The sequence below is a fragment of the Peromyscus leucopus genome, chromosome 3, assembly GCF_004664715.2.
Source record: "Peromyscus leucopus breed LL Stock chromosome 3, UCI_PerLeu_2.1, whole genome shotgun sequence".
Lineage (NCBI taxonomy): Eukaryota > Metazoa > Chordata > Mammalia > Rodentia > Cricetidae > Peromyscus > Peromyscus leucopus.
Window position 1 is genome coordinate 18,982,649 of NC_051065.1, and position 144,179 is coordinate 19,126,827.

The 144,179-nt window shown below is 40.2% G+C and overlaps 1 protein-coding gene and 1 pseudogene across 1 annotated transcript in view; one reads left to right on the forward strand and one right to left on the reverse strand.

Moving 5' to 3' along the window:
- Window positions 1-14,243: 14,243 nt before the first annotated feature.
- On the forward strand, window positions 14,244-53,681 carry LOC114693489 (annotated as a pseudogene).
- Window positions 53,682-96,822: 43,141 nt separating this feature from the next.
- The window catches only part of Sdhaf3 (succinate dehydrogenase complex assembly factor 3), a 51,924-nt gene continuing 4,567 nt past the window's right edge, over window positions 96,823-144,179 (reverse strand). The window contains exon 2 of the mRNA XM_028869839.2: window positions 96,823-97,445. Coding sequence (XP_028725672.1) covers window positions 97,242-97,445 — 204 coding nt within the window. The 3' untranslated portion in view covers window positions 96,823-97,241. The remainder of the gene's footprint in view (window positions 97,446-144,179) is intronic.

A 144,179-nucleotide genomic window follows, 5' to 3' on the forward strand; every position in this document is an offset into this window, starting at 1 on the left:
GAATGACTTACAGGCTACGGTATAGATAATCCAATAATAGCTGTGTAGCACGAATCTTAAAAGGTCTTATTAATAAAAACAAACACAGAGCCAGGTGTGGGGTGAATACTGGAAGATCAGAGAAGCAGAACAAGCCACAGCAACCTCACCTCGCCAGTTCCTCAGCTGATCCTGTTTCCTCAGACTGGAAGCTTCTGAGTCCTCATCCAAATGGATCTCAGATGAACTGCTCCTTGAAAGCCTGAAGCTTAACCAAGCTATAGTTCCTGGTTTTCACACCTTAAATACCTTCTGTCTCCTGCCATTACTTCCTGGGACTAAAGGCATGAATCACTATGCTTGCTGTTTCCAGTGTGGCCTTGAACTCATAGACATCCAGGTGCATAATATTTTGGGGAACACAATACCACCACATAGCTGACTATGAACAGAAAGTCCAAGAATTCAATAGTTGTTTGGTCCACAAGGCTGAATATCTCAATTGGTCTTCAATGTACACCTTCACTGTACATAGCATTCTCATACAGCAATCCTGTGGGCAAGCTTCTTCTTCACCTACAAGCCTATCTCATCTAATCATGTCTCAAGACAGCAGGAGTAGTTTATTGGGTGTAGCCACACTGTCATGTGTTAGGATGCCCACAGCCCATGAAACCATCCAGCTTAATTTCTCTAACCTTTGCTAAAGTATGACACAATGTCCCCATATCTGGTGGGGCAGAATATAGAGCATACATGAGTGTACATTGCCAAGTTAGCAGGCAGGATCCCCAGGCAGCTGTACTCAAGTGAGCATGACACAGAGTCGCAATTTAAAAAAACAAAACACTTTAATACAGGTAAAATGAGAAACTATGGAAGAAAAAAAGCTTTATATTTTATATTTTAGTCCCCTCTACAAATACATACACACACAATATATGTGTTATATTTTATTTTTATATATAGTAATATATAAAAATAATATATCAAATATATATAATATAATTATATAAATATAATAATATATCAAATAATATATCAAAATAAACTATAACACATCTGAAAAAAATCCCCAACTTCCAAGTTCAAAAAAGGGAAAGACTGTTGTTTGGTCATAACTTAGGTTAGCCAGTGAGATCCTTGGCCTTCGGGGTTTTGTTCCTACATTATAGGATAATGAAGATCTTTTCGTCTTGAAACAGTGGTTAAAACAGACTCTCATGTGAAGTCTTTTTAATACATTTTGTACCACTTAAAAATCTCTAAGACATACGTTTTTTGGGCAAACTGCATGTTATTTAAACCATCATCATTACAGATCATAATGTACTTTAGGTGTAGTTTTTCAATAAGTATAACATTTTTATTTACACAAAAAATTAAACAATGAAAGTTCCTATTACTTTTTTAACATACGGTACTGCATAAAAACATTTTCCTCTATGAAGAGGGACTATCAGAATTACAAAATCAGAGCTTGGAATATAGTAAATAAAGCCAGGCTTATACTTAGATGCAGGAGCTAAACTTTGAAATACCAAAGATGATTAAAAGTAAGGAGAAGGAGAAAGTCTACAAAGAAATGATAGTTTGTAGTCACATCAAAGCTGAGAGGCTGTAACTGTCCACCCAGGACTTAGCCAGCCTAGGTGTTATTTGAATGATTCAATGTGATTACTATTGTTGGCTATGGCAGTAACAAAAGAGAAAGGGAAGAGGGAAGGATGGAATGGGAGGAGGAAGAGATTGGGAGGACAAGAGGAAAAGATGGAATGGGAGGGAGCAGAAAGTCTGTCTTCTCTGTTGAAAAGGCTGTGAAGAAGTCTGAAACTTCTGCAAGCCATCCCTCTGCATGAGACACACAAGTCTTCCAAGTTCCAAGTGTTCTTTTCGGTTCTTCATTTTTAAAGCCAGTTTCATATCTACCATCATTTCAGGAGGTTCAGTTCTCTTTTACACCTAAACAAATTCAAGTTGGTTTTCTGACCCTTGGAACTAAAGAAGAAGATTACACACACTTTATAGCTATTTCAGGCTTAGGGAATATTTGTATGGGAAGAGGAATGATCCTTGATATACTCTGTACTTACAAAATGTTTTGCCATGTAGCTGAACTTGATTGGGAAAAATGCATTCCTTTTAGATTTATTTGCAATAGAATTTAAGCCTGAGGTTGCAAGACAGAACACTGGCCATTTTTAAATATTTAAGAATTTCTAGATTGCAACCTTTTGGAGACAGTCCCAGAAACTCTAGTGTCATAATTTATTCAGGATGAAATAAATGAATTATTTGACTAGGGAAGACTATATACTGCTGTGTAATAATGACATTAATATTAAAGCAATTAAGAGACAAACAGATCCTATCACCTGAGACAGATTTCGACAAATGTCATCCTCTGATCCAAAGGAGCAAATAGCACTTTTTTTTTATGAAGAAAACAAAGCCTAAGAAATAACAACGTTGAATTTTTTGAGATTTTATTTATTTTTATTTTATGTATACGAAGGTTTGCTTAGATGCGTGTTTACAAACCACATGCGTGTGGTGCCTTTGGAATGCAGGTGACATTAGATCCCCTAGGACTGAAGTTATGGACCCTTGTGAGTTGTCACGTAGATGCTGGAATTTGAGCCCAGATCCTCTCCAAAAGCATCTAGTGTCCTCAACTACTCATCCATCTCTCCAGCCTCCATGTTGCAAGCTTCTCGGCAAATAAAGAGCAAGTGTTGTTTGAAAGGTAAGATGAAGCAAAATAAAGTTTTCTTCAGCGGGAGTCAAGCTTTCTGGAGACTAGCTTGTGTGTCAGGTTTCCACACCCATGCTGGTCATCTCTGCAGGCATATTACTCATGGACCTCCTAGGAACCTTGTGAAGAGAGGGGGAAAGAGAGAAAAATAGAGAGGGGAGTGTGTGTGTGTGTGTGAGAGAGAGAGAGAGAGAGAGAGAGAGAGAGAGAGAGAGAGAGAGAGAGAGAGAGAAAGGGAGAGAGAGAGAGAGAGAAGGAGGGAGGGAGGGAGAGAGAGAGGGAGGGAGGGAGAGGGAGAGAGAGAGAGAGAGAGAGAGAGAGAGACAGAGACAGAGAGACAGAGAGACAGAGAGACAGAGAGCTCCCACTTATTGTTAGACACCTTGCTGGGCAGGCTTAGGGTAATCTTGGGTGCCACAAAGCCTGAGGTTCTATCTCATTCAGATTCTACTGACCCAGCCTAGCAGGGCTGCATTTGCTGATCCTAAGAAAGCCATGTACAAAACAAGTCAGAAAGAAAGAGCCAAAGAAAAGGCCCAGGAAACACATATAGATGCAAAAACACATAGGAATCCCATAAAAATGCAAAACTAGAAGTGGTAATGTATACACAAAAGTTATGTAAAATTTTAAAGAGCCCCATTGAAGCATTGTGAAATTCCAAATGCTATTGAGTTCATTTGGTATTCCATCTACTGCTGGGCATGGAACCTCCCCTTAACACTAGTTTGGACCCCCAGCAAGACTGTTGGAGAAAACTAACTTTTTATTTTCGAGCGGCTATCAATTGGAGATGTGTCTGAGTTAGGGATGGAGGCTTGTGTCCACTTCTCCTCTCAGCACTGGGATCCATCTGGCTTAGAAACCTGTACAGGCCCTGTGTGTGCAGCCCTAGTCTCTGTGAGTTCAGAGGTGCCTTGGTCCCGCTGTGCTTAGAAGGCTTCATTTCCTTGGTGTCCTCCACCCCCCCGTGGCTCTTACACTCTTTCTGCCCCTTCTTCCACAGAGTTCCCTGAGCCCCGAGAGGAGAGTTTTGATGGAGACATCCCACTTAGGACTGAGTGCTGCAAGGTCTCTTATTCTCTGCACATAGTTCACAGAAAGAGAAAGAAAGGGTGTAGATTTGTATGGGAGGGGAGGTGGAGAGGATGTGGGAAAAGTTGGGGTGGGGGACTGCAATCAGAATATATTGTTTGAAAAATCTATTTTCAATTAAAAAAAGAATGAAAGAGAGGGAGGGAGGGAGAGAGGGGGAGGAAGAAAGAAAGAAAGAAAGAAAGAAAGAAAGAAAGAAAGAAAGAAAGAAAGAAAGAAAGAAAGAAAGAAAGAAAGAAGAGAAAAGTCAAATGCTGTACTGCTCAGCACATGCCCCAGCTGCCTGTACCTACACGTGCATTAGTGTTCAGCTCTTACCCTCAAGTGTGGATGGCCACTGCTCTCCATCACCTTCCAAAATGATTTATACTGTTTGAGAAAGATAAGTAATTTTATTTTAAAACTCTCTATTTCCTTACCCACCATAGCTCGGTATCACTTGTCAAGCACTGGAATTTTTCTTTCCAAACAAATGGAACTGGTAACTGCTTGAATATTACGAAAACACAAAGAGAATCCAGGTTTTTTTCTGACATTTCTAACAGCTCTTTTGCACATGACTGTAAGTCAGTATATCCTTTCTGTGCCATCTCTTGGTGGTATCCATTCACCTTGCCCAAGTGGGGTTTAATCAGGAGTATTCCACTCAGTGTTGTTTGTCTACAAAATAAACAAAAGCTCTCCATATAACCAGTCCACATAACTGTGTAATCACTAATATTGCTTAGCAAGTGTTTCTTATTATCTAAAGAGAATTCTATCTCGCCTATGCATAATTTAATTTCTATAATATTCCTTCCCAAGAGCAAGTTTCTTCTCTCCAAGTCATTCACAATACAGATGGTGTACATGGGAGTGTTTGCTCATGTGTGCATGTGGTGTGTGTATGTGTGTGTGTGTGTGTGTGTGTGTGTGTGTGTGTGTGTGTGTGTGTGGCAGTGGGGGTGATAGTGGCCCTTTTCACTATTGACTTATGTTAAACATTAGCCATTGTTTCATGCTCAAGGAAAATATCACAATCTCACAATCACACTTTTTTTCTGTTTTTTTTTTTTAACCATTTGCTACATGCAATTTCTGTCAATTGGCAAAGGAGTTTTAAGACTGAAAATCCATTGACATTGTACTTAAAAATCTCAGAGATAAGTAATTTAAGGATGTATGTGATACAACTTGTCTCTAGGAGGAAAGGTGGCATCAGACCTCAAGAGAAAATTTATAGAAGAAAAATATAATAAATAATAATACAACCTGTAGTAGCTTGAATGTAATTGGGCCCCATAGTCTCACAGTGAGTGGCACTATTAGTAGTTGTGGTTTTGTTGGAGTGGGTATGGCCTTGTTGGAGGAAGCGTGTCACTGTGAGGGCAGACTTTGAGGCTTCCTATGCTCAGGATACTGCCCAGTGCATCAGTCAACTTCCTGTTGCCTGCAAGATGTAGGACTCTCAGCTATTCTTCCAGCACCACATCTGCCTGCACACTACCGTGATCCCTGTCATGATGATAATGGACTGAACCTCTGAAATTGTAAGCAAGCCACCCCAATTAAATGTTGGGTTTTTCTTTTTATATAAGAGTTGTCATGGTCATGGTGTCTTTTCACAGCAATGAAAACCCTAACTAATTAAGACACAGACTTACTACCACTCAACAGTCAGCTTAGATTTAGATCATAAATCAGTCAACAAATACTTATTGAACATTTATGGAAAATTACAACACATGAACTCTATCAACAGTGAAGAAACTTCGTCCCTGAAATCATAACTTGGATGGGATAAATGATCAACTCATTAAAAGAAGACATACTTTGCAGGAACACCCAAGGCACTGATGTCTCCAGGGTTCAAAAAACTGACCCTTTGATTTCACCTAAAGAGCCTCAAAATTCCCTGGCCAGCTTCCTGGCCCAATATATTAATGAGTTCCTTAAGCATTCTCTCTCAATTTCTCAGTTCTAACAAAAATCTAAAAGGGAAGAGACTCCATGATACCTTAGCTTCAATTCTCCTGATAGTATTCCAGGATCCGCACTTAACAGCCACAGGCATGACAGTGATATACTCAAAGGAATCAGAATGTTCTTAGATATTGTCTCATTTGTTCACCAGTGTCCTCCCTGTGAACTAACACTCTCTCTCTCTCTCTCTCTCTCTCTCTCTCTCTCTCTCTCTCTCTCTCCTCACCCCACCCCGCCCCTTATCCTGCTTTGTGTTGCATTTCCCTCCTGAGCTTCTGAGATAACTAAATCTCTCACATGAAGGTCTCCATTAGGACTGTGTACATCCACAGCATAGTTTTGTGAGTTTTGTGTCATTTCTGAAGTTCAAAATAATGGAAAAGATTCAGATCTGGAGTCAGAAAAACATGGTTTCAGATTAAATTACAATTGTATTTAAGTGATCTTAGACAAGAAATTGACCTATTACTTCCCTTTTTTTAACCAGAGAGTAAAGAATAATATCATTTTGTTTTATTTAATATAATTTATGCTGGGATTTTTTTAACTTTTCGTTTTGAGATCACTGTGAATTTTCATGCAGCTATGAGATATAATGCTATGTAGTCTTTATTCAGTTTTCCTCCAATGGCAATACATTCAACAAATACAGAACAGTATTGAAGTCAGGAAATTGAAGTGATACAATCAACTGACCTTATTCAGACTTCAGTAATTTCACACACAAATCCTGATGTGTGTTGTGAGTCCACAACCACAGTCAAGAGACAGAGGATTCCAATACAAGCATTCTCTGAGCTGCCTATCAAAGCTACCTAACAACCAAAGCTGCATCCTGACAACTGTTAATCTGTTTTCCATCTCTGTAAGTTTGCTGGTTCAAAGTTGCTATGTAGGGCTGGGGCTGTAGCTTTATTGGGGAGTACTTGCCCAGGCCTAATTCTCAGCCTGGAAAAAATGCTATGTAAATGACATCTCCAAGTGTCTAATCTTTTGAAGCTAGCTTTGTAAGTTGGCATAATTCCTGAAATCCATCTCTAATTTGTCACATGTATCAATATTTCTCGTATATTCTCTGGGACAAATGCCCAAAAAAGTGACATTGCTGAGTTGTATGTGAAATTTGTTTGTAGTTTTGGAGAAGACTCACATTCTCTTTTCCAGCATGACTGTACTATTTTACTATCAAGAAAATCAATGAATGTTCCCATTTCTTTACATAGTAATGATAATTTGGTGTTGGGATTTATTATTATTATTTTAGCATTCTAATAAATATATGCAATTTCTTTGTGCTTTTTCTAATTTTTTATTAGTTAAATTTGTTCTTTGACAATTTCAAATGTATTTATAATGCACACATGCTGCTCTCATCCTCACCATTTCTCATCTACCTACTTTTCCTCTCTACCCTTCCTCTTCCCTAGAAATTTCTTTCTCACATTCATGTCTCTTGGTTTTTGTTTTGTGACCCAGTGAATGTTTTCAGTTTCATGAGGCAGTGATACTGAACAACTTTTCACAGTCTGAAATCTTCTTCTGCCCATTTTCCAATCAGATTATGTGCTCCACCATTGAGTTTGAGAGTTCTTTACACATTCCATGTATTTGTTCTTTGTTACTGCTGTGATTTGGAAATCCCTGTGTGCAGTCTATAGGTTATTTCTTATCACCTTCACAGAACCTTTTGAGGAGCAACAGCTTTGAATTTTTATGAAATCTAGCTTATCAGTTTTCCTCTTTTGGACTTCACTTTAGGTATCAAGTGTGAAACCTTTTATACTTAGCTCTGAACCTTGCAGCTTTTCTCCTCTAGCATGAGAGTATTTATCTTAAGCCAAGCCACCAAGATGTTAGCCATCACAGCTTCTCAATAGCTTCTTTCATCAGCGTTATTCTGCCCTTCTCAGAGACTCTAGAAGGTCAAATGTCACTCCTCAAGAAAACCCTGAATTAGTATCTTTCTGGCTGCCATCTTGAAATTGCAGGGGAGAAAGACTCAGTTTTCTAAAGACATGGAGTCCAAAGGCAGTGTTCTAGTGTTTAAATCCTGCTAGCAGGTGTTGTCTGCATACCTACTGTGTGTTGGCCTTTCTGGATTTGAAGAGGCACAATCAATAAAGCTGGGTCCCTTCTGCGAAGGAACCGGAAGTCAATCCCAGAGAATGGCATCAGAACAGCATGATAACTTCCCGCTACTGTGGTCGCCATCAAATGAGAGTTCTCTCCAGTTCATCAGCCACTTATTGAGTACTGTATACCAGCCGTTATAGAAGTGGAAGCTAGGGTATAGGTAGGCCCTTCGAGGCTCCATTTCAAAGGAAAGGGGAGGATTCATAAGACTCAGACATAACACAAGTCTATGACGATATAGTGACAGTAGAAAAAGCAAAGAACTTGAAGTTAGAAGAACTCTATTGTGATAACTACTAGTTGTGGAAATTTGGGCAAATTACTTATATCTGCCTGTGAGCCTCAGACATATCTCTCACCAAATGAAAATATTAACACACCACTTGAAGTTTTCCTGTGAGAAAGAAGGTAGGACTCCTCAGACAGTCATCATAAAGTCAACAGGACTTGGGGAGTGACGGACAAGTGGTGGAGGCTGCGAGCAGCCGGGTTTCTGGCCCCTGAAATGCCGACTGAGATGCTGTTGTCCTTGTGTGTGCCTCTGCATTCATTCTAGGCTTTCTCCGTGCTCGTTGAGAATGGCTTTGTTGATCTGAGAGCATGAGCACATTTGGCCAAAGGTAGAGGTGAAACAGAAAGCAGGAAAGAGGAGAAGCCATGGCAGCCAATGTAGCTGGAGAATAATCCAAAACTAAGATTCAAGTCTTCAATGACAATACCTGGTCATTAGCGGGTTTGGTGACACAAGTTACAGTGCTTCGGAATGCCCTCTGCGTAAGTGAGCGGTGGAAATTTCAGGACTTCTCTATGAATTCAATGGGGAAAGGTGCTTGCTGCCATGTCTGTTCGCCTAAGTCCAATCCCCAGGACATACACAGCCGAGGGTGAGAACCTGCTTCTGAAGCTTGTACAGCCTTCATGAGCATCATAGTACATGTTTACTCATGTGTATAACACATGAGCATGCGCACACACAGACACACAGGCAGGCAGACAGACAGATAGATAATAAACTTCTGGTCTGTGACACTTGAGCCCTCTCAGGCTTCAGTCTGGATTTTTTTTCTTTTTAATTCTATTCCAGTTTCTTTTCTTCTGGTGTATGTGGTGGTATTGTGTTCCCCAAAATATTGTGTACTCTAATAAATTTATCTGGGGTCAGAGAACAGACAGCCACTAGATACAAAGGCTAGAAAATGGTGGCACTCACACCTTTAATCCTAGCATTCCAGAGATAGAAATCCCTCTGGATCTCTGTGAGTTCAAGGCCACATTGGAAATAGCCAAGCATGGTGACACACACCTTTAATCCCAGAAAGCCAGCCTTTAATCCCAGGGAGTGGTGGTAGAAAGCAAAAATATATAAGGCGTGAGGACCAGAAACTAGCAGCATTTGGCTGGTTAAGCATGTGGCTGGTTAAGCATTCAGGCTTTTGAGCAGTAATTCAGCTGAGACCCATTCCGGATGAAGACTCAGAGGCCTCCAGTCTGAGGAGACAAAACCAGCTGAGGATCCGGCGAGGTGAGATAGCTGTGGCTTGTTCTGTCTCTCTGATCTACCAGCATGGACCCCAATAACTGGCTTCGGGTTTGATTTTATTAATAAGAACTTTTAAGAATCCTGCTACAGGTGTAGGTTCCCTTCAGAAACATGATGGACACGTCTAAATGTGATAATTGTAACCTTTAGAAAATTTCCAGAGGAAGCCATGCTCTTCCGGACTTGATTCCATACATACCCATAAAGTCTCCTATACTTAGACGGTAATTTTCAGTTAACAAAACCCTTTACTATGGATGAAGCAATCAGACTCTAAAGAAAAGTTTTTCCAAATGAGGAAACTCACATGCAAGTTGCTGAGACACTTGACCACACCGCCCCAGCTAGTTTGAGGTTTCTGATTCACTTCCCTTGACTCATTCAGCCAGTGCTTGCCCAAGCAGCGGTGGGGACAAACCAGTCCCACACCCTCACCTCGCCTCCCGGAGTGCTTCACTAATCCGGAAAGCTTGCAGAAACTACCTACATGCCATAAAGTGCTAGAGAAGATGGAAGGAAGCTACCTGGGACGAAATTGAATGTGAACTGTTAGAGTGGGCTAAGCCATTGGCTCATGTTGCCAAAAGACAAGGTAGTACTAAGAAACTCTTTCCTTCCTTAATGGTTTAAAATCGATACGTTTTGGTCAATATTTTGTCTCACCTGTATGTGAAAGACATTGCCCATTTAACTGCCAGGCATATGTACCTCCATTCATCTGTTCTGTCTCTTCAGGAAAGGTCAGAGTTAATCACAAAATGTGGAATCTACAGTCAGTCTGAAATTACTGAAGACCTCAAGAGATATGAGTCTGAGGCCTGCGAACTGAAAAGGCCCACACCTCCCCAGCCCCTGCTCCTGTCCTCCGGGAACAAAAGAAAGATGGGTCGGTTGACTCTGTGTACAGCTTCAGTTGCTTTTATGGAGAACAACTTGTTATTATCTCTTGTCTCCAGAAGCTGCCATCTGCCTGGGGACTTGATTAATAGAGTATATCAAAGTGTGGGCATCTGTGAACTAGCCAGTGATTCAGAACTATTAGAAGGTCACATCTCATTTTTTATGCTTCATTTGGAAATTTGAAATGCTAACAATGTAGGGAGCCCAAAACAAATTACATCTTTAGTCAGTAATTTAATACCAAATTTATTATTTGATGATATATGCTTTTTTAAATCCTAGTTTTTCCTTAAGACTTTAAGTTTCTTACAAACTTCATGTTATTTTTAAGGCAATACTTCTAATTTTAAAAGAATTCCAGTTAATGCTGTTCCCACTTAAAAACTAGTTAAATCAAACCCTTCATATTTCAACCTGCACTTACCCAATTTAACATATTTGAGTGTGGTCCATACAATGCTTCCTCATAGCCTGTGGTCCTCATGCTCAGACATGAAGCCTGGGAAACACAGGTGCTACCTGGGTGACTATGTATCCCACAAAGATTCAGTAGATTCTGTTTTCTAAAGGCAAGATGGGAAGGAGCAACCGTAAGGAATTTTCCTTCTTTGCCACGTCCGTCCGTGTTGCCTCTGTTGGATTCAGCTGGCAGCTGGTCCCTTCCAACCTTGCCTGCTCCCCTGGCCTACGGCACCTGCTTTGTAATTACTAGGAGACATGTGCTGAGTGTGGCCCAGCCACCACGTAAGTTCCCTAGCTTGCACCTAGCTGGGGTTCCTAGGGGCTCATGTATTTCTGACAGAACAGGATTCCATAGGACGATCTGCAAAGGGACACTACTCACTCCGTGCAGGGAACTGTGGGGTGCAGCGATTTTCTTCAGAGCCCTCTGAATACAGGTCTAAAAGGTGGAGAATCTTCAGGCCTGTCATCCTCTAAAAGGGTCATGGTTTTGGAACGCTAAGGACATGACAGAAACTGGAAAACCAATGTGAGGTCAAGATTCGTTATTAAAAAACAGAAGTCTGCATTAAAGCTTCCTTGATGAAGGGCATTTCTACCTGCCAGACTGAGCCATAAAAGGGAAGTTTTATATAACGTGTGGTTTGTGGCTACATACATTTAACCACAAATCAGACTTAACCCAGAAAAAAACAGCTTATTTTCTTAAAGGCCTTTGATATTTTCTTAAAGATCACATTTCCAAATTACTTCTACCTCAGGGGATTTTTTTTCCTATCAATTTTGCTTGGCATTTGAAAACGTTATTTCTTCTGGTAGATTAATAAACCTTTCATCTTTCCTCTATCAATAACCTGAGCTCACACACAGGAATGAAAAGCAAGGAAGATGGAGAAAGGCAAGAAGGACTGACGGAAGGCTAAGGCGTGACAGAACCATGAGTCTCCACTCCTCTGTCACATATGAACCTGTTTTCAGAAGAGCTGTCATTTGAATCACTTTCCACTGTCCCTCCCGATCTCCACTGCAATGTGGATTTGAGATCACATTATCTCAGAGAGTTTGCTACAATTTCCAGTTTTCAAATGTTGTAATAATTAAAATGTTCAATTTTATTTTCAAAGGGGGGCATTTCTCTAGATCCACCTTGAGACAGACAACCTTTGCTTTGTAGTGCCGCCTTCTCTTCCTTTCTGACTGCTCAACCTGGGCTGCAGATTCGTCACCCTGACCTAGGGTCACTCAGGGTGTCTGCAGACTGTGTGCCATAGTCCCGATGAACACATGGCTGCTTTCTAAGGAAGGGCTGAAGAAGTTTTCCTTAGAGTCCCAGCTGACATTCAAATGTATCCTCTGCTGCCTTCTGACTTCTTGGCGGTTTCTCTGTTCCTTTGAGGGAGTAGTGGCCCCTCCAAGACTCCCTTGTCTGCCTGTGGGAGACATGGTGGAGCACCAGAGGAACCGGGACAGAAATGCCGGCATGACTAGAGGGGGATCCAGTGTTCAGAGAGGCAGCTCATTCTCTCCTGGGGCATCCTTCCTTCAACTCCAGCCAGACTCACTCTCACTTTGTAAGATTGCTCCTCACAAGGATTTGGTGAATCTATTTGTAAAGCATATTGGGGACCCAGTTCAACAAGATGTATGTTGGGAGGAGGGTGATCTGGGGATGTAGGGCAGTTGGTAGAGCTCTTGCCTAACATGAACCAAGCCCATCTCAGAACCCTAGTACTTCATAAAGCCAGACACGATGGTCTGTATTTGCAATACTAGCAGCAGCAGGAGGTGGAGGCATTAGGCAGAAGAATCAGAAACCCAAGGCCTTCCTCTACTGCATAGTGAGTTCCATTCCAGTCTGGGATACAATAGACCCTGTCTGCAAAGATAAATAAATAAATAGATAGATAGATAGATAGATAGATGGATAAATAAATGAATAAAATAAAAATGAATAAAAAGTGTTTTGGGTAGAAACTTTTCATATACTTATACACAAAACTGTAAGTTTCCTGGGGCCGAGCATAATTCCTCTGCTCTCATGCACCTGATATACAATAAATGTACCATAAAAGGGGGGGGGCTGATAAGGCTTTATTAAAGAGAATGAAGCGTAAGAATTAGACATGTTGCATACTCTGTATAAATCAGGGCATTGGGATTTATATAAAACTCTGTTTCTCTGATTTATTAAGCAACCAAAATCTCACTTGGCTTCAAGTATAATACAAAATAACAAATTCAATTAAAGTTGCTGATGGAAGTCCCCCGAGCAATAAGCACGTTCATACAAATAGGGGAATGTGCCACCTATCCTGAGAATTAACCTCCTACATACTAGACCTCTCTTCAGATCTGTAAGCCCGGGCTAAAGGCTCATCCAGGAAGAACAGCCCACAAAACTTGGGGAGGCTTAGGACTGCTGAGATTTCAGTAAGGGGTGTGCATATTCTCCTATTTCATCGTTAGTCACAGTTGATGTTTAACATAATCTATCGAGCTAATGTTACACTTTAGTGGGTTTTGTTCTTACGGGTTCTTTCCTCTTCAAAGGGCAGAGAGTCTGAGTAAGTACACTTTAATTAAATATCCTTTCCCTGAGTGATTGATAAGGAGAAGAGAGACAACACACAGGTGAGCCAGGAAGACTCAGCAGAAGGAAATTAAAAGTGAAGGAAACATATGCAGGCCAAGCGCTTTATCTTATCTCCTGGGCTTTTATTTAGTGTTTGCAGTTAGGAAGTACTGGTGCAGCACCTAGGTCATCCTGTGTGTCAGGCCTGTGAAGACCAATGAATAAGAGATGATCTCGTCCTGTACCGCAGAGGATATGAACAAGCCATCTTTGATAAAGCGAGGGGAAGGAACATGAATTTTTAATGTAGTCACCATCCACACGGCACCGTTTTAGTCATTGACAGGCATCTTATGGGGCAGAAGTCTCATAAGTCTCTATTACCTAGTGACATGTCGCTGTATTTACTCCCTGTGATATGCAAACAAAAATCCAACACCTAATGATGCATTTCTCGGAACATACCCTATCCATTATGCTAATTGCAAATAATTGGAGGTGCCCATGGGAGAATAATACCTTCTGACAGGAGATGTGGTGAAGTTTGCTAAAAGAAGGATTTAGAACACTGAATTCCGATGCTTGAGAGCGGAGGATGATTCTGGATCCTCATCCAGAGACCAGAAGTTTAGATGGAGGGTGACAAACTGCCCTTGGCCTTGTTAAGAAAGTAGACTCTCTCATATGCTGCTGAAACCTACTATTCAGTGACATTTGGGGGTGGGGGCGAAAGGTTGCAGAGCGAGGGATCACCAGAGAGGGGGACACAGGGAAACCATATGCAAAGGCAGAATAAAAATGGTCACTGACTCAACAGAGGTTTCTCTGATAACTTTTACTTTATGATGGCGAGAAACTCAATCGACGCTGAGGAACTACCCTTTCCAGTTTGGGATGCTCGGTATATGTGGGAAGCACAGTACTGCTTTGTGATGCTGGACAGCAGCGTTTGTCCAAAGCTCCTAGTCAACCAGGCAGCTGTGAGGGGAAGCAGTAGAGCTGTGCCGTCTGCTGTGTTGTTCAGCTTTGACGTTCTAGGCTGGATGAAGTATGTACGTGTTTAGTTTATGATGGTCTCCATTTTTAAGGGGTTTATTGGGTGCTAACCCCACTGGAAGTCAGGGCACACAATGGGAATTATCATGATGAACTACGTCAGAAACAAAGATGAACACAGTTGTGTCATTCCATGTTAGAATTTGTTAACAATAAATCCACAGAGTACAGTGGTTTTATTGATTGCGATTGACTAAGAAGTTCTATCTTCCTTTTTAGCCTTGGCCAAGGCAAATGGAGAATTTTCTTATTCTAATCTTAATTAGTAATATCTTTATATGGAGAGGTAGATTACAGAATGGCTATTAAGGGTAAAAGAGACATGAGAGACAGATAGAGGTGCAAACAGAGTCTCTATTGGAACGTAGCAAACCAAATCTAGTAGAAGTCTTCAGAGAGAAGCTGCTTTGGCCATAGGGAAGGCTTCAGGGTTCAAGTTCAGCTGAAGAAGAACGTTGCCATGGGAATTGTAGATTATCAGGTCTAGGCAGATGGATAGACAGTGGGTTCATATGGGCAAGCAGGATGACAGAAAATGGCAATTCAGTAGGCTTTGTCACCAGCAGGCTGAGGTGAGCTGAAACCCCTGGAATAATCAGAAGTTCTCTGCCTGTTAGTTCATACACATGCACTGCACGCGCGCGCGCGCGCGCGCGCGCGCACACACACACACACACACACACACACACACACACACACATACACACTCACACACACCAGATGGCCACATGACAGGTTGGTGGAGACATCGCCCCCCAGTGTTAGGTGTCCGCCTCTTTATGGTGTCCAGGTAAGAGAGTGGCACCCTTCCTTGTTTAGCTTGTCTGGTAAGTTCTCAGGTCCCACCTTCTTAATACGGTTTTCATACACCCATGGGCTTTTGCAGCCCTAATTCACCCAATGACTGTGTGGGCTGCGTCTTTTCCACTTCCAGGAACGTCATTTTTCAGTCTGGGCCATGTGTGTGGTGCCAGACAGACAGTGGCACTCATGTGTCCACCAGTGCACAGAGTCCTCCTCCAAGTTTTCAGACATAAGCGTATGTAACTTTTAAAGTAATTATAAAAGTTAAATTTAAAACATGGAAGCCTACTGAAAGGTAGAGAGAATAAAGTTACAAAATAATGCTCTACCTTCAGACAAAGTCCAGTGTTCAGCATCCTATAAGGTGTTCTCTGTCTCCTAGTGTATGTAGCCTTTCCTGACACTTGCTATCTGCAGGAGAGAGAGAGAGACAGAGAGGCCTCCATTCCCTGCCCCTCCCACTGCACCCTCTTGGCCTCAGAAGAACTTACTGCTACAATGGGCCCATCTGCTGTCCAAGGGTCATTGGACATTCTAGCTGTGTGCTCTTCATCTTAGATCCCATGGGAACAGCTTTTTCCAAGGGAGACAAAGAATTGTCTTTAGGGAAGGAATTTTTTTGAAAAACAAACACAGAAAGCAAAATCTCCCCCACACTCCCTCAAAATATTCCCCCTCCGGGACTCCCCGACCTACCAGCAAGCTATGGCTCTAACCTAGATTTAGCATCAGAAGAGCTGTGAGCTGTTTTTCCAGCAGCCTGGATGAGTGGGTAGTTTGGTGTCTTCTGGTTCAGACTCTGATAAAGCTAGCTTTCTGCAAGACCCGAAATGTTTGAAATTTCCTGGGTTCTTGTTTTCTGTGACTTTGGCCACCTGCAGTCAACCATACTCTGAAAGGACTAGAATCACTTGTCTGATTCTGTCAAGAGACGGAGACCACAGTGGCACAGGTTTTACTCTAGTCCATTGCTATACTTGCTCTATCACTACTTATTTTTTTTTACTCTCTACTCTGCTTAATTTGTAAGTTAACCTTTGCATTGGATATGTATGAATAGGGAAAAAAAACATAGTCCATACAGGGGCAATGCTATCCAAGGTTTCAAGCATCCACTTCAAGTTCTGGAACATCCCCGATGTGGATGGTGGAGAGGGATGGGTGCAGTGTACTTGATTTCTTGTCCTCCCTGAGCTGCTTCTGCATTTTTCAAGGAAACCCTTACACTGTCTTACCAAGTACATTTTCCTGTAACTTGGGCTTAGTCGCAATGTGAGCCATATCTCTAGCCAAGAGAACTCAATGCTGAAGGTCAATTCTAGTGTCACCATATTCGTAGTATGATAAACTACCCTATTGTAAGCCCTGCAGGGTATTCAATGTAAATCCACCAATCAAAAAGATTACTAGTAAATGCTATGAAAGAAAACATATATATATATATATATATATATATATATATATATATATATATATTCTTTATATTCATTAAACAAATAATAATTATGTTGGGAATTATTTTAGGCACTAGGAATTTCACAGCACAGGGTAGAGGCTGATAAAGTATTCTTACTCAAATACAAGGTCTACCTAGTGAGAAACACAAATAAGAACACAAAAACAAGTAGAATACATATTCACTTGTCTAAATAATTGCTATGAAGAAAAATACAAGAGAGGAGGAATCAAAAGACTGAAGAAAGTCGCATGGGGGAGATGGCCTTTGAGTAAAGACTGAGCAATGAAGGGATCTGTAAAAAGAGCAACCCACGTGCAAGAGGCAGGAGGCAGGTGCACCCTTGTTAGGTCTAAAGAATGGTAACGTGGTCAGCGTTGCTAGGATGGGGTGAGCAAGAAGAGGGCAGTTATAGAGGAGGTTGGAGAGGTCAAGAAGAAGGACCACACTACCAAGTAGGCATGTAGGTTTTGCTGTAGGAGAGGCCGGAGGCCACTAAGGGTCAGAACAGACTTTGTCATCATGACTCTCATTGTTTAGAATATAGATTTATAGGAAGGAAAGGAGAGAAAGACAGAAATCAGTGGGCTGTTGGTTTTGTTTTGTTTTTCAAGATCCAGATAAATACAGAGTGACTTGAGTCAGTACAGTGGGAGCAAAAGTGTTAGGAAGTTTTAAAACTGTCCAACTAAACATGCCACTTATTTTAGCCAAGACTACAGGGAGGAGAGAGTGTTTGCATCCCACCCCCACCCATATTCCTGCTACAAGAGAAGCTGAATAGGCTTCTGTTCTGGTTAAATTAATTATAACATGATCAGTAAAGCAATAGTCAAAGGGGTAACTGATATCAGTCAGATGGGTAAATGTTAATACAATTTCCTGTAGCAAGCACCCAGGGAGAGCTGTAATTCCCCCATATCCTGAAAGCAAACAAGCCGCCTAGGCTCAAGGTTAAGGGCTATATAGCAATAAAATAGCGGCTCTCGGGATTGTTTTGCAAATAAACTAGCTAGCATGTGCCTTATAATGGTGATTTGCATAAAAGATAAAACTCTAAAGGGGAAAGCAAAGCAAACAGCAGGAAGTAACTTCATTTAAAGCAGGTAGCTGATTTACAATGGGCTCGACTTCTACCCTGACCCTGAAGAAGATACAAAAGCAAGCTCTTCGGGAGTACAGTACACTGGCTCTTAATTCTTTCAAGGTTCTTTACACAATATCACATCTATCACCAACTCCAACTCTGCCCAAAACTGAATCAAATAAGCTGGTGCTTATGATTCTTAGCTTTATGACTTTGCTATGTACAGCCTTGAGAACAGGGCTTGCAGACCAAGGAATAACTGAATTCTCTCTTTCAGAGTTTAAATTGGGGCAACTGAGAAGACTGGAACTGTTAACAAGTATAGAAGGGAAGCAAGGCAGGGCAGTGGAGCTGCATTAGTGCATGGGGAGGTGGCAGCGTGGACAGACGGGAGTCCTGCCCACCCCACCCCACCCCGGGGATTCTCAATGAAGGGTCCCATGTGTCCCTTTCCCTACAGCCAGAGTGAGTTACAACTCCTCCCAACTAAAGTGCCTACAGGGAGGGCACTGGGAAAAATACAGAGTGTTCACTGAGACCTTGTTTCAATTTATAATGGCAAGATAATTTCAAAATCATTTTGTCTTCCAACTTTTCTCTCCAGTCTTTGAAGTGTACGTGAGAAACAGTGTTGGTAGGTATTAATAGACTTGCTCTCAATTAGTGGTCCTTATCCATGCAGTGCCTGACTCAAATCTTACAGAAAAAGAAGTCTATCTTGAAACATAACATTGAACAAAAGGCTAGCCAAAGAGTCTTGTCCCCTTGTAAGCATTCTAAGCACTCTATACTACTGGCCGACTCATAAGAGCAATGTAAATAGTAAGGTGGTTGGATATTAGTTTACTGAAACTTTGTGTGTGTTGGGACCTATGCTGAGAGATTTATGGACAACATTTATCATTAATCCTCAGAATTGGTTTAGCAGGTCATTTTTTTACCCACCTTTCTAGAAAAGAGTTCATGAATTAAAGAAGCTGTGTGAGTTCACTGTGTCACACAGCCAGCAACAACCAAAGTCTCAACCTGGCTTTGCCTGTGGACCACTTCCTCATTCCTAAGCCACAGTGCAAAGCTGGAAGAATAACAGTATCGTGGGAGGGTGGGTCAGGGTCCAAGGTGTATGAGTGAGCAATGATCTGAACTGGTGAAGTCATCATGAGTGCAGAACTACTGAATCACAGGGATACCACCTCCACTGCCTCCACTCATACTTAGTAGAAATGCTCGATTTAATTCCAATTCTCCAGTTAATCTCCATATTTAGATGCCTCAGTGTCTCATGATGACCAGCAAAGGAGACTGGAAAAGAGACAAACAAAATCTACTGGTTCCAGCTGGGGACACACAAAGTTATTCTCTTCAGGTCCCCCAGTCAACCCACGAGGCCATCATTTAACCTAACAGGTTAATTTCTCTTCTGTCTACAAAATTATTCTCAATGTGTAGTCACTATTCTCTCTTTAAATGTGCCATTTTGTAGTCTATTCCAAACCTAAATACATCTTGTTTCTCAGCTTTGTGTATGCAAATGCCCAAACAGAACAACAGAAAATAGTGTTAAAGACATTTGCTCATGAAAATTGTCTTGTGTGATTATGCTTTTATGAAAATAGCCAGAATGACACAAAAACTTTCTTGGCTCTGGGTAGCTAATTAGTAGCCCAGAGTCCTCATTCTCAGGTAACAATCCAAGACACTGAATTATTCATGGATAACTTGCCCAGATCCAGAGGCTGAGTGCAAGCCCCAGATGACTCCAGGGAAAAGCCACTAGTGGTTCTCTGTGCATCTGGCTTAATTAACTATCTGGAAAAAAAATGTGTTCTACATTTGCTCATAAAAATTACTGTGTGAGACAGAAGTTCAGCCAGCAATATAATTCATGCCCTCACTAACTGCTCCATCCTCTGCCTCCTTCCCACACCATTTCCTCTCCCAAGTCCACAGGGCATGCTGCCCATGTTAGGAGGAAAGCGGAGCTGGAAGAACAAAATAACCTGCAGGGTGTATGTCTTCATAGAAACCAAGTACCTGAGATGCTAAGGCCCAGTGATGCTCAGTGTTTGCCTTACAACATGGCTGGAAGGGGTCCGGCAAAATGGTGGACCATCCGCCTAGCTGCGGGGCCTCCCCTTCTTCCTTCCAGCCCTTACTGGTGAGCACCCAAGTTAGCAAAAGATGACCTGAAGAAAGTTGTTCGTTCTTTTGGATTTATAGCATCGCTGGAGGCTGTCGTCTATATCCATTCCCCCTTGGTTTTGATACAGTTTGATTCTGACAATCACTATGCAAACATTAGACATGACAGATTTAAAAGCAAAGTCCTCACTACCTCACTTCAGATGTCACCGGGCTACTTTATGTCTGACTGACCTGCTGTTGAGATCAGGCTGTGCCCTACTCTGAATTACTCTACATTGTGTAGTGGATTTGCCTTAACCAAGAGACTCCATTGACAAGTAGCATTTGACTCCATTTTAACAGCAGGGGATGACTCTGCATTCTGGTTGACATATAACCAACACTACCTGACTAGCCCCAGCCGCGTGGCATAGGGTGATAATAACTTATTCCCAGTGGTAAAAATGATGCCACCCTAAATTTATCTAATTTGGAACTCTATGAGGAGATGAGTGTACTAAAATCCCATTAGGAATACCAGAACTGGGACTTGATCAAACATAACCAGGCTAAGAGAAGAGTGCAATACCCTCACCTGGAGCCATGAAGAAGAAAACACCTAACACAGAGATGGTGATGGAACTAGGTGGCTTGAGACCTGAAAGCCCGCTGTGTATTTTAAGGGATTGACATTCAAACAACTCCCTATTAACCCAGAGACTTTAGCTCAGCTCCACCCCAACTGTCCACATAACCTACTCTGCCACGGACTGGCCCACCGGGAGTACCACGACCGTAGGAGAATCAGGGCTTGGGTAGTCAGAAAGGCAAGGATTCGGCGACTGACAGACAGACAACAAACACACTCAAAAGTGGTTTGAATCTGCTGCAATTTTACTTCTGCAAATCAGTAGTTTATATACAGAAAAGAAAACTATCAAGTCATACAGGGAACAACAAGAGTTTGGCAATAATTCAATTACATCATCTTTAAAAAACATCAAGCACACAGTTACTAATCGGCGCTAGACATATCCCTTCACTCACAAGAACTTTATGACCCAAAGAGCAGTCTGTGTTTTTTAAACTTAGTACAGTTCCTAGACTTGTGTAGGCTTCTTGCAGCTGTGTCCTTCATCTTTATCTCAGCTGCTCGCTAGTTTATTATTCATTTTTATTTTTCTGGTTCTCATGACCCATTTAGCCAATTTGGATGCTGCAGATCCTCCCTAAGTCTTTCTTCAGTTCTTTACCATATATCTCTTCTAATATAAAATCTTTTTACCTACTGGAATATGGACACTTGTACTTTTACACCTGTAAGGGAAGGGGTTCTGCTGTATTCCTTAAGTTTTCCATGCTGAACTTCCTCAACAGAGGGGCCCACTATCTGCCTCCTATGAGATAATGTTTTCTGCCATAAATCACTTTAGTTGGGATTCCTAGTGGGTGAGTGTTCATTCCCTAGAAGTGCCTGAACTATTATACTTTCTATTATCTAGCGGCTTGAGGCTTGAGGTCTTTAAGGAATAGTTCATTCTGTTATATCTAAATAAGGTCCATGTCCAGCTTCCCCTTTCCTCCACAGTTCACAACCCAAGCATTCATTAATTTTGGCTGTGTTTTATAGATTAATTAGAACATTATCAGAAAAGCAGTTATACAGAACCCATAGCCCAGAGAGCTCATGATCTGTGAAGCACGTCTCCTTCGAGAAGGAGGCATAACACGGGCACTCTGCCAGGGACCTCCAGGGAGCTTAGTCCCGTGGGACACGTATCTCCCGTCCGCTATTATTGACATAATTGTTCATGTCACACGGACGACAATGGAGTTGGTGTGGCACTACTCCAATTGTTGTCTGTCTGTCCTCCTGTTCATCCTTTCAAACTCCTATCCACTCATCTACCCATTCATCATCTAGAATCAAGGCTGCCTTCCACCTCTGCAACCTCCAAGGTCCTGCCGCTCACTGTGCAGCTCACTGGACTTCTGCCTCACTTGACTTCAGCTCAGCTCGACTCTGCAGGCAGCCCTCCAGCAAGCCTGTTACCTAGCTCCTGCAGTTGCATCCCCATCACCATTTTGCTTGCCTCTAGTCAGGCCTCTTTGAAACTCCTTAAATGCTGCTGTGGCCTCTTCATCCCTTTGCAAGCAATCTGTAACCTGCACATACACGTCCATAGATATATTCACTGTGTGATGTGCAATGTGTGTTCTAAAAGTTAGTCGTTAAGAGTGGAATAAAGAAATCTATGTTTGCCTTGGCCATTTAACAGTGAAAATTGAGGTAGCTTGACGAATTAAGAGCAATGAAGCCAGCATAGCTTGTGAATTTATTGTTACTCCCCGAATTCTGACACTGTGGAACGACACACACGTGTCTGCCTGTGTTTCTGACTTGGCACCCTCACAACACTTAGCTACAAATCCCCTCCCCAACATCCCCTGAAGTACTCTGAGACCCCAAGGAAGTGCAGTGCTTGGAATTACAGTCCTGCTACATACAGTGAAGAATTCTGGGAGGGTCCAGATGCAGCATTTCCAAACCCTCTCCCACGTTGTCATGGCACTCCAGGCAGATCCCTGTCGTCACCAAACAGGAAGTGCTCCCTGAGCACAGGAATACTGAATTTTTACCCATATTTCTTCTGTAGGTAAAACTGGTGACCATTGGCTGTGTATTATACTCATTTTCCATCCCTTCTCCCCTCCCTGGATTGGGTTAGATTTCTAACGGTCCTTTCCAGTGAGGGTCTTATTATAAGACTGTTTAGAGGCCCAACATGAGCCACCACAATTAACACAAGAACCTGTCAGTCGGGAATCTTTACTGAAATTCTGCCAGAAATAAGAGAAAGTGGAGCTACAGTCTTGATTATGCAGCTGTTTCCACTATTATCTACATTATAGTAACTTTGGTCCTCATACCTAGTACACCCATCTCTTTATGTGGCTTCTCTGACTACCTCATAGACATTTTCAGTTCACTATGGACCAAACTAAACTGAGACTCCTCTAACATAGTTTACAAGCAGTAACCAATCTGAAACCTGGAACCATTAAATATGGCGGCTGGCGGTGGCTTTGCAGTGAGGACATCACTTGCTGCGGTTACAGGAACCACCTGTGTAGGGTCATCTTTGCATTTGGGGCTGGAACCTGAAGTCAGCAGAGAAGGAAAGATAAACGTGAACCAGGAATGATGGGAAGAGCCAGGGAAACTGAAATATGCAAATGAGCTGTGTGAGTCCACACCAGCCTCTTACTGCCTCCAAGCCTCCAGCACACACGGTGCCCATGACACTTAAGGAAAGCTGTCTGCCTGACCGTTCACATGAGTCTCATTTAGGAGCTGTGGAAGCTGAAGGAACATCTAGCAGGGGCTGGAGGAACTACATGCCTAAGTGCTGTCCACACACCAATAAAGACAAGACAGCAGCATGCATGAGCTGAAGGATACTCTGGTGCCTCCTCACCGAACTTTCAGCATAAAAAGAATATGTCTGCTTTTTACCTTTCACTTCCCAAATGATCCGCAAAATGGTTCATGTAGCCTCTGCTAACACTGAACTATTAGGGAAAGAGTATTCTGAAAACTGTAATTGTAGTTCAGCTAAACTAATGTAGTACAAATAAGCAATATAAAGCCCCAAATAGTTATTCCTTCTGTGGTCCTTCTATCCTTCACTGAATGAATCCATTTGTTACTAGATTTGAGAGGGGTGCAGTGATGGGGATCAGACCCAGGGTCATGCATGCCAGGCATGTAGTCTACCAGTATATAATGTTATATTGTTTTGCATATAATCTTAATACATATATACATATATATCCATCTATGTAGGTTCTTTAGGTCATAAATACTGAAAAGTAAAACTTCTTCTCCCACCTAATCTAAATCCAGCCAATCACAATCATTTCAACTGTACTTTCTGGTAGTTCAATCTCTTGATAGGGGTCGGTTCAAATCACCGTCACTTGGGGCTTAATTGATGCCTCTGTTGCTTAGTTAATGGCCTCTTAGCTGAATTCCCAAGGCCGAGTCGAGAGAAGATGAAGGCTAATAGCATTTGCAAGGCTTGCACGCTCTTCACACAGGTTACTGCTTGCCTGCTGCCTCCTCTCCCTCCTGGTTTCACTGAGGAGAGACCTCAGGTTCTGTGCTGTCTGCATATCCATGGCCTTGGTGATCTGTTTGCCCACAATTTACTCTCTTCACACTCCTTCTGTTGCTCTGATCTCTCTCTAAGGGAACTGAGAAATGCGATTATAGAGCATTTACAGGTTTTCAAGGGAGAACAACCATAGCCAAACTCACTGCACACATAGTTCTGATTCCAATGAAGAATCCAAAACAGAGAATGAAATCTCTAAAATTTTCCTGGACAACTGGAAGATACTTTGTATCAAAACATGTAAAATATTACAATGGGTGAAAGACACTCAGACTTGAAAGTTATCTTGAGAGATTGTATCTTTCCTTCATTCTGAACTAATGTAGAAGTATGCAGAGGAATGAAGACAATTAGAACAAAGGTAAAGAGCCCCCCCCCAAAAGCAATAAAAATTTCATGCTAATTACAAGTCAAATATGAGGAAGAAGAATCTGCTTATTTACAGTCTATGACTTGATTATAAAAATAATTGTGAAAGTGACTAAAATTAGAGTCTCGTTGATAAGATATAGGTTAAAATGTATTAGTAATGTTGTTGAGCATCTACAATGTACAAGGCACTACATTTCTGACATGCTTACTTACTGGTGTACACCATACTCAGAACAAAATTCAAAAGTGTCCATTTTGCTATAATTATAGCTGACAGTGTAAGTGTTACATGCTCTTAACTAATTACATCACCAGGTATTAGCCCTGGAGATGTTGTCAGGGAAATTTTATGAAGCCATTTTATTCTCAAGAGCTCCCTAATATGCTATTATTTAATTAAGAAAGATGGGCCATAAATTTTCTTTCTTCTAGTGTCCTATGCCTGGAATTTTTATTCATATGTTCCCCAAATTTGGACTTCATATTTGCAATTATTTAACACAGATTAAGAATTTTCATGAGTGCTTTCAAAATAATACTGCCTCTAAGGCAAGCAAAATCATCAACCATGAAATATTAGTTATGGATGAATCAGTGTTTTGGATGTCGACTGTATAGTCCATCAAAGTAAAGACTAACAAGGATGAACAAATTGGTTAGATTGATAGGTTAGGAGCTAGACTTCAGTAATTTATAAATATTCAACTCTACTAAGAGACTAAAATCTGGTGCATGTGGTCAATACTGTAAACAAATTTTAAATTTTATATCATCTTTTGTTTGGGCTTTTCATTCCCTTGGAAAAGGATTTCACCAAACTGCTTACTGATGACCTGCTTGGTAGGATTGTGGCTCCCCCTGTGGGGGAGTAAATCACTTTTCCTTCTCTCTTCCAGCCCTGCCCTCTGCAAGTCACCTTAGTCTCACTCTCTGCTCTAGTCTATGGTCCAATTGAAGAGGAAATTTGCCTCCAGACTCCTCACTCAGAATTGTCTGAGTGGCCCAAGGCTCCAGCTATGAACAATGTTATCTTTCACCCTATTACAGCATGAGATGCTAAAGAAAGGAGCGTGCACATGGGCTCCATGTGGTACCCATGCTAGACTCCCAGTTCTGAGGACCCAGGGCAAAGGCAGCGCTAGGAATAGAAGTTATCACTTCATGATATTGTACTCTGTGACAAACATCCCTCTAGGCAGTGTTCATCCTTTGTCACATCTGAGCACCAGCTACCCTGTGAAAAGGGTTATATTGTGTTTCATTTTCAGACACATCAGCTATGACATAGAAGACTTAAGTAATTCACCAAGACAAAACAGAAGTAAGCATGCAAAACTAGGTCTCTTAGACTACCACCTGACATACTTAAATTGTGGGTCTCCTCAAAAGAACAATACTCAACTTCACATGGAAAAACAAAAAACCCAGGATAGCCAAAACAATCCTGTACATTAAAGGAACTTTCAGAGGCATCACCATCCCTGACTTCAAGCTCTACTGTAGAGCTATAGTAATAAAAACAGCTTAATATTGGCATAAAAATAGATACATTGATCAATGGAATAGAATTGAAGACCCTGGCATTAACCTACACACCTACAAATACCTGGTTTTTGACAAAGAAGCCAAAATTATACAATGGAAAAAAGAAAGCATCTTCAACAAATGGTGCTGGAATAACTGGATATAGGCATGCAGAAGAGTGCAAAGAGATCCATATCTGTCACCATGCACAAAACCTCAAGTCTAAGTGAATCAAAGAACTCAACAAAAATCCAGTTACACTGAACTTGATAGAAGAGAAAGTAGGAAATAGTCTTGAATGCATTGGCACAGACACTGAGAGCAACAATTAATAAATGAGACCTCCTGAAACTAAGAAGCTTCTGTAAGGCACCATCAATGAGACAAAAACAGCAGTCTACAGAATGGGAAAAGATCTTCACTAACCCCATATCTGACAGAGAACTGATATCCAAAATATATAAAGAACTCAAGAAACCAGACATCAAAATGCCAAATAACCCAATTAAAAATGGGGTACAGATGTAAACAGAGAATTCTCAACAGAAGAATCTCAAGTGGCCAAAAGATATTTAAGGAATTGCTCAACATCTTTAGCCATCAAGGAAATGCAAATCATAACAACTCTGAGATACCATCTTATACCTGTCAGAATGGCTAGGATCAAAAATGATCACTGATGACAGCTAATGTTGGAGAGGATGTAGAGTAAGAGGAACACTCCTCCACTGCTGATGGAAGTGCAAACTTGTTCAGCCACTTTGGAAATCAGTATGGTGACCTCTCAGAAAATTGGGAATCAACTTACCTTAAGACTCAACAATAACACTATTGGGCATATACCCAAAAGATATTCAATCATAACACAAGCATGTTCATAGCAGCATTATTCATAATAGCCAGAACCTAGAAACAACCTAGATGCCCCTCAAGTGAAGAATGGATAAAGACAATGTGGTTCTTATACACAATGGGGTATTACTCAATGGTAGAAAACAATAGAATCATGAAATTTGTAGGCAAATGGATGGAACTAGAAAATATCATCCTGAGTGAGGTAACCCAGACCCAGAAAGACAAACACAGTATGTACTCACTCATAAGTGGATATTAGAGATAAAGCAAAGGATAACACAACCCCAGAGAAGCTAGATTAAGAAGGAGGCCCCTAAGAGGGACACAAGTGGAGGGCCCCAGAAAGGAGAAATAGTTAAGATCTCCTGGGCAAACCAGGAGGTGGAGTTGAAGAAAGGGAATGGAGGATGGGAACATGAGGGATCAAGATGGATGAGTTGGGGAAGGGATGGAGAGAGAGAGCAATGAAAGAGATATCTTGATAGAGGGAGCCATTATGGGGTTAGGAAGAAACCTGGTGCTAGGGAAATTTCCAGGAATCCACAAGGATGACCCCAGCCAAGACTCCTAGCAATAGTGGAGAGGGTGCCTGAGCTGGCCTTACCCTGTTATCAGATTAGTGAGTACCCTAATTGTTATCATAGAACCTACATCCAGTAACTGATGGAAGCAGATGCAGAGATCCAGAGCCAAGCACTAGGCTGAGCTCCTGGAGTTGAGTTGAAGAGAGGGAGGAGTGATCATATGAGCAAAGACCGGTCAAGATCAAGATGGGGAAAACCACAGAAACAGCTGACTGTTGAGCTAGTGGGAGCTCACAGACTCTGGACTGACAGCTGGGGAACCTGAATTGAACCGAACTAGGCCCTCTGAATGGGGGTGACAGTGGTGTGGCTTGATCTGTTTGTGGAGGCCCTGGTAGTGGAATCAGGACTTATACCAGGTGCATGAACTGGCCTTTTGAAGCCCATTCCCTATGCCAGACTTTGTTGACTTCCCAAGGGAGGTCTTACCCCCTCTGAGGAGTGGATGGGAGTGGGATTGGGGAGAGGTAGGGGGCCAGGAGAAGGGGAGGTAGGGGAACTGGAGTAACTGAAATGTAAATGAAAAATGAAAAAAATATTTTTAAATAAAAAAAAATTGTGGGTCCCAATCTCATGTGAGGTTACATAAATTTGGCAATGGTAAATAGTTTCTGAACAGACAATGACCAAAATCACAAATCACATACATAATGGATCTGAAGTGTTTCTGGCAGTGCTTGCCCATGTGGATTGATTCCTCTGTAACACTGAATCTCAACACACAGCGAACAAACGTTGCGCTAGAGTATCACCGTGCCACTTGTCATTTTACCATTTGTTTATTCATTTGCTGATCTTTATGATTCTTCATCAATAAGTATTTGATATGTATACATTCTTTATATACTTATATGCTTGGGGGAGGGGGGTTCTCAAGCATAAAGGAGTCCCCAACAGAAAAAGTTTAAGAATCCTTGTCTACGCTCCAAGCTCTGTTTATACTCACTAGGCTTTACTGTGGCCCCATATGATGCTAAAAATTGAAGGGAAAATAACTTGTCTCCCCCAGTGATTCATTCCTTCTGGCGTGTTTCAAGCACACCTGCTATGCCCCTTGGTAAGTCCATCCCCACTCTCGTGCACCGGATCTCCACTCTCCTCCCCATCATCAGCATCAAATCAGCAATAGTCTCCCCTCACCTTTTGCCTCTGCATCCCGTGCTCACCAGCACACAGACGCCTTCTTATACTCTTACCATGAGACATTGTCCCCTGATTCTGCATTCTTCTACCTGTACCCCATTTTCCTCTTCTGCTTTAAAGCAAAACTTACCAAATGAATTTTGCATCCATTACTTTCAAGTGAATTTTGTGTTCCTACAGTCCTCTCTATCAGAATCTGAAGTTTAAAGTTACACAGACTTCATTTTTCCTCAATTATTAGAGTTACGTGTATGCATTGCTCTTTGAGGGCCAGTACAACTTGTTGACTCCATTTAGTGTTGCATGTATGTACATTTTTAAGACTGACCACTTAGTATTGGAGTACCACTTAGTGCACTGATCCTTAGGGGAGACTGAGTCTCCATCTCTCAGCAATCATTAATTGCCATTAGTTCTTCATCTAGGGATGGGACCTTGTGAGATTTTCCACATCCACATTGGCTTGTCAATATGTGTTTCTATTGTTCAGGTCTTGTTTAGGTTGTATTGTTGGGATTTCATGGCTACAGCTTCCCTGTCCCATATAGAAGACACAGTCTCACAAGAGACGCCCTGGTCCCCTGGCTCTTACAATCACCCACCCTCTCTTCTGGATCTCCCTGTGCCTTCTGTGTGTGGATGGTGCTGTAGACATGTCTGGTGTGGCTGGGCATCTTCAGGCCTCCTTAGCCAGCTGTCCTAGAAAGTATCAGATTTCTTTAGCTCTTTTTCATCCCATTCAATTTCTTTTAGCAGATTGAGCTGAGATTGTATTTTTATTTCAAAATCAGGCTCCCTAACCATTCAGCAATGTGGAAGAGTGAATTCAGTCTTGGAAGAAGTCTGGGGACTCTACCATTTCACTCACAGTGCAAGACACCAGTGCTGAGAGTATGAAAGGATCAGTGAAAATCATTGTTACACTGAGGAAAAGCACAGGAAGTTCCCTTCTAATGCTGTCTGAGGTGTTCCGGGTTTGTTTTTCTAATATATATAATTTTCTGTAAATAAGATTATTTATGCATAAATGGAGAGCTTGCCACACATATATTTAAAAAACAGATGAAGCAGAAGAAAGAAAAAGATCATAGAGGTGGAAGAGGGAGCCTTAGGTGAATTAGGGTGGATGCTTTTGTCATGGAGAGAATGCCTGTGTAATGAAAAGCATTTGTCTTGTGTGTGGCTCTAAATGTTAATGTATCAGGTGTGCTTTAGTAAGCTTGCTTGTGTAGGAAGCAGAACATTGTTTGTTACTCTATATTTTATCCATGGTCTCACCTTATTACATGGTTCATTTGAAAATCTATAATAATTATATTTGGGTGTCTTTTCTCCCCCACCTTTATAGAAAGAATTTTAAGAGCATTTTCAGTGATGTTTATAAAATATAATGCTTAGAAAGCAATATTATAAAGTAATCCTGGTATAATTACTTACATGAACTTGAGTTCCACTGTTTATATAGGGTTCTCAGAAAATAGCTTGGAGACTATGGACTTACAATGAACTTAGTGGAAGAAACTCAGTGTAAGCAGGAATGGTGGTGTCCCCCCAGATCCCAGCACTCAGAAGTCAGAGCAGTAGGTGAGTTCCAGGCGAGGCTGTGCTGCATCGTGAGACCTTGCCTCATAAAGGAAAAGAAATTCAGGATAGCTTTTACATAAATGTAAACTGTAGGAAAGAAAGAAAAAAGGAAGAAAGGCTCAGAAAAGGGAGGGTGAAGGAGGATAGGCAAGGTCTTTCCAAACATCTTGTAATTTTTGAGTACGCATTCTGAATACAGATAGGTATAGACTATATTACTAAACAACTATATTTAAACATCTGCTTTAAAAAAAAAACCAAGGAAGCAATTGCTGTTACTAGATTTGGATATGAAGAAGTTGAATTTAACTAATTTAAATACCTTTGGGATGGGAAAAGGTTTAGAGGTAAAAAGCTAGTTCCAGGCCTACTCCTAATTCCAGTCCTAAAACTAAACCTACGTTTATGATTTACCCCAAACACAACTGCAAATTTAACATGATGCTGACTTCAAATACAGTCTGAAACCTAGGTCTAATCCTCACCAATGCCCTAACCCTAACCATAAAACAGCCCCAGACCTTGTATTTAGAACAATAATAATCCTAACTGAGCACTAACCCTAAACCTTCATGAACCGTGACCTAGACACAAATCTAGCCCTAAACTTGAAAACTATTAACCCCTAGACCTAGCCCTAGTACAAGCTAAAACCCTCACCCTAGACCTAACCCAGTCTTAAATCTAATTCTAACCCTAGTATAACCCTCTCCGTAGCAACAAGAGTAACCCAACCCTACTAGTCCTAAACCTAAGCCTAAACTCTAGCCTAACTCTAACCCTAAACTTTAGCCTAACCATAACCCTAAACTGTAAGGCTAATTGCCAAATGGTCTTATGAATAAAAAACCTGGAGCCAGATACTGGGGTAAATTCTGAAAGATCAGAGAGACAGAACAAGCCACAGCCAACCTCACCTCGCCAGCTCCTCAGCTGATCTTGTTTCTTCAGACTGAAAGCTTCTAAGACCTCACTGGAATGGATCTCAGCTGAACTGCTGCTAAGAAGCCTCTAGTTCCTGATCCTCACATCTTACATAACTTTCTGCTTCCTGCCATCACTTCCTGGGATTAAAGGCCTGTATCCTTCCCAAGCAAAGACATGAGATCTCAAGTGCTAGAATTAAAGGCTTATGCCACAATGCCAGGCTGTGTTCCCAGTGTGGCCTTGAATTCACAGAAATCCAGACTGATCTCTGACTCCCGAATACTAGGATTAAAGGCGTGTGCTACCATTGCCTGACCTCTATATTTAATAAAGTGGCTGTTCTATTCTCTGAGCCCCAGATAAGTTTATTGGGGAGCACAATATACTGGGGACAACAAGCATACTAAACTATAGCTTAACCCTAACCTTAAACTATAGTACTAATCCTAACCCTAAAGTCTAACCTAACCCTGAACCTAAACTCTGGCCTAACCTTGACAGTAAGCTCTAGCCTAAACCTAACCTTAAACTAGTCCTAGTTTTAAGAAGTCCTAATCCTACCCCTGAATTCTAGTCGTAACCCCATACTAACAGTAATCCCAGCCTTAGCTCTTGCCATGTTCCTAACTCTAGACCTATCCCTGCCCCTAATCCTAGTGCAAGCCCAGCTGTAGCCCTAGCCCTAGCCCCACATGTATGCTTAAACCTAGCCTAGCTCTAACTATCACCATAACCCTGACCCAAACCCCAACCTTAAACCTAACCCTGTTACTACCTAAGCTTAACCCCAACTCTTAACTGTAATCTATCTTCAGTCCTAACACTAACCTTAACCATAAACTTTTTGGTTAACCTTAAGACTGACAAGCCTACCTATAGCCTTAGTCCTAAATCTAGTCCCACCCAAATTCTAACCCTAACCCAAACCATAACCTGAGACCTAACTGTGACCCTGACACAGCCCTAACAAAAACTGTATCCCTAACGATAGCCTAACCCTCGCCCTCAACAAAAAAGCCCGGGGTGGGGGTGGGGTAAAAAAGCATGTCTATACATCACCATAATACAAAAGTTCAAATCCAAAAGGAAAGTTTCATTTAGTTTACTCCAAAGCCTTTCAAAACGTGACTGATTTGAAGTGACAACCTATGTCAAGAGACAGAGTAGGTCTGTGTATTTACATCACGATTGATGAAAGGTTACATCCAATACTAACATATTTTTAAAATGCAGATGGAAAATAATGAACTGGGTAACATAAAAAAAACTGTCCAAACATAGTAATAGGCAGCTAAAAGAATTAGAAATACAAATGCTTAATAAATACATGAAATTATAGAAATATGCCTTCAAATTCAAAGATTCTGTTTTCTACCCCTAAGACATAGTGATAAATATTTTACAAGCATTGAAATTATCCTGGATTAGTGCAGTTGTTTCACTAGGTGGTTTGAACAGGAATGTCCTCATAGATCCATGTGTTTGAATGGTTGGTCATTACAGAGTGGTGCTACTTGAGAGAGATTAGGAGGTAGGGCTTGAAGGACAGCAATGGCCTTATTGGGGGAAGTGTGTCACTGGGGTGGGCTCTGGGGTTTCAGAACCACAAGCCAGGCCCGTGGGCTCTCTTTCTCTTCTTGTTACCTGAAGATCCAGATGTAGGACACTCAGCTACCAACTCTGCCTACACGCTGCCATGCTTTCCAGCATGAGGATAACAGACTAAACCTCTGAAACTATAAGCAAGCCCCAATTAAATGCTATTCTTTAGAAAAGTTGCCTTGGTCATGATGTCTCTTCACAGCAAAAAGCACTGACTAAGATAAGTAAGGAGATAAGATTCTTATATACCATTGATAAGAATATGTAAGGTGAGTGGAACTAATTAACTAAAGTTTAAGTATGCATGTCATCTAACCCAGTAATTCTACTTCCAGATACTTATTCTACAAACATTGACATCAAAACATCTAATCACTGTGATATTCATCTATTTCAGAAAATTAATTGCAGCATTATGCATAAGAAAAATGTGCAAAATGAGCTAAGCATACATAATTACGGAATTGATTGGATAGAATATTGTGCACACATCTTTTTAAAAGAACTAATTTTGTATATGCTGTCATAGAAAATACCAATGATAATTATCAGAGGCTATTTATTGGGTGAAAAAGCAAGGTGTAGAGCAACATATTTAATGCACATGTTTACAATAACCCATTTATGATGACTTGTTTATACATGAATGTGTATATAGTACTTAAAAGTGAGCAAGTATACATAGTCATAGTGTTGAGTCTTAAAAGAATTAAGTAGTTTTGTATATATAACATCATAAAAATATCTTTGACACTTTTATATTACATCTTATCATAATTGATAATAGGTTAAATGATAGATGAGACAAATAGATGATATTTAGACAGATATATGATATATAAATGATAGATAGCTAGACAGATGATAGAACACAGATAATTGATAGATGATACAAGGCTAGATAGAAAATGAACAAATAATAGATATAGATAAGTAGGTCGATAAGTATATTATAGAAAAATAGATGATTGATTGATAGATATTATTTTCTTCCTCTTCTATTTCTGTCCTTTCCTCCGTTTTTTGGTAAAGCAGGGTAGAGAAAACAGAATTTGTTGAGATGGTGACACTTCAGACTCACACTGTGAGAGATGATAGATATTAGAAGGGAAAGATGCACAATAACTACCCCGTCATAGAGAACTGAGAAGACCTGTACCTCGTTCTTAGGAAAGACTTCCCAAGAGTCTTGCAATGGGGAACCAGTCACCACATTCCCAGCTTATGAGAACTGTCCAAAGAGGAGAGATGTCTTCACAGGCCATTGAAGACAAACTTTGAATAGATGAAGGGTAATAACGAACTATGTTGTACCTCTAGGGTCCGTCTTCAATGTGTTTTATCAATGGATGGTAGTAAGGGCTTGTTTTGGTAACAGAATGTCCCTGAACAGCTCTCTAGATGTTGCAGGGAGCACTTGGGACATCTACGTATCTGTCTATATATCATCTACCCACCCATCCATCCACTTACCTATCTATTTTCCTACATTGTTAATGTCCTAGAGAACAGGATGGAAAAGAGTACCAAATTTTTCTACCTCATGTACATTTACATTTTCAACTTTTTTAATAAAAAAAAGAATTAGTGTGGGGAAATTAATGCCAATCCTTTTTTCTGATTCTGCTTTTCCTTTGGCAAAGCATTTCAGAAAGATAAAGAATTATCTCCACTATTTAATTATTTTCATCCATTTTTAGGAGAAATGCAGGTAGCTATCAACACATATTTATAAAGTGCACATTTTGTGAACAACATTCTGCTCTGAGATGAGTAGAAAAAAATCAATATTGGATTTTGGTTTGGGGAAGCAAGACTATATACATGAAAAATGACTTAAGTTCTATGTCTACAAAGAGTAGTTTTTGTCAATGCCACAACATGGAAGTAAAGAGATAACTGTCTGAAGGAGACAGATTAGTGTGGTGGGAAAGGCAGTCAGATCACTCACTGAAGGCCGATAACTGCTTGTGAGCTTTGAGTATGCAGGGAGAGCTATGAATCTGTACATTAGCTATTGGAGAGTGAAAGAGGATATAAAAATATGAGTAGAGAAAAACTGATTCTAAATTAGGGGCATTAGAAGAACTTTCAGAAAGTTCTCTTCATAAAATCACAGAACTTCAACAATGGTAGCAATCTACCCAAAACAATCTCTCCTTTCCTTCTTGCATGTGTATGGGAACAAGGCCTGGAGAGGTTCATCATAACCAGTCAAGGGTCATGAAGCCAGTGAGTTAAGGCTCCAACCCACCCCTCTGGACCTGTTACCAGTCATGAGAATTAGTATGTATCTGTGAAATCCAGAGGGCCATGTATGATGACCTTATACTTTCTCAGCATCAAATTTACTGAGACTGAAACTGAATTCCAGGACTGGCCAACCCTAGGTAATCTGCTCCTATGCCTCTCAGAGTATTTATCCAACACCACCCAGATGTTCTGGGTGTAGGTTCCCTCCAGTGTCTAACTCTTACTGCTGCTTCAGCACACAGGAGGGAGAGGTGCCCATGGTGATAGCAAGAGCTGGAGATGAGCTACTTGAGCTGTCCAGGCACTTTCTCAGGCAGCTTACCTGGAATCCCTGTCACTGGTTTTAACCACACAGGTTTAGTACCTTTCCTAAAACACTTAACTGTTGTTTTGCACTATTTAACTATGTAAAGATGTGTTATAATTTGTTTATTCTATGGAATATTACTTTAACTGTACAAAGGTCTGCTACATTTGTTTATGCTACATTTGTTTTATGATGTAAGGATGTGTTACTGTTTCACCTTGCCTGCCTAAGGCACCTGATTGATCCAATAAAAAGCTGAATAGCCAATAGCTAGGCAAAAGAGGGATAGGTGGTGCTGGCAGGCAGAGAGAATAAATAAGAGGAGGAATCTAGGCTGGGGAGAAGAACGAGAGAAGAAGAGAAGAGAGAACCAAGGAGACTCCCGGGACCAGAAGCCAGGTAGCCACCAGCCAGACATGAGAAGCAGCAAAAGTAGGACGGACATACAGAAGGAAAGAAAAGTAAAAAGCCCTGACGCAAAAGATGGAAACAGTTTAATTTAAGTTGAAAGAGCTAGCCAGAAACAAACCTAAGCTAGGCCAAGCATTCATAACTAATAAGAAGTCTCCGTGTCATGATTTGGGAGCTGGTTGATGGCCCAAAAGAAAAAGCCTGGAACAGACTGTCACATTGAAAATTAGTGACTTTCAAGTCATATTTCCATCTCAAATCATAACTCATTATGAATTTAGAGAAATGTGTTACTTTATAGAAAGAAATGGATTAATAGATCATATACAGGGGAAATATTCCTTCAAATTGTCTTTCTCAGAGTTCATCAACAATTATGAAAAATAATATGCTTTTTGAATAGCAAAGTGTTATGTTCTTCATAATTACCATGCTCTGGGCACAGTATTAAAATTGCTTTTAATAGCTGTGTTACACAGGCTCCAATGAAAACACAGAGTAATTTAAGCAGGCAAGATTTCATTTAAAGTCTATACACAGAATTACTAACTGTGATTTTAAAAACAGGAGTTTTGCCTGTAAGGAGTAAAGAGAATGCTGAAAAATACCAAGCCAGAACATCCAGGACAGGGACAGATCTAGAAAAGATCATCTCTCAGATCCAGACTTCCCTGGATAGAATGTTGTGCCTACATGTCACAGACCACCCTCCCACCCCCGAGCAAGACCACCACAGAACCGATATCCAATGCAAAATACACAGGGGTTTATTGATAGCAAGCAAGCTGGCTTGGTCTGTGTCCAACATTCCAATACAGTGGGTGGAGGATAACGGCTCTGAGCTCTCAGGGTGAGGGGTTTCTAAAGGGAAAAACCGCAAACAGGGTGGTACAAACCTTGGCATCATATGATTGGGTGAGGGTATGTAACCTTTGAATTTACTGATTGAGGGTTACAGTTATCATTTTGGGGGCTACCCTGGACAAGTCCCAGGCTTTGTCCTTTAGCTGCTATGGAGGCTGGTTGGCCTCACACATTCACATTGACAAGTGCACATGTAGCTCTAAGTTGGTGAGGGGTCCCAGACAGTAAACAACTGACTGAACCTCAAGCTGTCAGAGTATGTGCAGAAAGGGAGCTACTGCAAGGACTATGTCTTTTGTTCATGGCCTCCCAGAAACTGCTTGCTCAAATCTCAGGAAACTGAAATTGAGGCCTGATCTCTGAGAGAAGACTGCGCAGCTTGTAATGGCATCTGCTTGGTCCTTTCAAGAGCATAACCATGGGTCCCTGGGTGCCAGGAGTGTTCTCTAGGATTTTACTTGTGGAGGCAGTGGTTCCCACTTGAGGTCTCAATGGAGATGCCATGGGAAACTGCCCATGGGGAAATTCCATGTGCCATTCCCCATCATGGCCATGAAGAAAATGTGTTCAACTAGAGGAGTTTTCTTTCTTTCCTTGACTTCTGACAAAGCCTGACATCTTACCAGCTGTCAAAGGAATGCCCATGTCCACTGATAAAGACAGAAAATAAAAGGTAAATTCAAATGACTCAGCACATTTCTAAAGATGGGCTCTATTTCGTATATCTGCATTTGAAATTTTTTTATCCCTGTTAAAATCACAAACTCCTACTTGACTGGTGTTAGCTGTGGAGTATGGAGCCTCCTCTTTTCTTCATTTATATGTTCATGGAGATTTTTTTCTGTCCTCTCTCCACTGCTTCATTCATCCTAAGAAGTGGGGTAAGATAACTAATAGGCTACTCTGGAGGAATGAACGGGGCCACCAGGCAAGCCCAGCATCCCTGGTTTATTTTATAAGTCATCTTGCCTTCGCAACAAGTACATTTTCTTCCCCATCTAGTGTTACTGTGGCCATGTGGCTTCTGGAGATGCTGCCCCTGCAGGGCATGTGCCAGTGACTGGTGGGCTTGCCAATGAAATGGGATAGAAGTATCAAATCAGGGCAGAGAGTGGAATGGAAGCCATCTTCAATTCAGCTTCCATTGGTACTAAGAGAAGGAATTTCAACCTCTAATTATGTCTGTATGCACACTTCTCTCTGTGTTCCAAATTCATGTGGGAAAAGACAAAAGTCTAATGTGTTGATACAGATAAGAGCCTGGTATTAATCCAATCAAGTTCTTTTTTGTTTGGTGGGTATTTTTGTTGTTGTTTTGTTTTTGTTTCTGTTTGAGACAGGGTCTCTCTAAAACCCCAGGCTGGAGCCGGGCGGTGGTGGCGCACACCTTTAATCCCAGCACTCGGGAGGCAGAGCCAGGCGGATCTCTGTGAGTTCAAGGCCAGCCTGGGCTACCAAGTGAGTTCCAGGAAAGGCGCAAAGCTACACAGAGAAACCCTGTTTCGAAAAAAAAAAAAAAAAAAAAAAACCCAGGCTGGCCTGAAACTTACTATGTAGACAACCCTGGCCTTGAACTCATAGAGATCCATCTGCCTCTGCCTCCCAAGTGCTGGGATAAGCCACCATGCCAGGATCCAGCCAATTTCTAAAGAGAGCATGCTGTGGGGTGTCCTGTATGCTGTGAATGTGTTGCTATGATTGATTGATAAATAAAATGCTGATTGGCCAGTAGCCAGGCAGGAAGAATAGTGTAGGCAGGACAAGGAGAGAGGAGAATGCTGGGTTGAAGGAGGTTGAGTCGGAGAGATGCTGCCATGAGGAGTAAGATGTAAAGTACCAGTAAGTCACAAGCCACGTGGCAAGGTATAGATTTATAGAAATGGCTTAATTTAAGATATAAGAACTAGATAGCAGGAAGCCTGAGCCACTAGGCCAAACAGTTTAAATAATATAAGCATCTGTGTGTTTATCTGAGTCTGAGTGGCTGCTGGGCAGGACTGGAGATAACTCCAGCCACAAGAGCAGCCCTCTGAATTCCCAGTATAAGTTTATAACCTTCCTTTGAGCAGGCTCTAAACTATTAGCCTAATCTTACCCTTCTGCCTCCAAGCTCACCTTAACCTAGTTGGAGTAGTACACATTTCCCCTAATGGAGCACTTATATCATACCTTCTCATCTCCAATTCTCCATTCCATTCCACTCCTCTGCGTGCACACACAAACACACGAAAATATACGTGTGTCCCTTTCTAAAATGTTTGGGAAGAGCTGTCTGTCATCGGCCATGGTCATGTAGTAAAGATGTGCATTAGCTTTGCCTCAGAGGAGAGTTTTTTAACCTAAGGCAATGAATAAACCATCCAGCATCAGATCGGACAGCTGCTTCTGAGAGCAGAGCACCAACCGCCAGTTACCCACCTACCTAGCTGGCCAGACTTTGTACACGAGAATCACAGCCCCTGATCGCAGGGTTCCAAAGCATCTTTACATACATTTGCTATCTGTGTCCTACCACAACCACCAACGGGCCAGGCTGCAAAGAAAAAAATGAACCACACAGGGTTTGTCCTTGAGGCTTTATAGTCTAAAAGTCAAAATAAGACAAGCACATGAAAACCTTATCACATAGAGTATGGCAAGGATCACGGAAGAGTTCCACAAACATGGGGGTTCACCAAAGAGGGAATTCTACCTGCTGAGAGTCACCAAGAAGGGCTTCAAGGCAGTTTTCATCTGAGAAGGCTTTGTAGGATAAATACATGCTGGGTACCTGGGAACAGCAGAGGCCCACGTAGGTAGAGGATGGGGAAATAATAACACATCTGATTCTCATAAAGCCCTAATGCCTGTGCAACCTGACTGCAGAGCCTGTTTGCTATGAGACTGTCTGCAAGGCAGCTTTCGACACTGGACATGGGACAGGAACTCTATGTTGGTGAAAAGTGACATTCCAAGATCTGCGGGTGTAACTCAGTAGTGGACACTTGACCAGGAGACACTAGGTTTCATTGTCAGTGTGGGGTCCTTTATGTAACCCACTGGGTTTAGTTAGGTTGCTTACATGAACGTGAGTGGAAGGCTATCTGCATGGACAGTTAAACAGTGGCCACCACTGCAGCATGCCCATTTAGTACTGGATTTTCGCTTTTCCCCCGTGATTCAGTAGAACTTCATGTCCATCCTAGACTTTCATCTCCTGTCCATTACAGAAGCCAGAAGTATCTTCTCCCAGTGTGCTTCTCGTTCCTCATTATGTCTGTGGCAACCTTCACTGAGCAGAAATCCGAGTTTCCTCATATGGATGACACTGTGGGTCTGGCTTAAACATTCACTCTCCATAATTACACCACCACAACATTCCTCTAGAATTTCTTTGATGTACTGTACAACCTTACTTTTTTTTATAACTAGGCTTTTCATATACTTGGATCTCACTTGGGATCCAAATAAAATCTTCCCACAAAATACTCTGGTATATGAACTACAATCCAGGGCTGACCCCATGACCAGCAGTAGTTGGTCAACATGAAGCAAAATACATCTGTGTGTGTGTGTGTGTGTGTGTGTGTGTGTGTGTGTGTGTGTGTATGCACTTTTTGTTTAAGTATTTTTAATCTTATTTCTTTTTGTTTGTATGTTTTGATTTCTGTTTGGGGGTTTTGTTGTTTTTCCTGGGTTGTTGTTTGAGAAGGAACAAGAACATGAAGTTGATAGGTAGGGAGATGGAAAAGATCTGGTGGGAAAAACTATGATCAAAATATATTACATAAAAAATGTGCGCACAGAAACACACACACACACACACACACACACACACACACACACACACACACCTTTTATAAAGATTACTGAAGAGGGCTCACTCTGGTTCTCGCTCTTTATTTTTTATTCTGAGGCTAATTCCAAACTCTTTTTATAATATTGTTTTAAAATTGGAGAGGGCACATTCCTCGCCTTCACACTTCAATTTCAAAATGATAGATTTGGTGTATTCCACACTCTGGGATTATAAACTCCAGTCTCTCAACCTTCCAGCCAGACCTGCATTCTCTTTGTCAAGTCGGGCTGGAACTCTACAAATCCAAGGGCTTTCTTTTTTTATTAGCAGAACACAAGTTAGGCTGTGGCACTAGGGGGTGCTAAAGGATGTGTGAAAGGAGGAGAACAAAGGTCACGTGCCTGCCTGCTTGCTGTTCCTGTTAGCACTTGCTGACAAACTTCACCACCCTGAGAACCACAGCTGGGCTCAGTGACACCAGATGACACCAGTTTGCATCGGTTTCCATTCACTAAAATCAGCCTCATTACACTCCGTCACACATGTCTCAGAGCCTTGGGGCACTGTGTCGCCCCGGCCGTGACCCAGCTCCACACTTCCTCCAAACTTCAAGACCCTCTTCTTTCCCTAGAATAGTACTGTTTTCAGTTTGCTTCCTAACAGATTAGCAATTATTTATATTTATATATTAATCTTTATAATTCTGTATTAAAATGCTGCTATGCTTCTTAAAATTTCTGGCTAAATCCTCACCTGATAGTGAACAGAATCCATGTGAAATCAAAAAGAGAAATTCTGTATTTTTAAGGTATTTTTAAGGCAAGTGCTTTAAAGGTACAGGTTAATTTGAAAATAACTCATTTGAGAGCAATACTAAGTTGACCATCTATTAGAATGAGGTAGCTGTTGCTCATTTCTGAGTCCTTTATTCCAACTTCTGCCACTCAAGGTCCCTTTTCACCTGAGAAATCTTACACAGTCCTGGGTGTACAGATAAAACAGGTGTGCAAATCAAACTAATTTAAAGAACTCTGGGCTGGTGAGCTGATGGACACCGAGGTAACCATCACTAAATTCACCGGATTAATGTTGAAGTTTGGATGAATCTAGGAAGCTATCTATTTCTTTTAGGCTTTCCAAATTTAAAAAGAGTTTGGATGTTTTAAGTATTCCCTTAGAGGAGTCTTTTATTTTTTATTTTTTGGCATGTGTTAATGAGATTTCCCTGATCATTTCTGACTCTATTAGTTTGAGTTGTCTCTTTTTTTTATTAGTTGAGCCAAGGGTCTGTCAATTTTATCTCCTCAAAAACCAGCTCTTAGAATCATTGATTCTTTGTATTGTTTCCTTTGGTTCTATTTCATTAACTTCTGCTTTGATTTTTCTATTATTTCTTGCCTTCTACTGGCTTTGAGTTTGGTTTGGTTTTCTTTTCCCCAATTCCTGAGTTCCATCAGCATGCCATTTATTTGGGATCTTTCTGACTTTTTTTCAATGTAGTCACTTAGGGCTGTATACACCTGTCTTAGCACTGCTTTTAATGTGTCCCAGGGGGGTTGTTGTATTGTGTTTTCATTTTCATTTATTTCCAGTATTGTTTTCATCCCTGATTTCTTCTTTGACCCATTCATAATTTAATAATGAATTATTCAATAGCCATGAATTTTCATACTTACTAGAGATTTGTTTGCTATTGTTTTGCTTTATTGCTTCACAGTCAGAAAGGATACACAGAACTATTTCGATGTTTCTGTATTTTTTGACATTCACTTTGTGTTCCAGGATATAGTCTGTTTAGAAAAGCTTCCATGGGCTGCTGAGCAGAATGTATATTAATTGGTGTTTGGGTGGAATATTCTGTAGGACTCTGTTTGGTGCATTTGATGTATGATATCATTTAATTCTATTGTTTCTATGCTTATCTTTTGTCCACATGACCCATCTATTGGAGAAAGTGGAGTATTGAAATCACAAACTACTGTGGTCCTACCATAGCCAGGGTATGTATTGATCTCTGTGGCCCAGGGTGATACCAAAGGCCATATGGATGCCCGGGGTCTAGGCTACAGTCTGTGGCTGTGTTGGTGCCTGAGGATTGTGCCAACACCATGGCCATACTAACCTTGGTAGCCTGTGGTGCCACATGGGGCCATGGTGGTTTGGGGCCCCAGGCTGCTGCCTGTCTAGAGCCATGTCTGGGTCCCCGTGACCCAGCAACAGCCAGGGTCTGGGTTGATGTCCATGGCTCCTGTTGCCATTAAGGACTGTCCTGTAGCAGGAATCTTAAAAGTTCTTATTAATAAAATCAAACCCGAGGCGAGTTATTGGGGTCCATGCTGGTAGATCAGAGAGATAGAACAAACCACAGCTATCTCACCTCGCCGGATCCTCAGCTGGTCTTGTCTCCTCAGACTGGAGGCCTCTGAGTCCTCATCCGGAATGGGTCTCAGCTGAATTACTGCTCAAAAGCCTGAATGCTTAACCAGCCAAAATCTTAACCAGGCCAAATGCCTCTAGTTTCTGGTCCTCACGCCTTATATATCTTTTTGCTTTCTACCACCACTCCCTGGGATTAAAGGCTGGCTTTCTGGGATTAAAGGCGTGAGTCACCATGCTTGGCTATTTCCAATGTGGCCTTGAACTCACAGAGATCCAGAGGGATTTCTATCTCTGGAATGCTAGGATTAAAGGTGTGAGTGCCACCATTTTCTAGCCTTTGTATTTAGTGGCTGTCTGTTCTCTGACCCCAGATAAATTTATTAGAGTACACAATATTTTGGGGAACACAATACCACCACACTGTCCAGATGCTGGGGTCTCAACAGCCACCTGAGAACATATTGGCATCTGTGGTGGTTTGAAAGAAAATGGCCCCCATAAGGAGTGTCACTATTAGGAGGTGTGGCCTTGTTGGAAGAAGTGTGTCATTGTGAGGGCAGGCTTTGAGGTCTCTTCTACTCAAGCTTCTTGCTCTGTGACAGTTGACTTCCTGTTGCTTCTGAATCAAGATGTAAGACTATCAGCTCCAGCACCACATCTGCCTGCATACAACCATGTTCCTTTCCATGATGATAATAGATTGAACCTCTGAAACTGTAAGTAAGCCACCCCAATTAAATGTTTTCTTAATAAGAATTGCTGTGGTGTTGCTGGAGGGCTTCTCTCCAGGTCCCGCCAAGCCCCCACAGTCCCATAACCCACGTATAAAATAATTACTCAGACGCTTATATTACTTATAAACTGTATGGCTGTGGCAGGCTTCTTGTTATCTACTTCTTCTATCTTAAATTAACTTCTTTCTATAAATCTATACCTTGCCATTTGACTTGTGGCTCGCAGTGTCTCCCTCCTCAGCCTTCCACTTACCAGAATTCTCCTCTCTCCTTGTCCTGCCTATACTTCCTGCTTGGCTACTGGCCAATCGGTGTTTTATTTATACAGAGCGATATCCACAGCACCATGGTCATGGTGTCTCTTCACAGCAATAAAACCCTAAGACAATGTTCGAGGGCCTGCTGCCACAGGAGCCATACTGCACTTGATGGCCTTTGCTGCCACCTGGGGTATGGTGACATCTGCGCCCAAGCTGCTGCTGGGGGTCAAGGTCACTACACAGTAGTAAAGAGTAAGTCCAACGTGAAAATAGAACACAAATATATATGCAAGGAGAAATCTGGGAGGAAAAACAGAAGTAGCCAACTTTGGTTGGAAGTCGACTTCATCACATGTGAGAAGGGCTGGGGCACACCAAGTTGTTTCCTGCTTCCATTTGCTTGGTTTGCAGTGTTCCACCCTTTGACTGTGTGAATACTTATCAATGAGTCATGGTTTGTTTGTTTGTTTGTTTTTTTCAGACCACAAATTTTGATCCAGTCAACTAGTCTGCATTCTTAATTGGAGAGCTGAACCCATTAACAACTGGAATTATTACTGATAGATACTTGCTGATTCTTTCCATTTTAAAATTGGTTTTCTGGTTGGCTAACATAAATTTTGTATCCTTTATTAATCTGAGAGGCTTGCATGTTTGCAGAGTTGGATTTTTATTCTTTCCTAGTTTTCTTCTGTTAATCTATTCCTCTCAAGATTTAGTTTTTACTCTGCTCTTGTGTTATAACTGTCTTTCTCCTGTGTGCAGAATCCCTATAAGTGTCTCTGTGATCCTAGGTTAGTGGTTATGAATTGCTGTGGGTTATACTTATCCTGGATGGGTATCTCTCTTCATTTATTTAAAAAGATATCTGAGAGGAATATAGTCATTTTGTTGGGTAGTTATTTACTTTCAGGACTTGAAATGTCTCTCTCCATGCTGTCCTTCCTTTCAGAGTTCCTGCTGAGAGGTCTGATGTTATTGTGAAGATCTTCCCTTTGAAAGAATTGGGCTTTCTTCTCTTGATGCTTTGAGTACAGTGTCTTTGTTCTGTATTGTGTTAGATGTACAACGATGTAGCTTGGGGAGATTCTTTCCTGGGCATGTCTATTTAGGGTTCTAAATGCTTCTAGCATGTCCGTATCTTTCCCTATATCTTTAGAAATTTTGTGCTATAATTTCAATGAGTAGTTTTTCTATACCTTTAGGCTTTTTTATTTTCAGGAAACATATTTTTCATCTATCTTTTTGTGTACATGTATATAATGTGTTTTGATTTTATTCACCCCATACTACCTCCCTCCAACTCTCCCTAAAATGCAGTAGAAAGCAATTAAGTACTTCAGTTATAGCCTTAATAATTCTCAGAAACATGGAATTAGGATACTGCTAAAATAAATATACTTTAAAATTATTAAAGATAAAAAGATACTCCCCCTCTTTCGTGTGTGTGTGTGTGTGTGTGTGTGTGTGTGTGTGTGTGTGTGTGTGCGCGCGCGCGCCATGTGCACAAAGGTGTCCCTGGATGCCAGAGGAGGGCATCAGATCCCCTGAAGCTGGAGTTGCAGAGAGTTGTGAGCTGCCCTACATGGATGCTGGGATCTGAACTCAAGTCCTCTGGAACAGCAGCAAGTGCTCTTAGCTGCTAAGCTACTTCTCCAGCCCAGGAAAATTAATTCAGAAGAGGGAATGAAGAAAGAGAAAAGGGAGAAAGTGACACAGAAATAAGAGGCAAAGTAGGTAGGCTGGAGACCTGAGATATAATCAAATCAAATCAAATAGAGGGTAAAAAAGCAGAACAATCATAAAAAGCTAACTGAGCAAAACTGAAAACAACTAGGAAATAGTAATGTAAAAGTGAAAAACAGAAAAATTGCAACAAAAGCTTTGGAAATAAAGAATCAGCCTATATTTCTATATATTCCTTCCTGGGATGCATTTAGCTTCTCTTGGTCCCTGGGTTGTTTTTAGGAGTTGATTCTGCTGGCAGAAGAACAGGCTGCTTATATGTAAGTTCTGGCATGTTAGACTGCAACTCTGCATACACAAGCTGCAGTCTGTCTGTTTCCCCTCACAGGCTGAATTCCTGCACAAGGGTCCACTGTAGCTAGAGTTTTCCTGCCTTGCCCACAGTCAGGACAAATCTCTGTCACCCGCCAGTCCCACAGTCACTCAGACCCAACCAAGTAAACAGAGAGACTTATATTGCTTACAAACTGTATGGCTGTGGCAGGCTTCTTGCTAACTGTTCTTATAGCTTAAATTAATCCATTTCCATAAATCTATACCTTGCCATGTGGCTCTTGGCTTACTGGTGTCTTCACATACTGCTTGTCATGGTGGCGGCTGGGAGTGACTCCTTCCGCCTTCCTGTTCTTTCTTTTCTCCTCTCTGTTAGTCCCACCTATACTTCCTGCCTAGCCACTGGCCAATCAGTGTTTTATTTATTGACCAATCAGAGTAATTTGACATACAGACCATCCCACAGCAGTCCACCCTCCCGTGGGAGTGTCCCCATGGCCTTCATGAACTTCTCGCTCAGGACAACATCTACTCTGCTAGCTCCTGTCTAACGTGTGTGCTGAGTGCTTATGCTGTCTACACATGGATTTCAGTTCCCAAGGCTCTGACAGCGCTGTGCTTGTATGAGTGCTTCCCTTTTGCAGCTGGGCACTCCTACCTTATGAGGCCCAGGCTGCATTTCCACCTGTATTTTAGAGCCGTGCCTGAGTGTATTCATATCCATTGAGTGTATTTTTAGATCTGCTCTTGTGGAGTGTTCAAGTGGTTCACAGGGTAGTTGCCCTCTTCATCCATGGAGTGGGGTGCCTTGGGGAATTGAAGATACAGTGGTGCCAAGTGGAAGCTTTCTAGATGCTTCCCAACAAAGTGGTTTAATTACAGCTTCTCTTAGAATCATCTAGCATAATAGGTAGAACAGCATGGTTGTTGCCTGCTTTACACAGCTTGGGATTATGTCTAAAACTGTTTTTGTTTTTACTTGTTTTTTATTGAAAATATTCTTCATACACTATATTCTGATCATGGTTTCTCCTCTCCCATCTCCTGCCAGACCCTCCCCACCTACCCACCTACCCACCCACCCAACTCCACACCTTATTTCTCTCTCTCTTTAGAAAACAAACAGGAAATAAAAAACTTTGTTTTTGTTGTGCTTTCTTCTGGACACTCTCTTTCTTTCTTTCATTTGTGGAACAGTTGGGGAGAAAATGTTCTTTCCTTCCCAAACTCTGTGTTCAGTGCTCCAAGGCAGAGTCTGCTGCTTCTACACAGAGCTAATGGTCAGTGTTTCTTACCATCGATATTCGACTGACTGTTGATTACCATGGGCCTCTCCTGCCTTTCATGCATCTCACCTCTCTCTGACGTCACAGGTCAAAGGAGTTCTTGCAGATCTCTGGGAACATAGGAGAGTGCTGTCTGCTCTGTGCTCTTGCCTTATCTGCATCAGTGTTCTGGGCTAATAGTTTCTTTTGTCTTGAGTTAGTGTCTTGATAGTGAATAGTTAGCACAGCAATATTTGACTCATTTTTGTGGGGAACATATTTTTATTTTTAGTTACTATACATTTTTCTGGTTCAGATATTGTTTTACAGACCAATAATTTTATTTCAATTTCAGAGTATCTGTGTTCTCGTTGATGGTTAAACACATTCATATATATCTATTATATTATTGTCTTATGAACTTTAATTTATATTTCCTTACTTCTACTTACCATTTCTATGTTTTGTTACATTTTCTTTCCTTTTCTCTGCCGTCTGTTGAGTGGGGAAATTTTTCTTCTATGTGAAATTTGAGGATCAGCTTAAGTTTCTTAGTAGTTTTTCTTGGACTTTCTTCCCAAGATGAAACTCTTAGTTATTTACCACATGTCCTCCGTGTTCTGCTTCTGTTGTTATAAGAAAGATGGGAGGAATTGAGACAGTTCCTAGAAAACAATTTCAGAAGAAGAATGGACCTGTCATCCATTAAAATCCCAGTACGGGGAGAAAACGAAGGCAATGTAAAACCAAGGCAGGTGACCAAGAGATCAAAGCTGTTACAGTCATCACAGGGGAATAACAATCTTGTCCAGAGCTGGGGATGAAAATATAAAGCAGGTAAGTTGACAGGTGCAAATTACTCTGCTGACATGAACTTCACCTCAGCTATGCATCCTATGTGTGGATGATAAACTCATGCTTAGACCGATTTTCCTTTTATCATTTGAAAATGACTTTGGATAGGTCATAAATGAACTAGAGGGGAAATGTCTTGTTAGACTGGAATTGAAACCTGGGAGAAAGGATTTAACAAGGATATTACCTGTAGTGAGCTAGCACTGTTGGCAATGGACTTCCAGGAAACTAAGTTATTGAGGTACAGTGTCCTGGGGTTGGAAAAAAATACTACCAAGTAGCAGTCAGTGTTATGGAAAACCATGCCTCAAGCCTGAGGAAATAAATTTATGATTAATTCTACCCATGTTCAGTCTCATCTCATAAATACTATGCCAATGATTAATTTTTGCCTGTTTTAATTGCTGGTGGTGGATGGCCAGCAGTTAGAATGAAAGAAAAGTAAAATCACAGAAGCCAAAGAGATGAAAAAATTAATCATAAATCAAACACCATGGACCCCCCCAGGAAATTAATATAATAAAATAAATCTCACTTCTATACAAAGTCACTGCTCTAACCACCTGGAAAGTTTTGGAGATTCCCTCAGGAGAATCAGTATTAGGTAATAAAATGTTTAACTCATTACTCCTATGTCACCATTAATTGTTAGGGACTTTTCCTTCCATATAAATGCTATATGATATGTTGACAGTAGTTAGGGGTTTAAGAAAGAGTATAAAAACATATTCCACAGTAAAAGGGTAAGATCTGAACTGAAGCTCCATGGTTTCCTCCACTCTGACTGTGTAGAAGTTCATTGAGGTACACAGACTTTGGGTCTGCTTAACTTCAGTGTGGCGTAGTCTCCTCTTGCAAGTTCTTCTTAATAAACTTTCAGTGTTAAAAAGAAAAGAGAATCTAAATGATTTCAGGTTCACTATGATTCCATAATTCCAGTCTACCCAATGTCAGATGGCGCCCTTGCTCTGTGAAGTAATGTTGCCCTATGGGAAATGTCAGGACTTTTGACAAAAATCACAAAGCTAATATGTGAAACAGAACCATGGTTCAAATCAGATCCACCTGAAGGCAAAGCGAAAACCAGTTCATTAACTCTCTGACTCCAAACCTCCGATTTCTCTGGCTCTCTCCTAGGAAGATTATCTTCAAGTAAAGCCTGCTGTGTGTCAGCTCCCTACACAGGGGAAGTGGGGAGGGAGGGAGAAAAAAGAAAGAAGGAAAGGAGAGAGTACTTAAGTCAAACCTACCTGCCCAGTTATTCATTCTTCTATACTAAAATAAACAAGCAGAACTCAGTAGACGAACAGAAAAAGGCAGCTGTGTGAAAGAAGTCCAAGGTACTTACCCTGTACATCAGGTGAGGACAAAAACAACTGAATAAAAAGTGGGGAGCCCCTTAGGAAACCAAAGAAATTCCCCACAACTTTTCACCCATAAAATAAGAGCAAAATGTGAAGAAAAGGAACTAGTTAAGAGTATGGAAGAAATATAAAAAGTTCAAGGAATTGTTCTAACAGAAAAGTGAAGTAAGAATGATAGAGGATTGGGAAGAAGTGAGAATAACTTCAAACCACAAAGTAAAAAGACTCAGGTGTAGAAAACTTTACAAAGATAAATAAAAGATAAAATTAATAATGACTCCAAGAAAAGTGAGTGGAAAGAAGACAGTGAAAAAATGAAAATTGTAGAAAAGGACAGGCACCATGGAGGCAAGGTACTTGCTACTAACCCTGAGGATCTGAACTTGAGCTCCGGAACTGACATGGATAAAGGAGAAAATGGAATCCTGCATGGTGTAGTCTGACTTCCACACTCATGTCTGTCAAATGCATGATCACACAAACACACAAATAAATAAATGGAAACTCATAAATAATAATAGAAGACAACCACTGATCACAGCATGTTAAATACAAAAAATAATGTAGAAGCTTTTAAAGAGAAGAAAATCAACAACAAAGTCCATTGTCATCTGTCTTAGCCAACAGTTTAACAACAGTGGGTTCTACAGTCTTGACACCATATTTCCATCCACTAAGGTCAGTATAGCCTGTCTCCATTATCAAAATGGCTGATCTAGTTAATCAATTGTATTTTGGTTAATATGTTCTGTTCAGTACCAGTGTTTTATTAGCATGTGTTGATTATACATAATAAAGGATTTTATCCTGAAATTTTGATACACACATGTAATGTATTGTTATCATATTCACCCTCTGTTAACCTTGCCAATTCCTCTCCCATCCTGCTGGTCCCTTTCCTCTACCTACCTAGTCCCTCTTCCTTCTTCATATCTTGACTGATTGACTGATAACTCAATGAGTTTCATTAGCATTGTTTCTAGTGCCTGTAGTGAGGAATTATCAAGAGGTATCATGCTCATTACCAATGGCTTTATTACTGAATAAACTATCTCTCCCTCCCAGAAACAGGTAAATGACTATGGTCATGTGACTTTGGGTAGACCTCTTTGGTGAATTCATCTGGACCTGAGTTTAGACAATCAAGGAATTTTTTTTTAAGTGTGTATGAGTGTCTTACCTCCATGTACTTAAACACACTGTGTGCGTGCAGTATCCAAAGAGACCAGAAGAAGACGTCAGATCTTCTGGAATTAGAATTATAGGTAGTTTGAGCTGCAGTAGGGTGTTGAATCTGGGTCCTCTGCAGGAGCAGCAAGAGCTCTTAACCACTGAGCCATCTCTCCAGCCCCAAGACATTTAAAAAAAATTATTATTACTGATTTACTCTCATTGTTATAGGTCTGTTTAAATTACCTATCTTATGTTGATTTAACTTTGGTAGGTCATACACCCCTAAAATTTCATTCATGTCCTTTAAGGTATATTGTTATGATTATTCTGAATTTCAGTGGTGTCTGTTGTAATGTCTCCCTTTCATCTCTAATGTTATGAATTTATATTCTCTCTCTTTTTTTGATGAATTTCACTAAGAATGTGTCAGTCTTGTTTATCTTTTCAAAGAACCACCTCTTTGGTTTTATTGATTTTTTTATTGTTTTGTCTTTGTTTCTATTTCATTAATTTCTCTCTTGTTTTTAATTATTTTTTTCTTTTTATTTTATTTTACAACACAATTCAGTTCTACATATCAGCCACGGATTCCCTTGTTCTCTCCCTTCCTGCTCCCCTCCCCTTCCCCCCAGCCCACCACCCATTCCCACCTCTTCCAGGGCAAAGCCTCCTCCGAGGACTGAGATCAACCTGGTAGACTCAGTCCAGGCAGGTTCAGTCCCCTCCTCCCAGACTGAGTCAAGCGTCCCTGCATAAGCCCCAGGTTTCAAACAGCCAACTCATGCAATGAGCCCAGGACCTGGTATCACTGCCTAGATGCCTCCCAAATAGATCAAGCCAATCAACTGTCTCACCTATTCAGAGGGCCTGATCCAGTTGGGGACCCCTCAGCCTTTGGTTCATAGTTCATGTGTTTCCATTCGTTTGGCTATTTGTCCCTGTGCTTTATCCAACCTTGGTTTCAACAATTCTCACTCATATAAACCCTCCTCTTTCTTGATAATTAGACTCCCGGAGCTAGAGAGGCCCACAGAAATCCACAAAGATACCTCCACAATAGACTGCTGGCAATGGTCAAGAGACAGCCGGAACTGACCTACTTTGGTGATGGGATGGCCAAACGCCCTAATAGTCGTGCTAGAAACCCCATCCAACAACTGAGAGATCTGGATGCAGAGATTCACGGTTAGGCCCCGGCTTTTAATTATTTCTAAGTATTACTTTTGAATTTGGTTTGTTCTTGGTTTTTCAGTGACTTAAGTTACATTGTTAAGTCATTTATATGAAACCTCTCTGGTTTTGTACACAGACTCCATGCCTGTTTCAACAGTGTCCATGTTATATTTTACCTGTATCTTTAAAATGAAATGATAGACTTTGTTTAAGCTACTCCTGGAGAATTCACAGCTTTGTTGCTGTAGACAATCTTATAAGATCTGAACAATGGCCACAAATTCCCAGGAGCATGGGCACATCACAATAATGCCATTCTTCAGGGAAATTTGGCACACTTGCTAAAGACACATAAGTCTGATATCTTACAGTAACAATGGCATTCTGAAGACAATATATTCCTCACTTATAAATTTTACTTAAAAATTAAAATTAGAGCCAGGTGGTGGTGGTGCACACCTTTAATCCCAGCACTCGGGAGGCAGAGTCGGGTGGATCTCTGAGTTTGAGGCCAGCCTGGTTTACAGAGAGAGATCCAGAATATACACCAAAACTACACAGAGAAACCTTGTCTGGAAAAACCAAATAATAAATAAATAAATAAATAAATAAATAAATAAATAAATAAATAAATAAATAAATAAATAAATAAATAAATAATAAAATTAGCAGGTCTGGAGAGATGGCTCAGCAGTTAAGAGCATTGGCAGCTCTTTCAAGGTCCTGAGTCCAATTCTCAGCAACCACGTGGTGGCTCACAGCCATCTATAGTGGGATCTGATGCCCTCTTCTGGCATGCAGGTGTATATGCAGCTAGAGCACCATACACATAAAACAAATAAATCTTTAAAAATAATTAAAATTAGCAGGTACTAACTAATGCCCTCAGAATGCCTTCATTGTGGAGGCTTTGACAACCTCTTCTCAGGTTTCCTGAAATCTCTAACCTACTTGTGATGAATCTAAATTATTCCGGGATTTCTGGCATAAAAACCATCCCCCTCTCTGTTCTTCTCGGCCAAGTGTGTTGCTTATTTGGTCCCAAACTTCCTTGGGGAAATCCTGGCTAGAGGTGGAGAGCTATACATCATTAAACAAGCCTCCTGGGCATCCCTGGAGACACGTTTCTACAGATCGTACTGTAATATCCCAATTTTAATTGTGGTTTGGATCCTGGAAACAGCAGCTGGCAAGGCTGCTGGAGTTTCTGTAAGACAGGATGGAACAATTTCTGCAGCATCGGCTGAAGGAAGCGGGGCTTACTTTGTCCTCAGGCCCTTGCTAGATGCCAGGATGCCAGAGTCCATCTCCAGACATATAAACTACCTACATACTGCCTTAAGATTTCCTGAGTGAGCAGGAAGGGGAGTCTACAGATTATATGAATGACACTCTTGACCATCGAGTGCAGTAGAGCTTAGTAGAGCTTTGCTGTTTTTGACTCCCAGCCAGATGGCCCCTCAAAGAGATTGGAATCAAATAAGGAACACCCTTGACCAAACTTTAGTCACTTACTCCACTGGATGCTTTGGTTCCTTCTCATATTTATTCTTAAATAGTGGGCTACGGATGAGAACTCCTGAGAAGACGTTGTCTTCAAAGTCTGATTGACTCGTTGGAACTGCCAGACTGTCTCTTGCACCCTGGTCTGAGATGGCAGCTGAGGCCACCTGGAGGGTCCGGTTGGGTCGGATCTGAGATACCGGTGCAGAAAACTAATGCTGGACACTGGGATCAGGAATTGTGGGTGCAGTGACTAAAGGAGGAATATAGTCCTTTATCTCCATTTGGAGAACAAGAATTAGGACAATGATTGTTTCCAACTGGAGTTCAACAAGGAAGGACCCGGTGGTTTGGAAAACGCTGGTACATCCATGACTTCCTCAAATTAGTTGGACATCAAGTTTGAAATTGCTATTGCACTACTGCTCCAGAAATTGTAGTCCCCGAGCTGGATGGGAAGATAGCAAAGATGTACAGAGGTGGCAAAATAAGTCTGACCAATCATTTCAAAACTCTGTGGGCCAGGAATGCACCCAAGTTTGTACTAGCTCATCCCCTGGCCCTGGGGCTGGGTCCTTGGTTGACAGTGCAAGTCCCTGGTGTGATTCAGAGGAGTGTGAGCCAGCATGAAGAAAAATGCAACCAATGAACGATCAAGCCACTAAAGCAGGACAGAAGGACTCTTGATAGGCTGCTTTCTCGTGACTCATGATTCTTTCACAGGTTGCCTCTGGCTGGTACAAAGTAGCTGGAGGAGGAAAAACCCAATAAAGTCAAGTCACAAAGTTTCTAAATTAAGCTGAATAGGGAGGTGAAAGATTTTGGGTCTTGAAATAGGCAGTTTGTATTCCTTAGAGCCCTGAGGTATCTCTGCAGGCATAGGGCATGATTGACAGCACATTTTTTTTTGGGGGGGGGGTCTGGAGACAACCTGTCAATAAAAGCTGCTTCCCATGATAAAAAAAGAAAGGAAGGAAGGAAGGAAGGAAGGAAGGAAGGAAGGAAGGAAGGAAGGAAGGAAGGAAGAACTGCCGCATTGTGGAGAGATTGGAATGTTATAGGTTCAGAGACTAATTACCTATCTTGGATTAGCTTTAGTCCATAGAACAGCCATTCTATTTTCACTTCTGCATCAGAACTAACATCCTGTGGCTAATAGATTTAAAAAAAAAAAAAAAAAAAAAAAAAAAAAAAAAAAAAAACCTTTGAAATCTATTAACTTAGCAGACCACTGACTTCCATTAACCCAAGGGCTAAGAATGTTATCAGATGGCATCTTAGAGGGATTGAAAAGTTTCCCCCATCTTGCTATAACCACCTCTGTGGTGTACCCACCAATGTGCTTAAATCTTTCCTTGATTTATGATTTTCTTTATTATGTAAAATTACAAAACTTCATGAAAATTCTTGGAACATGGAACTTGGGGTAACCTAAATATGTGTTCCCAAACCATAGTAACTCCAAATGGCTTCAGAATAAACTCTCTCTTCTTCTCTTTAAGATAAAAGCTGTGGTTTTTAATATTGACAACAGCTAAAGGCATTGCCAAGCCTGATGACCTGAGTTCAGTTTCTGTGGCCCATGTAGTAGATAGAATAAAAGAACTGACTCCTGCAAGCTTTCCTTTGCATACACTGTCTTATAGCATATGGACACACACGAGAGAGAGAGAGAGAGAGAGAGAGAGAGAGAGAGATATTTGGGGCAAACAGTCTTCTTTTGCAAGTCCAGTCCAACAAGTACACCCCAACCAAGTTTCTCTTTGGCCCCAGCCTCAGCTATCATTACAAATCTTCCATCTTCAGACACAAGTGCTAGAGGTCAGAGTGAGGGCACACATTCTCCCGCAATTCATCAGTAATAGAAGATTTTGCTACAGTAGGCAGTGGCTCATTCAATGGATGGCCAATTTAAATTAACAACGAAAAGCAAGAGTAGAAATCTAATCAGGTGTAGCTTATCATACTCATGTTAACTGAGGTAATTCATGGTTTTTATTTCAGGTTTGGGTGCTTTTGTTAGTTATAATCCAGAGGCCTCCTCAGCTCAAGTGGGTATCCATTTAGAACAATATCCCGTGCCCATAACAAAGAGCCTCATGGTTAGGAGATGATTTCATTCTTACACTAAAATCATCCTGAAACACAAGTCAACTGGCTCTCCTAAAGCACATTTTAAACTTTTCTTCTTGAATGTACCCTTTGAATACTCTGTGAGCTTCATATAGTCTTTGTTCACTTTAAAATTCACACCTCTATACTTTGGTACCTGAGGCAAGTCTGATAGAAGCTACCACAGTTGCTCCCCTCAGGTAACTGTGTAGCCAGACTTCCCTTGGGCTGCCAGCCTGCAAATAATGGCATGGAGACCTATTATTAATTATGGAAGCTTGGCCTTTAGCTAAGGCTTATCCCCAAATAGCTCTTATAACTTAATTAACCCACATTTTTAAATCTATGTCCTGCCATGTGGCTCAGTTACCTCTCCTCTGTACCATATGTCCAACTTGGTCCACATCTCCCTGGCATCTCTCCTCTGTTCTTCCCAGAGTTCTCTCTCTCTCCCTAAAAATCCTGCCTATCCTATTCTCTCCTGCCTAGCTATTGGCCATTTGGCTTTTTATTAAATCAATCACAGTGACACAGAGTGTAAACAAATATTCTGCAACATTTTCTACTTTTTGTCTAAATAAAAAGGAAAGGGATTAACTCTGACACAGTATATATATAAAACTATTTATAATAAGAATGCTTATCAGGTAACAAATTTACAATGTATAGTCCATTTGTATTTAGCAATTTTGGAAAAAAAATACTCCATTATCTATCTTATCTTCATAAACCTTAAGTTTTATACCTAAACTATTTTCTATCATAACTTGTACTATCAACCCAAAACTATCTTTTTAGATCTCAAAACTATTTTTTAGATAAACCTAAGGTTTTATGTCTCTCAACTTTATATACTTTACATCTCTTTTGTGAGTTTTTTTTTCTAAATTTGGTAACAAAGAAAACTATAACTAGTCTTCAATTCCTATCAAAGACCCAAGAAGGATGTAATATTACCTGAGTAAATAGGAAATACATAGCAAGCAACTTCAAAAACTATAGAAATGACAGAAACATCTGGCTGCCTGGACAGTCACCCAAGGTTCTGTGCAATGTTGGGGCATCCATCTTCAGCCTACAGACCTAGAATATCTGACAGACTTTTCTGTGAAGCAGGAATTTTGAAGGACTGTCATATCTTGTCTTGGTAAAGTTGGACAGTCATCTTCTTTTGTGTCATGTTTGTCCAGTTTGTACAGCATACTGTCAGCAGTCTAGGCAAGGGCAGTTTCTTGCCTAGTGGCTAGCTCTGCCACAAGAAAGTGCACTTCATATGGAGGCTCTTTGATGCCCAACACCCTTTTTTGAAGTAGACTGGTGCTGCAGGAGTAAACATATCTCATTGTCATGGAAAGCCTTATGTTATTAAAACATCTTAAATGCCATATTCTGTAGATCTCTGAAGTGCTTGAACATCACCTATCTATCTAAAATACAAGTTTAACTTTAAAAAATACCTAACATGACTGTAAGTTTTATTGTTACAGATGACTAACTACTAACCTGCATTTCTTAGCTATCATAAACAGTTTGTAATAATGGCTTTCAAGGACTAGAACTTCACAGTACATTTTTATTGATTTTTGGGGGGTCCAGTCCCTCAAACCTCTTTCAGGATCCAATAAAGACACTTCAGCAATTGAGGGATATCTAATATCTGAGGGTGAAGGAATGAATCTGTTCACATCATACTTCATTGCATATCTCTATTCTCCTGCTTCTCTAAATCTACAGATTCTTTTCAGCTCTCATTCTTAGCTCCTCTCTTGCCCAACTATCCATACATTTCTAACAGGGGACTCTTACCAATCCTGAGGAAAGTTCAAAACACTCAAGGTCATAGCACATTCCTAGAATAGATGATAAAGAGCAGAGCCATTACCACAGTAATGCAAGGTTCCAAGGTCTCAGGACCAGAATCAGGGGAACAGTGCCCAGTGTGACAAACTCTGAGACATAGCTTTTTATCAGCATATTCTTTTGGCAAGTAAAGAATTGGCAGGCTTTTCTTAGGGTGTTTTGTGGTAGTAACCTTGGTAAGACACCTGTGACTCTGACCTTGTGCATAGCAATAAAATTTTAAACTTGCAATCTATTTACAAAGGTCTTTAGTCTAGTTTGAACTTGCTCTCTTGCTCTGAAGTAAAAATGAGCTAAATGCATGCAGTTTATGTTAGACTGAAGCGGGATTGTTATTTTTGTTAGTTGGAGTAAAAGAAACAAGGCAGGCTTTAAGTGTCTACCGTCTCATGGGACAATGGATCTGGCTGTGAAGCATATCCTAGTATATTTTCTATATATCAAAATTATACAGCTAAATGGAAAGTCATCTTCCTGATCACCCACAGATATGCATGTCCATAAAATTGAGATATAATCATGAGATTACATATATATATTATATATACATATATATATATATAATGTATTATGAAAATACATTATAATGGGGAAATATCATAGCTGTTAATGCACAAGAAGTTATAGGTGGAAGCAACATTATTCAGAGTCAGTGGCCTGCATGCCTTGGTCAACAGATCACCCCATTAGAGAACATTCTGCTGGTGGGTTGATATCTGAGTTATCAATTGCTATAAACTGTTCTGTCAGGGCCTGCAATAGCTCACAACAATGGCATAACCCCCCACCCAAACAATGACAAACATCCATAATCCACTGAATGACAGAAAAACCACCCAACCCACCTCTTGGAAATGTGGGTATTATGTTCTGTAGACTGCTTCCTATTGTCTGAGGGTGATGGCATCTTTAGGGGACCCTGAGAAAATTGAGATAATTCTCAAGTCCTGGGAGAGCTAGTTGTTGTCCAGTCTCTGTGTGATGGGAAAGTGAAGGCCTTATCTGAAGTCCTGGCTGGAGTATTCCATGAGGCTGGATCATCTCAGTTAGCAGCTTTGAAGTTGTCCTGGATGCAGAATTTTGCAGAAAGTACAACAGAGGCATTTTGAGAGGCTGGATCACCTGGGCTACTTGTCTTCATTAATGTCTGGTCATTTTTTTCTGAAAACACACAAACTTTAAAAGGTAACATATATCTTCATTAATACAAATATGGGATGTGCAGTGTATATAAGTCAGATAAAGATGATTTTGTTTTATGTTTGAGCAGGTAAAGACATCTGTTAACTTTATAAGTCTGTTTGGACTATATAACCAAAACTCTATCCATGAAATGTGAAAGGATGACATGTAATAATAAGTCATGAGGACTCTGTAGCCAACAAGATTTATCATTTCTCATCCAGTCTCAAAACTGTTCCAGTGTAGAAGGGTCAGCATATACATCACCTGTCTTGTAGTTTTTGTTTTGTTTTTCTTTTATGTCTATAGCCAAGATTTTCAGGAGGTCTCCCCCAATCAAATTTGATCTTTATTAATTTTGAAGAAATCCATAGTTTTTTGTTTCCTGTGGAAACAAAGGCATAACCTCTCCCCAAATACAACACGTTTTCTGACTTCCATTCTAAAGTTAAGACATTCTTAAAATATATAGGTTGATTTAATTTATCAGTTTTTTTCTACAATCCAATGTCTCTCAGCAGCATTTGTCCTTTGCTCATTAGCACTCAAAAAATGTAAAGTCAACAAAGCATCATACAGGATCCAGGTGCCCTGTGTTATGGTATTTCCCAACCTTATGTGGCTTATTCCTCTTATATTACTTTACTCTCTCTTTAAAGACTTCACTTTACTATTTATTCTTTTTTGTGACTGTCTACACCCATTTTCTTTTCTTTCTTCAGCACCTAAGCACCTTTTAAAGCATACTATATCTGTTCAGAGGTTTTCTTGGTCTGGACCTGACTTTATGTATGTCTGTAGTGTTCTCTGACTGCATGACCCAAAGCTTAAAGTGGCATCAGGTACCAGTGGGAGGGAGGTTTCTGAGCCCACTTTCTGGAGTCCTTGTGAGCAGCTGTCTACTGATGTGAGGGCTCTCCCAGAGATCCAAGCAGCGACTGCTGCAGCACCAACTGGCATGTTTTCTCCGGTACTGTGGTTGTGCCACATGTTTGGAATGCCACAACTGTTCTGTATCAGTCAACTCCTTTGACATCTGGAAAAGACCACCTGCCCCTTGAAACCTTCACATGCTACCCTCTCCAATCTTTTTACCATAACTTCCTGCCCTACTTCTCTGATTGCAACCACTACTTCCCATGGGTGACATACAATACTGCTAATCTTCATTATACTTATTAGTTTATAAGCTCCACAAACATCACTACCCTACTAAACACTTAGCTGTTCAAATGAAACTATTCTGCTTATAACTAATATGTCTGCCACTCAAATTAAGACTGCCTTACAATTTAAAAAAAAAAAATTACGCTAAGGCACCAGGAAGGTCATGAATTCATTTAATTTAATTGCAGCCTCAGCATCAATTTTTCAGTGACTTAAGTTATTTGAAACCCTGTAGTGGGCCATCACCTTTGATCTAGTTAAAACTGTTCCTTCCTGTGTGGTTATTTGCAATATAGCACATATGGTCTTCATCTTAGTAAACTTTAAAGCAAGGTAGCCCACAGCTGCAAACCATGAAAACAACCTAACAGTCAACACTAGATCCTTGTTAAGAGGTTTTACACACCACATGGGATCTTTAAAGTAGCCACTCCATTGTCAGAGGGCTTATACCATGACCCCTGTCCAGTGCTCTTCTCCATGTCTCAGTCACTCTACACCAGCTAGTTGAGCTCCCTGCCACATCAGGACTTCCCATCAGCACCCCCAGCCACTCAGAGACCTGTAAGTACAAAGCTCTTCTGTTTGGTGCATTTGGTTCTATATCCTTATTGTGTCTTGCTTGACTCAAACCACAGCCTCACTTTTCTACATCAGGGCTGGTCATTCAAGAAAGAAGCCTCAAGGTCAAACTTGAAAGAAACTAATGTCTAGCCTTCTGAGCTTTTCAGATAGTAGTATGTACCTGTTTTCTGACTAAATTATTGTGACAGCCACAGTGCAATGTATTACAAGAGAACAATGCTGTGGATGATTGATTGATGAATAAAACACTGATTGGCCAGTAGCCAGACAGGAAGTATAGGTGGGACAAAAAGAGAAGAGAAATCTGGGAAGTGGAAGACTGAGAGGAGGAGACACCAGCCTGCCATCCAGGTAAAGCCACGGAACACATGGTGACATATAGATTAACAGAAATGGGCTGAGTTTAAGTGTGAGAGCTAGACAGTGGTAGGCCTGAGCTAATGGCCGAACAGTTTAGTTAGTACGAGCTTCTGAGTGATTCTTTTATAAGCAGTTGTGGGGTCCATGGGACTGGGCAGGACTGGAGAAAACTCCAGCTACAAATGGCATCCTATAGGTTGGCAAGAGTTTCCACCTAAAACCTGAGAAAGAAGACTCTAAAACAGAGCTAAAAACAGCTTCCTAGTTGTTTCTCTCAAGTTAACAGCAGCCTGCGGGTTTGAGCTCTTATGGCGGGTTCCTGGCATGTGCTCTTGACCTGCAGTATGGTAGAAATGAGGCATCTGCAAGCAGCACATTATGCTGCATGGTGGATTTAGCCTTTCCTAGTATAAAAAAAAAAAGGTTTCTGGACTACACGCTGCTTTGATAGAGGCACAGACCCAGTGCCTCTGGCGGTGAGCATGGTTCCTCCGAAGCTGGGGGTAAATGTACCATCTCTATGTTGGAAAGCTGAGGTGGATGGAGCCACCAGACAAAGCTGCTATTTTAGCTCTAGTAATGCTACAGTTTAAAACAATAGTTACACAATAAGACATATTCAGATGGAACAAGACTTTAAATGGTTTACAATGTGTGTAAAAATGTACATAGGCTTAGAAGAGAGAGAAAAGAAAATATATGCAGTTATATAAAGAAATAGATAGTTTTTAAAAAATAAAGCCTTTAAAGAGACAGTAAAGGTAGTATAAAAATAAGCCATGTTAAGAAGGATATTACACAGAGAATCTGGATTGTGTTGTCTTTGGGATTTTTAACTACAGAAAAACATTTTATCGTAAAAGCTGTTGAGTTAAGCCAATATGTATATTTTAAAGGTACCTTGACTTCAAAGTTTGGATCTAAGGATATGTTGCTTTGGAAAGGAGGCTCTGCTTTTGTTTCCACAGAAGGCCAGAGGCTATGGATTTGTTCCAGATTAAGATACATCAGGCTTGACCAGCCAAGACCCCCTAAAAGGTCTCCAATGACACCATGGCCCAGATGATCCAACATCCAGAATGATTTCAAGGCAACTGGCTCAGATAATACAGCCTCATAGACTAAAATTTTCTTTGTATCCCCATAAGATACAGCGCCCTTGTCCAGCTGAAAGTAGTATGAAAAGCTATGCCCAAATTCCCAAATATACCAAGCTGGCTTTGGAGATGAATTGGCTCACTCCTCTAAACCCAAGCATATTGCTAAAAGAAAAGGTTGAGAGATTCTTTTGTCCCACATCAGAAGAGTCCTCTGGTGTGGGACAGAAAAAAAATTATATTTTTATTTAAAATAGGTTGATTATAAATACAATCTTTTTCTAAAGAAAAAAGGGTATAGTATAGATATGATAGGATAAAAGGATAGATTAATGAACCTACTTTTAAAGAGCAACAACTTGTTTTAAATGTTTTACATTGCTATGGATTTTAGTTTATTAATACAAATTTAAAGTTAATTTTGTTATACTGTATATATGTTTGTACTCTTGTTAGAGGTATTATGTTTATGTAACTCATTTAAATTGTGATGGATAATTAAGAAATACAGATTAGTAATTAGTCATCTACGATAGTCAAACTTGTAGCCATGCTAGTTAAGTTTTCTAGGTATACATAGATATATTTCAGATAGATAGGTAGTCTTCAAACACTTCAAAGACCTACAGAATATGGCATTTAAGATATTTTAAAATTTTAGACTTTCTGGACAGTGAGACATGTCTGCTCCTGGCATTACCGATTTACTTCAGAGAGGAGGATGGGCATTGAAGACATTCTGTATGGAGTTTATTTTCTTCTTGACAAAAATAGCCATTTGGGCAAGAAACTGTTCTTGCCTGGACTGCTTGAAAAAAATGTATCAACTGGACATGCAGGACCCATAGGAAGGTGACCACTGAACTTTGCTTGGCAAAATGGTCCTTCAGGTTCCTGCTTGCAGAGGAAACTGCCAGACATTCTACAGAACACAGAGAGAAGTGACTGAGAGACTCTAGGCCTGTGGGCTGAAGACAGATTCCCCAACTTTACAGAGGAACTTTGGATGACTGTCCAGGCTGCCAGCTGTCTCTGTCTACTCTCGCAAGACTCCTGAAAGTTGCTTGCGTCCTTTCTCCCATTTCTCAGGTAATAGTATATCCTTCTGGGGTCTTTGATGTAGTGAAGACTAGATAGTTACAATTTCCTTAGTTATGATAAAAAGATAAGTTAGATATAAAACCTTAGACTCACAAATATAGGATAGATAGGACATCTTTAATTTTGCCAGATACAAATAGACTAGATATTATAACTGTAATTCTTGTTTGATAATTGTTTTGTTATATGTAATTTTACTATGTTAAAGTTAAAACCTTCCTTTTTGAAAAACAAAAAAAAGAAAAAGTGGGAGGGCTGTGAATGATTGCTTGATAAATAAAATGCTGATTGGCCAGTAGCCAGGCAAGAAGTAAAGGTGGGACAAAGAGAGAAGAGAAGTCTGGGAAGTGGAAGACTGAGAGAAAGAGATGCCAGCCTGCTGTCCAGGGAGCAGTGTGTAAAGGCAGCAGGTAAAGCCACAGAACACATGGCAACATATAGATTAACAGAAATGGGCTGAGTTTAAGTGTAAGAGCTAGACAGTGGTAGGCCTGAGCTAATGGCCAGTTTAATTAATATGAGCTTCTGAGTGATTATTTTATAAGCAGTTGTGGGGTCCATAGGGCTGGGCAGGACTGGAGAAAACTCCAGCTACAGGACAAAATGACCTTGTACCAACTAAAGATAGATTTGAATAAGGACATTTATAGAAGCAATAGGAACTCAGAATGGTTAGCCCTTCCTGAAGCCATTTAGGAATACAGGGGAGGAAGAAAGCATAGTTTCCCCAAAGTCTAATGATTTCAACCAAAAACAACTGGGCAGGGTACATGAATTCTGGGCAAGAGTAGAAAGCAGCATCAGAGGGTCCCCAGGTTTGAAAGGGAGGGACCATATGCAGCTGATGAAATGTATGAGAAGCAAGCCCATGTGGTAATGAATCTGCAGAATACTTCATGAAGCATTTAGTACTTGGGTGAGTGACCCACATCTTCAAGCACATGTGAAGTTCCTCAAAACTGCTTGTAATTAAATGTCCACATCATTGCTATTTGGATTCCTGTATCATATAAAGTGACCCTGGGGTGAAAGGAATGGGAGGAGTGACTATGGCCTTATCTCTTTAGCTCCTTTGTCATTTAATATGATGACAGGCACATGTCTTCTTTCAACTTTTAAAATGCTAAGTGAAAATAAGATGCAACAGTATTGGTGTTTTTAAAATATATACCATGATATCGCATCTTCATAAAACTTCACGCTGAAACTTTCAGTCTATTTTCCTAATATCAGTTGAATTCTTGCTATACCTTGTTTCTGGAAAATTCCATTTTATCTTTTTAAATAAATTGCCTTTGGAGGAGAAAACAAGGCACAGGAGCTAATGTTTCTACCATGGAGCTAACTTTTCCTGCAAAGACTAAAGCAGTCATACTGTTATTTTCCTCCAAAGAGTCCCATGCATAGTCAATCTCAGGCATGTGCATGGTGAGATTACCCTTGCCCATCTTCCAGCCTAATTCTCTGTCCCTTAATTCCTAATCACCAATTGGTGTCCATGGCACATCTCACAGAAGCCTCACATACCAAATTCATGATTAGTCTTTTAAAAATTCTCCCCATGTCTCCAAGTTCACTAAAGAGCACCTTGACCACTATAAGCCCTAGTCCCATAGACTAGAATCCTCTAAGAATAAAATGGCTTAGATTGCTCATCATCTTTCTACCAACATACTCTATTGTGTTTTCCCCCTTTTCAATTTAGCAGCAAAGATTGGGAAACTAAACTACATCTCTCAGATTTCTTTACAGTCATGGCTCAGAATACTCATTAGCTCCTGCCGACTGGAAGGACTCGCCACTGTGGGAAGGCTGCCTTTTGGCCATTATGCCTTTTGAATCAGGGTATGGAAACATGGGGTTCAGCGGGCTTTCTGTTCATCCTCCAGCTTCTCAGACACCAGGAAGGAATTGTGATGGTTGCCACAAGCAGAATCCAGACCTCAGGCCCAATGACAGCTGAGGTGGTAGTGTTGACAGTTCTTATGGTGAATATATTCAAGCTCAGGGATTCCAGTAATGCTTCTGAAAACCCTGTCCTGGGAGGTCAGGCCATGGGAATCATCTTTGGAGACTTGGGCTGCACTCTACTCCTCTGGCTTTCCCAGGATTTTCTAAGTACTCATTACTACTGTTGACAGCCTGCCAGGAGCCAGAGAAGCCTAACCTCAGAATTAAGTTTAATTTCTCCTCTTTCATTATACCCCAAATCTAAGCAGTAACAAGACCCACCAATTCATCTGCCTTTTCATTTCTCTTGTACCTTTCCTACCCATAGTTCAAGGTTTGGGGGTACTAGAGAAAAAGCATCAAATTTGGGTCCCCAAATCACCTGGTGGTCCTGCCACTTCCAACCTGTGTTTTCTTAGATAAAACATTTAATAACTCAGCATCTTAAGTCCCATGTGGATAAAAGAAGATTATTATCTAGTTTATAGGATTTTGTGAAAACTAACGATGTCATGTCATACTCTGGGAAAGATTTTTAGCCTGGGATTTGGTTTTAGTCTTTGCCTTAAGTTAGTATTATTGAACTCGAACCTAGTTTCTGGTTCTTGGATCTCCTTCAACCAGGTGTCCTGATGTTTAGAATAATCACAGATGCAGGAAAATGGTCTTTGGCTTCAAAGATTTTCATTCCAAAGGACAAAGTTGAAGTTTTCTAGAAAGCATGACTCAGTCTGAAAATAGAAAAGTGGGTAAGATAGGTTTGTGATTCTAGCCCTAACATCTGCAGAGATGCCAATGGGAAATGGCAGAGATGTGCTGGGTCCTCCCTAAGATGACGTTGCTTTCTGACTACTCAGGGAGAGCATAATTTTCCTTTATTATCTGCCTTCTAAAGTAAAATTGAATTTTCTGGGGGAGACAATTTAAGGAGTGTGACATTTCTGCATTCTACCTTATTAAAGTCAATTTAATAACACAGATACTTTATCTTTCCCAAGGAAGATGATTTTACCTATATACCTTGTTAATTGTTTCTTTTGATAGATTTCTACTTCTCTTCTTTTGTGTTTATTTTAACACCTTACACTGCCTGAAAGTTAATTCAAGATCCCTGGGGATGCTGTAGAAATACAGTTAAAAGTCCTTTGAAGCCTGGAACAAGTTTCCATGAGTTCAGGCCAGAGTGGTCTGACCAGGTCCTCACAATAACATTTCTGATGAACTGACTTCTGTTGGCAACATGAGTGCTCACCATTCTATTAACAAATTAATAAAGTCACCAATAATTAATAAAGGAGTGAATTAGCAAGCATCATCAATGGACCTAGCACTGGAAATAAACTGCATCTGAAAATGAATAATAATTCCATTTTACATATTCATTCTATTAGTATTTAATTGGCACCCAAACATTTCATCAAATATAAAGCACATTAAATGTCTTAGCATATTTTGAACCTCATCTAGTAGCCACTAATCCACAGTTCCTCCCCTAAAACACACATGCAAGCACAGCCACTTATGTTCACTTCCCAAAGAATGCTGGGTAACATTCTAGTTTCTAATAGACACAATGGCATCTGGTCCTTGAAGTAATCCAGCTACATGCAGTTTGTGTCATAAAATTAAGTCTTCTCATAACTTTGTTTCATCTATGCTCATTTAAGACATATGCAGTGTTCTTGGCTGTCGGCTTGACTACATCTGGAATTGACTCAAACCCAAGACTCTGGGCGTACATGTGAGGAATTTTTCTTAATTAAATCATCTGAAACGAGAAGACCATCTTCTAATCCAGATCTTTTGAAGTGGAAAGATACACCTTTAATCTGGACCACACCTTCTGCTGGCAGCCTATATAAAGGACATGGAAGAAAGAAGCTTGTTCTCTTTGCCTGCTTGTTCTCACTACAAGTCCATTCCTTCACTGACATTAGAGCCTACTATTTGGGATTCTGGTGATTACTGAAGACCAGCTGAGATATCCACCCTTGTGGACTGAACAACTACTGGATCCTTGAACCTTCCATTGGCAGACAGCCATTATTAGACTAGCTGGACCACAGCCTGTAAGCCATTCTAATAGATACAGTCTATAAGTTCTGTTCCTCTAGAGAACTCTAATACATATACATATAAGTTCTTATATTTCTGTTTTAATTAAAAATAGACTACATGTGTTCTACAAGTTTTTTTGTCTGTAATATATATTGACTGGTTTTCTAAGCCAATCCTCAATTCCCTTGACCACATATCATAAATCACGTATACCAAATGCTATGGTTTGACTGTGGTGTGGCTCCATGAAATTGCATGCTGAGGCTCAGTAGTAGGAAATGGAGTCTGGTGGAGGGTGTTTGGGTCATGGGAATAAAGCTCTTAGGGATGGATAAATGTCTTTGTTACAGGAGCCAAGGTTTTTTTTCAGAGGACTGGATTCATTTCTCCAAGAGGAGCTGTTACTAAGCAAGCCCAATGGTCCATAGGAAGCTGTTATGGTTTGAATAAAAGTGACCCCCATAGGTTCATAAGAAGTGGTACTATTAGGAAGTGTGACCTTGTTGGAGTAGGTGTGGCCTTATGGAGGAAGTATGTCACTAGGGGTGGGCTTTGAGGTATCAGATGCTCCAGCCACACCCAGTAGAGTAGTCTCTTCCTGCTGACTGTGGATCCAGATATAGAACTCTCAGTTCCTTCTCCAGCACTGACTCTACATGAACACCACCATGTTTACCACCATAATGATAATGGACTAAACCTCTGAAACTGTAAGTCAGCCCTGATTAAATATTTTCCTTTTTAAGAGTGGCCGTGGTCATGATGTCGCTTTACAGCAATAGAAACCCTAAGACAGAAGTCTTCTGTGAGGCTGTTAGCTGTTGTACTTCTTATTGTTGCCTGGCTATATCGTTGTTTCCAGAAAATATTAGTATAATTAACCATGAGGTATAAGAGTATGGTTTTTGGTTTTTTGAGTTTTTTCAATTTATAATAGTAGAGAGATAGATCTCTCTTATGGTTCCATCATTGGCTGTTGATTCTTGCTATGACATAGCATGTGATGGTTAAGGTAGAAAGTTTATATATAGATTCCTTTGACACAGCTCCTGGTTGCATCCATTAGCAATTGTGTTCCCTTGGTTAAGTTATTTAATCTTGATAAACTATAATCCTCAATTTACAGAAGATATATATAATTACCCCTGTCTTGTTAATCTGAGGAGTAAATGATCTAATGTATTTGTGTTTAACACTACCTGCCACCTAGAAACCTCTTAATAAGTAGTAGCTGTTGTTACTGCTATTATTAATTCTGTCCCTAACACCAGGCTCCAGTTTTCTCATCTTAACATGTAGTGGGTGGGAGTGACTTAATTGCTGTCTCCTTGGAAATGTGTGCATGTTAGATGCTCTCAGCCAGCCTTCCCAGCTCAGGCTTATTTAAAGCTATTTCAAATGTTGAGAACACACAGTTCTTGTTTCCTGACTTGGTGTTAGTTTCACCCCATTATCCACCACCTGCAGTGCCTGAGGCTTCGATTTACTAATTAATTGCTATAACCCACCTAGCAGAATACTCTCCTTAGCTCTGCTCTGTGGCAGTTATCTGCTCCACCTTTCAGGGAAGGGCCTACATGGTTCTTGTTTAAAACAAAATGAGGCTTTTAGGTCAGATCTAGCTCAGATCATCTGAGGCCTGTATTGTGGTGTCTTCAGCAATAGACACACACCCTCAACCGATGAGAGGCCACCAAGGCCTATGATAGTCTATATTGTTTGGACTACCCTGATCAACCATTTAAAAAGGGGGTTTCTTGTGCCTGGTACTGGGGGTTTTGTTAATCCATGGTTTTTGTAGGTTAAAATTGTCATCCCAAGTGGCTTAACCTCCTTTAAGATATATGCAGATAGATAGATAAATAGATGATAGATAGATAGATAGATAGATAGATGATAGATAGATAGATAGATAGATAGATAGATAGATAGATAGATAGTTGGTAGATCGATAGACAGATAGATATAGATACATAGAGAGATAGAGCGTGTGTTTATAATTTTAAGTAAATATAAAATAACATGATTCCTTGAGGTTTTATCAAACAAACTTACTGTTATTCATTCTTCATCCCCCTTCTCCTTCTGTATTAGCCTACCTTCCTCCTCCAGTTGGAGGTTCATGTTTCCATTTCCCAGTTCATATCACATATATCTTTCTGGTTCCCTCACAAGCTCCCCATCACCACTCATGGTCCCTTTATATTTTCCTGGCTTCTGTGATTACTCCATGTCATAGATTCACATATGAAGATTAGGAGCTAGGAGCTGTTGATGATAGGGAACATGCAGTGTTTGTTTTTCTAGGTCTGGGTTGCCTCACTTAATATAATCTTTTATAGATTCATCCATTTACCTGCAAATTTCATGATTTCATTTGTCTTTACAGCTAAGCAGTACTACATTATGTATGTGTTCCACATTTTCATTATCTGTTATCTGCTGAAGGACATTTAGGTTGTTTCTACTTCCTATTGATTGTGAATAGGGAGGTTATGATCATTGCTGAGCTATTATCTGTGGAGTAGGAAGCCAAGTCCTTAATGAGAATTAAAACTGATCTCAGGCTTGGGTGGAGAGGAGTGCACACCTTTAAATAATCAACACTCAGGAGGCAAAGCAGCTGATCTCTGTGAGTTCAAGTCCAGCCTGGTCAATTTGTGAGTTACAATACAGCCAGGGTTTAAAGAAACAAAATAAAAATGTCTTTTAAAAATAAAAATAAAACTGGATTCTGAATTCATATAAATTCCAAATCAGCATATCAGAAAGTTGATGGTTTTACTTGAGGAGAGTGAAAACTGTATTGAATTATTAACAAGATATGAATGAGAAACATTTTAATGGTAAGAAAAAGCACTAAAGTTTGTGAAGAAGGCAATTACATTCATGTAGGTCTAAAAAAGTTCATCGATTATAAAGGTAGACATGTTTAGTATGTCAATGCAATTTGTGTTAACATGACATTTCTTTAAAAACAATGGTCAGGGATATAAATGTGGCTCAGTGGTAGACAGTTTGCCAATTTGCCTTAGTGCAAGAGGCCTTGGATGCCCCAGATTTGATTCCAAACAATGGCTCAGGGAAAAGGGAAAAACTGGCATATGGGTATGGCTAATCCAGAATCTCAGATGCAAAAAGGAATCATACATAATTAGTTCATTTACTGTGCAGAATCCAAATAAGCTCTTTCATCACAAAGAAGGCACACTAACTTCCCTACAGGGCTCAAGGGCTTGTAAAAGGCAGAGGATGGGCCATAGTGTCAGGGCAGCTCTGAAATCTAACTTGGTGACTTGGGACTATTTTTATTTCTCCTTTGACATCAGCTTCTGTAAAATGTCAGGGCAGCCACCTTAAAATAATTGTTGCAGCAACTGGAGTTAATGCTCACAAATGACTTCAGTAGTAGTTATAACAACCGAAGAATTGGCTATCAGTACTGAGAAGAGGTTTATTTGGACTCTTATTGCGATGTCTATAAAGAACCAACCCATATTTCTCAGATCCTAGGTGGTAGTCTTCAACTTTGAAATGTCTGGCCTATTTATATTGTTTTATTTTTTTAACATAGGGCATGTTACCATAACACATAATCAAACAATATGATTAAATACAGGCTTTGAATCACACCATATCAGCTTGTTCTCCTGAGCTGCTGGAGACTGATGGCCAACCATGTCTATGTGGCTAAGCCCTACTGCAAATTTTAGATACCAGGCTTGGGTAAGTGTCTGTCCAATCAGGTCTGAAACATGTCAGAAATTGTCACGGTCCCTGACTCCACTGGGAGGCACAGGTGGAAGTCCTGTGCCTGGAATTCCTGGTGCTCTTCCCACACCCTTCCCTGCCTGAGTTGATTTCCATTTGCGCTGTTTTGCTATGATGGCAGCTTTGAGTGGAGCAGACCACAGTGCATTCTACAACCCTTGCCCATGAACTACACATCTTAGGGTGGTCTTGGTAAACTCTGAACTTGTTACTGATGTTAGAAATACAGGTGACCGACCTTGAGAGCCCTGGAACCCTGCAACGGATGACAGAAATAAGGGGTTTTGTGAACTGTTCCCCAGCCTTCCAGTCTGCATGCAACTTTTCTATAACCTAAAGTTAGCCCAATAAAAAGTTCCCTTGAAAATAAAACATAAGCCAATTCACTGCAATGTGCTCAGTCAGGGTAAAGCAGGAAGAGGCTCAGTTTATTAATAAGAAAAAGATTGTCCAAACAAGTCAAGGGGAAAGCCAGGAATAGTGGTGCCAAAAACAAAACAAATCAAAACAGCCTTCCCTCCTCCAGTTGATTTTTGTCACGTATTTGATCACAGCAACGAGTAAAGTAACTCATCACAGCATAGTGACTTTCTCTGATTTCTCAATCCCCCATCAGAATGGTTTGAAGAGCTGGTAAGATGTCTCAAAGAGTAGAACTACTTGCCACCAAGTTATATTGCCTGAGTTTGATCTCGAGGACCCATATGGTAGGAGGGAACCAATTCCCCCAAACTGTCTTTACCTCCTCCATGTGTACACACACAGACATACATGCATGCACGCATGCACATATGAATGCAATTAAGATTTGTCAAACTACTGTTTGATTAAATCAACACAGCCTCCAAGCTTTGTAGAATGGGTAAAATAGAGAAAGTTGCTTCCAAATATTGGAGGAAAGGAGACATGAGTAGCTCTGAGTCAGTGATCAGAGGGATTGCTATTGGCCAGGCACTACCACATTGTACTTTGTGAACTGTAAAGAACCCCCACCTTGATCAGGGACCACAGCTTGGTGTGAGGCACACAGATTTTACATTCTTGACCCATGGTCCAGTGGCACAGCCAGCACCCTGCCTGCTGTCCCTCCCACAACTGTCTGCCTCTGGCCTATCAGCATTAGTGTCACTGTGTCCACAATCCATCTGTCCCAGCCTTTCAACCTTCCCTAGCATCCTGTCATGTGTCCAGCTGCCCAGACCCCAGTGCCTCCCCACCCCAGCCAGCTTGGAGCTGGGCTTGTCATTCCCCACCCCTCATCTACACAAGGTTCATCTGCCTCGTTCCCACTTGCTCTCTCTGACGTGCTTCTTCGACAGAAGGCCATAGCACATTTCCCGAACCTCGCCCTTCTCAGGATAAATCCCACCTATGGTGCTGTTCAGAGCATCCCTGCTGGGTACCAGGCAATCCTGAGCTTCCTGAGAGACTTTCATCGCTGACCTCACTCTATCACCTCGACTCTCTACTTCTACCTTGCCCCTGATTGTTTGCTTACTTTTTTGGCTCTTGCCAGCTTCTGGTTTATCTTTGTAACCTACTTTCTTTCTAGAGGCATGAACTTAAAGACAATCAAGTAAAATAGTGTCATTTCTTTTTACATAAAATTAATGTATTGAATGGAATTTTTTTTTTTTTTTTTTTTTTTTTTTTTTTGGTTTTTCAACACAGAGTTTCTCTGTGTAGTTTTGGAGCCTGTCCTGGATCTCGCTCTGTAGACCAGGCTGGCCTCGAATTCAGAGATCTGCCTGCTTTGCCTCCTGAGTGCACAGATTAAAGGAGTGTACCACCACTGCCCGGCTGTTTTGTTTTTTGTTTTTTTGTTTTTTTTTTTTAAATAAGATCACCATTTAATTTAATCTCCCCTATCATATTCTAACATTTTTGAAGGAAAAAACTTTTCTTTTTAAAAATAAAAGAACATCATGTGGAATGGTGTACTTCATGCTTACAAGTTTTACCTGTTAGAGATTATCAGTCTTTATAACATGGTGTTGTACTGTGACCCTTGCTTCTGAATCCAAGAAATCAGTACTGATTTAGAAACATATTTACAAGAAAACATTAGGAGAATTTAAAGCATTTCTTTAAATCTGGCTACATTGTTTAATATTAAGCAAATTCATTATGAAGTATCCTATTTAAGGGAAAACAAAAAGTTCTCCCCTTGAAATCACCTATGTTCCAGTTGGTAGTGGAGCCCTCAGCGTTTGCCCAAAGACACAGCTACACTCCCCTGGAGTTCAGCTTGCTTGGCCTGGTGGGTGGGATTAGAAGAGATGGTTCAGTGGTTAAGAGCACTGGCTGCTGTTGCACAGGATCTGTGTTTGGTTCCCAGCACTCACGTGGCAGCTCACAACTGTCTGCAACTTCAGTTCCAGATGATCCAGCACCCCCTTCTGGCTGCCAAGGGCACTGTGCAAGATGTATATACCTGCAGGCAAAACCCTAAACACTGAAACTGAAACACAGAAAATAAAAATAAATAAATCCTTAGAAGAATAAGGACCCACATATCCAGGATTTAGTTCACTTTTCAAAGAGAATCCCAAAAGATGTTCCCACATGAAAGTGAGGCCTAGGGGAAAAATATTCTTTTGATAAAAGAAATATAAAGACTCCTTTTGAGTCCTGCTCCGAGATGACATTTCTTCACAGCCAACAGTTAGGTTCCACCCTAGAAAGTTGTCTTGTTTTCACAGGTATAGAAAAGTAGAGATGCCGTGCTAGTTAAGATGTGAAATTCTGAGACTTCATTCATCTCTGTGTGTGCTCTCTTTAAGCAGAATTGCATCAAAAAATCTTTCCCTTTCCCTCTCCAAATGAAAAATTAATATTCATTTCACCAATATTTTGAGTTTTTTGGTTTTTAGTTTTTGTTTGTTTGTTTGTTTAGATTTTTGAGACGGGTTTTCTCCGTGTAACCCTGGCTGTGCTGGGGGCTTGTTCTAGAGACCAGGCTAGCCTCGAACTCAGAGAACCACCTGCCTCTAACTCCTGAGTGCTGAGATTAAAGGTGTGCACCACCACTACCTGGCCAATATTTTGTTTTTAAGAAAGACAGTTCACCACTTCTTAACAGTCTGCCTTAGCCACACAGTGTTCTGGAAAAGTCCATAATGCTTGTGGCATCTAATTCCTCCCTCCTGCTCTAAGACCTGCAGAGGACCTCGGGGCTGTGATGACATCTCCTCTTTAACCAGCACTGGTAGCTACCATTCTTTCATCTGCTGCTACCATTGCTGGGGCCATCAGGTGTGTTCACAAGGTCTATAGGACTCTCATGACTTCTACCCAGAACCAGACTGTCAATGGCAGATGCCAAAGAGGCCCGGGGCAGGTCTTCTTCACTGAAGTCAGCACACACCCTCCTCACATCTTAGGCCTTCAATATCCCATTGTCCCTTTCAGCATATCCCCTGGCTGTCCTCAAGGATTAATTAATTAGCCTGCTTTCACCCTTGCTATTGAATAAAACTATTGAAAAGTGAGCTGACAGCCATTTGGTAATATACTAAAGAAACAATAGTAAATATTTATAAATCTAACATCTGAGTCAGACATGGGTAAAGGCTACATTATAGTTCATTCCACTGACAGGTTTAAAGCCTTCTGTTCAATGAGTTTTCATTCATTTAAGTATTAGAAAGAGCCCTCTAGATGAGAGGTGTCTTTATACTGCTTGATGGCTGTATTTCCTCCATAACCCACATCCCTTTTCCCTAATAGTTCACTTCTAAATCAGAATTCACGTGTATGACAGCGACAGTGCCCACAGTCAATATGTTGAAGTCCTGACCCTCGGTATGTTACAATGTGAGCTTGTTGAGAAGAGGGTCACTGCAGCAGGAATGGATGACAATGAGGTCATTCTGGAGTAGGGTGGGACTTAATCAAATATGAACAGGATCTTTATATGAAGAAGAAGGTTTCCACAGGGATGCTGGGTGAAGAAGGCCATGTGAAGACTGAAACAGATGTGGAATTTTATTTCCACAAGACAAAGAACACTTGGTTCTAGTTGAAGCTGAAATAAACATGGATGGGTCTTCCCCTAGAGCAATGGTCCTCAACCTTCCTAATGCTGTGACCCTTTAATACAGTTCTTCATGCTGTGGTGACCCCCAGTCATAAAATTATTTCATTGCTACTTCATAACTGTATTTTTGTTACTGTCATGAATTGTAATATAAATATTTTTGGAAATAGAGGTTTTCCACAGGGGCCATGAACTACTGCCCTAGAGGTTTTGGAGGGATTGTGGCTGGTTGACTCCCTAATTTCAGACATCTTGCCTCAGAACTATAAAAGGGAAAAATATTTCTTGAGCTACCCTCTTTGTAGTACTTGGTTACCCATCAACCCAGGGATAATTTTGCCAGCAATTCACTAATCACTTTAGCCAACAGCTACTTACCTACTAGGTGTCCACTGCTGACTCTTGAAGTTTATGTCCTATGAACACAGAGATGAGTGACACGATCGTATTGTTTCCATGAAACTCCAATCCCAGGAAAGGGCAGGGCACTGGGCACACACACCAGCAACCAGAACTAACCAGAGAGCTACAAGCTGTAAACAAACACATGCATGGTGCCTAAAGCATCATAGAGATGCCCCTTAACCTGGCTGGGTATAGGGACAAGTAGAATTCAGTAGAAATGGACGGAATGGGAAGTTTTGAGATAGAAAGACAAACATTCAGGAAAAAAAATCACTCTAACATTTTGCTAGCATAGCCAAAGGGATCACTGGCTGCATTCAAAATCCATGGGCATGGCTGCAAAACAAATCGTGTAGCCTTTGCCTTCTGATATGACAGACACTTGAAGTATCCTCTTGCTTGCTTCCTCAGAAGACATATGCTAAGCTGAGATGACAGAGTCCTCCAAAGATTCCATCATCAAGTCTGGGTCAAAGAGCGTTCAATTCTACTCCCTCAACTTCTCACCTTAAAGAACTATTTTAGCCTTAAATGTCTTCTATAAATAATGGGACCCAAAAGAAACAGCCCGTGTCAGGAGTCGGCTCTGGTGCCGATGCACAGCAGCACCACTGCTGCTAACAGGACTAGAAGAGGACCCTTCTATTCCTTCTGTCAGGTGAAGCAGCTGACTAGCAACAGCTATTTGGACTAAATGAGAATTAAATGAGTTCATTCATGTGATGTCAGTTGGTACAAGATTGATTCGTTTGCTTTTTATGCAGAGCTCAGAGAGAACAATGCCAATTACTTCCACAAATAGCAAGGAGCAATCCTGTTGAGGAGTGCCTTTAGTATATCTATTCCTTCTAGAATAAAGCCTTTCCACTTCTATCCTCCCTCCCTCCCTCCTTCCCTGTCTTCTTTCCTGCCCTCCCTCTTAGGAAAAAGTATTTTAGAAATTAAGAAGTTACAGCTCTAATAGCAAAGCTGCATTCTTCCTAGGCTTTTGCCACCACCAACATGGTTAGTTAGGAATGACAATTGTTAACGTTTACTGACTGCTTTTTGTCCGCAAGGTGCCGTGCCAAGACCTCACAAATCATACACTGTGAGACAGATGTTCACTTCTATTGTGTAGCAAATGGGGAAAGTGAGACCTGATGGCATCAGGTGACTGACAGTGGCACAATTAGGAAACCCAAAGAATCTTTCCTTGACTCTCCCACCCTCCCTGGTACAAGTTCGGGATTTTAGTCTGAATAGTCGAGTTTTTCTCATTGATGTGTGTTTTGCTACTGTGATTAGTGAGAGTTCGGTCCACTCTGCATTCTATCCCATTCTGAAACCTCCTTCCAGCTTTCCTTTGCTTCATTAGTAGCAGGATCATTTTTATGATGAAACATTTTTTGAGCCCAAATCATATAATACAAAATATTTGCTCAGCTCCTGACTTCATGAAGTCATCACAGTTGGGTCTTTGAGTTTTGTTTTGTTTTTCATAGAATACAATGAATAGACCTGTGGACCTCAGAAGGTATGGGGTTGTGTTTTCCTGTCACTAGGGTCAACAAATGAAGGGACTTATTTTGTAATTATTTTCCCAGAAGTTGGTAAGGTTTCAAATGGCTTCTCTGGGTCCCAGCTTTTCTGGCCTTGCCACATCTTCCCCATCCCAAGACAGAAAAGGTTCTCAGATAAAAAAATATGTGTTGATTCCTTGTACGGTAGCCTTGTTACTAAAGGAAGCCAAAGGACAAAACCCTGCAGGCCACTCTGAGAGCTAAGCAGCTCGAGATCTATACTAGGTTACTGAGTTCAGACTGGGACTCAGAGGGCACACAGGATAGAGAAGATGGGAACTTAAACACAAAACTTTACAACTGCATATCCTCAGAAGAACCGGTTTTCAACTACACAGGAAGTCAGCCCACTTACGTTAGCATTTCCTATAACATGCTATGTGCTCTGTCACATTAATCATCTACTTCATTTGTCACATTTGATTGTCTCCCTAGGTTAAACCTACCCTCTCCCTCAAGTAGAAGGCTCAGAGCTGAAGACTAAACCACGTCTGATAAATATTCAAAAGAATTGGCTGAATGTGTTCATTCCTAATCTCCTCTGAATTATCGGTGTTCTCTGAACTACATTCGTCGACACAATTAGCTTCCAGTCCATGGAAGTTGTTGAGCTATGCTTTGGTGGATGGGTTTTCAATAACAATTGCGGTGAAGTGAGTCTCATTTGTCAGAGAGAGGCAAAAGACTTTCCCCGATTTAACTAACACATCTTTCTCGGTTGTTATATAATAATTATGTTCCTTTTATGCCCTTCTGAAGTTTGCTATTCTGAAGACGTAATTAAATGAGCATCTGGCCTTTCCCATAGCAAAACCTAAAGAAGCTGTGAGGAAAAAAAAAAAAAAGCCAGAGCAAACAGTGGGAGATAAAAGACTGCATGTGCTCACCTTCATGGTAGTTCACGTGCTGCATTTTGTGTGTGCCAGAATTCCTGCTGGGGCTTTCAGCTACAAGTAAAAATGCAGCCGTTGTCTTCAGTGTGGCTTAAGAGCGCACTGGTTTAATGCTGTGGTGTGAATCATGCCCTCCCTCCTCCCATTTCTATATTAAAGTTCAGTGTGACTGCATTAGGGGGAATATTTTTTTCTTTACAGAAATAATTAAAGTTTTATGAGATTAAAGCTGCTGGTAATTTGATCTTGGACTTCTCAGCTGCAGCACTGAGAAACTAAATTCCTGGTGTTGTGGAGACCCAGCCTGTCCTTGGTCCTCTAGTTATTTCATGGTGGACTCTCAGACGCATTGCCACTTGGCCTCAAAAGAGGATGATATGCCGACCAATGAAATTTTCCCAATGTAGCAATATTTGCTTGATGAAACTACTTTTATATGAGTTAAGGCATCCAAAATAGTTTTAAAATACTTAGATATTTTAAACTTTTAGAATTGAGTATTATGTGTGCACATTTAAAGTCACTGGCTTTTATAGAAGTCACATTAGCATAAGAAAGGCAAAATATTTCTTAAAATCTGAAAATAAGTCAAAGATGTCTAGGTTTGTGATATGAGTTTTTTATCCAAAGACAGCAGGTACAGCCTCTCTCATTGTGACCTTTCTCGTACCAAAATGCAGTCACCCAGAGTAGTTACCCCAAATGATGGAAGCATATGCTATGCCTAGACTAACTGCCGAGCCAGATTTTTGCAGATGCTGAAAACCACAGTGAACATGTAATTTGTCTTCAGTGCAGCCCAGGGCAGAAGATGCTTGAGGCCCGCCCCTAGGCTCCCATGTCCAGTATTATTTAGGTCACCTCACTTCAGCTTTTCACATATTAGACAATCTGGTACATGTTCTGCTAAGATCCACACAGCATAACTCTAACCTCATCTCCTTCAGTTTCCTGAACTACTGATGTCCAGCAAACTCAACCTCAGTTTCTCAACTTCCTTCAGTCAGGTTTCTGGATATGAGCTAATATGTAAGAGGAATTGTCAGTCTCATTCCAGTTTCATATATGCTTGAACATAATACATCATTAGTCAAACTTCCTGAATGAGCAACTGTAGTTAGATTTAAAAGTCCAAATGTATGTCTAAATGTCTGGTTGTCAAGATCATTTATTATATAATCCCATAATTCATAAATGTGGCTGCACCAAAAAATAAGAACTTGACCCACCTTCCAGATGGTCTTTACTGGTCAACAAAGCTTTTGCTTCAAGATCTTAAACCCTAAGGCTTTCTTCTGCTGGTGTGATCCATGCTCACTTCAGCATCTCATCATTTGTTACACCAGAGCATGTTCCAATGCATGTGACAGGGGACATCAGAAGTGGCATCGGAGGCCTCTGTGACACTGGTGCTCTAGGTATTTTCTGCTCCGTATCTTAAAACCACTATCATATTGTTCTGGGTCAGCCTGTTGTGTCTTATAAGTTTGAATGACAGGCCAAACTGGAAGCTTGTTCAAAGACCCTTGCACTTAGGTTTTGCCAGCCACATCCACCAGCAGGAGATCTGGAGGCTGAAGTGAGCACCAGGAGGCATGCCTGTGGGTAAAGCCAGCAAATCCTCTAGTAGACAGGATGGCAGAAGTATTTGGATTTTCTGGAATAATCTCAGTGTCTTTCTGCTATCCAGCCTCTAGCCTCATAGGTGTGATCAGCAAGCCAGAACAAGAGAGGATTCCCATCTCCCACCCCCATGCCCTGCCCTTTATAGCCAGCTCTGTTACAGCAAGTTGCAATACATGGAACAGTTTAAATGTTTGCTTTTGGTATTGTGGATTCTGGAGGCCAATCACACTGCCTGACTTTGTAGAGGGGATTCTTTTCCTGCTGCTAACAGTCTTAATCAAAGCTAGGCAGTGGTGGTGGGGTATGCCTTTAATCCCAGCACTTGGGAGGCAGAGGCAGAAAGATATCTGTGAGTTCAAGACCAGCTTGGTTTCAAAGCAAGTCCCAGGACAGTGAAGGCAATACAGAGAAACCCTGTGTCAAAAAAACAAATAACCCCCTTCCCCCATAAAAGAATCTTGATCAATAGAGTTGGAACTTTTGCTCTTTCACATTGAAGCAATTGTTGCAAGAGTTTCTATAATCTTAGTTTGGCTTTCCTACCTATGTAATGCTCTGCTGAAGCTCACCACCTAGGGACTACAAGGTACAACATTTATTTTTGTAGGCTGTTGCCTGAAAATCAAAAGCCCTAAAGGGCTGCCTAAAACTTATTTATGATGCTGACATGTACATGCTAGTGATGAGACAGGAAAACCAGTGTTGGGTAGAGCTTCCTGTGCCCTGCCAAAGTGGAAAGGTTTTACTCTGACTCATTGGCCACTGCATGTCACCTCAGAGGGGTATAGGCTCCAACACCCAATGGAGAAATTAACAGAAGTGTGTTTATGGACCAATGTGTGTGTTTGTGCACTAAAACCTTGTGAAAAGTAAAGAGAAAGGATGTGGCCTCATCTGGGAAAAGACAGGGATGTAAGGGGCGCCATATAATCATGGGAGAAACAGAGTGAATGGACAAGTTCAAACTGTAAGAAAACTGACAGCACTTACTTGCAGAAATAGTGGTGATTATATGGATAAAGCACAGATATGTACACTGAAATATAAAAGGTCTTAAACAGAGACTCCTAATCTTTCATTCTACTATTGTTCTGCCAAATTTCTTCTGAACCAAAGAAAATCTGTAAAGCAATGACTAGAAAGTCTCTTCATTGTGCAGATGCCTACAGATGTCTCCTGAATTTAAACACTCAAATTATGTGGCTACAGATGTATCAGAATAGTCTGTGAAGTCACAGCTGACAGCAAAGGAAACATAGTATCAATAGAGGAAGATTATAAACTATTGCTTTGCAACCTGTTATTGAAGTAGTTACAGAAGAACGAATAAACATATATATTCTTCTCTGCCCATTCTTTAAATGAGTGAGCATCTCTCTGTATGTTTAAGTTTATTTTCCTCCCATCTTTCTCACTTCATGAAAACTTTGTCAGTGATATTTGTAATTTGGTCTTCAGATGACTAAATATTGAGCTGGAACTATGATTGATTTTGATGAGTAATTATTATTGCACAGAGATACTTTGGTTGCTTGTAAATGTTGGTGCATTTGTGGTTGGGATTTGGGGGTTTTCATTTTGAGAGAAGAATGAACACACGCTTGTGTGTATAAGGCAGAGCTGCATGTCTTGGTGAACACATGAAGTCACATGTGTTGTGTTTAGCAGCCATGCATGTAGAAGGGCATGTGAACGTGAAGAGGAAGCAAAGGTGAGGACCCTGCCAATCACTCTAGCTCGGCTTCAGCTTCCCTTCTCCACACTCTCTTCCATTCTGACGCTGGGGTTCTTCAGATCACATTTATGCATTGCCAAATGGTTTTGAAGGTTTTACTTTGTTTGGTTTGGTTGCTGTATTGGGGGAATGAACCTAGACCCCACACATGCTAGGCCAGCACTGCAGTCCTGGATATATCCCCCAGCCCTGTCAAATGGTTTCGCTAGGCTCTGCCAACAAGGAGTGCTGAAGGAAAGCTACTGACTGGAGGAGGGAGAGGCTGGCTCTTCCCGTTATCATTTGTCCCTTACTCTCAATCAGCATCACCCAGTCTCACTTCTTTGTTCTACAAGTAGCAGCCCATTCTTGTAGCAAGTTTGAAGGAAACTTTCTATTATCACTAACAAAAGCAATTCGATCGTGGTCTATCAAAGAGATGCCTGTGTGAGCCATGCCCTGCCCTTCTCAGAGGGACGCATTTCATCTGTGCCAGGCTTGATAAGCTTCACAAATTTAGTCATTTCAACCCCTTCTATTTAGTCCCTCCACCCTCGAGCTGATGCTTCCTATAGTTGCTGGCCCTGTGCTCTCTCACGGTCCTTTTTCTTTTTTCTCTATTGGATCTTCAGCTGTCAACTATTTTTCATGCTAAATTCTGTTAGTTTTTGTCCTCTGACTGGACTCTACATGATAAAAAGCATGGACTGAATCATGGAGCATTTACAGTATCAATTAAGGGTTTGTATTTACCCCCCAAATAAGATAACATTGAAGGATTTTTAAAACAGAGAAGTAATCATATTCCAATTTAAATTTGAGAATTATTACCTCCATTGCCCTTTAGAGAATAGACTGCAGGGGTCAACAGCAGTGGAAATCAGGAAAGAACTGCCAAAATATGAATGATTCGTGGATAGACTGATGGCTGCTCTTCTTGCAGAGGACCTGGGTTCTGTTTCCAGCACAGTGGCAGCTCACAACTGTAATCAATTTCAGTTCTGGGGTGTCCAAGTTCCTCTTCTGGTGATCCCCAGACACCACCTGTACACGGTGCATATGCATACATGCAGGCAAAACACTCATACACTTAAATAAAAATAAATGAATCTTATAAAAAAGGAAATACAAATGTGATAATGACATGAACAAAACTGGTGGAACTATACTAGAAAGCCATATTAATAATAGCTATTAGAATCCACAGGACCTGGGGGAGGGCTGCATAAAGGTAAGAAGGGGAAAGGACTTGTTCCACATGGAAAAGAGAAAGGGGTACTTTTCAAAGATGACACTTATAATCTGGGAATGATATCTGGGTCATCCAACACATAAAGAAAAGTCCAAACACCCAAGGATGATCAGGGTGAGAGCTCTTGGATGGACTGAGTATTAAACTGTGGTCTTTGGAGCTTGGGGTAGCTTTCAGTAGATGTTCAATGGACAGATGGATCCACAGATGTAGAGCTTATGGGAAAGACTTTGGACCTAGAGACAGAGATCTGGGGACAGTGAAGATACTTGTCACATCAGCCAAAGGAGCTTGAGGAGTATACAAAGGAAATGGAGTGAGAAGAGATCTGTGGGCAGAATCCTAAGAACGAAGCAGGAGAGAGTGGACACAATTCTTTATAACATGAGTGTATTTTTCTCTCTTTTTGGTCCAGATTTAGGGTCCATTTCTATGATCTCAGGTCCCTAGGGCCTGATTATTAGATTATCTAATAATCTCCTTCTTTTGAAAGAGTTGTTATCATCTATCATTTGCTCCCAGCCTTCCATGCCTCACTGCACAGTAGACTCTGGCACAGATTCTCCTCTCTGCAGGCATGACCAGAAAGGGGCACTTCATGTAGAACTGAGGCAGAGGTACATCAGGGAATACTGAGATGTGTGTGTACTACATGGAAACCTCTGGGTAGGGATGGGTTCTGCAAGCAAGTGTCTACAAAGCCACGTGGTAGAATACATGCAGTAGGCACTGACCAACTGATCATCTTTACTAATCCAGTTGCATCGTTCATTTGGGAAAAAGTATAATAGAATAACAAACCAAAAGAAGTGGAATCCCAGCTATTCAACTTATAACAAGTATTTCACTGCTCATTTATATGGTAAAAAAATCTGTAGCGATCAAATCTTAGGAAGTTGATATTAAGTAATCCATATAGGGGCTGGAGAGATGGCTCAGAGGTTAAGAGCATTGGCTGCTCTTCCAGAGGTCCTGAGTTCAATTCCCAGCAATCACATGGTGGCTTACAACGATCCATAATGAGATCTGGTGCCCTCTTCTGGTGTGTAGACAGAATACTGTATACATAATAAATACATCTTTTTTTAAAAAAAGTAATCTATGTAAAAAAATCTACATAACAATGATGTAGAAACTGTATAATAATTAGATGAATTCCAGTGCCTGGGATATAAGCAATCGATGTTAGTTGTGTGCACTGGATATTGGCATATGGCCACTGCTCTCCAATGTCAGCATTTCTATGGTAATGGAGACTTCAAAATTTCTGTTTTGGAATAAGCACACTATTAGACATTCTGTGGAAAGTGCTGGAAGGTCATTGCAAAGCAGGGTTACCTCTCTGATTCCTATGTGCTACTATTTCATGCTGTAGGATGTCTTTCTATACACTGTGAATATGTGTTGCTATGATTGGTTAATAAAGAAGCTGCTTTGGCCTATGGCAAGTCAGGTTATAGCCAGGAAGGATGTCCAAGAGAAAGACAGGAAGCAGAAAGGCAGAGGTGGAGGAGACACCGGCCTGCTGCCCAAGGAGGAACATGCCAACAAACCGGTGGCAATAAATAGATTAATAAAAATGGGTTAATCTAAGATTAAAGAGCAGCTAGCAAGAATTCTTGGCCATAAGCCATACAGTTTGTAAATAATAAAGGCCTCTGTGTGTTTACTTGGGACCGAGCAGCTGTGGGATACAGGTGGGAGAGATTCATCCTGACTGTGTGGCCAGGCAGGACCAGAGAAACTTCCAGCTACAATTTCACTTCTTCTTCTTTCTCCTGGTGCACTGTGTCCAAGAGCACATGTTAGGATGTTCTCTTCCCTGCTGCACACATGGAACGTACAGTTGTTGCCTGACATGGATGAATGACCACTTCCCACAACCCTGCTGCCATGGACAGTGAGTATCTCAGGCTTTGTGACATCCTAACCCACTTTTTGTATGAAATTACTACCAGCCTTTACCCATCGGCACCCCATAACTGACTCTGTAAACATATATATTTATTTGGGGGTGGTGCATAAATGTCACAGCCTTTGTGGAGAGATCAGAGAATAACTTGAGGGAACCAATTTTCTCCTTCCCCTATGTGGATCCCAGCTTTTGAACTCAGGCTGCCAGGCTTGGCAGCAGGCACCCTCACCGGCTGAGCCATCTCGCCAACCTCCACTCTTCTTGTGTCCTCTGAATATAGACAAATTATACTCCAAACCACTCGCTTCCTGAGGCCCAGTTCTCTATGTGTATCCCACCAGCCATAGCCCTGCAGACTTCATACTACTACTCCAGTCTGAAGACTGCCTCACCAGCAAGCAGGATCCCCAGGCCCAACTTCCTCTGTAAGCCTACCTGCCAATGCATTTGCCAGAGAAGGCGTAACCTGGGGCTGCACAGCAAATGTCCCTGCTGGGTGCTACCCTGTCTCCACTGAGACCTTCACAAACTTGTTCTGCCTTGGCTGCTGTTCTAGTTTGCTCTCTGTTGCTGTCTTAGACACCAAACCCAAAGCAACGAGGGGGTGAAAGGCATGTTCCATACGTGTTCCAACCACAGTTGGTCACTGAGGGAAGCCAAGCAAGAGCAGAGGCAGGAGCCACAGAGGAAAGCTACTTAGCGCCTTGCTTTCTTATACAACCCAGAACCACCTGCCAGGGGTCACATGACACAGCTCATGGTGAGCTAAGACCTCCCACATCAATTACAAAGCAAGAAAAATGCCCCACAGACTTGCCTTCAGACAGTCTGATGGAGGCAATGCCTGGTGAGTTCTGCCTGACTGTCGAACAGTCTTGAAGGGAGGAGTGAGGATTAAGAAATAATAGGTATGAAAAATAGAGATGTAGACAGCGTAAAAGAAAAAGACAGAGACACAAAATAGCATCGGGAGGGCTCTGGGTCAATACCACAGTGGCTCCAAGTTTATTCCTCATGGGCTTTTTATATACCAGCAAGGGGCGAGGCAAAAGACCTCCCCCTCTCAAGGACACCATGGTTCAAGGTACAAAGTACAGACAAGGGTAAACACCTCCTTAATTCTCAACACATCTAATAGCCACCATGCCTTGCAGCAAAGCATAAACACTTCCTTAATTCTCAAAAGGTCTAGTAGCCATGCCTTATGGCAAAGCTATAATATAAAAGGCCTGTAATTAGGCCTTGAAGTATAAGACACCTGGTAACCACACCTTTGGCCAAAACATCCTATTATACAGCCTTGCAGGGCAAAACAAGCTCAGACTTTTTGACCTTGAGTCAACATGGAATAAGGCCACACTATGGAGTCTCTGTGGGCACCCATAAACACCTCAACTCAGAGTCTCTCTTCCCAGATGTGTCTCCCTTTATGCCAAGTTGACAAAATTAACAAGGACCAAGACCATCACCCTGAGAATGATATCTGTACAGTTCTCTTGACATCTTTAGCCACTTTTCTACTCAAGACTTTCCAAATTATTCAATTTTCTATGATTCCTTTCCAATTCACTATTTTAGACATTATTTTATTAAGCATATATTTATTGAGAACTTACAATGGGGTCAGTGAACAAAACAAAATTCTCACCTTTAAAGAACATGCATTCTCTGTAGGAAAACTGAGAACAGGCAACAATGAATTGATGTGGGGTATATCTTTGGCTCCAAAAGATACAAGGCTAAGCTTGAAGGTCAAACTCCCATCTTTTCTGCTCTCAAGAAATTTGGTTTTGTTTGCTTTTCTTTGGTTATTTTTGTTGTTGTTTTTTTTTTTGTGTGTGTGTGTGTGTGTGTATTTGTATGCAGAGAGAGAGAGCACATGAAGTTGGGTGGACAGGGAGGTGGGAAGTATCTGAGAGGAGTGGGAGGAGGGAGAAAACATGATCAAAATGAATTGCATGAAAAATTAAATAAATGGATAAGAAATTGGTATAAAATATCAACTAATCTAAATCTAATTCATTTAGATGTGCTTTTAGTTTGATGTTTAAATCAAATGGCATTTGAGTGAGCTTATCTTACATGCTCATTATGACATACATTTTACATGTAAAATTGTACTGTTCATACAGCTCCATTTTTGATTTTCCAATGTGAGTATCAGCCTGAACTGGCTATGCATTACTGTGAACTTCATTATTTTCTTCAAGTTGCTTGGCAACAATTATTCAACATTCATCTCTGTTTAGCTTTTAGGCTAAGTTAATTTGAAACCCTTAAAGGGTGTGCAATTTGAGGGATCAGACATTCAACCCTATTTTATTCTTACTAAACCAATACAAGTTAATCTTATAATTTGTTCAACAACAAAATATTTCTTACAGGCTCATAATTATTTCTAACAGATCTCAAAGATTTCCAAATAAGAAATGAGGCAAGATGAATGAATTTTGTTTAAAATTCACTAATGTTGAGAGTCAGGATGCGTTATTTGAACAGATGGCATTCTGAAAATGAAGGAATTGGAAATGTGGTGAGAGACACCTGTTTGTCTTCTTCATATTGACAACTCAGGAACTGTATATGAAGCTAATTCTCCTACAAAGGCTGTCTACTCTTTCTTCTACCAATTCTCATAACAAGAGAATAAATAGTGACTAGAAGGAAAATTCGAAAAGCCATCAAACATTTACTGAAAAACCAACTTACATTTTTTTCCTTTTATTGAAAATAGTTTTTTGTTTTTTTTTTTTTTGGTTGTGAGCCTAACCTTTAACAGCTAAACCATCTCTTCCTGGCAGTAGGATTAGAATCCCTCCCTGGTGCATGAGCAGGCTATTTGGAGCCCACTACCTATGATGGGACACCTTGTGTAGCCTTGAGGCAGGGGGAGGGGCTTGAACTTGCCTCTACTGGATGTGCCTCCCCATAGGAAGCCTTGACTTCTTGTGGGGAGGAGTGGGAGGGTGGGTTAGGAGGGAGACGCTGGGGGGATGGGAGGAGGGAAGAGGGGAATCTTTGGTGTATAAAATGAATGGAAACATTTTCTTAATAAAGAAAACACTTTCAAAAAAAGAAAATGTTTTTTTTCTCTCATAATATATCTTGATTATAGTTTTCCCTCCCTATACTACTCCCAGATCCTGTCCACCTACCCTCCCATCCAGATCCACCTATTTTCTGTCTCTCATTAGAACACAAACGGGCATCTAAGGGACAATGAATATAATGTAATGTAATGTAATATAATATAACAATATAAAGATAAAACAAACACTAACACATTAGAACTGGTTAAAACAAACAAACAGAAAGAAAAGAATCTAAGGAAGGCCCAAGAGAAATGCACAGGTTCACACACTCAGGAATCCATAAAAACACTAAAATAAAGCTATAATGTATACACAAATGGACTGGTACAGATCCATGCAGGCCTTGTGCCTACTGTCACAGTCTCTGTGAGTTCATATGTGTCTGATAATGTTTATTTTCTTAGTGTCCTGTGTCTCCTCTCACTCTTACACTCTTTCTGCATCCTCTTCCGTAAGATTCCCTGAGGCCTGAGGAGAGGGACTTGATGGAGACATCCCATTTAGGGACGAGTGTCTCAAGGTCTCTCACTTTCTGAATAATGTCTGGCTGGGGGTCTCTGTATTTGTTCCCACCTGCTTCAAAAGGAAGCTTCTCTGGTGATGGCTGAGGAAAGCACTGATGATGAATATAGCAGAATGTCCTTAGGAGAAATTTGATTTCTATGTTTATTGTTTGTTTTTGTTTTTAGAACAGCATTATTGGGCTTTACCCAAAGTCCCTGGGCTATCTAGTCTCAGGTTCTTGGTCACCCAAGCACTGTTAGATGTGAGTTCTATCTCCTAGAGTGGGGCTTAAGTCAAATTAAATATGCGTTGGTGACTCGCACAAGTTTGTGCCACCATTGCCCTAGCATATCTCGCAGGCAGGACCTCACTCTAGATCAAAGACTTTGTGGCTGTGTTGGTGTTCATGTTTCTCTTTTTGTAGCATGCAGAGCACCTTTCTGTACCAAAGAGGCTAGCATGTGGGGGTGAAGTCTCCATGTAGGTACCAGTCTGTGTAGGCACACAGTCTCTGTGTCGACTTCTCCATGTTTAATGGGTGGTGCAGATGTTGTCCTCAGCAGTGGGGCCTTGCCTTTAGTTTGTGGAGAGCAGCCTACACTCTAGGCAACTGGCTGGGTGGTTTGAGGGTTCCCATGGGACTCCTTTGGACAACAATTCAAGAAAATTGAAATAACACCCTGCATCCTATGTGAATAGAGCAGATTAAAGCTGGATATCAACAGCAACAAAAAACTTACAAACTCATGGAAACTGAACAACTCACTACGGAATGAAAAAAAATGGGTCAAGAGAGAAATTAAAAATAAATTAAAAACTTTTCAAAACTGAATGAAAGTGAAAGCACAACATAATCAACCTTATGGGACACAGTGAAGGGGGTTCTAAGAGGCAATATTCTAGCACCAAGTGCCTACATAAAAAAACTGGAGAGATGTCATTCCAATAACTTAACCACACACCTGAAAGCTCTAGAACAACAACAATGAAAAAAAAAGAAACCAAACCCAAAAGAAATAGATGGCAAGAAATAATCAAACTCAGAGCTAAAGTCAATACAATAGAAACAAACAACAAAAACAATACAAAGAATCAATGAACAAAGAGTTGGTGAGTTGGTTCCTTAGGAAAATCAAAAGATTGACAAACTTTTCACAAATTACAAAAATAAAAGACTAACATGGGAACATAACAACAGATACCAAGGAGATTAACAGAATCGGAAAGAAACACTTTAAAACCTGTACTCCACCAAATTGGAAAATCTAAAAGAAGTGGAAAATTTTCTCAATATATATAACCTACCACATTAAATCAAGATAAGATAAACAATTTAAACAGACCTATAACCCCTAATGAAATAAAAGCAGTCATTAAAAGTCTCACAGCCAAAAACATCCGAAGGCCAGATGGTTTTGGTACAGAATTCTACCAAACTTTCAAAGAAGATTTAATGCCAATACCCCTCATATTATTCAAATTAGAAACAAAGGAACATTGCCCAATTCATTTTCTGAGGCCACAGTCACCCTGATACTACAGACCCAACAAAGAAAGAGAATTATAGACCAATTTCCCTCATAAACGTTGATATAAAAATTCTCAATAAAATACTTGAAAACCAAATTCAAGAACACATCAAAGTATCATTTACAATGATCAATTTGGCTTAATCCCAGAGATGCATAGAAAGCTCAACATATGTAAATCAATAAATGTAATCCAACCTATAAACTGACTGAAAGACAAAAACCACGTGATCATCTCATTAGATGTAAAAAAAAAAAAGCCTTTGACAAAATCCGGCACTCCTCCATGATGAAAGTCCTGGAGAGATTAGGGATTCAAGGGACATATCTAAACATAATAAAATCAATATAAAGCAAGTTAATTGCCAACATCAAATTAAATGGGGGAGAAACTCAAAGCAATTCCACTAAATTCAGGAACAAGACAAGGCTGTCCACTCTCTCCATACCTAGTCAATATAGTACTTGAGGTCTTAGAGCACCAAGACAATTGAAGAAGATCAAGAGGATATAAATAAGAAGGGAAGAAATCAAGTATCTTTATTTGCAGATGATATGATATTATATATGAGTAACCCTAAAAATTCAACCAGGAAACCCCTACCACTGATAAAAACACTTTCAGCAGAGTAGCTGGATGTAAAATTAATAAATAAAATTTAAGTAGCCTTCTTGTATACAAATGACAAATGTACTTAGAAAGAAATCATGGAAACAACACCTTTCAAAATAGCCTCAAAGTTTTTAAATTATCTTAGAATTATCATATGGAAGCACACACATTCACACACAAAAAGAATATCTAAAGCAATCCTGAATAATAAAAGAACTGTTGGGAGTGTCATCATCCTTGATTTCAAGTTGTAATGCAGACCATGTTTGTTTTTTTTTTTTTTTTTTTTTTTTTTTTTTTTTTAAAAAAGCATAGTATTAGGAGAAAAAAGAAGACATGTTATTCAGGAGAAAAGAAATGAAGACCCAGAAATAAGTCCACACATTTATGGACACACGATTTTTTATAAAGAAGCCAGAAATACACAATGGAAAAAGACAGCATCTTCAACAAATGGTGCTGGTCAAACTGGATGTCTGCATGTAAAAGAACGCAATTAGATGCATATTTATTACTGTGCAAAAAACTCATTGCAAATGGATCAAAGATTTCAACATAAACTAGATATACTAAGCCTGATAGAAGAGAAAGAAAGAATAGCCTTGAGTTCATTAGCACAGGAAAAGACTTTCTGAAGAAAATACTAATAGCATGGGCACTAATACCAAAAATTAATAAGTGAGACCATATGAGACTGAGAAGATTCTGTAAGGCAAAGGAAATTATCATTCAGACAAAGTGGCAGCCTACAGAATGGAAAAAGATTTTTACTAACTAAATATCCAATAGTGACTAATATCCAAAATATATACAAAATTAGAAAACTAAATAACAAAAAACCCCAAATAACCAAATTTAAAAATGGGGTACAGATCTAAATAGAGAACTCTAAAAGGGGGGGGACTCAAATGGCTGAGAAACACAAAGAAATGTTCAACATCCTTAGTCATCAGGGAAATGCAAATCAAAAGTACTTTCTTTATCTTACACCATTCATAATGGCGAAGATCAATAAAAAATGACAGCTCATGCTGGTGAGGATGTGGAGAAGGGGCACCCATTCATTGCTGGTGGAAGTGCAAACTTGTATAGCCACTATGGAAATCAGTGTGGGAGTTCCTCAGGAAGATGGGACTCAATCTACCTCAAGATCTAGTTTTACTACTCTTGGGCATATATCCAAAGGATGTGTCATCTTACCACAGAGACACCTGTTCAATCATGTTCATTGATACTCTTTTCATAATAGCCAGAAACTAGAAACACCTAGATGTCTGTCAATGGGTGAATGGATAAAGAAAATGTGGAATATTTACACAAGGCAATATTACTTAGCTGTTAAAAAGATGAAATCATAAAATTTGCAGGAAAATGGATGAAGCTAGATAAAAGGTAACACAGACCTCAAAAGACAAATTTGGTATGCAAGCTACAGCTCATATAACCACAGAGGTTCTCTGTAGAGTAAGGGACTGGAGGTAAGGATGGATCTCCCTAGAAAGGGAAAATAGATATGGATGGATGAAGTGGAGTAACAGGGACAGGAGGATCAAACTGGGTGGGGAGGGAAGAGGGGGGTGAGCAAATAAATACAGGGAGAGATAGCTAAAATTAAGGGCCATTGGAAGGGTCATGTGGATATCTAATATAGTAGAAGCTTCCTAAAAATGTATACATACATGAAGTCAACCTAAATGAAACCACCAAATAATGCAAAAGACAGAGTCCTAACTAAATGTTTCTTATCACCAAATGGAGTTTCCAATACCAGGACGGGTTACATCTAACTGAGCTGTTGGCCAAAGAAGTCCTAAAGGAATGCCCAAACAACCCAAGATATTGCCAAAGCTGTTGGTTGACCCCACCAGCTGACAGTAAAGCCTTATTGCTGAAGGCAACACCCACACAACTCACTAAACACAGAGCAGTAGAGCTGGTGCCTACCTAGAGAGCCTTCACTACTACAGATAGTGTTCATCATGGTACTAGAAGGTACTCTGCAGGTTACCAAAGGAGAAAGGTAAATACTAACCCATCTACAAACTCTTTGATCTACAATGATGACCTGCCTACAAGATATGCTGGTGCAACAATGGCACAAAGCTTATGGGAGTAACCAACCAATATCGGATTTGACTTGAGGCCCACTCTAGGAAATGGAACCCATACTTGGCCCTGCTCCAGTGTCTAGTCCAGGAACCTGAGACTAGATAGGCCAGCAACCTACAGGAAAACCAAATACTGTTGTTCTGCTAAAGAAATGTAGTTATAAAATGACTTCCAAGGACATTCTGCTGTACTCATAGATCAGTGTCTTGCTCAGCCATCTTCAGAGTGCCTTCCTCCGGCAGCAGACAGGAACAAATACAGAGCCCCACAGCCAGATAATGTGTAGAGAGTGAGAGGCCTTAGAACACTCATCCCTAAATGGGATGTCACCATCAAATCCCTTCCCTCATGTTTCAGGGAACCCTGCTGAAGAGATGCAGAAAGTGTTAGAGCCAGATGGGATGCAGGACACCAAGGAAACAAAGCCTTCTACATACAGTGCAATGGATGCACATATGAACTCACAGCAACTCAGGCAGCATGCACAGGACCTGCATGTGTCTGTCCCAGATAAGAACCTAGAGATAAAAAGATAATTGGACACATGCCCCATCCCTAACCTGATAGTCATTTCAAAGTGAAAAATTAGTTTTCTCCAAAGGAGTCTCATTGAGAACAAACCAATCTTAAGGGTATGCTCTGTGCCCAGTAGTAGATGGCCAACACAAAACTAACTCAAAGGCATATTTGGAGGCTCTTTGTCTCATAATGTCGTGTCAGGGCATTTTTTTAATCTTACAGGTCCTTTGCATACATATTACAGTTTCCCCGCTTTTTTTTTTTAATGGGATTCTTGTGTGTGTAAATGTCTGTGTCTCTGCTTCTCTATGTGTTTCTCATGATTTTTCTTTGGCTCCTTTTCTTCTGTTGTTTGTTTAGTCCTATTCTCATTTCTTTGGTTTCATTTTATCTGATTTTATTATTATTCCTTAAGATGCCTATTTGTTTTCTAAGGAGAGACAGAAAGGATGTGTATTCAGATGAGAGGGGAATTGAGGAGGAACTGAGAGGATTTGGAGGAGAAGAAACGATAATTAGAATGTATTTTATGAAAAATCTATTTTCAATTAAAAAATCTTATTTTTAAAAAAATGACTTTGATATTCCTGGTACTTTATACTTTTATGTAAAAATCAGTTAAGAATGAAAACGTTTGCACTTGTTGTAGTTAATGTTTTGAAAGTATACAACATTTGCAGACAAATTGAGATGCTTGCGATGTTCAAACTTCTAATCTTGAGCACTGAGTACCTCCAAGTCTGCAGATCTTGAAAGAAACTTACACAATTTCCTCCAGAGTTCTGGATATCTTTTAGTCTAGTTGTTGACAGAAATACTTTTCCATATTTGCTGCATTCTAGAGCAATGCAGCAAATATGGAAATTTTTGCATAGCAATATTTGCATCTAGCAAACATTAGCCTTATTCATTCTAATAACTTGTAACTGTTTAATTTTCTACATTAAATCTCATGTTATCAGACAGTGCTAGTTTTTGACTTGAAAATAAGTAATGATAAACATGCTTGCCTTTCCCTCAATCTCAAAAGTGGTGGCTGCCAATAACTCACATTTGCTACAGCTATCCGGAGAAATCCTCTAATTGGACTCAAGTACCCTTCATACCCAATTTAAGAGCTTTTTTTTTTTTTTTAAATCATGTTTAACAAATGCTTTTTCTGTACCTCTCAACCGATCATGATTAACTAGCCTTTCATTATGTGGGATATGATAGTAATGATCTTCTAATGTAGGTACAGCTTTGGATTCTTGGCACAAACCCAACCAGGTGATGAGTTGTCATTTGCTGGATTCGTATCAATAATAGGATTTTTGCGTCCATCTTCCTAGGTGAAACTGGCTGCTAGTTTCCCTCCTCGTTCTTCACTTGGTGTGTGAGAAAGTGAACCAGGAAGTCTGCCTCTCCTCTGCTCAGTGAAAAAGCTTCAGTTTAGGATTATTTCTTCATACTTGGTAGTGCTCATCCCCAAATTACTTAAGTGTGGGTTTTTCTTCTGGGACCACTGTAAACGCTTGCCCAAATGGATTTCATTGCTGTAGCATTTTTTTTTTTTTTTTTTTTTTTGGTCTCTGTGTGTATCTATTTTGGTAGGTTGCATTTAAAAGTTTGTCAATTTCTTCTGGATATTACAAATATATTGCTTTTAAGTTCTTTATATCATACCAACAGAAATAGCTGTACTCTCCTTTCTTCCTGTATGGGTTACTTTTTCTTTCTGTTAACATTTCTAGGGGTCTACCAGGGGATATGATTAGTTGTAGATTGTTTTAAAAACCAATTTTTTAAATGTAAACCTTTTGGTTTAATCCTTATTTCCTTCTGATTTTGTGTTTTTCCAAATTACTAAGACAGTTATTTCCTTTTAGTTTTTTGTTTGTTTATTTGTTTGGTTTGGTTTTTCAAGACAGGGTTTCTCTGTGTAGCTTTGCACCTTTCCTGGAACTCACTTGGTAGCCCAGGCTGGCCTTGAACTCACAGAGATCCGCCTGACTCTGCCTCCCGACTGCTGGGTTTAAAGGCGTGCGCCACCACCGCCCAGCTCCTTTTAATTTTTTTGAGACAGGATCCCTCATGAAGCCAAGGCTGGCCTCAAACTTACCTTTAAGCTAAGGATAACCTTGAATTCTTGATCTTCCTGCCTCCACCTCTTCCCAAGTGCTGGAATTACTGTCTGCCACCCTGCCTGGCTGAGATACATACTTCTCGTACACAACCTTTCTCTGTACCTGCTAGACACACTGAAGTGGATCCGCTTACTCCACGTGCTGTTTGAACTGCAGCCCTTACATCTTATTGGGCATTTTCAGTGGTGAAGAGTTCCAGTTACACTCCTGGTGTCTTCTTCGACACATGAGTTATCTGGAACTGGGTTAACTTTCTAAAGTATGGTGCTGCTTAATCATTCTCTTACCAAGTAAACGAAACTTTGCATTATCTTTCTAGTAAACTTGTAACAGTGTTTTTGCTATAACTTTTACCATACATATGTGCATACACACACATATATATGTACCCACATATGTGTGTGTACATGTGTATATTTGTACATATTTCAGTTTTCTTTTGGTTTGTATGATGTTCAATCTTTATATTATGCTTCCGATGAAATTTTCATAACAGGATAAATTGATTTCATTCTTGAACCACTTAAAAATTGCCTTTAACTGGATAACTTGTCCTTTACCTATAACAAACACAATTAAGGACATCTTGAGTTGTATCGATCACTGTAGTCCTCTTTTCTGTGGCTAACATCACAGTATCAATGCGCTTATTTTTAGAGATTACTTTGGCTCACAGTCCTGGTCAGAGGTGGAGGGGCTGCATCTGATGGTGGATGGCCTTCTTACGAACAGAACCCAAGGCAGCTGAGGCAGCCTCATGTCCTGTCTCTGTCTCTTCTTATAATATTCAGTCATGGGGGCTCCATCCTGCTGATTCTGTCTAATCCTTGAGGCCCCCCAAAGGCATACTTCTGGTTCTTTCTACCTCCCAGTATCTCATGAGGCTCAGCCTCCAACATGAGTTTCAGAGGAGACAACCACTATCAGATCAGAGCATCTATTTACTCTTACTTTGTATTTTTACTATTTCATTTCTTTGCTATTAGCTACACATTTATATACTAATTTCTGAATAGCCATTTAAATGGTTATGCTACAAGTCACACTTGTACTTAAAATTAACCAATACTTGTGGTGATATTTTATGTGTGCTGAAGTGTGATTTTATTTGTATGTTAATAAAGTTTGCCTGGAGATCAGAGGTCACAGTATGATCCATAAACAGAAGTCAGGTGTGGTAGCACACACCCTTAATCCAATCACATGGCAGGCAGAGTCTCTGTGTGGTCAAGGACACAGCCAAGTGTGGTGACACACACTTTTAATCCCAGTAGCCAACCATAGAGACCTGGAAGTCTGTATAGACAGGCAGTGACAAGGAAGTCATGTGGTTGGGCTTAGAGCCAATGAGAAGGCAGAACCAGGCAATAAAGGCACAGGTTGAACAGGAAGAAGCTCTCTCTTGGGAGGCTACAGTGTGGTGGTAAGATAAGGTTAGTCAGTGGCTCTCACTATTTCTCTGATCTCTTTGACTATTACCCCTGTATTTGGCTCTGTGTTTCTTATTTACTAAGACTGTTTAGAAATTCGTCTACAAATACTAGTGCTCTCCTTTCAAATATCCAAGTTTACACTGGCTGCATTGTTCCCTTATGTGCTCTTCTCCATGTCTACTCAAAGCCTGGAAGTGTGCCAGGCTTTAGGGTCTAGACCATACATCTGTTCTTTTGAGCAAATCAAGTTTCAGGGCCAGCTCAGGTAAACGTAGGAGGAAGGAGCTACAAAGTTACTTACAGACAGAGATGGCTATCAAGACTGGCAGAGAACTAGGGCTACTTGGCAACCTACCACATGGTGCCTCAGAATTCCTAATAAGCAAGCCTCAAGGGAAACGTAAAATCTAAGTTCAATTAGATTAACGGATGAACTGGGTATATGTTAATATCATTCAGTTATTGAGAAGAGAAGAAAAATAAGTTTAATATTTAATATGATTGGAAATATCACATATAATTTGAAAAACAGACTTGAATTCTAGAAATAAGATTTAGTTCTGTGTGAGAGGCATGGAGGTCCTTGTGCTCTGATAAGCATTAGGTGAACCTGGAATGTTAAACACACTGGGTTGTTCCTTCAAAGGAAGAGACACACAACCTGTTATCAGCCTAGAAGGCTGGGATCGGATGTGGTTAATAGCCTGGTGACCTAGACCACACCACATCCTTTCCCAGACACTTATTCTCTACAGAACCTATCTTACAAAGGTGTCACATATAGTCAGTCTATAGAACCATCCTCCTCTTGGTCTCCACTTTTTGAGAGCAAGTCTCTCACTGAAGCTGGAGCTCACTGATTCAGCTGTACTGACTGGTAAGCCACAGGGATGGGCCTGTCTGCCTTTTCATTGCTAGGATAACAGAGGGGCAGCACCATGCCTGCTCTTCACGTGGGTACCAGAGATCTGCACACAAGAAACACTTTACCAATTGAGCTAGCTCCCTGGTCCAACTTCTGTCATTCCAGTATCCAATCGGTTGCCTAGCCTACATGCAGGTTTTCACAGGTTTGTAAATCAACATAGTACTGTTCATCTCCCCAACCTTTAGGCAATAACTGAAATTCTCAAAAATTGAATCTTAAAGCTTTTCTTAAAAATTTCACTGTGAGTAACTCAAAAAGGATGTTCTGAGTGATAGCCAGGAGACATGGTGGCACTTTCAGAATGGCAACACATTTAATAAGAAACTTACTGGAATTCCACATCTACCCCTATCATGGTTATATTTATCTAACTGATGAAGCTAGAAACAAACCATGAGCTAATGCTTGATGGGAATAGAATTTAAAACAAATTCATATACAAAGAAGAAATTTTCAGTGCAATTCCAAAGTGTGTTCCTTTTTACATCTTTTAGTTCAAAAATTAAATTCCACAAAATTACATTCCATACAGCAAATGTGTTATTCCAGTGATGGCACAGTGTGCCATTTGTGATCTTGATCCATATATCATTCCTACTGTCCAAAAATGAGGCTATTCCATTAAAGCTGAAGGGATATATTTAAAGAGCCAATGATAGAAGAGGTAAGAAGTTATCAATTTTACATGAATTGTGAAGATTTATGAATCACAATTTTGGTGTTGTAGACTCAGTGATATTAAACTGCCGATTGGGTTTGGTAGCTTCTTGCATCAGCTCTTGCAACTGTCCGATCTGCTCATCACGGAAGTCATTGAGTTTTTCTTCTGGGAGAGAGGTGCCGAAGCAAGCTTCTCCTGTTGAACTCTGTCTGCTCTCCTTAACTTGTTGCTGTAACACCGCTGCATATGCCTAGTAAAGAGAGACAGGAGAGCTTAGAGACTGGAAACATGAAGGCTCACTGAGTCATGGACTGCTGAAGTTTCTACATCCCAAATCACCAGCTGGGCTCCATCACTAAATTTTCTGCAGTTGATTAAAAAGATACAAAGTCACGGTTTTAGTCTTCAGACATGATTTCAAATAGATCTTATTTTTAGCCTTCTAAAGGTTTTTACAGACATTTAGGAGTGTACTTGATCTGCAAATCAATGGCAGAGGTCTGCTGTAGAAGCATGCATTGCTACCTTCTAGCACGTGTCAGCACTTCTGGCACCAGCCAGTACAGCTGAACCAGCACTTGGGAGGCAGAGGTAGGTGCATCTCTGGGAGTTTGAGGCCAGCCTGATCTAAGAGTGAGTTCCAGGACAGCCAGGACGATACAGACCACCCCCCTCAAAAAAAAAAAAAAAAAAAAAAAAAGTATGCATTGCCATCAGTCAAGACCATGTACAACATCATGCATACCTAAGTACACATGTTTCTGGAGCCATAAATTTTCTTCAGATTTTCAAAGGGGACCACAGGCCGTAAAAGCTCAAAAGTGGGCCTTAAAATCCAGGGAGAAGGCTAGTCTTCTATTTTCACCTAAACATTTTAAGCACTACACAAGTAGAAACCTTTTAAACAAACTTTAGGTTTTTAACATTCATCTTCATGGATAATAATATCTTTAAGTCTCGTGGTATAATTTTGCTTTTAGTGTCACTATCTGCAATCTCTTTTAAAACAGACTCTTCCTCCAAAGGGAGGCGGATGCACCGACATTTTCCAGTTCACAAAGTTAAGGAACTGGTAAAAATCTGCTGCTGCTCAACCTGGATGAGACATTTGAGTTGTTCACAACTATTACATTGCCAACATCACTGAAGGAACTTTGATTTTCATTCCACACATCTCCTTACATTAGCAGTATTTTCTCCACACTGTACCAAAATTCACCTCATAAAATGTCACATAGCATAAATGTCACTTCCTAAATATAACACCAGTAGCGCAGACACTGAGACAAACAATCAATCAATGGGACCTCCTGAAACTGAGAAGCTTTTGTAGAGCAAAGGATACGGTCAACAAGGCAAAGCGACAGCCTACTGAATGGGAAAAGATCTTCACCAACCCCACAGGTGACAGAGGACTGATATCCAGAATATATAAGGAACTCAAGAAATTAGACATCAAAACGACCAACAGTCCAATTGAGAAATGGGCTTTAGAATTAAACAGAGAATTCTCAACAGAGGAAACCCAAATGGCTGAAAGACATTTAAGGAATTGCTCAACATCCCTAATCATCAGGGAAATGCAAATCAAAACAACTCTGAGATACCACCTTACGCCTGTCAGAATGGCTAAGATCAAAAACACTGAAGACACTTTATGCTGGAGAGGTTGTGGAGCTAGAGGAACTCTCCTCCACTGCTGGTGGGAATGCAAGCTTGTACAACCACTTTGGAAATCAATATGGTGCTTTCTTAGAAAATTGGGAATCAATCTCCCCAAGATCCAGCTATACCACTTTTGGGCATATACCCAAGAAATGCTCAATCATACCACAAGAGCACTTGCTCAGCTATGTTCATATCAGCATTGTTTGTAATAGCCAAAACCTGGAAACAACCTAGATGCCCTTCAACTGAAGAATGGATAAATAAATTGTGGCACATATACACAATGGAATACTACTCAGCAGAGAAAAACAATGACATCATACGGTTTGCAGACAAATGGATGGATCTAGAAAAAATCATCCTGAGTGAGGTGACCCAGACTCAGAAAGACAAATATGGAATGTACTCACTCATAGGAAGACACTAGATGTGGAACAAGGATGACTGAACTGCTACTCACATCACCAGTGAGGCTACCTGGAAAACTGGACCCCAAAAAAGACATGGAGAAATGGATGAGATCTACATGAACATCCTGGTCATGAGTGGGAACAATGAAGAGCGACGGTCGAGGGAAAGAGAGTGGGAGATCCTAGCTGGATCAAGAAAAGAGAGGGAGAACAACGAATAGGAGACCATGGTAAATGAAGACCACATGAGAAGGGGAGGAAGCAGAGAGCTAGGGAGGCCCACGGAGATCCACAAAGATAACCCCACAAAGGACTGCTGGCAATGGACGAGAGACGGCAGGAACTGACCTACTCCGGTGATGGGATGGCCAGACACCCTGTTAGTTGTGCCATAAACCCCATCCAAGGAAGGTCTGAGGAATCTGGATGCAGACATCCACGGCTGGGCCCCTGGTGGAGCACTGGGAGTCTAATTAGTGAGAAAGAAGAGGGTTTATATGAGCGAGAATTGTTGAAGCCAGCGTTGGATAAAGCACAGGGACAAATAACCAAACAAATGGAAGCACAGGATCTATGAACCAAAGGCTGAGGGGCCCCCAACTGGATCAGGCCCCCTGAACGGGTGAGACAGTCATTTGGCTTGATCTGTTTGGGAGGCAGCCGTGTATTGGTGCCGGGTCCTGGGCTTGTTGCATGAGTTGGCTGTTTGAATCCTGGGACATATGCAGCCTAGCTCTATTTCAAGAGGAGAAAATGTATTCAAACAATGGACTGTGAAGAAGCAACAGCAATAAGGTAAGCAAAGAAGTACAGCTATTACAGGTAACTTCTCTGTACCAACATGGATTAATCTCTTTTTTTAAAAAGGGGGGGGACTCTAAAGATCACACTTAAGGAAACAGAAAAGGTTAAATTCACATGAAAGGGGATTTGAATAGGCAAAAGAAACCTGAGCAAAAACTGGAAGGTATCAATTTTCAAACTCATTACAAAATTACAGTAAATAAAACAGCATGATATTGGCTTGAAAATAGACATGTCACACTAACAACAACAGAAATGAGATGACAGTCCATAAATAAACCTTTCAGACATGGCTCACTGGTTTCTGACAAAGGATTCAAGTCTATGCAGTCAAGTACTTAGGAGGAGGCAGCCACTTAGATTCTACGTTTTCCATTTTTCTGTCTAAAGGAAGATCATATTTGGTGCTGTGAGACTAGAATCTGGATAGTGACCTGCAGTGTCACCAAGGCATCAGAAGACAATTTGGGATGCTCACAGCAAGTGAGAGAGAGAGAGAAGGGGAAACAGTGGGGAGCAAAAAGGGGGTACTGAAAGGCATGCTCAATCTGCAAGTAAACTTCAGAAGTCACTGGCTACATGTTAGCCATGCATGCTCCGGATAGAGATGAGCTACCTGACAGAATATCCTTTCTTTTTACAGCATGTGCTAGCATAAGATGATAACATACACCATTTCTTCCCTCCTAAACTGCACTGATTCACAGAATACAGGCCAGGATGTAACACCAGTATCACCATTGAGTGTGTTTTTCAGGCAGCCATGAAGTTGGGCCCCAGGTCCCTCTGTCCAACGTAGTTACCCAATTCCAGACTCACAGCTGAGAAAAAGAAGAGAACAAGAGCAAGAGCATGGGAAGTTCTTTATCAACAGCATACGAAGGGAATGTTTGAGAAGAGATGGTTAATAAATGCTCTTTCCATTCATCTATCGTGAATTCTATGTCCATGGCGTTAGACATGTACAAATGAAAATGCCATAGCATCAGATAGAGTGCATCAGAGCCAATGAGTCAGCATGTTCTTGTTTATGAAATCCACAGAGGTTCGCAGAAGCTTAATAACAACACTGTTCTTAAGGTAAATAAAACATGTAAGAAAAATATGCTATGTAATTCATCTATAAATATAATCATAAGACTAATTTTTAAAATTCATCTTTCTGGTTATTTGAAAAAGCCATGGTACTAAATGGATTATCTGTATGCTTTGTTTTATATAGCTACTTTTTCTTTTTTAAAAAACTACTGCTACTAGACACCATGACACACGGTATTATTATGTGTATGGTTGGCTGGCCAGCATGTGTGCCACTGTGTGCCTGGTGTGTGAGGAGCCCAGAGGAAGGCATCAGGTTCCCCAAAACTGTGGTTACAGATCGTTGATGGCTACCCTTTAGAAGAACAGTGGAGCCATCTCCCTAGCCCCAGAACTCTTTCCCTAATGGCACAACTTCATCAATAAATTTTGTAATATCTCATTATGTTATTCATACCTGTGTGTGAATGGACCACAATGTTACTGAAAAGTCATAAAACAAACAAAACATCAACCTGTTATTCAGCGCTAATTATCAAATGATTAGGACATCTTTAACTAGAATTGTCAAATGTTTATACCATGGTGATGACACCTGTACACTTACCTCATGTGACTGTGTGATGAGAATTAAAATGGTAAATGGTCAATATTTTAGTAGGCATTTGTATGAAGGCTGTAAACCAGTGTGGACTCTAATTCTCTGGGTTTGTGTCTTTGTAAGTACTCTCCCGCCTACATGGTTCCTCTTAAGCTGGTGGCTGCTATCTCTGGGTATAGCATAAACACCTTTCCCTTTTTCAAAGATTTGTTTATTGATTTGTGTGTTTTATATATATGGGTGTTTTGTCTACATGTATGTCTGCATACCACAAGAGGGCATCGAATTCCATATTAGAGGGTTGTGAATCTCTGTGTAAGTGCTCAAAACTGAACTCAGGGCCTCTGGAATAGCAGCCATCTCTCCAGCCCCCATAAATATCTTTCTTGAGGAGGCCTTCCTAACTTACGTAAGTCTTGTTATTCTGTCTGCCCTGCTCAGCACCTACCCAGATACAAAATATTCTGTGTCCTCCACGGTAAAACATGGAAAACAATAGTTGGAACAAAGACAGGACTCAGGAGTGACTTTTTAATAATAAGGAAATAAATAGTAAGTGATTGACTCTTCTAGATTTTTACAAGGATCAACAAATTTAACATGATGTTTTATTTGTAAAGCGTATAGAGCTGGATATAAAAGTTCCAAAATTCTCTATTTTTTTGTCCTGATGAAATAAGAATTAAAGGACATTTTACATCAAACAGACTTAACAACTAGCTGCAGAACACTCCCCCCAACAGCAAATACACACTCTACCCAGCAGCCCAGGAAGTTTCTCTAAAATGGACCACATGCTGGTGCACAAAACAAACCTTAACAAATATAAAAAACATTAAATTGATAGCAAATAAAACTCAGAGTGTATAAACTCATGGAGACTAAACAGCTCATTACTAAATGATGAATGGGTTAGAAGAAATCAAGAAAAAATCAAAATATTCATGGAAGTAAATGAAAATAAAACACAATACAACAAAACCCCTGGGACACATTAAAAGCAGGCCTCAGTGGGATGTTTATAGCCCTAAGTGACTACAGTGAAAAATCAAAAAGAAAACAAATAAATGACATACTGATATAACTCAAGATTTTGGAAAAACAACAACAACAAAAAAAAAAAAAACCAAACAAACCAAATCCAAACCCAGTGAATGTCAAGAAGTAATAAAAACCAAAACAGAAATTAATGAAATAGAAACAAAGAAAACAATATAAAGAACAACTAAATCTACAGGCTGGTTCTTTGCAAAAGATAAACAAGATAGACAGACCTTTGGCCCAATTAATAAAAAGAAAAAGACGACCAACTCAAATTAACAGAATTAGAAATGAACAAGGAAACATTATAATAGACACCAAAGACATGCAGAAAGACTTAAGAGAATAATTTCAAAACCTGTACTTCATTAAATTAGAAAATCTAAAAAAATGGATGAATTTTTGATTCATCCAAACTACCTATGTTATATCAAGAAAAAAAAATCAACAACAAACAAACCCATAACAAAGTAGAAGACTGAAACAAAACCACTTCCAACTAACTAAAAAAAAAAAAAAAAAAACAAACAAAAAAAAACTAAGTTCAGATGGATTATAAGCAGAATTTTATCAGACTTTAAAAACTACAACCAATACTTTTTAAACTTTCTTTTAATTTATTCTTTGTGTCTTTCACATCATGCATCTCGCATTCCATTCATCTCCCCGTCCCTTTGTATCGACCCTCTGCCCTGGTAAACCACCCCCCCCCAAAAAAAAATAAAATAAAATTTATAAGAAAAAGAAAAATCTCACCGTGGAAGCTGCAGTGTGACACAGTGAGTCATGCAGTAAACCCTTTTGTCCATATATCTTTACTTGCAAATGTTCACTGCAAAGAGTCACTGGTCTGGCTTGAGGTCTCTGGTTTCTGCTAAACCACTGATACCAGGCCCTCACTGCGACTCCTCCTGGGACATCCCATTGTTGCCCTGCAGCTTTGGATCTGTAGGTCCTGCCCCCTCACATGCTCAAGCAGATCATTGATGAGGTGGATCAACTCATAATCCTGGTTCTAGGCCTGAGTAGTTGCAGGGTTGGTCAGCCCACCAGCTCTCCCCTGACCCTGCCACCAGGGTGAGCTCTCCAGCATTGCTGCAGCTAGTTCAAATTATGGAGCAAAGGGAGGGACCAGTCCTGCTTTCATGCCATCAGGGCCAGCTCATCCACACCTACACCACCAGGTCCAGCTCTACTGTGCTGCCCAGGTGAGGGGCAGGGCCCACTTTCCTGAGTGCTGCAGCTGGTAAGAGGGGAGGTGGCAGACAAGGGAGGCAGGGCAGGGCCAGCTATCCCACTCTCACACCCTCGGTGCCAGCTCACTCCACAACAGGTCAGCTCTACTGTGCTGCCCAAGCAAGGTGCAGGGCCTGCTTTCCCAAGTGCTGTAGCTGGTAAGGGGGAGCATCTTCCTTGTCTACCACAGGCAGCCAGGGACAAGAAGGGGGGGATCTCTCCCTCACCCACTCCACCACATGATAGACAGTAGTAGGGCCATCTCTGAAGAGATTGAGAAAGACATTAGAAAATAGAAAGACCCCTCCCCATGTAGAATATTGTGAAAATGACGATTGTACCAAAAGCAATTTACAGATTCAATGTAATCCCAATCAAAATACCTACAATATTCTTCACAGAAATAGAAAACAGCAAGAAAAAAAAATTATATGGAACGCTAGATAGCAAAACCAAACCTGAGTGAAAAAAAAGTAATACTGGATGGATTATCATTCCAGACACCAAGATCTATTCCAGAGATAGAGTAATAAAAGCAATATGGTACTGGCACAAAAACAGATGAGTAAACAAATGGAAATGTGTTTGAGAAGGCTCAAACACAAGTACTCATGACTACAATCATCTGATATTTGACAAAGAGGCAAAAAAGCATACACTAGACAAAAAAAAAAACTTCAAAATTGGTGTTGGTAAAAACTCATGCAGAATGAAACTAGACCAATATTTATTACCCTGCACAAAAATTAGCTCCAAGTGGATCAAAGATCTCAATTTGAAACCTGAAACACTAAAAAACTACTAGTAGAAAACGCAGGCTACAAGGCACCACAAGGCAAAACACAGGCAACTCTACAAGATTTAGGTGTATGAAAGGGCTTTCTGAATTGGACTCCATTTGCCAAGGAATTAAGGCCAACAACTGACAAGTAGGAAGTCACAAAATTGAAAAGCTCTGTATAGCTAAGGAACTCATCTGTCTAGTAAAGAAACCACAGAATGAGAGAGAACCTTTGCCAGTTACACAGCTGACACAGAATTAATAGCCAGAATACAAAGACCTTAAAGGCAGAGTCAAGGAAACAAATGATCCAATTAAAAATGGACTGGGAGAAACTGGAAACAGCCAAATGTCCATACACAGATGAATGGATATGAAAATGTGACATCTACATAATGGAATATTACTCAGGTGTTAACAAACAAACATGACATTCACAGCTAAATGAACGGAGTAGAAAAGATTATCCTGAGTGAGGTAACTCAGACCCCAAAAGACGAACATGGTGTGTATTCTCTTATATGTGCAAGTTTAGCTTGAAGACTTTGATAGGCATTCTACAATCCATATACCCACAGAGGTTAGAGACAAAGGACTGGGGAGGAGTGAAGGATCTCTCAAAGAAGGGAAAACAGAATAGTTATGGAGACACAATGAGGGTGACAGGAGGATTAAATGGATTTGGGGGAGAGAAGAGGAGGTTAAGGGAGGAAATATGGGGAGGAACAGCTACAGGTCCATTTGGGGAGTCATATGGAAATGAAATAAAGTGGAAGTTTCTTAAAATATATAAATATTTTTAAAAATCTAAATGAAATAAGCAAATAACAGGAGAGGTAAAGCTCCAACTAGACCATCTCTCAGTACCAAGTGAAATCTCCAGCACCAGAAATGGATTACATCTAATTGAGTTGTTAGCCAAAGAGGCTCCATGGAAACCCCCAAACAACTCAGGCAATTGGTTGCTCTCCACAAACTGAAGGTTAAAGCTCTACTGCTGAAAACACCTACACAACTCATTGAACATGGACAAGTCAAACTGGTGCCTACATACAGCCTTCACTCCCGTGGACAGTGTTTATGATACTGTAAGGTATTCAGCAGGCTACCAAAGAAGAAAGGTAAATACCACCCCAGCTACAGATCCTTTGATGTACAATGGTGATCTGCCTGCAGATACACTGGGGCACCAGTGGCACCAAAGTTGTGGGAGTAACCAACCACTATGGATTTAAAGTCCACTCTATGAGATGTAACCCATGTCTGACACTGCTCAGTAGCCAAGAACCTCGGACTAAATAGGTCATGGGCCTAAGGGAAAACCAAGTACTATTGTTCTGATAAAGTAATGTAGCAATAAAATGACTTCTAACAATATTCTGCTATACCCTAAATCAGTGTCTCACTCAGCTAGCATCAGAGAAGCCTCCTCCTGCAAGAGATGGAAACTAATACAGAGAAGTGGACAATGCGCAGAGAGTAAGAGACCTTGGGACATTCAGTCCTAAATGGGATATCTTCATCAAACCCCTCCTCTCAGGGATCAGGGAACAATGCAGAAGAGGATGCAGAAAGATTGTGAGAGCAAGTGATGAAAGCCACCGAGGAAACAATGCCTTCCAGAAACAAAAGGCCTAATGCACATACGAGCTCACAGAAACGAGCAGCACGCACAGTCCCTGCAAGGTTCTAGGCCAGAGGGATCCCAGTGCTAACGGGGCGTAGACATGAGCTTCCATCAGTAACCCAGAAGCTATCTCCAACTTACAACCACTCACAAAGGAAAAACTCGTTTTCTCCAATGGAGTCTCACTGGCTATACAAACCACTCTTAAGGGAAGGCCCCGTGCCCAGCAGTAGACGGGCAAGACAAAAGGAACTCAGTGCTATTTTTAGTCTCATAGTGCTTTGTTTGGGCATTGTTTTTTAAATTTTGCTAGTCTTTTACTTATATACTGTGGTTTGTGTTTTTTATGGGTTTTGTGTGTGTGTTTCTCATGCTTTTTGCTTGTTTTGTTTTAATCTGTTTTGTTTTGTTATTGCCTGTTTCCTAAAGAGAGAAAAAAGAAGCCATGGGGTGGGATAGGTGGGGAGGTTGGGAGGATCTGGGAGATGAGGGAGGAAAAACAGTGATCAGAATATATTATAGAAAAAATTATGTTCAATAGGAAATAAATTTAAAAATGGGCTAGGGATCTGAACAGAGTTCCCAATAGAAGACATAAAAATGGCCAAAAAAAAAAAAAAAAAAAAAAAAAAAAAAAAACCCTCAAAAAGTGCTTGACATCTTTACCAATTTAGGCAAATGCCAACTAAAACAACTTTGAGATTTCCTCTCACCCTATTCAGAATGGCTAAGATCCACAAAACAACCGAGAACCACCACTGGTGAGGTTGTGGGGAAAGGGGGCCCCTCACTCACTGCTGGTGGGAGTGCAAACTAGTACAGTTACTCTGGAAATCAGTAAAGAGAAGAAAGTCAGTCTCCATGTGACCCAGCTCTACCACTCCTTGGCAAATGCCCCAGGACTTGACACTATACTCCACATCCTACTGCTTACTCAGCAATGTTTATTGTCACCCTATTCAAAACAGCTATGAAACTTAAGGATAATGAAAATGTGGTACATATACACCAAAGAATACTATTTAGCTATAAAAATTAAATTATGAGCTTTGCAGGTAAATGGATGGAACTAGAAAAAAATCATATTGAGTGAGGTAACAGAGATCCAGAATGGCAAATGGCTCTCTCCAGTCCCCTTAGACCCAATCCCCCAGTCTCATCCCCAGCTCTGGCAACCTTCCCTGTGCCCCTGTTCCATCTTCTGTGGATCCCACAGACCTTCCTTTCTAGTCTCCATACCCCCTTTGGTTGCTTTGGCCCAGCCCCCAACCACAGCAGGCACCCCCTGCTAGCCCAAGAGCAGCTCCTGCCAGGGCAACAAGTAGGCTGATGGTGGATCACACTTCTCTGCTCCTCCAGATCCAATCACCCCAGGATCATCCCCAGCTCTCTAGCAGAAAGCCTGCTGCAGTCTCCCTTTTCCTCTCTGACCTTATCCCCAACAGAATCAATCAAGAAAACACAAACTGAAAGAATTGTGGAAATGGAAAATCTGGGTAAGTGAACAGGAACTACAGAGGCAAGTTTCACCAACAGAATACAAGAGATGGAAGAAAGAATCTCAGGCGTAAAAAATACAATAAAAGAAATTAATACATCTGTCAAAAAAATGTTAAATCTAAAAATTTCCTGACACAAAACATCCAGGAAATCTGGGACACTATGAAAAGACCAAACCTAAGAATAATAGAAATAGGAGGAGGAGGAGGAGGAGGAGGAGGAGGAGGAGGAGGAGGAGGAGGAGGAGGAGGAGGAGGAGGAGAAGAAGAAGAAGAAGAAGAAGAAGAAGAAGAAGAAGAAGAAGAAGAAGAATCATCTCAGCTCAAAGACACAGAAACTATTTTCTTTTTGTGGGGAGGGGAGGAGGGGTTCGAGACAGGGTTTCTCTGTGTAGTTTTGGTATCTGTTCTGGACCTCACTCTGTAGACCAGGCTGGCCTTGAACTCACAGAGATCTGCCTGGCTCTGCCTCCCGAGTGCTGGGATTAAAGGCGTGCACCACCACTGCCCAGCCTGGCAGAAAATATTTTCAATAAAATCATAAAGATTTCCATAACCTAAAGAAGACTATAAAGGTATAAGAAGCATACAGAAAACCAAATGTATTGGACCAGAAAAGAAAGTCCCCCCAACACATAATAATCACAACACTAAAAGTATAGAACAAAGAAAGACTATTAAAAACCGCAAGGAGAAAGACCAAGTAACAAATAAAGACATACCTATAAGAATTGCACCTGACTTCTCATGGAGACTCTAAAATCCTAAGGGCCTAAACAGATGTGCTGCACATTCTAAGAGAGCACAGAAGCCAGCACAGACTACTATACCCAGCAAACTTTCAATCACCATAGGTTGAGAAAATAAGACATTCCATGATAAAGCCAAATTTAAGCAATATTTATCTACAACCGCAGCCCTAGAGAGGGTGCTAGAAGGAAAACTCCAACCTAAGGAGGTTAACTACAACCATGAAATCACAAAGAATAAATAATCTTAGACCACCAAAATCAAAGGGAAGCATACATGTGCATACATACCATCACTATCACCAACAACATTGAAAATAAAATAACAAGAATAAAATTCATTGGTTATTGGTATCTCTCAATATCAATGGACTTAATTACCCAAGAAAAAAGACACAAACTAAGAAAATGGATGTGAAACAGGACCCATCCTTCTGCTGCATACAAGAGGCATACCTCAATATCAAGGATAGACACTACCTCAGTGTAAAGGTTTGGAAAAAGATATTCCAAGCAAGTGGAACTAAGAAGCAAGCTGGTGTACCCATTTTAATAACTAACAAAATAGACTCCCAACCAAAATTAATCAAAAGAGATGGGGGAAGGACACTTCATACTCATCAGAGGAAAAACTCACCAAGATGACATTTCAGTTCTTACATCTATGCCCCAAAGACAAGGGCCCCTGCATTTGTAAAAGAAACACTGCTACAGCTTAAATTACACATTGACCCTCACACACTGATAGTGGGAAACTTCAATACCCCACTCTCACCAATAGACAGATCATCTAGACAAAAACTAAATAGAGAAATACTAGCACTAACAGGTGTTATAAAAACAAATGGACCTCACAAATACTTATATATTTCATTCATCCAAACACAAAAGAATATACCTTCTTCTCAGCACCTCATGGAAATTTCTCCAAAACTAACCATATATGCAGACACAAAAAAAAAAAGTCTTGAAAACTGAAATAACTCCTGCATCCTATTAGACTACTATGGTGATATTTTATTTGTACTGAAATGCGATTTTATTTGCATGTTAATAAATAAAGTTGCCTGGAGGTCACAGCTAATAGCAAGCCATAGCAGAAGCCAGGCGGTGGTGGTGCATGCCTCTAATCCCAGCACTTGGGAGGCAGAGCCAGGCGGATCTCTGTGTTCAAGGATACAGCCAGCATGGAGACACATGGCTTTAATCTCAATACCAACCATAGAAGACCTGGAGGTCTGTATAGATGGGCAGTGACAAGGAGGTCATGTGGTTGGGTTTACAACCAATGAGAAGGCAGAACAGAAAGTTTATATAAAGACAGATACACAGGAAGTAGCGCACTTGCAGAGGGAAGGACAGGAGCAGCAGTGAAGGGTAAGGTTTTTAGCGCTTAGCTATTACTCTGACCTCTTGGGCTTTCATCTCTGCATTGGCTCTGTGTTTCTTATTTAACAAAACAGTTACATCTACAGACCACCATGGATTAAAGCAATAGAAACAACAGAAAGCTTACAAACTCATGGAATCTCTCCACTGAATGAAAAATGAGTGAAGACAGAAATTAAAGACATTCTAGAATCCAAAGAAAATGAATGCACAACATACCCAGACTTATGGGACACAATGAAAGTGGTTCTAAGAGGCAAATTCATAGTACTAAGTACCTTCATTTAAAAAAAAAAAAATCGAGGCCAGGCGGTGGTGGTGCACGCCTTTAATCCCAGCACTCGGGAGGCAGAGCCAGGTGGATCCATTGTGAGTTTGCGGCCAGCCTGGACTATTGAGTGAGCTCCAGGAAAGGCACAAAGCTACACAGAGAAATCCTGTCTTGAAAAAACCAATAAATAAATAAATAAATAAATAAATAAATAAATAAATAAATAAATAAATAAATAATTTTAAAAAATCGAGAGATCTAATAGTAGCAACTTAACAGCACACCTGAAAGCTCTAGAACAAAAAGAAGTAAACACACCCAAGAGGAACAGATGACAAGACATAATCAAACTGTAGCTGCTATCAATAAAGTTGGGAAAAAAAGAACAGTACAAAAATCAATGACACAAAGGAAGTTCTTTGAGAAAATCAGTAAGATAACAAATCTTTATCCAGATTAACGAAAAAGGCAAAAGGTAGAGAAAGAATATGCAAATTAACAAAATCAGAAATGAAAAGGGGGAGACATAACAACAGACACCAAGGAAATCCAGATAATCATAAGGCCATACATTAAAAAGCTGTACTCTACCAAATTGGAAAATTTAAAAAAATGGCTAATTTTCTCAATATATGCCACTTATCAATGTTAAATCAACATCATATAAGCAATTTAAACAGGCCTCTAGCCCTAGTGAAATAGAAGCTGTCATTAAAAGCCTCCCAACCAAAAATAGTCCAAGGTCCGGTGGTTTCAGCACAGAACTGTACCAGACTTTCAAAGAAGAGTTAATGCCAATACTCTTCAAATTAGTGCACAAAACAGAAAAAAAAGGAACACTGCCAAATTCATTTCATGAGGCCATAGTCACCCTGATACCCAAACCACACAAAGATTAAACAAAGAAAGAGAATTACAGACCAATTTCCCTTATAAACATAGATGTAAAAATAATAAAATATTTGTAAACTGAATCCAAGAACCCATCAAAAAGATTATTCACCATGATCAAGTAGGCTTCATTCCAGAGATGCAGGGATTGATTCAATATATGAAAATCAATAAATGTAACCCACTATATAAACAAACTGAAAAAAAAAAAAGCCAAATGATCATCTCATTAGATACAGAAAGGCGTTTGACAAAATCCAACACCCCTTCAAGATAAAAGTCCTGGAGAGCTCAGGGATACAAGAGACATACCTAAACATAATAAAGGCAGTTTACAGCAAGCTCTTATGTAGTGATACCTAATAAAATTTGCCTGAAAATCAGAAAACAGAGAAAATCACTAGATTAAACATATAGGGCAGGCAGTGGTGGCCCACATCTTTAATCTTAGCATTTGGGAGTAGAAATCCATATGGATCTCTGTGAGTTCAAAGCCACCCTGGACTGCATGAGAATGACTCAGTCTGGGAGAGAAAACAGAGCCAGGCAGTGGTGGTACACACCTTTAATCCCAGCACTAAGAAGCAGACATGCCTTTAATCCCAGGAAGTGATGGCTGGGCATTAGGTTCTTTAATTGCTCTGAGAAGGAGTTTCTTCCACGATGACAGGAAAAGACTGAACAGAATTTGACACGGGGGCCCATAGCCAACATTGACTTGAATGCAAAGAAACTCAAAGCAATTCCACTAAAATCAGGAACAAGACAAGACTGTCCACTCTCTCCACACCTATTCAATGTAGTACTTGAAGTCTTAGCTAGAGCAATAAGGCAACTGAAGGACATCAAGGGGATACAAATTGGAAAGGAAGAAGTCAAAGTATCTTTATTTGCAGATGATATGATAGTACACATAAAAACTAACCCTAAAAAATCCACTGGGAAACTCTTACAGCTGATAAACACCTTTAACAAAGTAGCTGGATACAAAATTAACACACAAAAATTAGTACCCCTCCTATAAGCAAATGACAAGTGGGCTGAGAGAAAAATCAGGGAAACAATACCTTTCACAACAGCCTCAAGTAATATAAAATATCTCGGATAACTCTAATCAAGCAAGTGAAAGATTTGTATCATAAAAACTTTAGGACACTGAAGAAACTGAAAAATACCAGGAGATGGAAAGATCCCCCTTATACATGCATCAATAGGAATAATATAGTGAAAATGGCCATCCTGCCAAAAGCAATCTACAGATTCAATGCAATCCCCAACAAACTTCCAACACCATTATTTATAGATCGTGAAAGGGATATTTTCAGATGAAAATACAAATAACTCAGGATAGCTAAAACAATCCTGAATAATAAAAGAATCGTGGGAAGTATCACTATCCCAGTTTCAAGCTGTACGACAGAGCTACAGAAATAAAAACGGCATGACACCTGCACAAAAACAGACCTACTGGTCAATGGAATGAAACTGAAGACCCAGACATAAACCCACACACCTATGGACACTGGTTTTTGATAAAGAAGCCAGAAATACACAACGGAAAAAAAGACAGCATCTTCAATGAATGGTGCTCGTCAAACTAGATGTCAGTATGCATAAAGAATGCAAATAGATCCATATCTACCATCCTGTATAAAACTCAACTCCAAATGGATCAAAGCCCTCAACATAAAACCAGGTACACTGAACCTAGCAGAAGTGAACGTGGGGAATAGCCTTGAATGCATTGGCACAGGAAAAGACTTTCTGAACAGAACACCATTAATGAAGGCACTAAGACCAACAATTAATAAATGGGAACTCATAAAACTGAAAACCTTCTGTATGGCAAAGGAAATCACTATTCAGACAGAGTGGTAGCTTTTGGGTTGCTTTTATCTACTTGCTTTTCAAAACTCTTAAGTTCATCACTAAGTTTTTTATTTGTGTTTTCTGATTTTCTTTATAGAGTTTCTCTTTTTGGACTACTTTCCTACCCCAGAGGTTTTGGCATGTTATATTTTCATTTAATTCCAAGAAATTTTTATTTCTGTCTTAATTTCTTCACTAGCACATTCCATCTCCATCATCCACTAGTATGTTTTTAATCTCCATGTGTTTGAACACTTTCATCTGTTTCTTCTGCTTTAATCTGTTTCAAGCTTTAAACTGTGATTAAATATAATACAATCAGATGTAATAACTAAGATAATAAGATCAGTAACTTAAAATAGGTCTAGGATATAGAAGAGCAATAAATAAATACATAAATACATAAACTCTTCCAACTAAAAACAAAAACAGACAAAATAGCAGCTGAGCTCCAAATGCATTTACAGTAGAATTCTACCAGACTTTTGGAGATCTATAATCAACATTTCTGCAATTATTTTAAAATAGAAGGAACATTCCCAAACCCTTTCTATGAAGCCAGTACTACTTTAATATCAAAACTAGATAAACATACATACATACAACACAAAACAATAGAAAACTATAGATCCATGATGAACATAGATATAAAAATTCTCAGCAAAATACTTGCAAACCAAATATAAGCACCTATCAAAAAGATCATTCACAGTTATCAAATTGGCTTTATCTCAGAAATTTAGGATTGCTTCAACACATGCAAACAAATATAATAAATCATAGAATGAACAAAAATCACATGATCATCTCAATAGATATAGAGAAGGCCTTTAACAAAAATATCCATATCCTTCAGAAGCAGGGAGTTTTCTTTAAGGATATGGTCCTGGTAGATAGATCATGCTGTAATGGATGATCCCACATACAAAAGTATAAGAACAATAAATTTGGACTTGCTGGGTTATTTTTTAAAAAGAAAGAAATGTGAAGTTGGTGGGAAGGAATGGGAGGTAAATATGATCAAAATACATTGTATGAAATTTTCAAGGAATCAATAAAATATATTTTTAAAGCTAGCATAGATCCTAGGCTATCAGTGGAATGTCTTTAAGAGAAAATAGTGACATAATTTAAAGGACTGTTGCTCAGTTCCAAAGTAAATTTCAATAAAGACAATGAGAATTTATGGGTAATTTTACCTTTAAAAAATCATCAGCAATAATTAAAATAACTATAAATTTCAGAGTTTACTTAGCAAGTTTTTTTGTAATTTTATTCTATTTTTCTGTATCTTTATTTTTATCCATAATTTAAGAATTTACTGTTTTTAATTTGGTGTATATTAAACTTCAAAACTTTGTAAAAACATTTTTATTTATTCTGTTGTTAGTGTGTGTGGTGTATGTGTGGTGGTATGTGTGTCACTGTGTATGTGTGGAAGTCAGAGAACAACTTTGTGGAGTCAGTCTCTCATTCCCTTTACATGTGTTCCAGGAATCAAACCCAGGCTGCAAGGCTTGTGTGGCAAGTGCTTTTACCTACGGAACCCTCTCACTGACCCCACACTGGTTAGTTTTTGTTTTGCGTTGTTCTGGGTTTTATATATATATAAATTATACCATCTAGGTATATTACCCAGTGAGGTGGGTATATTACCCACCATCTAGGTATATTACCCAGAGTGAGGTGGCTCTCCTCAATAAAGGACTTGAAGCTAGACTAGAGGCACAGACTATATTCCTAGCATTTGGAAGAGAGAGACAGGAGGAACAAGGATTCAAGGTCAACCTCCAGTACAAACAAAACCATTCAGGACTATGGGAAACCAAAAAGCAAAGAATTCAGTACCTTAGCTGAGTGTGGTGGTAGTACATGCTTGAAATCCCTGCACTTGGGAAATAGAGGTGAGATGAAAGTTTGAGGCTAACCTGCACTACATCAGACCTAGTCTCAAACAAAAACCAAGGGGCTGGTTACGAGCATTGGCTGCTCTTCCAGAGGACGTGGGTTTGATTCCCAGCACCCATGTGGTGACTCACAACTGTCTGTAACCCCAGTTCCAGGAGATCCAACACCCTTTTCTGGCTTCCACAGGAACCCAGCACGCACATGGGACACACAGATATACATGCAGGCAAGCACTCATGCATTTAAAACAATAATTTTAAAGGTTAAAAAAAAACAAGAGTTGAATATATTAAAATAGAAATTCAATGTATGCAGTATCTCAAGATAATGATAAACTACAATTTGTTATCAGCTAAAAAAAACACATTCTGTGTATGTAGTTATGTATCTATTTGCTTATATTTATATATAACTATATATTCAGCATAGTAAAATTTCTAGGAAATTCATGTGGAGTTATACATTAGGTTTTAGTAAATAACTTCATTATAAATAAAAAGTGTAGGTGTTACATGCATTAAAGAAAAACTGAGCAGATTTCCATGGTGGTCAATTTCTGACCATAGATAATGCATGTGCCAAATGGAATACGTCAGACCCGCCTGTAAAGCATGTTTCTTTCTCATAAATGTGATGCCATGCTTCAATATAATCCGCTACAGAAGATACATGTAGTTACAAAACTGCCATTTCACACTGAGCTCTATGCATTCTTTTAAAATAGAGTAACTTTGCAGAATTTGGAGTACATCAAATGCTCTTAAATATAATTTAAAATCCTCTGATTAGAACACGAACATTAATTTCTACAAGTGCTCAGTTACCATCATAATGAGCACACATGGTTATAGCTACATATTCTACTCAGCTGAACTGGACCTTTGGATCTAGCTGCAAAAGTTCTCTTAACAGCTAGACTACAGGACTTAGGTGTTTTCTTGTGTGTGGGCAGCACATGAGACCTAATTGTACTATACAGTTTTAACTCTAGGTACAATGAGCTGCAGATCTCCAGTACATAGCCACACTGTTTCCCCTTACTCCATCATGACAACCATCATTCTATGTTCCAGTTTTATGAGTTTGACTATTTTAGACACCTTCTGTAAAGGCTCAGGCAGTGTGTCTGTCACCTGTGCCTGGTCTTTTTCACTTAGCACACTTCCTCCTGGGTCATCTATGTTGCTATTCATAGCAGATTGTTCTTTGGAATGCTGAATACTGTGAGAGTCTAAGCATTTTCTTATCTAGTCACCTGATGATTGTTACTACACCTTGGCTCTTCTGAATAGTCTGCAGTGGACACAGGACTGTTGACGTCTTTTCAAGAGCTTGCCATCAGTTCTGAATAAATGTCCGTAACTGAGATTTCTGGATAATGCAGCATTTTGCTTTTAATTTGGGGCACTGCTACACCATTTTCCACAGTGGCCATACTTTTTTGTCTTTGGAAGTGTGTGTTCTGATTTTTGTCTTTGGAATCAAATGTTCTGATTACTTCACATTCTCACCACTATTTGCTATGCCTTCCTAATAATACCTGTCGTAAAGGCTACAAAATGAGCTCTCACTGTGGCTGGGCTCACATTTCCTTAATGATCCTGATGCTGAGCTTCTTCTCTTACATCTGCCACTTGTGTATTTCTTTACAGAAATGTCAATTCAAGTCTTAGCCCTATTTTTTTAATTGGGTGGTTTGGCTTTTATTCTGAATTATAGGGGTTCCTTACATACTTTGAATATAAATCCTTTATGAGAGGGATAGTTTCTATGTTTTCTTCAACTCCTTGGGTAGTCTTACGATTTTATGACTATTTTCTTTGCTCTTCAGAAAGAAGCTTTTGGTTTTTTATTGTTTCACTTGCCCAACTTCAGATTTATTGTCTACACTTTTAGTGTTATAGCCAAACGTTCTCACTACCTTTACTTCTAAAAGTTTTACAGTGCCTGGTCTATTGAAGTGCCCAGGCTATTGCAGAGCCTAGTCTATTGCAGAGCCCAGTCTAGCTTGCAAGTCCTTAACCAATTTTGAGTTGGTATTTTTGGAACGGTGTAAGATAGCAAGTTTTATTCTTCCCTATGTAGATACCCAGTGTTTCCCAACACCAGTTGCTGAAGACTAACCTCTTCTTCATTGCCTCTAAAAGATAAATTAACTGCATGGTGGATTCATTTCTGGATTTGGTTCTGTTCCTCTGGTCTGTCTTTATGCAGTACACACTATTTTAATTACTGTATCTTTGCAATGTATTTTGAAATCTGAAACTGTTATGTGTCTGGCTTTGTTCTTTTTCAAAAGTGGTTTTGGCTACTCAGGCCATTGTGATTCCATGAGTTTTATAATTATTTTTCTATATCTGTCGAAAGTCATTTACAGTTTTAATGGTTTCTTAGATTTATTTATGTATAAGAGTATTTTGCCTGTACGTGTACTATATGGGTGCCTAGCACCCTCAGAGGTCAGAAGAAGGCATCAGATCCCTTGGAACTAGAGTTACAAGTGGTTGTGAACCACCATTCAGTGCTTGGAATTGAACCTGGGTCCTCTACAGGAGCAAAGTGCTCCTAACCACTTAGCCACATGTCCAGCCCCATCACTGGGGTTTTAAGCGGGATCAGCGTGTAGCTTTGGGTAATAAGAACATTTTCACTATATTAATTTTTCTAGTCCATGAATGTAAAATCCCTTTGTTTATTTTTGCTTTCCATTTCTTTCATTATACTTTTGTTTTTCAGCACACAATTACTTCATCTTCTTAATTTATCTTCAAGAATTTTCATTCTTTGCTGCTACTAAATGGGCTCAATTTCAGGCAGCTGTTTGTACATAGAAATGTCTGGTTTTTGTATGTTCATTTTGTATCCTATGACTCTACTGAATTTGTTGATTAGTTCTAATAGATTTTTGGTAGGGTGTTAAGAGTTTTTTACAGTCAAAGAACTTCATAGTTAGAACTAAACAAAATGATTTTGTTTTACTCATACTGCTGTATGCATCAATAGTTATTTTTATTACCAAGTAGTGTGCCAAGGTGTGTTAATATAGTCGCATATTGGCTGCTAAATGCTTAACTTGCTTCCAGTTATTACCAATAAAGCCACAGTGAATTTTTTAAAAAATCATGTCATCCTTAAGTCAAAATGATGTTCCTTCTTCCATTCTGATTTGGCTGTCTTTTTCTTTGATTGTTCTGTCTAGGGGGTGATAATGGTCCTGTTCTTAGAGGAAGTACTCAGAGTTTTGGCACTGAGAAGTATTCCTTGTTTCATACATTGCCTAATTTATCAAGGCAGACCTGCAGTTTTAAACCATTAAAATGATGCTGAGGAATGCTTTTGTACACTGGTTTAATAAAATACTGATTGGCCAGTAGCCAGGCAGGAAATATAGGCAGAATAAATGGACAAGGAGAATTATGGGAAGAGGAAGGCTGAGTCAGGAGACGCCTGCCTGCCGTCCAGGGAGCAGCATGTAATGACACACATGTAAAGTCACAGAACATGTGGCAACTATATATAGATTAATAGGAATGGGCTGAGTTTAAGTGTAAGAGCTAGTCAGTGGTAAGCCTGAGCTAATGGCTAAGCAGTTATAGCTAATATAAGCTTCTGAGTGATTATTTTATAAGCGGCCACATGACTGCAGGAGCTTGGCAGGACCAGAGAAACTTTATGCTACAAAATGAGAACCACAACAGGCACCAAGTCTCACACAGATCCCTCCAGTGATGGTACAATGGCAGAACAAGCTGCCAGCACACCAAGAACAGCCCCCTCAGGACTCACGAGCTCACACCCTTCCTACTCCCTCATTTTCAAGGTCCTGTAAAGACAAGAGCATGCAGGAAGTAGAGTGCTAGAGTCCATAAAGCTCATGGTGCTTATCCCATAGAAGTTTCTCTATTTCACACAGTTTAATCTACAATGTATACAGGTACTATTTTATACTAATAGTCATAATAGCATAAGAATATTTTAAATACTATTAAATATTGAATATTCAGATTTAAGCAGAGTTTCCTTAAAATCACTATACTTCATTAGTAGTCATACAAATCACTAACATTCTCCAAAAAAACGTGCTGAGAAGCATGCCTCCCACATCTTTCCTTGCAATGAGTAGTCTATACACTGTCCTCCTTTCACAATTAAAAAAAGGAAAGTTACTTGGGTAAAATACTCTTAGGGAGCAATTAAGCTACTTTGATCATAACTTTCTTTTTCTAATCAATTATGTACAGATACTTAAAAAAGATAATAATTTACACATCACTAGATGAAATATTTTCAAACTGCCAAGAGGACTACATTTTTAAAATACATTTTTGAAATTGTATTTTAAAACATAGTAGAATTTTTCAGATTTCCAAATAATGAAAGCCTCTAGTATGGGAATTGGCAACATGCTTGGAAGTTTAGATACACTACACCTCACTGCCTGTCCTTCGAGTGTCTGCAAACCTGGACACACAGGTTAAATGAGAGATGTGGTGATCAAGGGGGAAGGGGAAGGTGACAGGAAGGCATCAGAGAGCGGGTAGGAGCAGCTTCTTCTAAGGCTCAGGACTTAGCGATGCAGAGGGAAACTAGAGGCCATGTTGAATACAGGCCCTACTCTTAGTGACAGAACACTAGATGCTTTCAATGTTGTTCAAAGACCACAGATGTATTCACACAGACTCGGAGAGCTACATCACCAGTAACATGATCTTCCTGGACCACTGTCATGTGTGCAGTTCTCCACTAACATGTCATCATGCAGTACATAATTACACTCGGTTCTTTTCCAGTTCTTTACTACATATATACATATATATGTATATATATCCATTTGCATCCTATATTACATATAATATGTTTTCAGATTCTTTTTTTATTTTATTTTACAATACTATTCAGTTCTTAGATTTTTTTTTTAGACAGGGTCTCACTATGTAGCTCAGTATATAGACAAGGCTGGCCTTGAACTCACAGAGATCTGCCTGCCTCTGCCTCCTGAGTGCTGGGATTAAAGGCATGTGCCAGAACATCTTGCCTCTCATTTACTTACCACAATTAATAGTTCTCTAATAAAACCTAAGCAAAAAAAAAAAAGTACTGTTTTAATTATTCCTTCCTCTAAGGCAGACCAAATGTGAGGTCGAGTCTCACAGACAACACTTGGGTCTCTTCCCTGAAGAAATTACAAATTCAGCTGAGGGTGCAGAAGACCACCCAGAAGCACCAGGCCCCGGGAGAGAGGAAAGATGGGGAGAAGGAGGGAAGGATAAAAAGGAGGACTGGAGACGGCAGGGAGGGAGGACGGACTGGAATCCCAGGAAGCAGCACTGAATCTGACCCTTCCCCAGGGGCGGGCTGAGTAGAGCATCGTGACAGTGGGGAAGCCGGAATGCAGCAGATCCCTCTTCACAGCCACTGCGTGAGCGCCTGTGTCTGACCTAACCCTTATCACCAGGGTGGATGAACTCAACAGGCTCCCAGCTCTGCCAACCCACAAGCTCAGAGTACGTCAGCAGCTGAGGCCTACAGCAGACATTTCCCGCATGCTGCAACCCCTCTGTCTGACATGTCAGTGTGTATACGGTGTCTTGTTTCTTACTTTCTTTTTCTGTGTTCTTGGTTGTTTTTCTGTTGTGATAAAACACTAACCAGACTCAGAACATCCTGACCTAAATGGAACACAGATAACACACTTCTCCCTCTAAAGCAGTAGCTCTATCTGTGGTGATATATTGTGTCCCCTAAAAAATTGTGCAACCTAATAAAGCCTATCTGAGGATCAGAGGAAAAAGCCAGCCGCTATATTAAACACAGAAGTTAGGCAATGGTAGCACATGCCTTTAATCCTAGCATTCGTGAGGCAGACATCCATCCAGATCTCTGTGAGTTCAAGGCCACACTGGGAAACAGAGTCAAGCATCCCAGCACTAACCATAGAGGTCTGAAGGTCTGTACAAACAGACAGGAAGTGATGTATCTGGGTGGAGAGAGGAAATGAGATGCAGAACAGAAAGGCATATAGGTGTGGGTACACAGGAAGTAGGTCTCTTTGGAGGGTAAGGGTTGGTAAGGTGAGGTTGGCTGTGGCTTGTCCTATTCCTCTGATCTCTCGGTTTTAAGCCCAATATCTGGCTCCAGGTTTTTTATTTATAAGACCATTTAGTAATTCATCTTACACTCAACCTTTCTAATGCTGTGACCCTTTAATACAGTTCCTCATGTTGTGCTGACCCCAACCATAAAATTATTTTTGTTGCTACTTCATAACTGTGATTTGCTACTGTAATGAATCATGATGGAAATATCTGTGTTTTCCAATGGTATTAAACAACCTCTATGAAAGGGTTGTTCTACGCCCAGGTTGAGAACCCCCTCTCTAAAGGCTCAGAGACCAGTGCAGGAGGAAAGAGTGTAAGAGCCACATGAGATGGCTGACTCCATGGGAACATTGTCTTCGGGGCACAGCTGGGCAGCTGCACATAAGAACTCAGCAGCTGTGAAGCTGGCACAAGATCTGTGCAAACCTAAACCAGACTACATCCCAGCATGGAGAGGGGAATGGGACACAGGGTTCTACCCTAGCTGAGGACCTACTGACAGGTCAGCTTCCTCTGAAAGTGGACCCAATATGGTGACCACTTTCCAGTGGAAAGTCACACTTCCAAGACTATTTGGGCAGCATAAATTGGTCTTGACATGGGGGGAGGACACAAAGTTGGGTGGGAAGGGAAGTGGGAGTGAATCTAGGAAGATCTGGGGGAGGAAGGGTGAATATGATCAAAACATGTTGTACAAAATATTCAACGAATAAAAAAAAATGTTTAAAAACAAAACAGAACAGTCTGACCAAAAGCAGTTTAGGGGAGGAAAGAGTTTCTTTCATCTTACCACCTCCGAGTAATAAATAACTCACCATCACAGAAGCCAGGGCAGGAACTAAAGCAACAGCGTGGGGGCATGTGGCTTGTGGCTCACTCCGTCTAACCATCAGCACCATCAGCCAACTTTCGTAGAGCCCAGGCCCACCTGCATGGTGCTGCCTGAAAGGGGCTGGGCCCTCCCACACTATCACCAAGACAGGCAGAGCCACAGGCAGAGCCACGGGCCAGTCCCTCAGATGAGCTTTCTTCCCAGGTGACTCTAACTTGTATAAAGCTGACAATAAAGCCAGGACATTCTTTTTTTTTGTTTTTGTTTTTCGAGACAGGGTTTCTCTGTGTAGCTTTGCGCCTTTCCTGGAACTCACTTGGTAGCCCAGGCTGGCCTCGAACTCACAGAGATCCGCCTGGCTCTGCCTCCCAAGTGCTAGGATTAAAGGCGTGGGGCACCACCGCCCGGCCAGGACATTCTTTTACTATAAAAACTTCATGAAATTACTATCATGTTGGAACATGAAATTGGGGGTGACCTATAGCTGTGTTTTGGGACCATGGTCACCTCATATTTGGCTCCATAAAAAGCTCTCTCTTGGTCTCTTTGAGGCAAGAGCTGTGGGGTTTTGTTTCATTTCTTTTGTGTTTGTTTGAGACAGGGTCTCTCTATGTAGCCCCGGCTTTTCTGGAACTGTCTATGTAGACCAGGTTGGCCTTAAGCTCAGATCTGCCTGTCTCTGCCTCCTGAGTGCTGGGATTAAAGACATGTGCCACCAAAACTGGCTTTTTGTGTTTTCACATCATCAGAAGAGAAGAGAAGGGGGAAGAGGATGAAGATTAAAAAGGAAGACTTAAAGCAAGCAGAAATTGTGTTAATCTACAGTAAATTACAAATATTTTTTTGCTTTAAAAAAAAGGTCTTGTTGAGGTAGGAGAATAGGGCAGAAAGTGAGATGCAGAGGGCCTGCTATAAACCCTTACAAAATTAGTATATGAAAACAAAATGCAGTTGGCAGAAAGCTGTAACCATCTTCCCATCCCTTACTTACAGGAGGCCAGACCAGGCTGGAGGCAGTGCACAGAGGCCCTCCAGAATCTAAAGATGCCTGTGGCCCATTGCTCGTTATATAGTAACACAAAATACACAGCCTTGAGTGAGGATTTAAGATGGTAATTAGTCATACGAAACATGAAGCTGCATGCACATATAACAGATATATACATGCAAGATAAAGCCCATACTATACAAATGAGCCCCAAAGCCCAAGCTATGTGGCATAAACCCAATCCTGTGTACAGTGGGGCTGCCTGGCTGCTAATTCTCTCTTCTGGGGCCTGCTCCTCCTTTAGAAATGTACGTCCTCTTAACCTGTCCCTGCTCAGTCCCTTGTTCTGAGACACAAGCACTGGGACAGTCCTCTGGAAGTGCCCTGACACCAGCAGGCGTCACTATTTCACAAATTTCTTAATATACCTCAACTATTCTTGTTTTCCAACACTCAGTTCACCCCACGCCTTGATTATTTGCTCCAGGAGAACACCTACAAATTCAAATGTCTATTCAAACACCTAATTTCAGAGCCAGAAGCCTCCCCCCCTTTTCTCTCTAATATATTTACAATTGCCTACAATGACTCTCCACTGGATGCTTTTCCATTAGCCAACTTTATAGCACATCATCAAGACAACCATGCCCACACAAAACCTCAGTACTAGATAACAGCAAAAATGGCAGGGTGAAGGATTTCACTGGGCTCTCTCCATAGAGCAACAAGTAAATTCACTTTCCCATAATTCTAGGAACTGATGGCCATAAGCTGTCAAAATTCACTTTCCCATAGTTCTAGAAACTCATCATAGAAGCTAACCAAACCAAGCATTCAGTCAAGAGAAAGAGCAGATTCTTGACCTGAGTGTTGTGCTGCTCTAAGTCTCACTCCGTCCCAGGCTCCCCAGAGAAGCAGAGGACTTCAAAGACCTCGGCCCAAAGTCCAGACACAGGCACCAAGCACCAGGGAAAATACAACAGACCTCACTCTCAAAGAACTGGGGTTGTCTGTTCTGACCAGTACAGTCACTGCATGGGGGCAGCATGAAAGGACTGCCTTTCTCTTCCTTTCTTGGAACTTTCCCAATGCTGAGGGGAGCCACAGGGCAGTTTTGTGAGAAACATGTCAAGCATATAAAGGCCACTGCTACCTGCAGCAAGGGATAACTGCTAGGAGCCAGCCCCAGGCCAATCAAGAATAATGACAAAAAGCCTCAGACCAGGAGGCTTAGAGTATGGGCGTAGAATGCACTTACATGTTTCTGCAATCTGATGCCATGCCGACATTTCTAAAAGGCCTTGAAGGAGTTGAGTCCAGTGCCACTGCTTAGAAAGGATTCCTCACAGAAAGGCTACCTAAAAGGAACATTTACACTGTGCTTTTTAAGAGTAGATAAAGCTGGGTGGTGGTGGGCACGCCTGTAATCCCAGCACTTGGGAGGCAGAGCCAGGCAGATCTCTGTGAGTTCAAGGCCAGCCCGGGCTACAGAGCGAGATCCAGGATAGCCAGGACTACACAGAGAAACTCTGTCTTGAAAAACCACAAAAAAAAAGAGTAGATTAATTATTTATCATTGTAATCCACCCAGACATTGGGATGATTAAAGAAGCTGGAACAAACTACATAAATAGTGTACAAGAAACTGCAGAACCTGGAAGACAGGCATGCTCTTTTGCTAAGAAAGAAACTTATTTAACAGAAAATGGGTGACTGCTATATACTATGTTCTGTTAGTATTTCAGCAAGCAGATTTCTTTACACTAATGAATTAACAAAAAACATTAAAGGAAAACCGCATATATGGACTTCATTTTTCCAATGAATTATTTTTTGCAACACATGTTGGCCACACCCCATCAAATCTTAAATTTTTAATATAAACCAACAGGTAATAGAAGTATAGATTCAAGTTTAAGTTTGCAAGAGTGTGTTTATTTGACTAAGTCAAGAGTTTTAGTAGTATATATGAAAATTTGCTGAAAAAAATAACTATGGACAGATTTTTAAACTAAAAATAAACACACAAACCAGCCAATAGAAATCTATGCAAATTGTATCCAAGACTATGCAATTATTCTTCTGAAGGCTAATGCCTCTGATGGGGACTGTGAGATAAGAGAACAGCCTTGGACAATAAAGAAAGTCACTAAAAAAACTAGAAAGGCAATTGAAAGAAAAACATACAAATTTGAAAGCATGAAGAACAATGGTGGAAGCCATATGCTTGCATAATACCTAGGCTTCCACAACAAAACAGCAGCCTCACAAAATGGCTAAAAGATCACATACACACATACTACAAAGAATCCAGGAAGCAAACACACCAATCTGTCAAACACAAAATACCAACTTTCTTGAACCATGTTGCCACGCCATACCATAAAATACAACATATTTCTTCACATACAGGCTTCATTAAAATGTCAGTTACTACACTAGCATTTAATAGGATTTAAGGTGTTTTCAATTTTCAGAATGTTAAAACAAACAAGTAAGTCTATAAACACCAAAAGAAGTAAGGCAATGCTAAAATAGAGCCTAAACACACACAGTGCATGTCTTCATTTAAAGATTATAGATCCCCACCTCTAAAATCACAACAAATCGGAGCTGAATCCCTATCACTAGTTACCACACACTTAAGTGTAGTAACATGTGAAAGCACACACTATCCAAGCACTGCTTTACAGAAAATCCACTCACTAATATAGTAACATAGGAATCTGTCAAAAGCCTAGATACACGCCCCATTTATAACAATTTTCAGGAAATCTCTACAACTTTAAATAAAACTGCAGAATAAAATAATTTATTCCTAAAAACTTTGTCAAAGTTAAAAAGCTCTGTGGAAAGGGGCCAAGGGAAAACCTTTGTGGAAATAAAACAATTGGTCTTAAAGGAGTCCAAATGGACCAGCTTTAAGTCACAATCTGTACACTGTTCCCTAACAGAAATCTCTTCATATGGGTAGCTGGACAAGTGTCTGTCTTCTGTTACTTTTTATTGCTGTTTATATTAATTATAGTCACAGACATGGCAATGTGTTATAAACTGGCAGTCAGTTAAATGACTTACAACTCATACTATCTAGGTTAATTAAACTAACAACAAAATGAATAAAAATCTTAAAAGATGCCTATCAGGAACAATCTGCAGCACTAGAGAAGCCCCCCCCACACACACACATACACAAAATCTTTTTGGTCAAAATGATCCGATTAATATAAGCACTAGCCAATATAAGCTTATCAACCATTAACAAGGTAAAAACAATGGCAATAACTGTCCCTTGATATAATAAGAGGAGAACGACACTTTGTGGTCTCCTCATCACCACACTTCCTTGTGTTCATGACAAAAGATGTCAGAAAATGCCAACAAGGGGGCAGTCTATAAAATATAACTGAATATCTGTGATATTATCAAAGTCATCAAACATGAAAAATCTGAAAAACTATCCCAGTTCAGTGGAGGCCAAGGAGACAACAGCTAACTATCCTACGGTCTTCTAGATGGGATTATGAAGCAGAATGAGGTCATCACATAAAAACCAGGCCAGTGTGAATAACGAACTTTAGTTAGAAGTAATGTATCAATGCTGCGTTAATACTCTTCACATGTGTACTGGCCTATTCCAACAATGGCTACATAATCAGATCTTTAAAGGGCTCCACGTGTCTCCTGGGGAGATGGCTCAGGTAGTAACGTGGTTTTGCTCATGCATGACGAACTAGGTTCTATCTGCCTCAAAATCCATGGAGGGAAAAAGCCAAGCAGAGCAGCACACAGCCAGGACACCAGTCCTGCCAAGGGAGAGGCTCAATGGCCAGCCAGTCCAGCTGAATGGGTGAGCCCCAGGTTCAGCCAAGTCCTGTCGCAATAAAAGTGGTGGAGGGCTGCAGATGGATCGGTGGTGAAGAACACTGGCTGCTCTTCCAGAGGACCTGGGAGATGGTAACCCACAACCATCTGTTTCAGAGGATCTGATGTACTCTTCTGGCCTCCAGAGGCACCACACATGAAAGTAGTACACAGGCAGACATGGCAGAAAAACACCCATATGTGTAAATAATAAAAATCAAGATTAAAAAACCAAGGTGGAGAACTGGGAAAGGCACTATGATACCCACTCTGCCCTCCAGACAGATGTGCATGTACACCTGCATAAGCAAGTGCACACAAGCTACTATCCAGCTGTGTTTACTCAGCAGAAAATCAGCCCATTCTGAAATATTTGGTGTGCAAATTTACATTCACTATTGATAAGAACTCTTCCTTTAAGTGGTTATTAATTTTTGACATTTCAGAATTTATAAAACAATAAATGTTCACATAAATGATATATGCTTCAAAAGTATGGAGATTATAACTCTAGAAAATAGTATTAGTCACCATAAAAAGGAAGAGATATGATGCTTACTGTTCATACATCAGCAATTATTTACTGTGTGTACTCTCAATGTCAGATGTGAGGCATACAAAATGACCTCACAATTTCTGGCTCAAAGTAGCTTATAATTTATTGGTGCAGCAGACAAAGGGGAAAGTAATTACCACCGAGGAATAATGAAAAGGAATGAGTGTATAATAATTGCCATAAATAGAAATGAACATGGAGTTCAATGGGAACAGTTCAGCTGAGAAATGAGACCTGGTGTAGGAAAGGTCTCCAGAACAAAGTACCATCTAACCTAAGTCTAAAGGGGTAAGGGGAGGGTAATAGAAGGAATCAGCGAGAGAGGGACAGTTGGCATGGGCTGGGGGAGTGTGGACTGGGAGGGACAGATGGTAACAAGGCATAATGACACATGTGAAGTGTCATCATGAAATACATCACTTCGTATGCATGCATGCTAACCTAAAAGTTAACTTCAATTCAAAGATAAGGAGTGGACCTAAAAACAGAGATCAGTACATAGAGGTGTTGCAAGCTACCTTGTCCAAGGGAGTGTCCACAACCAATGTGAGTACTGAGCACTTAACACACAATTACTGAGATAATTAGAGGAATAGGATTCCTTTCGCTTTGTCTTAATTTTACTTTAACTTTAAAACTGGAACATTTCAACATAGTAAATTTAGAAAAACATCACAAATCTGACTGAGCTTTCTACTAAGATACAAAAGCAATTCCATGCAAGAGAAACAGCCTCCCAACAAGTGAGACTGAGGAACTGGACGTCCAGAAGAGTAAAGCAAAAAAACCTTGAACTAAACCCTGTACTGAACACACAAATTAATTCAAAATGAACTGCGTCAAATGTAAGCTAACACACCATCCAAAAAAACAGCAGCAGCAAATCTTCAGGGCAGATGAAACGTTGATACACCAGAGACTAAAGCCTGATCCATAAAAGAAAAACCTGGTAAACCATCAAAACTAAAAACTTTTGCTCCAAAAAGGACTCTAAGAGGACGAAAAGCAACCCGTAGAAGAAGAGAAAACAATGCACACCACATACACAGCAGGACTGGAATCCAAAATGTAAAAACTGAAGAGGGGAAAACAATCTAGAAAAGGGGACGAGATAGGAGCAGACACTTTACCAGAGAAAACATGTGGATGGCCACTGCATATAAAAACACGCTCATCGTTTTTAAAATTTGACACAGTGAGCAATATCCCTAAGGTGATTAATTTTGATTTTCAACTTGATAGGATCAGAATTATTTAAAGACAGACCTATATATAACAAAGGTACAGCCAACATTATTAAAAAAAAAAAATAACGCCGGGCGGTGGTGGCGCACGCCTTTAATCCCAGCACTCGGGAGGCAGAGGCAGGCGGATCTCTGTGAGTTCGAGGCCAGCCTGGTCTCCAAAGCGAGTTCCAGGAAAGGCGCAAACTACACAGAGAAACCCTGTCTCGAAAAACCAAAAAAAAAAAAAAAACAAAGAAAACTTGAAGCATTTCCATGGGAGCCAAAAACAAGACAAGGGTAAGCATGTGAGATGCCCTGGGTCCAACACCCAGCACCACATACCAGTACTTCATTCATAAAACCACAGCACATTTCTCTCTTAAAAAATTACTGTTATCAAGTGTTGCATTATATAACTATCATTCATATTCTGGTTTATAGAGAATTATTCACATCACATCTAGTTTAAAATGTGTCATGAATTTTTGTTTAAGGATTTTGAGGGTTTTTTTCCCCCTTTTTTAAGCTGGGCATACACCTTTATTTATTTTTATTTTAAGTGTACGATGTTTTGGTTGCATGTCCACTGCCCAAAGAGGCCAGAAAAAGGAGTCGGATCATATGGAACTGGAATTACAGATGGTTGTGAGCCACCATGTGGGTGCTGGGAACTGAAACGCAGTCCTCTGCAAGAGCAGTCAGTGCTCTAAACTGTTTACCCATCTCTATAGTTGGTTTTTCCCAGTGCTGGGGTTCCAACAGGCCTCAAACACAATGGATGAGTGATCCACCACTGAGTCAAGCTCCCATCTTGTATTTCTTCATTTTGCCAATCGGTAATAATTTCCTAAGACAGCTGAATTAGTGCTTTTGTCACAGTCTAGTCAGTAGGACATGAGACCCAGCATCCAAGGTCTTGACTTAGTAAGTCATTAAATTCAGAAGATAATCACTGGCAAGCCCTTCGTGGCTCCATGTAACTGGCACTGCTTTCTAAGATGGTGTACAAGGCAGTGTTGATACAGCAGGTCCACTCAGACACATGCAGCTCCAGGTACAGGCACAGGGCACATGGTCTAAAATCACTCAAGTATCAGTCTTGACTGCTCTATCAGCTACTCAGGCTTCAGACCTTTGGGCTGTAATATGCAGTATGTGTTGGCCTATAGAACACACAAAGCAGCCAGTCAGCACACTGCATGGAAGCATGGGAAAGTACAGGTTAGGTACATGTGAAATATGTAAGGCATATTGAGAATACACAAAGTACAATAAAGAGTTTGTGCCTGTAACAATAATTTTGTCATTTAATATATGATGCATTGCAACTATTTACTTATTGTTTGATAATGCTTTTAATTTTATAATTCTTTTGGGACTCATAAACTGACAAAAAGGTATATCTTGAATGAAAAGGTACAAAATCTCCATTACTACATAATTTCCTGATAAATGTGAAATATACTACAAAATCACTAGCCACATACAATCAAATATACACATATCTACTAAGCATCAATATTTACTTTAAAGGTAACTTGGAATTATTTTAAGACTGTCCATAGTCAACATGTATAGCTACTGTTGTGTGACAATTTCCTGGGGAGATGCAACATTCATGTTTACTCATACCAGATACAGAACCCACAGTACAAACCAAAGTACAGAGACTGCCAAACTCCAGCTCTGTGAACCAACAATTTATTGGGGTTACTTACAGGAATATGAGTGAGGGGCTGACGGACTCTAGCAGGCCCGAGCATGGCAAATATGGCTCTGGTAGGATTGCCCTTCCCCCCCATTCCCCCTGCCTTACTTTACTAAAAAACCGTTAGATTACATTCCTAAAGCTAGCCACCAAGGTCTATTCCCTTATTTGGCCTCTTCCTCTCACTGAGGCTTACCATCAAGGTCCAGTATCAAAGTGTTGAAGTCCAGCAATCAAAAACCCCCTTTTGGCTGCCCTAACTAACACGTCCAATCAAAATTAACCAACTCATCCTAACATGGGTTTTCCTCCTTTAACTTTATAAACTGCCATTTGCCTATGGGACACATCTGTCTCCCCTCTATCCAGAGGCAGTTCTTTGTCCCTCAAAGCAAATACCCTTCTCCTTTCCCTTGTTCCTTCCCCCTTCTTCCTCATCCTCTATCTCCTGTCTTTGTCTCCTGTCTTTGTTTCCTTGCCCTTTACCTCTTTGGGGCAAATAAATCTCCTTTGTGCTGAGAACTTGGTCTTGGGGTGTCTTGTGTCAATTCCAATCCTTTCAGGGATTACTTACAGGAGCAGAAAGATAACAGGATCAACAAAGCTCACCCCAGCAGGGATGACAGCTCACAAAAGCTGGGAACCTGGAGCACACTGCACAGCCTGCGGACAGATCAACAGGTTGAAGAGTGTCCATTCCAGGTGCCTCCGTTGGTCTAATCCTCTTCCAGGAAGCCTGTGTGGCTTCTGGTTCTTCCAGACAGCTGTTCTAGTCTTAGAATTCTCTTTGCCGCTCAACTTCACTTCACCTGAGATGGGCACTCTCAGCTTTTATTGCTTACTCTGGCAGGGAGTGGCCTAGCGAATCTGGTCAGTTTCAGGGACTTCCTGAAACTATTTTGAGTTGTTTACCTTCCGGCTTGAGGAGCATTCCATTCCAAACAGGATGGACTGTTTCAATCTCTTGGGGCAAACTGTCATACTAGAGCTACAAATAGGACACTCCCATATTACACTGGGAAACACACTTTTTAAGAATCAGATCAACTTACTAGCTTGGCTTCTAAGTTAATTTCAGTCATTTTTATCCTTGGGTTTTTTTGTGTGTACATATAAAAAAAAATCAATAATTGCTAAATTGATAGCAAAAAGAGTCACTTGGCAAATATTTAAATGATATATTGTATTAGCAATACAAAATGCTTTAAATAAAAAAAACAATTAATTAGTTCTAATAATATCTTGATTTATTTTATCAAACTCATAGAGTTGCATTAAGGCTGTTGGAAATAGTATTGTTAATGCTGCTGTAAATTGAGTTTTTATAAGTTTAGGGGTGAAGACAAAATTATTTGGTGTTAAAAGTGATAAAAACAACACACATTAAAAGCAGAATGCCAGAAGAAGTAACAATGTTCCTACTAAATTGAGAGCGGTTAGAGAGGAATGTATTTCATCTGAGTCACAGTGTATGTATAATTCATACTGTGCCCAAACTGTCACAGACCCAAACAATCTATTGTCAAACTGACACTTTCCTAAAAATCTGTCCTCTAGTAATCTGCCAATATTTTGCACCAAGGCTGCAGTGCCCTGTCAGCTCTTCAGCATGGCGGCAGATCCTACAATATCTGCAGAACTCACGTGCAGACCAACCTAAATGACCTACAGTAAGACTAGGTATTAGGGTCCATGAGAAGTCCCATGGAAGACCACCAGACATGTATGCAATCAACAAGAACATTTAATTCTTGAGAGCAAAAATTCCAGCAAGCGGGGTTCAAACCATCTGACAGTGGCAAAATGGCAACCCAAGAGATGCTCGCAGGCTCCTTTTAGGCACAGCTAGGGGAATTCCACTTGTGGTTAAGTGCACTTTGAAGTGATTGACTATAGACCCTGAGAAGACCAGGCAAACACCATGACAGGCTCCTAATAACTCAGTTAAAAACTAGGCCTCAGTTCCTGCCTCTTGAAACTGAACAGGCAGTTTCTGACAAGGCCATGAACAAAGGACAATCGATCTTCAATGTCCCTAATAGCAGGGATGAGGGAGATTGTGCATAAGAGCCCTGAGCCAGCCCTACAATGAATAGCTCAAGCTAATAACTAAATAAGGACAGAACCTGGGACTTGTCCAGACTTGCCTAAAAATGGTAAAATTGTATCCTTAACCAACCCCTGCTAGCCCTAGACAATTAGAATGTAGTAATATAATTGCCACTCACCTAAGCCATTCATATCTGAGACTCCCCTTAGCTGTGCTGAAAAGGAGCCTGCAAGCTTCTCTCAGGGTTGCCATCTTGCCTTTGTGTCAGATGGGCAACCCCAACATGCTGATACCTTTATTCTTGCGATAATAAATGCTCTTGTTGATTGCATATGTGGATGGTGGTCTTTGTGGGATTTCTCCAAGACCCTAACAACCCTTACTGGTACAGGAATCATTTTATGATTGGCTCATGACATCTAGTCACCAACTGTAGTTCAGTGTCAGGGGTCTGTTTGACTGAAAATAGCAAGAACAGTTCCTGCTTGTGGCCAGGTAGGACCCTGATTAGCTACCAGACTGGACGTACTTCCTGAGGGTCTGACTGAAGCCATTATGAGTCAACACAGGATGGTGGGGTAATATGGAGCAGAGGTCTTAGCAAACTGACCCCTGGCAAAAACAAACAAACAAACTGGCCCTGTTAGGGTCAATCCTGTTATAAGAGGAGGTGGCCACTTCACTGGGTATTTTGTAATCTAGCACCCTAAATTTTAGTTGCATTTTGTTCAAATCAGTGGCCACTACTTAACCAAAGTATTGGACAAATACAGAAACAAAAAGATAATGATTCCAACAGCTGGTGTTCAAGAGAAAGCTTGTAAGCTGCAGACTGAGTCACCACGACGGACCAACCAGTTATGAAAGCACAGTTTATGAGGCTTAATCTTGAAAAATTCTATAACTGCATATCCAGCCTCTGGGAACAGTATAGGGGATGGGAGTCAGGCTCCTGTTTAAAATGGGACATGCTCATACAGATGCCAAAATAGAAGAAAACTGAAAAGGCATGTGATTTGGAGCTCATGACTCTGGCAAAGCAGTCATAATAATCCTAAATAGAGACAACTGTTCAGACAAATTGTTTTGCAAAACTTCCAAAGAAAGCTCATCAAATTGGAGGCAAAAAGATAATGCCTGTAAAAATATTTAAGTTTGGGTTGGAGAGATGGCTCAGGAGTTAAGAGCTCTCACTGCTCTTCTGAAGATCCTGAGTTCAATTCCCAGCACTCACACAGCAACTCATAACTGTCTGATGCCCTCTTCTGGTGTGCAGATGTCCATGCAAAGTACCCATATAAATAAAATGCCGTGGAATAATCCTCTTGTACACTGTAACACTTTGTCACTCCAATTGCTTTAATAAAACGCTGACTGGCCAGAAGCCAGACAGAAAGTATAGGCAGGATGACCAAACTAAGAATGCTGAGAGGAAGGAGGAGTCAGGAGTTGCCAGCCAGACAAAGAGGAAGCAAGATGAGAATGTCACACAGAAAAACGTTACCAAGTCATGTGGTTAAACATAGATAAGAATTATGGGTTAAGTGTAAGAGCTAGTTAGTAATAAGCCTGAGCTACAGGCTGAGCATTTAGAATTAATATAAGCCTCTGTGTGGTAATTTGGGAAGCGGCTGCTGGGTATTTGAGAGTTGCTAGCAGGACAGAAACTTCCACCTACAATGAAATACATAAATAAACACATCTTTAAAAAATATTTAGGTTTAAATGCTTAATACTTAAACACACCAAAGAAGCTGATATGAAAACATCTTTTTTTTTTTTTTTTTTTTTGGTTTTTCGAGACAGGGTTTCTCTGTGTAACTTTGGTGCCTTTCCTGGGACTCACTTGGTAGCCCAGGCTGGCCTCGAACTCACAGAGATCTGCCTGCCTCTGCCTCCCGAGTGCTGGGATTAAAGGTGTACGCCACCACCGCCCGGCCTGAAAACATCTTCTATGGATGCAGAATTTGCCTGAGCTTCTCTGCCCTTCCCAGTAGCCTCGTGGAAGACAATTTTCCATCACTCATAAAATGCACCTTCAAAAATAACTACAGGCAATTTTAAGAAATTTTTAAAATAAAACCATATTGCAAAATGTATATTCTTCAAGTGGAAAAAAAAAAGCAGTATTATAGGAGTAGCTAAAAGTACAGAGATGTGGCCTATAAGTAATTATTTTATGATTTTTTCCATGATCATGTAATCATAAATTTTTACCATAAAGTACCCAGTTATGTTTTCATAACTTGAAAATTTACTTTCAGTAACAATCATCCTAGTTAATTACATTATAGTTCTAGCAACAAAGCTGTTTTCTAAGCCAATTGATATGTATTTCAAACGTAGGTAAGTGATGTTCTTGTGCTTGTTTCATTCCCTATGTGCCTCCCAATCTGATAACAAATTATGCAAAAAAAAAAAAAATGATGGAAGAGGGAGACAGAAGACACGTCAAGAAGGGAAGAGATGGGAGGGCGATAGAGCAGACAGTTATGACAGCAGTTCGAGGAGGTGGTTTGAATGAGAATGGCCTCCATATGCTCATACAAATAAAAAAATCAAAAACAAACAAACAAAAAACCCTATCTTGTTAGGGTTTGCTTTTCTTGTATTATTAATTAATTATTAATTAATGTGTACATACATATCTAAATGTGTGTGTGTGTGTGTGTGTGTGTGTGTGCGCGCGCGCGCGTGCATTCCCTTGTGAATCCAAGACCAAAGTCTGTCAGTCCTGACCACAAGTGCCTTGGTCTGCTGAGCAACTCTGCCATCCTTTTCTTAGTAGTTTTGTTGTTGTTGTTGTATGTTTGATTTTTACTACCTACAGTCATCAGTGTCTAGGGTGGTACCTCAAACATAGTAGGCATTTATATAAAAATATATTGAATAAATTAGTTTTTTCAATTAAGACCAGGAAAATATAAAGAAGACTTTGACAACGGTATAAGAGAAAGAAGGCAAAGATCAAAGTAGTAATGAAACCATAATATGGCTATGCAAAATTCTAGGTAACTTAGCACTAAAGATCATGCTGAGCCAATTATTAATTTTTAAAATAAAATCATTTCACACACTAGTTTTTTCACAATTATCTAGAGATAACAAGTAACTCTTCTCAATTTCTCTAAGAAAAAATGATTTACCAAAACAGTTACATAAAATGCTATTCAAGGATACTCATGAACCCTTCAAAATGGATTAAAACTAAAAAGACAAAGAAAGAACAACTTCATTTTAAAGTCAGTAAATGCATGTAAGATATGTAAAATAGAAACAATATATGTAACTTAAATAATTCAGGAATATTGGTACTTGGAATAAGAGAGATAAATATTACAGATAAAAACTGAAACAGTTTACTGACTTCCAGGCTGTAAGTCTTTCTATACATAAGGATTTTCTGCCCCCGTGTGGAAGGCTGTGACATTACACATAATTTAAAAACTATATCTGCCTAGAGCTATTAGTTTATCCCCATGTTCAAATATTTGAACAGCTAAATCCAGTTGTAAACTACTTCAAAGCAAATGTTAAATTCTATGTAAACCTGTGTATAGGCTTCATTACTCTTCTTTCCGAAGAAAAAAGTGTTGATTATAACATAAGGATACTATGTGCCCAACACTCAACTTCAGGTTTTCCCCCTATAGCTTTTTTTTTTTTTTTTTTGGGGGGGGTCCTGTGTAATGCTCTGGCTGTCCTGAAACTCGCTTTGTAGACCAGGCTGGCCTTGAACTCATAGAGATATGCTTACCTCTGCCCAGGATTAAAAGCATGCACCATCACTGCCAAGCTCCCATATTCCTCTTTAAATACTTTTATTTCTCCCTACATCGGGCACTTAAAATACTAAATTAGACAAAAGAAAAATTAATTCTATACTACTCACACCTATCTTGAATAATTAGGAATCTCAGTGCTCTAGTACCATTTTTTTAATTTGGTTTATTTATTTTATGTGTATGAGTGTTTTGCCTGTATTTACGTGTGTGCGCGCGTGTGCGCATGCTCTTGTGTGTGTGTGTGTGTGTGTGTGTGTGTGTGTGTGTGTGTGTGTGTGTGTGTGTATGCTCATCATGTGTTTCTGGTGCCCTTAAATATCAGAAGAAACATCATATCGCTAGAACTGGAGTTACAGATGGTTGAGAGCCACCATTTTGGTACTGGGAATTGAAACTGGGTCCTTTGGAGGAGCAACCAGTGCTTTTAACCACTAAGCCATCTCTGTAGCCCCCCTGGTACCAGTTATTATAAAGACTACGTATGTATTAATTGCCACATAGCAAGAGACTAAACACTGATCAAGCCAGGAATTGAAGTGTTTGGGGAAAGCCCAGTATTATGCAAAACATAACTCTGTGTTCTCATACTTATGAAGAACAGTTTAAGAAATTAAGCCTTGATGTAAGTTCTCAATCTTTATAAACGCTACAGTAAACACAATTGATTAGTTAGCTTTCTGCAACTGTGGAAGTTGGCATGGTCACTGGCTTTTCTCCTAAGGGAAGGAAGATTTTTTTGCTGAACCTATTGTGTAGATAAAATCTGTTCCTAGTCATTGTAAAGCACAAACACAAACAAGGCACTGTTCTCGTCCTCATGGAACGACCACGTACTGATGACAAAGTGTACGCACAACTGCAACACAATGTACGAAGCAGTGACAACCAAGGGAAAGAAGTGCTTCAGGAAATGAGAAGACAAAGACATCTGGTTGTCAATGGCAGACATAAGAAGACAGCATAGGATTATATGACTGGCACTGTTCTGAAATCATTTTAGACTCTGACTATGCAGAAAAATCAAACCATTTAGGCCAACTGATTTGTGAGAAACAAAACTACTGGGTCAATTACTGAGCAAGATTCTCAAATGAATAACTAAAACAGAATTTATAGCAGCAAACACTCATTGACAGGAGGAAATTCTGCTGGGAGCGAATGCATTTGGCCAACTGGTGTCCAATCACATCAAGAAGAATGTGACGCCTCCCTTTTTCCTTTTAAGAGGTCACATACTCAGGCAAGAGGTCACTTACCAGACAAGAAGCACCGCCTCTTTCAGGCTGGATAGCCCAAGGTTATGGGCGGAGCAAATACCACTACAGAAACCAATTTTCAAAGAGGCAGTAACATGATCAAAGTCACAGTTAATGAGAGGTAAATAAAAGTATCATAAGATATTTATAAACTTATATTTAAGATACTTATAAACTGACCACAGACGTTTGGAGGTAACAGTAATTGGGATGCTAGCCAAAGGGTCAGAATTCTGAGACCATAAAGGAAAAAGCATCAACAAGATTTCACTAGTTGGATATGGAAGAGAAGGAAACATGAGTAATAAAGCTGATAATTTGCTTCCTTTTCAGGACTCTCAAATCTCTTTTTTGTCAATCCCACCTTCTTATTAACCTTCTTCCTACTCCACATAAGAGACAAAAATCACTAATGCTCACTAGACACTGTCCGTGGGGCACTGACCAATCAGCATGCAAATACTATCTTATTTGATCCTTACCCTTGAATGTCATATTGAGAGTAATACTGCGCCTTGAAATGGTCTGATTATCCTAACAACACATTCAGTGACTACCTGTTAACCAATGTCAAATAACCACTGACCTTGAGATTCTCCAACTCAGTATCACAAGTGGCTAGAAGAATAGGCTACCAAAATATACATAAAAATACAAAGTATGTGTCAATGGACTGCTCATGCTATTTTAAGACTTCTAGTCAATAGCAAATCATTAGTAATTTAATTTGGGGAAACCCCAAAGTTCTAGGTGGATTTTTGACCAGAGGAGGATAATGCCCCTAGAAGCCTAACTTGTTCAAGAATTATTTATACTTCTAAAAGGAAGAGATAATAGAGTCCGAAATCCAAAAGGTAAGAAATAGTAGGTTCCTAGACAAGCCTACAAAAAATAAGACAACAACAAAAAACTTCCACTTAACCCACAGCACAATTAAATTTACCATGACAATCATATTTTATCTTTTTTCATTATAATCTATCATACTTATGCTATATTAACAAACAGTTATCATGAAGTTCCAGGTTAACCAGAGCTACATAGAGAAACCCTGTCAAGAAAGGAAGGAAGGAAGGAAGGGAGGGAGGGAGGGAGGGAGGGAGGGAGGAAGGAAGGAAGGAGAGAGAGAAGAAAGAAAGCTGTGCTGAGTGTGGTGGTGTAGTGGTACACATCTTTAACTCCAGCACTCTGGAGACATAGGCAAGCATAGCTCCATGAGTTTGAGGCCAGCTGGTTTATTACATAGTGAGGCCCTATCTTTAAAAATAAAGCCAGGTGATGGTAGCTCACGCTTTGAGGGAGCCAGAAGCAGATCTCGGGAGATCTGGTCTACAGAGCGAGTTCCAGGACAGCCAGAGCTAGAAGCCCTGTCTCAAAAAAAAAAAAAAAAAAAAAAAAAAAAAAAAAAAAAAGTCATTTAAATGTTATTTTTAAAAAATTTAAGAAAGGAAGAAAGAAAATAGTTGTTTATGACTAATTATATTTCTATATTCAAACTAAGAGAAGGGTAAAATTATCATTTATATCTTCTAAATATTAAAAAAACCAATAAACTCTTGGATATAACCAAACTACTTTTAGTAAATTTAGATACATATTCCAAGTACCATATATATCCAATTCTGTAACTGCAGACTATACACAAAATTTTAAAGAAAAAGAAATTATTGAGATACAGGAATCCTGTTGTTTTCTAAAGACAAAACATAAAGCTCCTAATCAACACTTCACACTCTGTACAATTTCACCCTCACCCCTGCTACTATATAAATATATTTTGTTTTAAAATATACTGGAATAAATAGTCTTGACGTTCCTTTAACTCAGGCCCAAGAGAATATTTTCATAGCATTCAGGTTAAAAGAAATGGAGTTAAAATAATGTGGTACATTTAAATTATCAAATGTCGAATCTTAACTTGTTCCTTGCATCAAACAGAAATTAAATGTTCTTCTTTCTAGACACACGCATCAGCATTTGTAGACATACCTTCTTTAAAACAGTTGATTTATGCAAATGACTTTTACACAAAGAAACAAAGTATGGGTTGATTATTCATTTGAAAAATGATTCACAGAAGAACTTGTTTAAATAGTAAGTATGCCAGAATACCTAAAACAGTTCTATTTTCCAGAAAAGTCAATTTATAATTAACTTTTCAGAAATATACTCCAGCTTAAGTTATTTACATGAATATCAAGATTCAAAAGGTCCTACTCGGTCTTTGTCCTGATATGGTGACAAAGGTAGCTGGGGAAATGAATGAATTAAATACAATGGCTGAAACTGACATAGAAATGTGTGTTTAGAATGGTCTGAGCCACACTCACATGACTATACTAATAACCATCAACCTACAAAATTCATCCTTAAGAATATAGTAGGAGTACCAAAAAGTGGAGTCAATGCTGAAAGGTGACCCCATATGAGAAAGAAATACAGAAAAAAGAAACCCAGAGATCTTCCTTTATCTTTGTTTCTAAGAAAAACTCTTAAGATGTAGAAGGCTGCTTAGGGTTTCTACTGCTATGAAGAGACCTCATGAACATAGCAACTCTTATACAGGAAAACATTTAATTGGTGCTGGCTTACAGTTTCAGAGGTTTAGTACATTATCATTTTGGCAGGGAAAATGGCAGCAGCAGGTAGGCATGGTGCTGGAGAAGGAGCTGAGGGTTCTACATCTTGATCCTCAGGCAGCAGGGAGTGAATTGTAACACTGGGTGTGGCTTGAGAATATATGAATCCTCAAAGTCTGCCTCCAGTGACACACTTCCTCCAACAAGGTTACACGTACTCCAACAAGGCCACACCTCCTAATAGTACCACTCCTATGGGCCAAGCATTCAAGAATACGAGTCTATAGGGGCAATAACTACTCAAACCACCACATTCCACTCTCTGACCTCCATAGGCTTGTAGCCATAACATAATGCAAAATGCATTTAGTTCAATTCCAAAAGTCCCCACAATCTTTCACAGACTCAACAATGTTTAAAAGTCCAAAGTTTAAAACCTCTTCTGAGATTCATGCAATGTCTTAACTGTAATCCCCCTATAAAATCAAAATCAAAAAAACAGATCACATACTTCCTACATACAATGGCACAGGATATACATTACCATTCCAAATGGAGGAAAGGGAGGAGAATAAGGAAATACTGGGCCAAAGCAAGATCTAAAACCGGATGAGAAAACTCCAAGTTCTGCATCTCCACGTCTGATATCAAAACGTTCTTCACATCTCCAACTCCTTTAAGCTTTGTTGAATGCAACACACTCCTTTCTCCACTCCGTTAGCAACTCTCCTTGGCAGGTATCCCAACACTCTGGCATCTCCAACATCTTGGGGTTTCCAAGGCAAGCAAGTCAGGCTTCAACTTCACAGCTTCACACAATGGTCTCTCTACACCTCCATGCAGGGACACTCCTGACACATACATGGCCTCAGTGGCTTTTCTTAGTCACAGAGGGAGATTCCATAACCCGTTTCTTCTATCCTTGACTCCAAAGCCAGAACCACATGGTCAAAGCTGCTAAGTTCTGCTGCTTGCTGAGGCTAAAACATGGCTCCCTTGTTCAATTACATCCTCACCAGCTTTCTGTTTTCCATGGTTTCCTTTACTCCCTAAGCTTGGCTGTCCTGGAACTTGCTCTGTAGACCAGACTGGCCTTGAACTCAGAGATCTGAATGTTTTTGTCTCCTAAGTGCAGGAGTTAAAGGCATGTACCACCACACATGGGCCTCAGCTATTAAAATTCCTTTTCACAGATGGAAACTTAGCTGGGTGAGGGGTCTTGTCCTGAGTTCTTAATCTCCTTGAACACAGGACTTAGCTCCATTCCACATACTGGTGCCCATTTCTTCCTCAAATTGTACATTATGTATTTTTCCTTTCTCAGCTTGCTCCTTTTCATTATAGATCTTCTTAAGAGTAACCACTAATAACCACACGATAGTCTATACTAGGCTGTTTTGAGATTTCCTTTGCCAATACAATCAATCCAAAATTCTTCACTTTAACCTCAGGCAGACTGTTAGAGCAAGAGCAAAAATCAGTCACATTCTTCACCAAAACATCACAAGAATGATCTCTATGCAACATACTTTCATTCTTCTCCTCTGAAACCTTTTCAGCCAGGCCCCCAGAGTTCAAATCACCCTAGGTACCACTGTCTTCCATGCTCCTACTAAGTATGGCTCATTAAGCAGTGCTTAAAGCATTAACTGCTTTCCTAACCCAAAGTCCCAAAAACATGGTCAGGCCTATCACAGCAATAACCCAGTCCCTGGTACCAAGTTCTGCATTAGTTAGGGTTTCTATTGCTATCTAGAGATACTATGACCACACCTAGTCCAACAAGGTCATAACTCCTAATAGGGCCACTTCCTATGAGCCAAGAGTTCAAACACATTGAGTTTATGGGGTCCTATATACTCAAACCACCACATGCTATGCCTAGAAAAACAACCCAAATTTGATGATGTAAAAATGAAGTATTTTGGACCAACTAGCTAAAGAGAGACAAGAAGAAGGATCCTGAAGACCCCAAATCACCACTCCTGGCTTCTTCCTGTTCTTTTCAGAGTGTCATCCTAAGAACAATTCCACAATTCCTGCATCTCCAATGTAGGCCAAAAAGCTAGCAATATGAATGACAGGGAAAAGCAGCCTTACAATAACAAAGAGGTGAAGTTGACAAAATTATGACAAGGACATAGCTGTTGCAAGCATAGATGATGAGGACAAGGATTCAGCAAAAACCTTGGCTACCATGGCCTGAAAATCATGATGACAATAACAAAGAGAATGACAAGAAGAAAGAGCTGAGGAAGTAATTACTAAGAAATAAAGCTGAATTTCCTGTTTCCACATTCGCCTACAGGGTAAACCTTTTGATAGTGTTTCTGCTGACCTTAACTACATAATTAAAATATGATCACACTGCAGTTTCTAGAAGTACTCTAGAAACCAGCAATTTGCATAAAATGTGCCAGATGTTATGAGCACCCAGAACTACACTCAAAGATGCACATCTTTCCAAACATTTCATAGTAAGTAGTTCTTCTGGCTTTGTGTAGCTTTCTCTTACCCTTCCAAAGGCACTGAAAGACCAGCACAAAACCACTTTAAAATAGCAGTAACCACTGTTACTGCCTACAAGTTCTGAAGTTTCCAATGAAGTGCCTGTGTCCTCAACTAAAGTGGTGTTAATTGTTGCTGGCTAGAAGTTCTGAAGTTATGGATTGCATGTGTGTATCTGAAGCTTATCTAATGAGTAAGTGCAACAACAAACTCTCTAGGCTGTGCTTTACACGAGTCACTAAACAAGATGTCTTTTAGAGAGTTCTCAGCTCAAATTATGCTGTCTAAAGCTACAAAAGTAGCTGTGTCTGGAAATATGTGTTAGCTATGCCATCTACCACCATTCTGAGTTTGGTATACAAAGGCAGTTTACAAAATATACACATTTTTTATCATGTGGGATAGTTTTTAAGTAAACTATAGACCTGTTCATGGACAGCAAAATGAAGTGTCACTGCACCAAAGTCCTGAAATGACTAGCATTTTTAAAACCAATTCAAATAAAGCATAAACACTTCAGTATTTTAGAACTTAAAAAAGCAAAGCATACCTTTTCCTTTAGACATGCCTCAATTACAGTGATTTAGGAGTAAAGAAGAGCAAAAACTTGTAAACAAGGAAAATATGATTCCCCCATTGGGAAATAAACTAATTAAATCTGCACAAGGGGAGAATAAGCTGATGTCTCTCAGGCCCAGAAGGTTGAGTTAATCAGCTTAATCTATTAACAGATATAACAATAATGTCAAGCAAAAGTGGGTAACATTAAAATACAGGATTGAGAGAAAATATTAGTATGAGTCCATAACTATCTAGAAAAACAAACGAGCAATGCAGCTGCAGGACCCTTTGCTACTGCAAATGCAGTGAAACCTGAAGAAAACATTCTTCTGCCTGCCCGCCTTCTCCTCATTTTAATGTAATGTTCACTAGGCAACCATGTAAACATGAATCCAGTCTCCCAGGAAGGTTAAGAGAGGTCCACAACCCCTCCTTTGCAAGTTTAAAGTTTAAAAGAAATCCTGAAAAATCAAAAAATACTTTTAGATCTGGCAGTCAATTCTGACAGAGGAACTTTGAGTTTGCAACAATTTGTCCCTGTCATTAGGTAACATTTCACCCTTCTGGGGTCTTTGATGGAGTTGAAAACTAAACAGTCACAGCTAAAGTTTTACTTCGTTATAATAAAAGGTAAATTGGATATAAAACTTTAGAGTCACAAAGATAAGATAAAAATAGAGTATTTTCTCTAAATTTACCAAATACAAATGAACTGGATATTGTAACTGTTATTCTTACTTAGTAACTATTTTGTTGTATATAATTTTACTATGTTCAAGTTAAAACCTTCCTTTTAATTAGACAAAAAGGAGGAATTGTGGAATATTCCTTTATACTGTGTTAGGGAATATTATTTTAAGGTGTTACTTTTATTTATGTTGCATTTGTTTAACTCTGTGAAGGTGTGTTAATTTTGCCTGTCTAAAACACCTGATGGTCTAATAAAGCACTGAATGGCCAATAGCAAGGCAGGAAAAAGGATAGGCGGGGCTGGCAGGCAGAAAGAATATATTGAAGGAGAAATCTGGGAGGAGAAAAGATCAAGGAGTGAGAGAGGAAGGAGAAGGACATCAGGGTTCAGCCACCCAGCTACACAACCAGCAACAGAGTAAGACACAAAGAAAGGTATACAAAAATAGACAAAAGCCCAAAGGCAAAAGACAGATGGGTTAATATAAAATTAAGAAAAGC